The following is a 144,179-nucleotide window of genomic DNA, read 5'->3' on the forward strand; positions in this document are numbered from 1 at the left end:
ACACAATGGTGCTGGTAGTAGGGGAGCAGCGGATGCTCAGCACCTACAGCTGGCCTTTGTTTATTTCGGCAGGATTGTGTCTTAGACTTTAACCTGTTTTCTATTTCAATTTGTGGTCTGTGTTAAATGCTCCATGGTTACCTGTAATAAGTAAGCAAGGTAAACATTGCCTTTTTAAGCTACAGTAATTTCTTTTTTTGATTCAAATATATAAAATCTCTTTCCTAAACGGCATGGAGTTGACATGCATGTGCTAGCAACAATAAAAAGTTTCCAACATGCTTAGGTACTAGTAAGGCAAATTGCTTCTAAGTGCTGCACCATGAAAGGAATCATGTTTCAGTAGAGCCACAAACAAATGTTCCACATAGGTTTTAGCCTGTTTTACCCTGTGTGGTGTATGCAGGACTGAAACTAGTCTGATTCATTATTACTCTTTTGTTAACATTTATACGTTTTTTAATTGAACGTGATATTAAAGACCAACCAAACAGTGAATTTTACAACATCATTTAAAGGTTTGCTACTGCAATGTACTACGTTAGCAGAGGTACCTTTTTTGGGGCATTCCTGGGCTTACATGCTGGCACACAAACTCACTCATTATTTTACAATGCATTGGTATTCAACTGCTACTTGGGCTTAGGCGTCTGCTCCTGAGGCCCTCATATACAACTTTATAGGCATTCACAAATGTTTTTTATGCCTTCCAACACCCAACTGCACTTCGAATATCACATCTAAGTGAACTAGCACTAAGTGCACTAGTAAGTGTGGGGAATGGCACCAAAGCTTCTCCCAAAGACTACCCAAGGAAAATAATGTTCTTTGAAATGGGAATAGTTAAAAAACTATTTTCGAAATTACAGTAATTTTCTCACTATCTTTGTAGTTAGGGAAATTGAAAATAAACACGTATTTCTTCCCTTCCTGTATAAAAAGACTTTCCATGCAAAGCTTTTGTTCACAAATGCCCATGGAATTTAGAAGCACTGTCTGATATTTATTACACCACTTAAACCAGAAATATTCTAGTGAAAATCGAAAAGTATGGAGAACTGTCCGAAAGGGTACACAACACTATCATGTTTCATGAAGGTATACAGGATAAGACACCTTCACTTAAAACAAAGATTGGTATAAGATATGTGTGCTTTCCAGAAATAATATATAACCCTTCAACTGCAAAACCTCATCAATGTGGACAGTACAAAACCATAGGCCAGTGTTAGAAATTGGGTATCTGATTGGGTAGGATATGCACCTAAAATAGGCAGAACCCACCACTCTAGTCAGGGTAAGAGATTTACACACCCAAGATAACCCCCGCTCACGCCCTTGGTAGCTTGGCAGAGCAGTCAGGCTTATCCCAGAGGCAATGTGTCAAGTGTTCGTGCAAAACACACAAACACACACCAGAGACACAATAAATACTCTGATCCCATATACTGTATATAAACACATAGACCACAATCACATAAATCAATAATCACTTTGCCAACCAGGCAATTGTCATAACATTACAGTTAGTGCAATAAAGTACATACATATAGGTTGCACATGTCATGAACACAAAACCCATTTCTGTGAATATTATGTGGCCCCCTGAAATAGTACTCGTTACCTTGGTATGTCTAAAACAACATAACTCATTATCAGGTCATGAAGTGCAGCAGATTACGGAAACGGGAACACATGAAATATTCTGCATAACAGGCGTGTTCGAAACAGTTAAATTAATCAACAGGGTATGATATGCGATATAAGTCACCAAATATCACTAGCTTCATAGGTCACACAAAAGCACAATGAGAGCGTAGGAGACAGTCTACCTGCCCTTCTACTACATGTTATGTGGTAATTCAAGGATTCTCTACATGTACTGGAGCCTCCGCTCTCCCCTTAGCGATATTACGGTAAAGTGTTGCAGTGAAGAAAACAGAGCACCGGGGGCCTCCGTTGAGTCTTCACCTCGTCCAGGACACAAGATCTAGTGCCTCCAAAACACATAGGCGCCCCCCTGACACTTCCCAATTGGAAAAGGGGGAGAAAGGGGAAACACCAATTGCAGGGCCCTTCCCCTGCATTTAAGGGTACAATGCAACTACATTGAACTTGCAGCGCGACAACCAGTGTCACTTCATGGAGGCCCCCTAGTTGTGACTTCTGCACTCAGGCGAGCTCAGGAAGGGCAGCGCTCTGCATTAATCCTGCTCCGGGGAGTGGGACGGTCATGTTGGCCCAGTACTGATCCCTAGTTGCCGCAGCACTCCACTGGAGCTGCAGCAATGCTTCCCTGATGATGGGGCCCCACTGAGGGGTTTTCAACGGGCGGCTCCAGGATCCTTCAATGTGGAGTTAGTACCCTTGGATGGCGCTACTCCTCACCAGGCTGCTTATTGCAGTCTCCCTGACTGGGGGGGGGCGCGCTGGGGGACAGCACCAGTGCCTGTAATCAAAAGAAAGCAAATCAGTGCTGACTACAGTGCACAAGTGCCTCAACCAGTGCTTGCCATGCACTGAGCCCTGAGAGTCAAGCACACGTAGCAGCGCTTCACCACGCGCTGCTTCAAGCTCTCCCTCAGCTTTAGGGAAATCAATAAAGTACTCCACCTGTGCTACAAGGGAAATACACACCAAGAAAGGTGCTTACCACCTGCTTCTTAGGGCTAAATCAAATTCTCAAATGGAGCTCTTTCCTTTACATAGAAAGAGTAGAGAACAGTCAAGTCCTTCTCCTGCCTCAGACAGGAGCAGTAACTGCAGGCCAACCCACCCCTCACACAGCAGGGACAGCACTTCTCAAACAGATCTTCAGCTCTCCTTCTAGGCAGGTTTAGTATGGGATCCAGCAAGGACCTGGTGAAGTCTTTTACCTTCTTGAGACTTTATTTGTTTCGCAGTGCAAATCTGTTTTGTCCTCCCTGGTCAGCTTGACCACAGGGGGTGGAGACAGCATTGTGTAACGGAAACACAGCCCATTCAGGTGCTCACAAAATGCCTCCCACCACTCTAAATGCAGACCAGATCTATTCAGCCTTGTGTTGAGTCACCCAGGCAAGGCAGGACACACCTCAACCCTCCTTGTGACTGTCTCGGGTGAATGCTCTTTCCCAGCTCCTGTCACTCCAAAACCAGATGGTGAAAACACAAACAGGCAGAGGCATACTGAATGGTAAAGCAATAAATACCCACTTTCTAAAAGAAGCATTTTTAAACACAGAATTAAAAAAGCACCTTTACTAAAAGGAAGGGGTGTTATTGGATTCTGAGCTCAGAGAGCCTAAACTCCATTCCTCTATCTTGTCCCAATGGAAAGTTACACTTGTAAGATGTTACAAGACAGCTCTCATGTTAACCTACAGGAGAGACATCATTTCAATAGTGAAAAACTAAATACACAGAATTTCAGTATCAGGACATGTAACATACACCAATACATGTCCTACCTTTCACATGCACTGCACCCTGCCCAGGGGGGTACCATGAACCTACCTCAGGAACTAACAGTTAGAAACTGTGCATGCAGACACTGCAGTGGCAGGTCTGTGAAACATTTACAGGGCTACTCATGTGGGTGGCACAACCACTGATGTAAGCCTTCTAGTAGCATTTGACTTACTTACCGTGGCTGACTCAGGGCACTTTACTAGAGACTTAACAGAAAATCAAATATTACTAGTTTGGGATGATTATGAGCTGGATAAACAAGGCACTCACTAAGTCCAGTAAATATTTCTTAGCTGAATTGTTTCCGCTATAGGTGCCCAGGAAGGAAGTAATCATCCAACACCTCACCATTCAGACCAAAAGATCTGTACCAATTTTTGAAACAAGACCTGGCACACTAATATGTGAATTGAATAATATCAATAATATCAGTTACAAAAACAGTATATTCAGACAAAAGCACAATTTATTGGTTGTTCTTGTTGAGACTCCAGCCAACACGTGTTTCGTCGCCCGGGACATGACACCCGCGACTTCCTCAGGGCTGGAAAATATATATACAAAACAAAATATAAGCCCAAACACTCAGGCACCAATGAAACAGTAATTAAGAGGTGAATTAAAGTAAACTCAATTGTGCTCATCCAATAACCTCAAAATTTCTTAGAGCAGGTGTAGATGCGACACATCTAGTAAAGTGAAATCAGTAGATCTGATCAAAAGGATTTAAAGAAAACACAGTATTTTTGTGTTAATTCAATAAAGTTGTGCATATTAAGTCAAGCAATGGTGATGTACACCCTGGAGCAAAAAGAATAAATTGTGCTTTTGTCTGTATATACTGTTTTTGTAACTGATATTATTGATATTATTCAATTCACATATTAGTGTGCCAGGTCTTGTTTAAAAAAAAAAAAGAAAATCAAATATGGCAATCATGGAAAACAAATCATAATCACAATTTACACAGAGAGCATATGCACTTTAGCACTTATCAGCAGTAGTAAAGTGCCCAAAGTCCCAGAGCCAACAAAAACAGGTTCAGAAAAATAGGGGGCAAAAGTCAAAAGGTTTGGGGATAAACCTGTCAAAAGGGCCAAGTCTAACAGCCAGTAACATTGCTCCAATTCTGGCTATGAATTGGGCAGTTTTGAAATATTTCTGAACAGGTATCAAGATGTATCTATGATTCATTTGTATGCATAATCCATTTAGGAATGATGGCCTTTTTGCTTGCTAAACTCATCAAACCTTTAGGAGCTACGAAAAAAAATGTAATTTCTATACAGATATTTAGTTATGGAAACTGTAGTGTTGTTGCTAATTTAACCCGGTTTGAAATGTTATGAGTTATGTACAACAGACACATTATCCCACTGAATGGCCACATAATTTATTGCCACTAAATTGATGGTTCAGAGTCCATGCTTAATTCTCAAATCCTGCAATGTGGGTGATTACCCACTGACTGACTGACTGTTAATTACATTAACACAGTACACATTCCCACAAAAAGACTTACTATCTTCTTTAGATGGCTTACATTGATATAAGGAGGATGCTGCTTTACACTAAGCTTATCATGATTTTGACAGGTACGACAATGACTCTACTTATTACCAATAACTTAAAATGTATTTAACAAAGTTAAAGATGATTGAATGACAGAAGCACTCATGGCTGAAACACATGTGCCTCCACAACGCGGTCCAAACTACAAATGCGTCTTAATCACGCATTCCTTTACCACGCATGCCTTTACCATGCAATATCAATGTAGAGGCATGATTGGTAAAGGGATATGCGTGGTAAAGATCACTACCCCGCTCTAAGCCCCAAAATTCTATCCCCCTACCTCGCTTCCCCCTGCCCTGAGCCCTTAAACTGACCCCACACTGCCTCTAAAACTACCCCTTCCCCTCGTTCCACCCTGAGGCCTAAAATCCTGCCCCTACCAAAAACGACCCTAACCCCAGATCACCGCCCTGAGCCCTAAAACGTAACCCACTGCCCTTAAAGCTACCACTTCCCCTTAACCCACCATGAGGCCTAAATCCCTGCCCTCTTTAAAAAAACGACATCAACCCCACCCTGTCCTGACCCCTAAAAATGACCTCACCCCTAAAACCTCCCCCCTTAAACCAGGTCCCAGCCCTTAAAACTACCCCTCCCCCGCCTTGAGCCCTAAAACCCTGCACCCTTTTAAAAAGACTGCCCAGCCTCCAGCCCTGAACCATAAACCGACCCACACCCCTAAAAACGACCCACCAGCCCTTAAATCTACCCGACCCTCCCTAAAACCTGGCCCCACTTCCAAAAGCTACCCCCCTGCCCTGAGCACTGTAACTGACCCCACCCATAAAATCTACCTCCTCCAAACCCAGCCCCAGCCCCACTTACCAGTCCATGTCGGAGTGTCACAAACACTGTATTAGATTCCTTTACATACTTCAATATGTATTCACAAATATGAGGGCGGAGATCTTCACCTCTCCTGTCTGTTCTGTTCTGTGATCAGTGTAAATATTTGCCCCTCTAGCACTGATCCCCACACATGTAAGTGTAGCGCTAAGTAGTAAATGTAGTAGGAACATGGGTAAATGGTAGAACAATTGGGAATATTTACTGCTAATGGGTGGGTTAAATGCAAATTGAAGAAAGGATTTAAGAAGGGAGACACTAATACAAAACACACACCCATTTAACAGTATGGCAATTGAATTTCACAAAATACACATTCAAATCTTTTACAACAGTATTATTGAAAAAACTGGTTTGAATGTACTGCAGCTCACCCTTAAGGCATCGCACATGGCCAACCAATGGTACTGAATGACACTCTCATAGAATGGCGGCAGGAAATAACAGTAATACATAGTGAAACATGTAAAATAGACTACAATAGATACCATGATAAATAACACTGTATTTACATTAATTTTATTTTGATTATTGTTCTTCAATCAAGCATTTCTAAATGATGTTTAAGTGTTTATAATAATACTTCAATACAATGTGTTGTTAATCAATTTTTGTATATAAATCACAAAAAACGAATACATATCTTGCAAATAAGATTTTGACATTCAAAACAATACTGTAAGAGGTGGGATAGTGACACATTCAAAACAATTAATACTGTAAGAGGAGCGGGAGGGAAAATGAACATTTTAACTATTTTTATTTCATTACAAAATGTAAATAAATAAAAAAAAATTATCAACATGTTCAGGTGTGGTGCAGGTCTACTGTCCTTTGTTTTTGTGGTAATCTTAGGTGAATAGGAGTCAGGGAAATATGCTTTAATTATTTGTTATTAAAAATAAAAACTTTCATTAATTAAATTTAAAGAAAAATCTCTGTTACTTTCTTTAGGGAGATCTCCACGTGGTGGAGATCTCAGCACACAGGTGGAAAGATACTAATAGTATTTTTTCACTTGGAAATTTATTTACAGGAATATCCACCCCTTCCTTTGAGGGCGTGGAGAGATTAAGACTATGTCTGGTTTTAAATCTACATATGGAGATGCGAATTCCGCCTATTAGGAGATTTATACCCAGGTGACGGACTAGAGATACATGCGATGAGATGTATACATGCAAGCTAACCTTTGTGACTAGGGTCTATAAATTATAACACAAACTCACAAATAGGTGCCTGAGTTCATTTTGTAACCAGAACGGGGAGGCCAAAGGGGTAATTTTATATGAGGGTGGTGGTCATACACTTGGATACAAATTCAGTTTTGTATTTATATGTACCAACCCTTTCAGCTTGACAACGGCTTTGCTTGTTGCGGCCTACATTCTTAACAAGCATTGACATAGCCAATAGGTTTCGCCTTTGGGACCTTCCAAGTGTTTAGCCATGCAACACTTGATGTTGTTGCACCAAGGATATTGTGCTGGATAACTAAACACTTACAAGGTCCCAAAGACGAGACCTATTGGCTATGCCAATGCTTGTTTTAAATCCCAATAAGTTCTTTTCAGCACACCCGCTGAGGCCGCTTTCCTGCGTACACATGTTCCGTTCTAACTGAGCAGGTGCCGTAACAAGCGTGGTTGATGGTCTCTCAAAGACGTGGTTCATCAAGGCTGTCTACAGAGGTAACACAGGCCATCAATCAATCATTTGTAAAGCACACTACATACCCGGGAGGGTCTCAAGGCGCTGGGGGGGCCGCTACTAATCAAACAGTCAGGTCTTGAGCATCCTCCTGAAGGTCAGCAGGTCTTGGGTCTGTCGTAGGCTCAGTGGGAGGGTGTTCCATGTCTTGGCAGCGAGGTGGGAGAAGGATCTCCCGCCGGTGGTTATTCTTCAGATGCGCGGGACGGTGGCTAGTGAGAGGTCAGTGGAGCGTAACTGGCGGTTGGGGATGTAGAAGGAGAGCCGTCTGTTGAGGTAGGCTGGGTTGGTCTTGTGGAGTGCCTTGTGTGCGTGGATGAGGAGCTTGAAGGATATCCTCTTGCTGACGGGGAGCCAGTGCAGGTTCCTCAGGTAGGGGGTGATATGGCCGTGGCGTGGTACCTCGAGGATCAGTCGTGCCGAGGCGTTTTGGATGCGTTGTAGCCGTTTGATGAGCTTGGTTGGGGCTCCCGCGTAGAGAGCGTTTCCGTAGTCGAGTCTGCTGCTGACGAGGGCCTGGGTGAATGTCTTTCTTGTGTCTGTCGGGATCCATCTGTAGATCTTGCGGAGCATGCGGAGGGTGTTGAAGCAGGAGGAGGAGACGGCGTTGACCTGCTTGGTCATTGAGAGCATTGAGTCGAGGATGATTCCCAGGTTGCGTGCATGGTCGGTGGGTGTCGGGGCTGCTCCCAGTGCCATCGGCCACCAGGAGTCGTCCCAGGCTGAAGGGTTGGTGCCGAGGATGAGGACCTCCATCTCGTCCGAGTTCAGCTTCAGGTGGCTGGTCTTCATCCAGTCAGCGACGGCCTTCATTCCTTCGTGGAGGTTGGCTTTGGCAGGCATGGGGTCCTTGGTGAGGGAGAGGATCAGTTGAGTGTCGTCGGCGTAGCAGATTATGTTGAGGTCGTGCTGTCAGGTGACGTGTGCGAGCGGGGCCATGTAAATGTTAAACAGTGTCGGGCTGATGGAGGATCCTTGGGGTACGCCGCAGATGATCTCGGAGGCTTTGGACCGGAATGGGGGGAGTCGGACGCTCTGGGTTCTGCCAGAGAGGAAGGAGGTGGTCCATTCCAGAGCCTTGTCTCGGATCCCTGCGGCGTGCAGGCTTTCGCGTAGGCCATCTGTGAGTCACTGCCCCTCGGATTGCTGTGAGTCACCATTCACCTAGGCCGCGCGCGCAGCTCCCTCTTTAATTCACGGCAACTTGGTTTGATGTGCCTTGATTGCCGTCTACAATCATACAGGCTCCTTTTTCAGCCTCAAAATGGGTGATTCTGTGTCACTCTTTCTGGGATGTGCAGAGGTGGAAAATGATCCATGTCACAGAGAGCTCATGTCACCAAGTGCGCACGTTTTACAAGTACAAGAGAAAAGATACGGCTGGAGCGCTCCTCGCATACAGCTTGTCACACTAATTGTATGCCGCCAAGAGGACATGTCTCAAAATGTATATCACACTGAGGAATTGTTACACATTGTACATGCCATAGTAAGTGCAAGTCACACGTAGTGCATAGTACAGGGTGCATAATGCAATGAGTGCTTATTACAAAGCATATACCAGGTTGAGTGGCTCATGCTGTACTTATCATACTTGGTGCACAGCACAGTGAGTGCACGTCAGACATGATGGGGCAGCGAGTGCTTGTTACACAATGTGCGTGCTTCCGCAAGTTTATGTCAGACTAGTGCCTGTCCCCGCAAGTGCTAAATAGACTCCACATCACAGTGATGGCTTGTCACTTATAGCGCCTGTTAAGGGTGACTCGATTTTAAAAACCAACGAGTGGTGCGTGCGCCACAGCAAGACATCTGTTTTTAATTATCACGCAAGCGCCTGGGCACGATAATTCAAAACAGATGGTGCCTGTGTGGGTAACCGCAAGCAATAGGCCGTGGGCGGAGCAAAGGCGAGACATGCACCCGCCTTTGCCCAATTGCGTGCTGTCTTTCTTAGAAAGACGCACGCAAAGGCCAATAGCCTCTGACCAAAAACAAACCACACGCAAAAGTGTGTGGTCAGATTTTGAAGCCCCCTTACAAAAAATCTCGCAGCGCATGCGTGCTGGCTCAGGCAAGACCTAAAAAAGGTCTGCCTAGAAAAGCCTGGTGTTTGTTTGGTTGTATCCTGTTACATTCTAGAGGGTACACAACTCTGCTCAATTGGCACTGGCCTCTTTCTGCCACTAGGGTAGCATGAAATCTTTGTTTTCAGTAGAAACATCTATTCCTCTCTCCTAATCACCGGGAGGAAGGAACAAGCAGCACTAGGTGATCCATGAGGGACGCATATTTTAGTAGTAAGTGGGTAGTGGGGGAGACAGGTCAGCCCCTTGTTTAACTTTGTATTAAGGAGTCTAAGACTATAATGGTGATAATTATTGTGATTTCCTCTCTATATAGTCTGTGACTACATGGGTTCCTGCGCCCTTCCTACATGGGATCCAGATGACCCACATTCAGGGCAAGAGGGAGGTGAGTCGCTCTCACATTATTATAGTTTGGAACGGTGATATCTGAGTGCAGTGTCACATTCATAAGTTGAGCATGCCAAAGCGCATGCTTTTGTTTGTTCCTTTCAGCCAAACTATTTTTAAATTGTGGTGTATATTATTTTCTAGATACCTAGCGGCCTCCGAATTGTGAGGGATGACAAAGATCAGCCCTGATTTATAGTGCAACTGAAAGGGGGATATGCCATGAAATGATCCAGTATTCTGTCTTGATGAATGCCACAGATTCTTTTGAGGCAAGAGGCAGAAACATGTGGACAGTTTGAGAGGTGATACGGTATTGTTTTCCGTAGACTCCACACTGTTTTTTAACACCAAGTGATATTGCACTTAAATTAAAAGGTAGCTTGATGTATCACATTGGTTTTTAGCATACTCATATCACGAGTTCACGAGTTAGGTAGAAGTGCCTCCTTTACTCTAAAGTGTAGGGCAGCTCTCCATCAAACTGGGTTTTTGAAGAGCAAGGGGAGTCCTATGATGAAGCATGACACCTTGTGGTGTGTAAGGACATCCAGTCACATTTTTGTGAGTGTCCAGAGATAGGCTTGGAGTGGGCAATCACTTAAAAAAAGAACTGGTAAACAATTTCTTTGGTGGCTTTTCTTTTGTTTAACATTTGTGATTGGAGACCAGGTCACCCTGGAGACCCCATTGCCTCTGTTCCCTACCATGGAGAAATTCCATGGTGTTTGTCGGCTTGATGACTACCGTTGTAGACACATTGCGATGGTCGTTAATATCACCTTTACTAGCAGTGGCTTCTTAATTAGGGCGTTGGGGCTCCGCCCCCCATATTTTTGCCTCCTTTATTTTTAAATGAATAAACTCAACCTATTACTATTATTTATTTGCGGCATAGAACTCTGACTCTCGCTTGGCGCGTGAGAGTCAGGCAGAGTCACATCACTGACAGGCACATGCACATTTTTCCGGGTTTGTTTACTTTCAGCCCTAGCTTCAGTAGCATGCCGGAGTGTAGGGCCACGCCTCCCCGTGATGTGTTCCACCCTCGCTGAATGTATGCAGCCTGGGCGCTTCGGCTTCAGCCTGCACTTCCCGAGATTGTGTGTCAATCACCAAAGGTGCCACTTCCCAGCTCGTCACAGGGAGGGGATGGGTCAGGAAAACTCACTGAACCCACCCCACCCTGTGGCGAGTTGGGGAAGGGAAGGCTGGATTGGAGGCACAAATGTTTCTCAGTGTTCATGTGACAGGCGTCACAAGTGACGCCAGATCACACGTTGTGAACAAGAGGAACATGCTTGACTTTACTTAAGCTTGCACACTGCATCCGAACATCGGAATCATTAATAATGGTGGTTTATCCTGACGGACGGGCTTGGAATGACACAAGTCAGGCAGAGGCTCCAAGGAGACTGCCATGTGTTCGGAGCAGTCAGCCACATACTTTACAGTGCACAGTCTGCTGTCCGTGACCTGCTGCTGGCCTGTGCTTGACGCTGACTGAATTTAATTGCATATATCACCATTCTGTGGTCAATCATTATAGCAGACAGAGGCAATTTGTATCAGAATAATTTTAACTTTAAAAGCAATCTGTCTCTGTCTGATATGTGAACTTGTACCGAGAACATTTATTTCAACACATTTTACAGTGAAAAACTAACTAAAATGACAATTTGCCCTTCTACACATTGCTAAGCCAAACTGAGCCTATTTGTATTATACCTGTTTGCCCTGAGTGCGTTTTTCTACCATTCTGCAGCAGCTGCAAAACACTGTATTCAGCTACACTCCTACCCTGGAGTCCGTTTCTGAGAGCTCATCCTGGAGAATGAACATCCTGGTAAGAGAGAGGCAGGAGGATGGAGGTAATGAGCAAGAGGATTGGAAATGGAGATTAATGCACTTGCCTTGACAGAAAAACAAGTAGAAAGCAAAAGATGAGGAAGGTGGGAGAGGCTTGGGAATAATAGCTATCTGGAAAAATGACTGAAATTAAGTTTGAGATGTCTGAGGGACAGAGAGGTGAAGTTGTACCGATTCACGGGTATAAGTAATCTAGTTGTTTTTCCTTTGCATTCTGGTACGTGGAGTCTTTCATTAGAATTACGAATGTGAGAATGCACAGAAAACAGGTTTGGATGGGCTATTCACTCCTAATTTAGGACATTTTGAAATTGCCAATGAAAGACAGCCAAACAGAACAACACACTGGGAAGAAGTAGAAGAAAGGAACTTAATAATAGACGAGATAGAGCTGACATGAGATAACTTGAAGCCCTTTAGGAAAGAGGACAGGAGAAAACGTGGAAACCATGATGTACTGGATGGCAAAGGGAACAGACTGGGTATGGAAACCTAAGGAAGGAAATTAAAAGATAGGGAGAGGCCAAAGGATGTGGAGGGGAATGGAATGGAATTAACTATTTGAAGAGACTAATAGAGGGAGGGAAAGAATAAAATAGATGGGCACACAAGGTACAAAAGAGGGGATAGTATTTCAGAATGTCAACCACATAAATATTGTGCTTTAGGATATCAACTGCCAAAATGCAGTGAAAGTAAGTTTATATGTGTAAGCATGCATTTACTATTGTTAGTTCCACATCTATGTACCTTGAAACACCACTGCCTCCACCCTTGAAGTCCCATTGTGACATTTGTACTTGTGCTGCTCCACTCTCAGAGTCTAACTCAGGTTTTGGTTGTACGCCACACCACTTTCAAAATTCACCAACCGCCACTGACCTTTGCTCTATAAATGTATCAGACACTTTTTTAACTGACCCCTACATGGAGAAATAACTTCAGGAACCACAACTCCCAGCATCCCTGAGCAACAATATTTATTTTTAAGAATGGCAGGCCCACTTTTGATTGTTAAATGGCTTCATTAAAATTCATTATACTTTAATATTAACAGCACGATTTGACCGTGTTCGTTTAGCCACTTCGGGGGCTGAATCATTGTTGTTGCACATGAATCAGGAAGTGTTTTTCTTTCCAAAAAACTACACTACCCAGAACCCCTGGAGACTTTAGGGATTTCTTGCCATAACTGTTAGCTAATGTTAGAAGCCCCCTTAAGCACTTGCATCCAAATGGAGAAACTGAGTGCAATAGCTGGTGTTCTGTCTTCGAAGAGCCCTGCATAGTTGCCCACCTTGAATTGGTGCCACTCGGGGGTCTTGCAGTAAGAAGTATCCTCAGCGATTACCCCCATGCAATGGCTGCATTTAATTGAAATAAACTCGGGTGCCTCCTGGTCGGAAGCAGCCACTGCGGTCTTTTAAAGAGGTCGGACTGACAAGCACAAGTGTATTGTTGAAGGCACCCACCTTGTGTTGTTTTAGGGGCCTTTATATCAAACAAGGACTTGCTTCCTCTAAACACATTATCAATTCTTGTAGTAGGCTAAAAAAAACCTGCATCCTTCTTTGGTGAGCTTTAAGTAATTTAACATTTTTCCTCATGGGTGTTGTTACACCGCGTGTGACCACTCTATTCTCATCATCTTATTTCTTTTCTTTTTATAGATCATAGCTTTTGTGACAAATGAAAATATGGGTATATGGGCATTTTTTAGTGCAGTTCTTTAAAAACAAGCATTAAGTAACTGTTTTCACGCTTGCTCATATTTTAAAGGCTTTTTATGTATTCTCTTCATTCGTGAGTCCAAAACTAATAAAGGAGGCTTGCCCTGATGATGATCTCATTAAAAATATGTATTTTGGTATCCCTTTCAGTTTGAGGTCAAAACGCTTCAGCATTTTTGAAAAGGCAAGAATGTGAATGACCTATTTCTACCTTTGTTAATATCTTAAGGAATCTTTGTGGTGGAAGGTGGACAATAGATATAAGGATATTTTTCCTTCCAGTAGGAATAGGATTGAGAACATTTACCATTCCCCTTTCTCTCTGATCTGGGACATTGACAATCATTTTTAGCACACACAGTAAATAACTTGTCCTGCTATTTTCTGTGTGATTGATCTTATCTGGACCTTTTGTGTTACTTTGTAAAAGAAGGAATACCTGACCTACTCCACTTATTTGTATGGTTTGATTTACATTAATGTATTATCAATATGCATGTTTTTCTAATATTTATAGCGCACCTGATTGTTTTTTGGTTTGAGCTTATTGATTATGCGTTCCTATGTGTTGTTGGGGGCAGAGGATGTGGCCTAACTGTTAGAGGGGACAACCTCGAAGCTGGGGAACCAGGTTCGATTCTCGGCAGGGACGCTCAACATCCTGTGATTTTGGACAAATCACATTATCTCCCCATGCCTAACAAAAAATGAATGTGTCCATCTGTAATGCAACTGGTGCTCATGTAAAGCACTCTGATACCTTTGGGTTGAGTTTGCACTATATATATATATATATATATATATATATATATATATATATATATATTATCTACTGGCGGTCGCCAGTAGATAGTTATAGTTAGGACCCTGTTTCCATAGGAAATCCGCAACATTCTATTTGGAATAACTTTGGCGCCGGTCGACGAATCCTCGCGAAATTTTCAAAACTAATGGGGCGCTACGCTCCGCTCCTACCCTGAAAGTCTCGTGGGGATTCGTCAAGCGGGGGCTGAGAAAAAAGGGGGGTCCCAAAACGCGTTTTCCCCATGCATTTTTCCATAGGACCTTCAGACACAGCTACAGCCAGAACGGCTGAACAGAGTTACTAGAAATTTGGCAGAGAGGTAGTCTACAGGTCAAGGAAGTGCCTTTTGTAGGTCTGGTGTAAATCTGTTCAGTAGTTCCTGAGAAAATAGCATTTAAATCAATATATATATCTGTGGCAGCTTACCGTGCGCTTACCGTGCGCTTACGGTAAGCTTACCGTACGCGTACGGTGCCGTGCGCGAGCGTGATTCTGATTGGCTGTTAGATCTTAGTAAACATTCGAATCGGTCGAAACCAGGAAATGGCGGCCGCCATTTTCTCTCTCGCACTCTGAGGGGGGAGGAAAAACAAAGTTGGATATCAGGAAAAGGGGCAGGCTAGACAGCTCCTAACCACCTAGCCTTGGTTAGGGTGTCCCAAAATAACCCCCAAGGGCATACATTTATTTTTTTTTTTTTTTTTAAAAACGCCGATTGCGCTTACCGTACGCGTACGGTAAAAAATAATTAATAAAAAAAAAATATCCTCAATTTCCCCCCCCCGTGTGTAAAAGGTGCCCGCAGGGCACCTTTTGCGCATGGCATGAAGATGAATCGAACATTTAATAGATAACCTTTCACAACGAAGCGCATAATATGTCCTCCGTGTGCGGACGGTGCGCGAAGCGCATCGTGCGTACATGGCCCATCCAGCGTAACGTGGGCACGCGGTGCGCGTAGCGCACCGCATGCCCACCGTGCGTGCACGGCACTAACTGCGTAAAGTGGGCGCGCGGTGCGCGAAGCGCACCGTGTGCGCACGGAACGAACTGCGTGAAGTGGACGCGCACGCCACGAACGGCGTAAAGTAACTTAGCATTTAAAAAACCGTACAAATTCACTGAAAAAACCATAGGTTTCACACACGTTATAGTTAGGAATTAGCATTTAAAAAACCTTGCAAATTCACTGAAAAAACCATAGGTTTCACACACGTTATAGTTAGCGGACATTTCACTCATAAAAAACCAATGGAATTCCCCCGTTATAGTTAGTGCAGGCAACTATAACTCACGCGACCGCAATCCTCTGCTGATGCTAATACTGTATTTAGACACTTATTTGCCCATGTCTTCTTCCATTAAATTTTAGCTATACATATATTGCAAATATTTTTTTTTCATAAAGACACATATGTCATCAGCAGAGGATTGCGGTCGCGTGAGTTATAGTTGCCTGCACTAACTATAACGGGGGAATTTCATTGGTTTTTTATGAGTGAAATGTCCGCTAACTATAACGTGTGTGAAACCTATGGTTTTTTTCAGTGAATTTGCAAGGTTTTTTAAATGCTAATTCCTAACTATAATGTGTGTGAAACCTATGGTTTTTTCAGTGAATATATATATATATATATATATATATATATATATATATATATATATATATATATATAGATAATTCACTGAAAAAACCATAGGTTTCACACACGTTATAGTTAGGAATTAGCATTTAAAAAACCTTGCAAATTCACTTAAAAAACCATAGGTTTCACACATGTTATAGTTAGCTGTGCATTTCACTCGTGAAAAACCAATGAAATTCCCCCGTTATAGTTAGGTCAGATAACTATAACTCGCACGACCGCCACTCTATCACAAGGATGATGTCATCGGTGATGTCATGAGTAATGCCACTGACCATGTCATGAGTGATGTAATATGTGACGTCAAGAGCACTGGATTTCGGGCGCGCGAGTTATAGTTATCTGACCTAACTATAACGGGGGAATTTCATTGGTTTTTCACGAGTGAAATGCCCAGCTAACTATAACATGTATGAAACCTATGGTTTTTTAAGTGAATTTGCAAGGTTTTTTAAATGCTAATTCCTAACTATAACGTGTGTGAAACCTATGGTTTTTTCAGTGAATTTGTACGGTTTTTTAAATGCTAATTTATGTATTTATTTATTTATTTTTTTAAAGTTTTTTCACCGTGCGCGTACCGTGCGCGCACGGTGCGCTTCGCGCCCCGTGCGCGCGCTGTGGACGCGCGGTGCACTTCGCGCACCGCGCGCCCACGTTACGTAGTTCGCGGAATTTTGTCCGTTTCTACCGTGCGCGTACGCTACGCGCACTCCGCGATTTTTCGTAAAAAAATTAAAATACATTTTTGCCCTTGGGGGTCCTTCGGGGACCCCCTGACCAAGGCTAGGGGGTCAGGAACTGTCCAGCCTGCCCCCTTTTCACGTTATCCACCTTTGTTTTTCACCCCCTCAGACTGCGAGAGACAAAATGGCGGCCGACACTTCCTGGTTTCGACCGATTCGAATGTTTACTAAGATCTAACAACCAATCAGAATCGCGCTGGCTCACAGCAGCGTGCGCGTACAGTAAGCTTACGGTACGCGCTCGGAGCGCGCCTATAGATATATATATTGATTTAAATGCTATTTTCTCAGGAAATACTGAACAGATTTACACCAGACCTGCAAAAGGCACATCCCTGACCTGAGGACTACCTCTCTGCCAAATTTCAAGTAATTCTGTTAAGCCGTTCGGGCTGCAGCTTGGACTAAAGGTCCTATGGAAAAATGCATGGGGAAAACGCACTTTGGGACCCCCCCTTTTTCTCAGCCCCCGCTTGACGAATCACCCCGAGACTTTCAGGGAAGGAGCGGAGCGGAGCGCCACATCTATTTTTAAATTTTCGCAAGGATTCGTCAATCGGCGCCAAAGTTATTCAAAATAGAATGTTGCGGATTTCCTATGGAAACACGGACCTAACTATAACTATCTACTGGCGACCGCCAGTAGATAATATATATATATATATATATATATATATATTACCTACTGGCGGTCGCCAGTAGGTAGTTATAGTTAGGACCCCTTTTCCATAGGAAATCCGCAACATTCTATTTTGAATAACTTTGGCGCCGGTCGACGAATCCTCGCGAATTTCTCAAAATAGGTGGGGCGCTACGCTCCGCTCCTACCCTGAAAGTCTCGGGGGGATTCGTCAAGCGGGGGCTGAGATAAAAGGGGGGTCCCAAAACGCGTTTTTCCCATGCATTTTTCCATAGGACCTTTAGACAGGGCTACAGCCCGAACGGCTGAACAGAATTACTAGAAATTTGGCAGAGAGGTAGTCCTCAGGTCAAGGAAGTGCCTTTTGTAGGTTTGGTGTAAATCTGTTCAGTAGATTCTGAGAAAATAGCCTTTAAATCAATATATATATCTGAGCCAGCTTACGGTACGCTTACCGTAAGCTTACCGTACGCGTACGGTGGCGTGCGCGAGCGCGATTCTGATTGGCTCTTAGATCTTAGTAAACATTCCAAACAGCCGAAACCAGGAAGCGGCGGCCGCCATTTTCTCTCTCGCACTGAGAGCTAGGTTGTTAAATAAAACCAATAAACATGTAAAGGGGCTGTTTAGACAGCTCCCACACACATAGCCATGTTGAGGGAGTCCCCAAAGACCCCCCAAGGCCAAAAATGCAATTTTTATTTTTTCGCTAATTTCGCCGATTACGCTTACCGTACGCGTACGGTAAAAAATGTAAAAAAAAAACACTATCCACACTCACCCCACCCCCTGTGCTTTTGGTGGCCGCAGGCCACCAAATCTGCAGGGCTTATTAGAGGTGTGAAAAACCACAATATTTTAAACAAAAATAATAAAAGAAAAAATTAACAACACTCTCTCCACCCCACTTATAAAAATTACGAAAAATTAAAATATTACCTTTCAAAACGAAGTGCATCATATGTCCTCCATGTGCGCACGGTGCGCGAAGCGCATAGTGCGTACATGGCCCATCTAGCGTAACGTAGGCACGCGGTGCGCGTAGCGCACCGCGTGCCCACCGTGCGTGCACGGCACTAACTGCGTAAAGTGGGCGCGCGGTGCGCGAAGCGCACCGCGTGCTTACTGTGCACGCACGGTGCGCGAAGAGCACCGTGCGCGCACGGAACGAACTGCGTTAAGTGGGCGCGCACGCCACGAATGGCGTAAAGTAACTTAGCATTTAAAAAACCGTACAAATTCACTGAAAAAACCATAGGTTTCACACACGTTATAGTTAGGAATTAGCATTTAAAAAACCTTGCAAATTCACTGAAAAAACCATAGGTTTCACACATGTTATAGTTAGCGGAAATTTTACTGATAAAAAACCAGTGAAATTCCCCCGTTATAGTTAGTGTAGGCAACTATAACTCACGCGACCGCAATCTTCTGCTGATGACATATGTGTCTTTATGAAAAAAAAATATTTGAAATATATGTATAGCTAAAAATGTATGGAAGAAGACATGGGCAAATAAGTGTCTAAATACAGTATTAGCATCAGCAGAGGATTGCGGTCGCGTGAGTTATAGTTGCCTACACTAACTATAACGGGGGAATTTCACTGGTTTTTTATCAGTAAAATTTCCGCTAACTATAACATGTGTGAAACCTATGGTTTTTTCAGTGAATATATATATATATATATATATATATATATATATATATATATAAATATATATATGACGTTTCACAAAGTGCCCAATGCGGAATGCACTCCCAGTTCGCAATCTCCAATTGAGGGAAGACACAACTGCACTCGGCGCCAGCAGAGCCTGACGCGTTTCAGGTAAACCACCCTTCTTCATAGGCTTTTCTGCATATTGACGAACTGCAAGCAAAACGACAACCAATTATTTTAGTCCCTTATTTATTGCAGTTAGCACAATCAAACTCAGGTGATTGAGGCACCAGCAGCGGAACCGCAGGCGGAACTGCAGGCAGCCCACTGGGGTTATATTTGAAGGACTACCAATCCCAGCATACATTGCTTTGGAATTACTCACTGGAGTGTGAACTTTGGCACCTGAGTTTGATTGTGCTAACAGCAATAAATAAGGGACTTAAATAATTGGTTGTCGTTTTGCTTGCAGTTCGTCAATATGCAGAAAAGCCTATGAAGAAGGGTGGTTTACCTGAAACGCGTCAGGCTCTGCTGGCGCCGAGTGCAGTTGTGTCTTCCCTCAATTGGAGATTGCGAACTGGGAGTGCGTTCCGCATTGGGCACTTTGTGAAACGTTATATTTACGACCGACCCGGCCGGGGATCGCACCGCTGCACACTGAAGTGGTTCCGCTGCTAGTGCCTCAATCAGCGTGGCGGACCTGTTTTAAAAAAAAACTTGAACGGGGAAGTGATGTACATTTGCATTTGTGACTTTGAATTTATTTTATTGATGGAACTGCAGGCAGCCCACTGGGGTTATATTTGAAGGACTACCAATCCCAGCATACATTGCTTTGAAATTACTCACTGGAGTGTGAACTTTGGCACCTGAGTTTGATTGTGCTAACTGCAATAAATAAGGGACTAAAATAATTGGTTGTCGTTTTGCTTGCCGTTCGTCAATATGCAGAAAAGCCTATGAAGAAGGGTGGTTTACCTGAAACGCGTCAGGCTCTGCTGGCGCTGAGTGCAGTTGTGTCTTCCCTCAATTGGAGATTGCGAACCGGGAGTGCGTTCCGCATTGGGCACTTTGTGAAACGTTATATTTACGGCCGACCCGGCCGGGGATCGCACCGCTGCACACTGAAGCGGTTTCGCTGCTGGTGCCTCAATCAGCGTGGCGGACCTGTTTTGCAAAAAACTTGAACGGGGAAGTGATGTACATTTGCATTTGTGTCTTTGAATTTATTTTATTGATGGAACTGCAGGCAGCCCACTGGGGTTATATTTGAAGGACTACCAATCCCAGCATACATTGCTTTGAAATTACTCACTGGAGTGTGAACTTTGGCACCTGAGTTTGATTGTGCTAACTGCAATAAATAAGGGACTAAAATAATTGGTTGTCGTTTTGCTTGCAGTTCGTCAATATGCTGAAAAGCCTATGAAGAAGGGTGGTTTACCTGAAACGCGTCAGGCTCTGCTGGCGCCGAGTGCAGTTGTGTCTTCCCTCAATTGGAGATTGCGAACTGGGAGTGCGTTCCGCATTGGGCACTTTGTGAAACGTTATATTTACGGCCGACCTGGCCGGGGATTGCACCGCTGCACACTGAAACGGTTCCGCTGCTGGTGCCTCAATCAGCGTGGCGGACCTGTTTTGCAAAAAACTTGAACAGGGAAGTGATGTACATTTGCATTTGTGACTTTGAATTTATTTTATTGATGGAACTGCAGGCAGCCCACTGGGGTTATATTTGAAGGACTACCAATCCCAGCATACATTGCTTTGAAATTACTCACTGGAGTGTGAACTTTGGCACCTGAGTTTGATTGTGCTAACTGCAATAAATAAGGGACTAAAATAATTGGTTGTCGTTTTGCTTGCAGTTCGTCAATATGCAGAAAAGCCTATGAAGAAGGGGGGTTTACCTGAAACGCGTCAGGCTCTGCTGGCGCCGAGTGCAGTTGTGTCTTCCCTCAATTGGAGATTGCGAACTGGGAGTGCGTTCCGCATTGGGCACCTTGTGAAACGTTATAAATATATATATATATACATTTGAGGTGAGCAACTTTAGAGTGTCGCCGGTGTTGAGGGTGCTCTGTACACGAGCTGCCATCCACCTAAACTTGGGAACTACCCAGAGTTCTCTCCTTCTTTTTTGCATAATTTATGCGTCACTCTATGCCTGCAAGGGTATTGTTTTGACTTATTCTGGGTGCTCCCTTGTGTCTGGACAAAGCTAAACCTCTCTGAAGAGCTGTAATGGCAGCGAAACACGTGTCAGGGGTCACTTTTATTCAATTCAGGTTGGCTTGGATGGTATTTTGCCAATCCAAAGCTACAATACTGTGCCTGGAGTGATAAATGGCTTTTGTCATTTTACAGCTCGACGTGGATAGCACTGTGCTAATCCTATGCTTAAAAATGTTGCTGTACAAATGGCAAAAGACTTTGTCCATTTCCATCTCGGCGCGGATAGCATTGTGCTAATCCTATGCTTAAAAATTTTGATAGAAAAGCTGACATTTGAGGTGAGCAACTTTAGAGTGTCGCAGTGTCGCTGGTGTTGAGGGTGCTCTGCACTCGAGCTGCCGTCCACATAAACTTGGGAACTACCCAGAGTTCTCTCCTTCTTTTTTGCATAATTTATGCGTCAGTCTATGCCTGCAAGGGTATTGTTTTGTTTTATATATATATATACACATATATATACATATATTAAAAAAATGTGTTTACTTATTCATAATCAGTGCTAAATTAAACGAAAAAAAACAAGTTAAAATAATTATTAGAAAGTTCTTTAGTACACGTTTTAAGACCTTAGTTTTGCTTTAGTAAAATAATCTTGATTTATGGCCACAGGGGGTTTCTTTTTCAGTCTTTTATATATATGAATCCCTTCCCGATGTTGGCTTTTATTTTCTATCCATGGCATTCTCTGTAAAATGGCGCGTGCGCATAATGCTGACGTGAGCTCTCCGTGGTGCTGAAAGCACCTGCCTCACTCTTTCCGCTAGCTCCGGTTTACCAGCAAATACCTCACCCGCCCCCAGCGTCACGGTGTGCTAATTTCAACGCGGAGGTTCAGTGCTGAAGAACATTTCAGTTCAACTTCCACAGCTGGCCTGGAATTTCTCGAGGCGATCGTCCCTGAAACCACAGCTCTCTCTCAACAGCGCACTCCTGCCTGTCAGTCGGTGCAGATTCAGAATTTGCCGTTCTTTTGAAGAAGGTTAGAGTAGGCCGCCTTCTGCAGCACGGTGTGATGTGTTTTATGTATTACTTATATATCAATTATTTGAATTTATATAGCATGGCCTATGTACGACGGCAGCAAGAGCCCTTTGCATGCCTAAACTAACAATTCCACGTCATAAGTGTTATTTGTGAACGGTCTATGGTGAGGTGCAGAAAGCAGCCTCTGAAGAAACCACCCAATCTGTTGACAACCTTGATTTTATTTCAGTTTCGAAAAGGTCTTGGACAAAGCTCCTAGAGCAATCATAGCGCAAAAACAAAGACAGAGTTGGGGGAAAAGTAAAGTCTACAGTTGTTGTGGGAGGCAGGGAGCAGGTGGGGTACAACTGGACTTCTGGGCCAAAGCTTCCATCAAGATATTTGTTTTTCGTTCTTTATTTAGCAAAGGTTTGAAGTGATTAAATATGAAGTGGAAAAACGTTTAGAAATGTACTATGGGATAGTTTAAAATGCAATATGTTGGCGTAGCTGCCCAGGTTGAAATGGGCACTTAACCTGCAAACATGGAACAAATGGCTGACATAGCAAATTACACGTGTTCGTCTAATCCAGGGGGCTTGATCTCACAATATGTGGTTCCTTGATGCTCTGCCCCCCTTTTTCAACCAAGTTGATGTTCTGCTTTGTGCTACTTTTAAGTAAATCTGGCCCTTGCCATAGCCACCTATTTGAGGTGGAGCCCCATTTTGCTTACCCTAGAGCGATACTTAATTTGTAAAAGAATAACTGCAAGGCGTTCTCGTCAGGAGGACACGGCGGCTTGCACCACACATTGCCCCTGCCAGCTGCCAATGGCAGTACAAACACAGCTACTAACCGTCACACTCTCAGAAGTGTGACAATTCATACTATTCCAGGCCCCCAAAGCCATAAGAATGGCTTGGGAGGCAGGTATTAGTCAATGTAGATGTACATTGAACTAAAAAACAGCTGTTGTTGTTCTCATAGTTAAATTAGCTAGACAGCGCCACCATGTGGCAGACTGTCATAAGCCCCGGTGCTGAAAATTAGGTGCCGGTGACGAGCACCAGAAAATACCGGCTCAAATTAAGCACTGCCTTAGAGGCAATGTAGTACCCCAAAATTGAAGGAGCACAATGTTGTCGACTAGAATTCTAGTGTGTCTTCCACAGTGCTATAAGGGAGCAAGAGCTTACCAGGCTGAGTCACGGCAAAGCAAAAAACACTACAAAAGAAGAGAAAATAACATTTACAGCTACTGTTATTTTTGGTTGTCACATGCCAGACCTGCGTCACAGGTTCTCTCACTTCATGAGCGGGATGTGCACTTGAAGCTTTTAGATAATTGCCCTTAAACATTCTGAACATGTACAAATTGCTGACAAAGGAATGTTTGGAAGAATGGAATGTGTTGGCAGTCTCATCTTTTAGCACGTGTTCGTATTAGGATGTAAGAGCAAAGATCTTGAGAGTAAATAATGAATTATAGTATTACATTCCATAATATTACATTACGTCAGGGACAGTCCCTTCGTAATTGGAGAACTTTTCAACTTTAATTAATTAGCTATGGCAATGTGGTAAAATACTGTTTGAAAGCAGTGCAGGGAGACTGAACTGTAAAAATCCAAGTTAATCTCTATCTACACCTCTTTAAAGAGCAACCAATGATGGCTCCCCTTAAATGTTTCCATTACATGTTTTATTCCTTATGGCTCAGAATAATGTTGCAATATAAACAATTAAATACAGATTGTTGGAAATGGCCCTTTCTGCAAGGTCACCCCAAACATTTTGCCTTCCTCCTCCTCTTTTCTGACTTTGTTTCAGTTGGCCTTAGGAAATTGGGCACTTTACCACTGCTAATGTGCATGTGCTCTATTCCTAAAACATGGTAACATTGACTCAACCACAATTGGCATATTTAATTTACCTATAAGACCCTAGTAACGTGCAGTACATATGCCCAGGGCCTGTAAATGCAATGCTACGAGTGGGCCTGCAGCACTGATTGTGCCACCCACTTGAGTGGCCCTTTAAACATGTCTCAGGCCTGCCACTGCAGAGCTTGTGTGTGCAGTTTTAAACTGCCACGTTGACCTGTCAAGGTAACCCACTTTCCAGGCACAAACCTTTCTTTTAATTACTCATAGGTCACCTCTATGGTAGGCCCTGGGCCGCACATGGTTATGGTGCAGTGCATTTAAAAAATAGAATACTTACTTCAAAGTTTTACATGGCTTAGTAGTGAAATACTCTAGAATTCATCTTTCACTCCTGCAAGGTCCATCTGTCCCAGAGGATAACATTGGGATTGCCTAACTACATTTTATAATTATAATCTTCAATTGAGAAGAGATGGAACCCCCAAATTTGGTCTCTCTGGAATTACAATTTAAAAACGCAATTTATGGTAAAGTTGGATTTTGAATTGCCATTTTGAAAATGCCACTTTTAGAATGTTAACACAAGAAGATGATGGACGGAGTGCTGAAACTTTTCAAACACTCATCCCCAGTCACAGATCTGGGTTGAATCCATCATCATTCATTAGCTCACTTTGCCACCCCAGTTCAGACACAGCTATATGCAAATCAGTCTTGACCCTGTGCCTCATGGGAACAGTCCAGCACGAACTGCCAAGCCATGTCTTCCCTGGACTGAAAACAAGCATCCTGGCGCCGGTTTCGGGCTAACAGCCCTATTGAGGTTGAATCCAGTGGCAAAGTGAGCAAGGGAACCATGTCAAGGCATTCCCTGCTAAGGGCAAACAAAGCAAACACAAGGCCACTGGAGTCAAGCTATACTGGCTGAAGAGGGGGGAAACCCAGAAACCAGTCTTAGGATGCTTGTTTCTAGTCCAGGAAGGACCAGGCCTGGCAGTTCGGGCTGGACTGTTCGCATTGGGTAGAGGGTCAAGACTGATTTGCATATGTCTGGGTTCAAACTGGAATGGCATGGTGAGCAAACAACACAATGGATATAGGCCCAGATCTCTGTACTGGGGTGAATGTATGACATTGTCCTGCATTCGGTCTATCAATTTTTGTTTTTGCATTTGTCACCCTGAGTGGGACGGGTATGCCCAGACGTGGGTCCCGTGCTCTCCATGCCACTGGAGTCAAGCTATCCTGGCTGAAGAAGGGTACAACTGGTCCTAGGATGCTTGTTTCCAGTCCAGGGAGGACCAGGCCTGCCAGTTCGGGCTAGACTGTTTCCATTGAGTACAGGGTCAAAACTCATTTGCATATGTCTGGGTTCAAACTGAAATGGCATGGTGAGCAAAAAAACTATGGATTTAGGGCCAGATGTCTGTTTTGGGGTGAATGTATGTCATTGTTCTGCATTCTGTCCATCAATTGTCCTTTTTAAGTCTCGCCTGAGCCAGCGCTTTATCGCTGCTCTTGCGAGAGCTTTTGGAAACAGGGGGATTTGGAAGTGCAAACTAGTGCTTGCAGGCCTCCAAATACAGTGCATGTGCGCCGGGCGCGCGCACCATTTGGCAGCCTGCGTGATCATTTCGCGGCCGCTTTGATGTCCTCAGTGAGCCGCGCGGCCACTGAGAACATCAAAGCGGCCGCGAAATGATCACCATTTGCCAGCCTGAATGTCTCCACCTCCCCCCCTTCCCCCTCTGTGTCTCTTCAGGAGCTGGAAAGGTCGGGCTTAAAGACTGCCTTTTTTAAAGCACCGTTCCTGAATGGAGGTACATAATATATTCTGCATATTATAGCGCTGCATAGTACAGCACAGAATAGCACCTCAGCACTGTATTATTTTCTTTGGTACGGCGTAAGAATTACTCAGATGTGGAGCTGCAAATGGATTGCCCCTTCAAAAACCTCAGCGAGAATTGTAGCCCTTAAACCATTCTGCGCAAAGTCTGAAAACAAATCAGGAACTTCCCCTTATTTCTTCCATGCTTCTTTCCCTATAGTTGCTGCTGCCACTAGTTGGACCTGCCTCTGAGCCCTCATTAATCCCTCCACTTTACTGTTGTTGACCTTCGCTGCTCACTGCTGCATCTAGGCACTTTCTTTAAGCCTCTCTCCAACTCCACTGTTGCCCCCCACTCTACTGTTGCCCCCATGTCCTTTTTGGTGGGTCTGTTAGCTGCAGTTTCCTGCAAGCCCCTCATTTACCAAAGAGACAAATGCTGTGGAGCACTTTAAATATTTTTTTCATGTACTGCTCCAAGATGATCATCCTCCGTCTTGATAATGTAAATTAAAACAAACAACTGTTGCCTCCTTGACATATGCATGTGCGGTGCCTCTCGGCTGTTGTTGCTTCTTGATGCAGAAGTTGCTCAGGCTTAATGGCGTCTGCGTGTCTTTGCAGCATTGCTTGGTTTGCTTTATTGGATGAGCCGTGCGGCATTCTCAGAAAACAATTTTTTTATTTTTTTGTAACTTTTTTTGCCGAAGCTAAACAGCAATAGCGGCAATATGTCTGCATTGACAGACAGAATGTGCCAGTACATTTTTTTCGTGGGGGGAGGGAGGGTAGCAGGATTATTTTTTTACGACGCGTGCTTACCCGGAGAGGGTGAAAAAGGGACTGGAATTAGTAACAAGCATTTGCAATGCATTAGGTCTCGCATTTACGCGAGTTTGAGCTATTGACATTGCAAATAACAATGCCTATTGGCATTGTCATTTACAATGCCAATAGCTTTAACTCGTGTAACTGCGAGACCTATTGCATTGCAAATGCTTATTGCATTTGTCACCCCGAGTGGGACTGGTATGCCCAGACGTGGGTCCCGTGCTCTCCATGCCACTGGAGTCAAGCTATCCTTGCTGAAGAGGGGTGAAACCCTGAAACCGGTCCTAGGATGTTTATTTCCAGTCCAGGGAGGACCTGGCCTGGCAGTTCGGGCTGGACTGTCCCTGTTGGGTACAGGTTCAAGACTGAATTGCATATGTCTGGGTTCAAACTGGAATGGCATGGTGAGCAAAGAAATGATGGATTTTGGCCCAGATCTCCGTACTGGGGTGAATGTATGACATTGTTCTGCATTCTGTCCATCAATTGTTCTTTTTGCATTTGTCACCCCACAGTGGGACTGGTATTCCCAGATGTGGGTCCCATGCTCTCCATGCCACTGGAGTCAAGCTATCCTGGCTGAAGAGGGGTAAAACTGGTCCTAGGATGCTTGTTTCCAGTCCAGGGAGGACCTGGCCTGGCAATTTAGCTGGACTGTTCCCGTTGGGTAAAGGGTCAAGACTGATTTGCATATGTCTGGGCTCAGACATGAATGGCATGGTGAGCAAAAAAACAATGTATTTAGGCCCAGATCTCTGTACTGAGGGGAATGTATGAAATTGTTCTGCCTTCTATCCATCAATTGTTGTTTTTGCATTTGTCATCCTGAGTGGGACGGGTATTCCCAGACATGAGTCCCGTACTCTCCATGCCACTGTAGTCAAGCAATCCTGGCTGAAATGGGGTGAAACCCCAAAACCGGTCCTAGGATGTTTGTGTCCAGTCCAGGGAGGACCTGGTCTGGCAATTCGGGCTGGACTGTTCCCATTGGGTACAGGGTCAAGACTGATTTGCGTATGTCTGGTTTCAAACTGGAATGGCATGGTGAGCAAAAAAAACAATGGATTTGGGCCCAGATCTCTCTACTGGGGTGGAAGTATGACATCGTTCTGCATGCTTTCCATCAATTGTTGTTTTTGCATTTGTCACCCCTAGTGGGACGGGTATGCCCAGACGTGGGTCTCTTGCTCTCCATGCCACTGGAGTCAAGCTATCCTGGCTGAAGAGGAGTGAAACCCCGAAACCGGTCCTAGGATGCTTTTTTCCAGTCCAGGGAGGACCTGGCCTGGCAGTTTGACCGGACTGTTCCCATTGGGTACAGGGGCAAGACTGATTTACATATGTCAGGGTTCAAACTGGAATGTCATGGTGAGCAAAAAAATGATGGATTTTGTCCCAGATCTCGTACTGGGGTGAATGTGTGACCTTGTTCTGCATTCTGTCCATCAATTATTTTTGCATTTGTCAGCCCGATTGGGACGGGTATGCCCAGATGTAGGTCCCGTGCTCTCCATGCCACTGGAGTCAAGCTATCCTGGCTGATAAGGGGTAAAACCCCGAAATTGGTCCTAGGATGCTTGTTTCCAGTCCAGGAAGGACCTGGTCTGGCAGTTCGGGCTGGACTGTTCCTATTGGGTACAGGGTCAAGAATGAATTGCATATGTCTGGGTTCAAACTGGAATGGCATGGTGAGCAAAAAAAACTATGGATTTGGGCCCAGATCTCTGTACTGGGGTGAATGTATGACATTATTCTACATTCTGTCCATCAATTGTTGTTTTTCCCTTTGTCACCCCGAGTGGGACGAGTATGCCCAGACATGGGTCCCCTGCTCTCCTTGCCACTGGAGTCAAGCTATCCTGTCTGAAGTGGGGTGAATCCCCAAAACCGGTCCTAGGATGCTTGTTTCCAGTCCCGGGAGGACCTATCCTGGCAGTTCCGGCTGGACTGTTCCCATTGGGTACAGGGTCAAGACTGATTTGCATATGTCTGGGTTCAAACTTGAATGGCATAGTGAGCAAAAAAACAATGGATTTAGGCCCAGATCTCTGTACTGAGGTGAATGTTTGACATTGTTCTGTCTTCTGTCCATCAATTGTTGTTTTTGAATTTGTTACCCTGAGTGGGACGGGTATGCCCAGACATGAGTCCCGTACTCTCCATGACACTGTAGTCAAGCAATCCTGGCTGAAATGGGGTGAAACCCCAAAACCGGTCCTAGGATGTTTGTTTCCAGTCCAGGGAGGACCTGGTCTGGCAATTCGGTGTAGACCGTTCCCATTGGGTACAGGGTCAAGACTGATTTGCGTATGTCTGAGTTCAAACTGGAATGGCATGGTGAGCAAAAAAAAATGGATTTGGGCCCAGATCTCTCTACTTGGGTGAATGTATGACATTGTTCTGCATTCTGTCCATCAATTGTTGTTTTTGCATTTGTCACCCCGAGTGGAACGGGTATGCCCAGACGTGGGTCCCGTGATCTCCATGCCACTGGAGTCAAGCTATCCTGACTGAAGAGGGGTAAAACCCCGAAACCGGTCTTAGGGTGCTTGTTTCCAGTCCAGGGAGGACCTGGCCTGGCAGTTTGGTCTGAACTGTTCCCATTGGGTACAGGGTCAAGACCGATTTGTAAATGTCTGGGTTCAAACTGGAACGGCATGGTTAGCAAAAAAACGATGTATTTAGGCCCAGACCTCTGTACTGGGGTGAATGTATGACATTGTTCTGCATTCGGTCCATCAATTGTTGTTTTTGCATTTGTCACCCCGAGTGGGACTGGTATGCCCAGACGTGAGTCCGGTGCTCTCCATGCCACTGTAGTCAAGCTATCCTGGCTGAAATGGGGTGAAACCCAGAAACCGGTCATAGAATGCTAGTTTCCAGTCCAGGGAGGACCTGGTCTGACAGTTCGGGCTGGACTGTTCTCATTGTGTACAGGGTCAAGACTGATTTGCATATGTCGGGGTTCAAATTGGAATGGCATGGTGAGAAAACAAACGATGGATTTAGGCTCAGATCTCTCTACTGGAGTGAATGTATGACATTGTTCTGCATTCTGTCCATCAATTGTTGTTTTTGCATTTTTCAACCCGAGTTGGACGGGTATGCCCAGATGTGGGTCCCGTGCCCTCCATGCCACTGGAGTCAAGCTTACCTGGCTGAAGAGGGGTGAAACCAGTCCTAGGATGGCTGTTTCCAGTTCAGGGAGGACCTGGCCTGACAGTTCGGGTTGGACTGTTCCCATTGTGTACAGGGTCAAGACTGATTTGCATACGTCTGTGTTCAAACTGCAATGGAATGGTGAGAAAAAAGATTATGGATTTAGGCCCAGATCTCTGTACTAGGGTGAATGTATGACATTGGTCTGCATTCTGTCCATCAATTGTTGTTTTTGCACTTTTAGAAAGTTGGCATTTTCTAACAGTAACCATTTTGTGCCTTCTGCCTTTCTCTGAATACACGACTGGGGTGGGTGACAGCTTGGCTTTGGGCATTTCCTCTACACACACACAATGCCACCTAAGGTGTGGATTGCTGGGCCATATTGGCCCATTAACTGACTTGATGGGGCAGCAGAGCTGAGCACTGCCTCACACCTAAATGGGCTGTGCCCTGTCCCAACACAAATAGTTGCATACCCCCATAGTGAGTCTGGAGCCAGGGCAGGAAATAAAGGGACTTGCTCACTTCAAAGGCATCTCCTTGTAGTTTGCCCCACTACAAAGACCCAACTGGGTATAAGTATTTGACCTCTGACACCACCAACTCAGTACACTTCTGGACCTGTTGATACTCTGCAAGGAAGAAGGACTGCCACTCTGCTGGACTACTACTCTAAAGGAGCTGCTGCCTGCTGTGCTGACCGGCTGCCTGCTGCCCTCCTGCCGGGGGAAGAAGAACTGGACCTTGAACCCATTTAGAACACAGGACCCCAGAGTGACCCAAAAGGTTAGTCTTCTGGCCTCTTGATCAAAGCCTCAGGGACACAACAGGCTCCCCAAAGCTCCTGGACCCATTGTCAATGAACTCCTGACCCCACAAGGTGCCTCTCAGGTCCTACATGCTTGGAAGTGTTTTTTGGCTCCTGAAATCAAGCGTTCGGGCTCTTTGCAAACTCGAACGGGACTGTTAGCTCCAGAACCAACCACTCACACAAAGGATCGGTGCAAGTGAGTGCAGGTTTGTCTCTTTGCACAGCAGGCATCGCCCCTCACAACCACAAGACTGAAGCCCATCCGTCCACGATGCTCGGTGGCTCTTCGCATCCTACGGACCACTGCCAGCGACGCTCTCCTTGTTCATGGTGAACTTCTTCCCGCTAAAGAGACTCTTGGCATAATTCTTGAGATTGTAAATCTTCAGCAGGATAAATCTGAGACTGTATTCAACCCGTGCTCCATTGCGGTCAGCTTGAACCTTTGGATTTTACCCAGTCTAGTGCGTCCAGATAACCCTGGTCAGCGCTTTATGCTTTTAAGCACTACATTTTAGTTTATTCTTTAAAAATGCATTACTCTGGTTCTTCTTATTGGAATTTTGTCATTTTTGTCTTGTTTTGTGCAATAGACTAAGCTCTATTTGTTAACCAGGTGTGGTATCTTATGTGTTTTTTCCACTGTTTTACTGTTGTAAGTGTTGTACAAATACTTTATACACACGACAACGGGGCCACCTTGAGACCCCATCAAGCTGCACAGCCTCATATGAATCAAATAAATTGATTTTCTATATACACTTTTTTTCTCTCCATATTTTGCTCTGTTCCTTTTCTTTCTTTTAGCTTTACTCTGTCATCAACTTATTCCACTCATTCTTAGGGTTATTCATAGCTCATCAACAACACAGGAGAATTACCTGTTTCCACAAATCACGATTTTATTAAAAACCCAATGCATTTTGGGATGAACCCTTCATCAGGGGTATGTGCAATACAAACACATATTCAACGTCAATCTATTTAATAATAGTTCTGTTTCACTAAACATATCCTTTAATCAATCAAAAATAGTGAAATGACACTAAAACCATTACATTGCCACTATTACTTATTTAAATGTAGTTTCAAGCCGTCATTCCAATATCCAAAACTAATGTTATGCCTCCATATTTGCCACAGATTGCCTGTCTCATATTAACCAAGGACCATGGTTTGAGAGTGTTTATGACTCCTTAATCACCCATTCAACTTTGTTACATCGCTCCCATGACAGTATTTTACTTGCGCGCTTACCATGACCTGCGTGGGTCTAAAACATGAATAAAGGAACATAACTCCAATGCGACTAGTTTCTGTGGTGCTGTTTCATGTAGCTCAAATTTTACGCGGTGTGCTGCCGCACCTCTCCGCATCTCAAACACAGCTTCATAATCTATTCTCAATTCACGCTGGTATTTCTCACCCATTACTTCCCCTCAGGTGACCTAGTGTGTGTTTCTGTTAAGCGCGAACTAAATCCTGACATGGATTCCCTATATTTCACACTGCCTGTTTAACCTAATGGATATACTACGTTTCCCAGAATGCTTTGTGAATCACGTTACACAATCTTTATCTTCCCTCTAACATGGCTATACATTAACCTGTGTTAACCAAATACAACCTTTAAAAATGTTGAGATTAAACATTACGCTAGTAATCTTTAAAAAACTCCTGCTATTTCACCAAAGGATTGCTCGACAACAGACAATACTATTGCACATTTGTTTAACCATGAAGACAATTGCACATTTTGTTTGACGCTGAAGACAATTATCCAATATGTGGGAACAGGACTCCTGTGTGAATCATTTCTCCCTAATACAATTTTAATCCAAGTGTTATTCATAAATCATCCCCATTTTTCCTCCTGGGTGAAAACTCACTTTGTTGGACGGAATTCATATCAATGTACATCAGAGGTTGCGAGATGCACTCCTGTTTTGTTCCATACTTAATCTTCCCACTTTAACAATGTTCATTTGTTCCAAAACTCCTTTTGGCGTGCAAGCTTGCTCCGCGCCCACCCACTTGCGCTGCATATATGCGAAAAAGGGGCCACCTTTATACCCCATCAATCTGCACAGCCTCATATAAATCAAATGAATTGATTTTCTATATACACTTTTTTTCTCTCCATATTTTACTCTGTTCCTTTCCTTTATTTTTGCTTTACTCTGTCATCAATTTATTCCACTCATTCTTAGGGTTATTCATAGTTCATCAACAACACAGGAGAATTACGTGTTTCCACAAATCACGATTTTATTAAAAAACCAATGAATTTCGGGATGAACCCTTCATCAGGGGCATCTGCAATACAAACACATAAATATACAACATCAATCTATTTAATAATAGTTCTGTTTCACTAAACATGTCCTTTAATCAATCAAAAATAGTGAAATGACACTAAAACCATTACATTGCACGACAACAGACAATACTATTGCACATTTGTTTAACCATGAAGACGATTATCAAATATATAGAACAGGACTCCTGTGTGAATCATTTCTCCTTAATACCATTTTATTCCATCTATCTATGGCAAATATGGAGGCATAACATTCATTTTGGATAATGGAATGACGGCTTGAAACTACTTTTAAACGAGTAATAGTGTCAATGTAATTGTTTTAGTGTCATTTCACTATTTTTGATTGATAAAAGGATATGTTTAGTGAAACAGAACTATTATTAAATAGATAGATGTTGTATATTTATGTGTTTGTATTGTAGATACCCCTGATAAAGGGTTCATCCCGAAATGGATTGGGTTTTTAATAAAATCGTGATTGTGGAAACACGTAATTCTCCTGTGTTGTTGATGAACTATGAATAACCCTAAGAATGAGTGGAATAAATTGATGACAGAGTAAAGCTAAAAGAAAGAAAAGGAACACAGTAAAATATGGAGAGCAAAAAGTGTATATAGAAAATCACTTTATTTGATTCATATGAGGCTGTGCAGCTTGATGGGGTCTCAAGGTGGCCCCTTTTTCGTGTATATGTTTTCATTGCAGCTCAAGTGGGCGGGCGCGGAGCAAGCTTGCACACCAAAAGGAGTTTTGGAACAAACAAACATTGTTAAAGTGCAAAGATTAAGTATGGAACAAAACAGGAGTTCATCTCGCAACCTCTGATGTACATTGTACAAATACTTTACATATTGCCTGTTAAGGTAAGCCTGGCTGCTTTTTGCCAAGCTACCAGAGAGTGAGCACAGGTTAATTTAGGGTGTATAACTGACTTCATCTGACCAGGACTGTGGTTCCTGCTTGGACAGGACGCATACCTCTGCCAACCAGAAACCCAATTTCTAACAATGATCTTGTTGCTTGCTGATTTTGGATAGTCAGTTTCGAGTAAGACTCTATAAATTTGCCAAGCACCAGATTCTATCTGACATTTATCAAGCCACACCTCAACTTACACAAGCTACACTTCTTGTAGAAAGTTAATAATACTTCATTGAGAATGCCTCTTTTAGAACCCAGCCCTAGACTTTTCATCCCATGTGAAGCACTGCATCCTGTAGTAGAGCTTTCAGAGGTATCTAAACAATCAGTGAATTACGGGGCTCATTATAAATAACATTTATTTTTTTGCAGGAATACCGGGTACAGAATTAAGTAGTTACTGCATAAAATACAGCCCCTTACGAGTCATAAATGGGAATAAACTTTTGATCCTGTGTTGCTGAGCCCTTTTTCTGTTGATATTCTTGATTTCCAGCCACTACCATTGCCTTGACTCATGTCATTTGTTGTCTGATTGGAGCAGGTTGTAAGTTGCAGTGGGGTGAATGCAGAGGTTGGGGATTGGGGGCGGTTTCCAGAGCTTTAGGAGGCTGCCATAGGTGAGGAGAGCATTAGAAGCTTCCCTCACGTTTTGCAGGAAGAGGGTAAGCAGAGGCTGGACTCTGCAGATACCTGCAGCCCCAGCATCCCCACATCCAGGTCTAGAATCTTAGATCAGCTGTTTCCTGGCCCGAAATTCCTGGCTCAGATAAATCAGAACCTAGCATTCCCATGCCCAGAAACACAAGGTTATGGAGGATGGCTGAGAGTAGTATCTTTCTCGGGATAATGCTCCAGACCACTCGTAACGAAGACTTAAATCGAAGGCTTAGTTTCTTTTTTGTCGTTCATTGAAGTTGCCTTTAAATCACGACATTTCAGCCAATGTAAGTGCATTGCTTAATTTGTAACATAATATTTATGTGTTTATTTATTTATTTGCAAAGTTCTATATAGCGCTGGCTAGACCCGGAGGTATCAGAGCACTTTACATGAGGATCAGCGAGCTACAGTAATAACAGTTGAATCAGCGAGTGACAGGTTACAAAGTTACATCAGTTTGCATCTAAGAATCACAGAGGGAGAAGGAGGGGGAGGGAAGGGGACACAAACGGGGAGACGAGAAAAACAAAGTCAGATGACCGGCTGGGTAGGTGAGGGCCAAGGGGCCAGACTCCTCTATAGCTTCTATAGGACAGCTCCACTGGGCATCGGCCAAGGTTGCTCGGGCTCCGCGGTAGGTAAAAACAGTTTTGGGATCATAGTTCCATCAAAAGCATCCGAAATTCCTGACTGCTGGGTCGGAGTGTGAGATGGGCGGTGGGAGCTGAGCCCCGCAAAGTGTGAAAACTTGGTCATACCGGTATAAATACCTTACAGGAAGATGTCGGAAGAATATGCACGTCCGTGGCTGTTGTTTCTCCCTGAGATTTTCCCGGTGAGCATAAGGCTGTAGCAGGACTTTACAACCTTTACATTACAGTCTTTTGCACTGTGGCGAAGTACCGGAGCTTAAAGTTTTGCTCAGAAGCCAGTGACTAACGCTGTTAAACGTCAGTGTGACAAATACCAAGGCTGCGTAATTTTAATTGCCTCTCATGTTTTCTTAATTTACCAACTTAACTCTCTGATCCTTCATCTCACTCATGTACCCTCTTTTCCATTCCTGCTTTCCCCCTTTGTCAACATTTATATTTTCTTGCGTTTCTCTTCCTCCTTCTTTCTTCTTGGGTGTTTTTCTCTCTTACTGTGGTTCAAAGTCTGATGAGGAAAAATAAGTGCTGGTCCCCAAAAATAAGTACTGGTGGGACCTACCTGCAACCACCTGTTCAAATTAAGCATGTGTTAGTGTCTTCAAATGCTTACAACTGAGCACTTTTTCACTAAGTTCCCTGTAAACTCTAAGGGGCTTGTTTATGAGCCCTTGTGTCACTTTTGCGCCACCGGTGTGTCACTTTTTGTGACGCACCAGCAGGGTAAAACATGCGCCATGTTGCGTCATATTTACAAAGTGACGCATCTAGGTAGATGCGTCACTTTGTAAACCCCTGCGCCACATTATACCAGCGCCAGGTATAATGTATGCAGGGTGGACATTTTGACGTAAGTAAGCCTCGTAGAAGTGACGCAGTGAAATCTTTGAGATTTCACTGTGTCACTTCTAGGACGCAAATTCGTCAATATCTCACGCCTGCCTCACAGCAGGCGTAAGACTGACGTTGGCACATTTGAATTGAGACTTGCCCATGTGAAATGACCCATTGAGTTGCATCACTTTCGTGACACACTCCAGCAATGCATCATTCTTGCGCCTACACATAGGTCAGAAATACTGACGTATCTTTAACTCTTTGCAACATGATGCGTCATACTGTAAAGGAGGGCGCAATGAAAAGTGACGCATTTTCATAAATGATGCCCTAAATTTTCTACAATAAAAACTGAAAACTATTGCTGACACAATGTGTTTACAAATGCATATCAGCTGCCATTACATTTGATCCAAACACTACATTCGGCCTGCGCCTGCCTTGAGAAGTGCAAGTACTTTTTTCCAGGCTGGTCCTTACGTTCTCTTGCTACGCCCTTCAAGGTAAGAAACTTAAAGGCTGAAAAGTTATGGAAAATGTGAAAGTAAGCAAATAAGCAGGTGAGGAAATAAACACTGTGTCTGTTAGTGAGGAGGAGAAGACATATTACATGTGCAGATGTTGCAAATTTGTCCCGCAGGAGGCTGTGCACGAAAAAAAATTAATCAAACTGCAGCCCGAACTTCAGAGATAACGTCCCAAAAGAATCCCAGACTCGGCTACATTAATAATAAAAACTAATTTTCTTGGACAGCAATCTTCAAACAACTCCACAAGCAAATCCAACAACCCGGAGGGTGCTGAACTCCGGCCAATGTTTCAGAGCTGATGGATTTTATGTCTAAGCAGGAGAGAAGACATATGACTCTGGCGCCAGACTAAACAACCCTCTCATTCTTTCACAGTACGTACTTCTACTCAAAAGTAATTTCAAAGTTTTTTTGTATTGTGACCGGCCATTCGTTGCAGTGACTTCTTAGCCATTCAATGACGGCCAAACCGTGCATGTCTCACAGGTGTGTAGCTATGATTAGTGAAGCAAGTGCATGAACACCAGGGCAAACGAAATGAGGGCCCACCTTTTCTCAATTATGGCTATTTTTGTGCCTCTCCATGGGGGCGCCTGGACTTTTTTCTGTGCTTCCACTAGGGCCCACGCCAACCTTGCTACCCCACTGCATCTGACTCAGTGCAGAACAAAGCCTGATACACATTCTGCCCTACGGCATCATGAGTTTAAGTGCTTGTGGCCCCAAGCTGTCTGTTTCCCACATTATGCAATGCTTAGTATGCATGTCACTACCTCATGCCCAACATTGGCTTTCCTTTTAGTTGTAAGGTCTCTTCTCTGGTTCCTTGCGCGAGTTGGTGGTTACTGGACAGTATCGCTAACGGGTACTGTTCTGCTCCACCGGAGTGCCGGGGACTCAGGTACTATTGCACTCCAGTTGTAAAACCAATTTACTTCCTGTGTGCAATTAAATAAATAAATACATTGAGTCTCCATGTTCTCTCTAGACGCAGCCGTCAAGTCTTGCTACACCTTCCCACTTAGTCTAATGGGTCAAAGGGGCAGTGGACGATCATCAAAAGGCATCATGCAACGATGTGCCCACGCATCTAATATTCTGCCCCCACCCAGGGACTCTAGTCCCAAAGCCTGGAAAGGGGAGAGCCAAAACCCTACTCTAAGGGTGTGGTTGCAGTGTAGTTTCATCCTCTCACCAGAGGTGAGGCTTCTCCACTACACTCCACATCGGGCTCTGCACTCAAGTTTCAAATCGCTCCTCATAATCCCCAGAATAAAAAAGGCAAGAACCGGAGGCAAGTCTTTCTCTTACCAAGCCCCACTCATATGGAATCAACTCCCTCTTGCCTTAAGGCAATGTCCGGACCATCGTAAATTCAGGAAAATTCTGAAAACTGCTCTGTTCTCAGTCTAGCCCACTGCCGTTGCTCCTGCTGCATATCCTGAGCGCTGAGATACCCTCCAGAGGGTGATTCAAGCGCTATAAAAGACCATAAATCAAATCACCAGCTCAACATTCTGCTTTGCTGTTGAGCCACAAAAACACGGAGCACCCTCAGTGAAGAATAGAAGCTGCTATAGATGGTAGCAGTGGTAAGTTGAGAGCTTAAATGGCTTTTCAGCTATCACAATGCAATAGAGCTGAAACAGTAATTGTGGAAAATGGTGCAACGACATCTAACAACATGCTTACTTTAGGTATTAGTGTAGCGTGAGACGCAAGGCTGCCGCTATGAATCGGGAGTATACAAAGGATTTGGAGCACACAAACAAAAAAATACAAAAGTAGTAACATAAATATGGACGCATGAGTCCAGGTAAGTATATGTTTCTCTTGGTATAAAGCTTGTAACCGGCAGGGGCGTGGTCTGAGGCGTTAAGATGGCAGACCCACTCTAAGAGTACTCTGGGACCCCCATCCATCATCCGCCTCGCATCCACCATCTACAGCCATCACTTACCTCCACTGGCTGCCTGCGGTGCCTCCTGAGGTCACGGGCTCGGCTCCGGTCCCATTCCCGGGCGGATCGGTGCTCCAGCGGCCGGGGGAGGCTCTTCTCCACCCGGCGGCCTCGGCGACACAAGATGGCAGACCCGTGGCGGCTCTAATCTTGGGCCTGCGGATAACCCTGGGCGGCCTGGCCCTCTGACTGCAGCGAGACAAGGGCGGTGCACGGGGCTCCTTCACTCGCCCCAAACGTTGACAGAGGTCCGGAGGTGAGCCTCGGCGCGGAAGCCCCGCAGCCGGTGACGCTGCCGGGGGGGGGGGGCTCTGTGGGACAGAGCTCGGCCGAGCCGTGTACTTGGTCTGCCGTCCCCCGGGTGGTGACGGATCGCCTTGGACCTCGGCCACTGTGGTCGGGCGGCGGCGCAGGGGCCGTGGCTGTTCTCAGGCTCCCCCAAGTGTGTCTCCCCCCCCTTTGGCACTGTGCCTTCTGTGTACCGGTGGTGGACGCCCCCTGGCAGGGGTGCCGCATCTGGGCCCTTGTGCAGCAGCCTGGGGAGTGGTGGGCCCCGCGACCCCTCGGTGGGGCCTCTGCAGCTATTCTGGGTGCGGGAGCCGGCCTGGAAGTCCTGGGACCGGCCATCTTGTCGGGTGGCAGGGCGGGAGGCGGCCTGGTGCCCGGCCCCCCCAACCCTCACCGCTCTCCTGCCTGGGCCTGTTCCTCAAGACCACACTCACTGTCGGCCGTGGGCCTGGACGTCTGGGCCCGGGCCCTCCCCACTGGCTCATGCTGACGTAGGAGCGGTGGCAACCGCCTCGGGGACCATTGAAACTGCTGGTTGGAGTGGCGGCGCTGTACCGGTGAGGGGGGCCTGTGGTGGGGGACCGGCCATCTTGTCGGGTGGCATGGTGGGAGGGAGGACCAGCTGTCCCTGCCCCCGATGTTCATTGTTCTCCTGACTTTCACCCACAGTTCTGGGCCTGCTACTCTGGACCATCCCCCATTGTCGGCCACGGAACTGCCGGTGGCAGGCTGGTTTGGATGCGAACCGTCCCTCCACCTAGCCTCCAAGGATACAACAGCTTCCCTGTTGCTGACAAGGCGACTGTGCCCGGAGATGAGCGGGAACCCCCTGTCGCCCTGCCGCCGGTCCACTGCTGGGTGGGGTGGGGAGTGGGGATCGGCCATCAAGTTGGGTGTCGGCGCGGGGGGCTATAGTCGGTGCCTCCTCCCCCCTCCTCGTCCTTCGCTGCCTACTCTTCCTGATTCCTACGCCTTCTCCCTCGTTGGGGGGTCCCTCCCTGGGGGCAGATGGGGCCCCCCTATTCTGGCTGGCTGGTGGCGGCGGCAGACCCACCACAGAACTGGGCCCCTCTTTTACCCCTATCCACTTCAGGCCACCAAACTGGGTGGTAGGCCATCTCTGTTTGACGGGGGGTCCGAGTGGTGGACCTGTCGCTGTAGATACTGACTGCCTGGCCCTGAGGCCTTCCACTGGGGTGTTCCGCGTGGACCCGACACTGGCCCTGAGACATTCAATCCATCTTCCTCTTGATGACGGGCCCGAGGGGGTGGACATGGCCGCCCGGACCTGAGTATTGACGGCCTGGGTGACCGGGGACCCCCTCTCCTCTGCAGGACCGCTGTGCTCTCCCCCTGCCCGAGCCGAGGCCGAATCTTCCCTTGGTGGCGATGGGAAGGAATCGCACACTGCAGAACCCTGCTCCTCCAGCCCAAACCACAATGGACCGATTCACCACGACAGATCGGGATCCTGGAGGTGGGGCTTCCAAGGCCCCTGCCCCCACCGGTGATGATCTCTCCACCATCTTTCAGGCGATCGGCGCCTCGCAGGCCTCCGTCGAGACCAAGATTGGCGAGGTGAGGGTGGATGTGGCTCTTATCCGCCAAGACCTGCGCAATGCCATGGCACAAATCACGGAGGCTAAATCCGACATCTCCATGGCAGAGGACGACATTGGCCAGCTTAAAACGCAGGTGGCTCGTCTCCAGACCCAGACCTCGGAACTCCACCAGCAGGCGGAAGATGCAGAAAACAGGTCGCGAAGGAACAATCTGCACCTCATAGGCTTTCCCAAAGGAACTGAAAAGGGTCACGCGGACACGTTCGTGGAGGACTGGGTGCGTTCATGGATGCCCAAGGAGTCCCTTTCACCATGGTTCGCCGTTGAGCGGGCACATCGCTCCCTGGCACCCGGCCTCCTCCCGGGGCTCCTGCCTGACCCATCATTCTGAGGGTTATCAATTTCCGGGATTGAGACGCCATCCTCAGGGCGGCTAGGGCCCAGGGCCCTCTGATGTTCCAAAACAACAAAATCATGGTCTTCCCGGACTACACCAGGGAGGTTCAGGCACAGCGTCGAACCTATGACGAGGTCAAGCAGAAGCTCCGCAAACTGGGTCTTAGATATGGTCTTCTCTTCCCGGCCCGGCTCAGGGTGGTCTTTCAGAACAAGACACTCTTCTTCGATACCCCACAGGCGGCATGGACATGGCTCATGGAAGACCAGCCCCCCTGAATCAGCCGACCCGCTCCCCGACCCGGTGGGCTCCCCCGCAGCCCCACCTAACCCTACCTAAACCCCAGAGATGGCAGATTATGGCACGTAAGAAGAGCAACCGCTGGGGGGAGGCAGCCCGCTCTCCGAGGACGCCGTCTCTGCGCCTTCCCTCACATGCTTCGGCTCAGAGGTCCGCCACTCCCAGCCCTACTAACTCTCTGATTAATCTGAGTTTCATTCCGGACCCCTCCAAGGCCTTGCACCACTCCCTCTCTGGCTCAAACCTCTCGCGGAGCCCTGCACTTCTTAAATCCGGAGATGATGGGGGAGCTTGAACTGCGACACAGGCATGACCTTTCTACCTAGTTCCCAATATGGCACCTGCACTTAAGAATGTTTGACATCCTCTATCATAGGTGCAATCCATCTTCACTGTACCCACGGCTTGGTGAACTGTTTCCTATTCCAGCTCCCGAATTTTAAATGTACTTCTTGATGCATGTTAGCTTAATTGTAATTGTAGCTGTTGACGTATCTCCTATCCGGCTCTATGGATGGGGGTCCTTCTCTGCCACATTCACATTTGGCTAACTGTTTTAGTTTAGCAATAAGACTCACTAGTGAGTTGTTGTTTTGGATGTTTTCCTTTTCAGGGTGACAAACGCTTCGTTTCCAGAAGTGTAGGGTGGGGGGAGTTGGGGGGCGAGGGAGGGTGGGTAGACCGTTGTCTCCCTATTGTTTGCTGTTTTTAGCCGCCTACGGGCCGCTGTTTTTTGTTTTTCTTGGTAGAAACTCAGGCATGTATGCCACGAATTACAACAGGAGAGTCACCAAATTGCACAATCTTTACCCAAAGACACTAGTCAGGAAACGTTACTTTCCTGGGACCCGGGCCGATCTAAGCCTGAATTACCTCCTCCGCGCACCTCCCACTCCAATGACGCCCACTCTGCATAGACCCCTCCACATCCTCTCGTGGAACGTCAATGGCCTCTTAGACCGTATAAAGCGCACTGCTGTTCTCCGTAGCGCCCAGCGACATAAGCCAGATGTCTTGTTCCTACAAGAAACACACCTTATGGGCACCCAATGCAATTTCCTCGCCCGGTATGGGTTCGACAGGGTATGGCACTCAGGTTTTGCACGGGGTTCTCGGGGGGTTGCTATACTGCTCCGGAGGGACCTTCCCTTTACCCTGGCGCAGGCCGAGACGGACACGCTTGGCCGGTACGTGGCCCTAACGGGTAGGATCGAGGGACATCCAGTTAACCTCATGTGCACTTACATTCCCCCCGCCACCATGGCCTCTGCCCTTCGCCGTTTCACACTTGTGGTCTCCTCCTTTACTCACGGTCTGATGATCATTGGGGGGGACTTCAACGCCATTCTGCAACCCTCGTACGACACTACAGGCGCTCCTTCAGCAGCCCGCCTTGCCTCTGCTAAGCGCCTGTCTGACTGGTCCTCTGCTATGGGTCTTTGTGACGCTTGGAGGGTCTGGAACCCCCGCAAAAAACAATATACGCATACATTGGCAGCTCACCATTCCCACTCTCACATTGTTCTGTTTCTATTGCCTTCCCCAGACTGTCAACTGATGTCCGGGGCCTCTATCTTGCCCAGGGGTATCTCGGATCATTCCCCTATCTCCCTCTGTCTTGGGAACCCCCCTAATGGTACCCGTACGGCATGGCGGATGAACGCCTAGTTCTTACAGGATGCGGAACTTGTTGAATCCCTCGGGCAGGAACTGAGGCATTATTTTTCGACAAACACGGGCTTGGTCTCCTCGCCGGGGACATTATGGGAGGTAGGCAAGGTCACCATGCGTGGGGTGGCTAGAGGTTTGGTTCACGTGAAACCAGCAGAGCAGACCGCTCGACTCATACAGCTGGAGGCCCATTCAGCACAGATGGAGGGGGCCCTGGCGGGTACGAGCAGCGATGGTTCCGAGCGTCAGCTTAAACTGACCCGAGAATAGATCTGCCAGATCTCAATGGAGGCCGCTAAAATGCTTTGGTGTTACTCTGTGGCACGCGTGTATGGCTGGGGCAACAAAAACTGTAAATTACTTCACAACTTAGTGTCTTACCCGAAAGCAAACCGCATTATCCCAGAGATCTGTGATGAGACCGGGGCTCACCACGTCACCTCCCATGCTATCGCCCAAACTTTTGCGAGCTGTTACGCGGCCCTTTATTCGGCTTGATCTCCACGGATCACCCTGGCTGACTTGCTAGCTGAAACCGAGACTCATTTGCCCTGCCTCTCCCAAACGGTCTTGGAGACACTGTTGTGCTCCGGCAACACACCCGGGCCCGATGGCTGCCCCCAAGAATACTACGCGACTTATCGTGACACACTGGTCCCGCATTTAATGGAGCTGTTCAAACAGGTAGTAGACACGGGGTCCTACCCACCCGAGACCGACGTGGCCACGATTGTGGTCCTTCCAAAGACGCAGCCGCCCTCCCTTGCCTGTGCGGATTACTGCCCCATCTCCCTCATAAACACCGAGGTAAACATTTTCGCCACTACTGTGGCCCAGCGACTCCGCCTGCTCTTACAGGATTTGGTTCACCCGGATCAGTGTGGCTTTGTGCCTGCCCGGGGCACCCGGCACTGCATCCGTCGTCTCCACCTTGCCCTGGTGCATCGTCACCACCTCACCCTGTATCTCGCTCTGCTTCTCGTTGATTTCGAAAAAGCATTGGATGCGGTGGACTGGAACTACCTTGGGGACGTGTTGGAGAGGATGGGTTTCGGCTTCCCGTTCCGGCACCTCATCCAGGTCCTATACTCCAACCCCACGGCAAGGGTCCTCATTAACGGCGTGTTTTCGGAGAAGTTTCCCGTTCGGAGAGGTACTCGTCAGGGCTGTCTGCTCTCGCCGCTTTTATTTGCCTTAGCAATGGAACCTCTGGCCTCCCTTGTCCGTCAAGATCCCCTCATACGAGGCTGGGCTTGGGACCCATATCAGATCGATAAGATCACCTTGTATGCCGATGACGTCCTCCTCTTCCTGGCGGACCCGGAGGGCTCAGGTCCGAGGTGCTTGAACGCCCTCCTGGCCTTCGAGCGGGTCTCTCGCCTCCAGCTAAGTCTACATTGGTTCCCTTGCACCCATCCCGGGCATGCTTCGACTGGCAGGCTAACATCCCCCTGCGCAGGCAATCGTTTAAGTACTTGGGGGTGTGGGTCGCCCTCCTTCCAGACCTCGAATGGGCCCTGAACATCACGCCCCTGGTCACTAAGGCCAAGGAAAGGGCAATCCCTCCCCCTTAATTCCCTCGGCAGGAGCGCTCTTTTTAAAATGATGGTCCTACCCCGTTTTTATACATTTTACAAAATATCACAATTCATCTCCCGGGGAGTTGGTTCCGGGAAGTAGACAGTGCCCTTACTCGGTTCCTGTGGGGTGGCGGGAGGTCAAGATTGTCTTTGAGGCATTGCCGCATACCGCCCCATGATGGGGGCATGGGGGTAACCAATCCCCACCTATACTACCTGGCCACAAAACTCATTGTGATCCATGACTGGTTCGTAGGCGGCTGGTCCGACCCCGCGTACCGGGTGGAACTCCGGTCAATGGATTTCACACAGCTCCAAGCCTTCCTTTATGGGACCCCCATGCCACGGGTCCTCCCCTCCATCACTCGAATGGTACTTATGGCCTGGTGCTCAACCTTGCGCCACACAAACTGGGATCGGAAACTCACCAGACGGACGCCTCTGTGGAGTGGTGTTTGGCCGAAGGAGGTCTTGTTCCTCGAGAACTTGCGCCGATGGGACCTCATTGGGATTTCGTTGTTGGGGGACGTATGGGTAGGGGACCACATTCGATCCTTTGCGAATTTACTGCAGCGTCATTCCCTCCACTCCTCCCAATTTTATAAGTACTTACAGCTACGGCATGCCCTCCGAACACATATTCCATCTCCCACATCCCTCCCCGAATTCAGCCCTTTGGAAGCCCAAGTGATGATGGGGAACTTGGGCAGAGGGGGCGTGTCGCGGATTTACCGCTCCCTGGTGAACAATGGCCCCGCTTCCCTGGCCCTGATGGACGCCCGCTGGGAGGGGTGGCTGGGTCCCCTGGAGGACGCGGATTGGAGGGATGCCCTTATGGCTCCCAAGACCCTGACGACCTCCTCCAAGCTGCGCCTAGTCCAACTTTACTACCTCCACATGGCATACCTCACCCCTGCACGCCTCTACAGCACCCGTATGCGGCCGTCCCCATCCTGCGCGCACTGTAACCACGCTCCTGCAGACTTCTACCACATGACATGGCAATGCCCCGCTCTTGCACCATTCTGGGCGGGGGTGGAGCTGGAGCTCACGCAGGCCCTGGGTTGGGAGGTTCCCCACGACCGGTTACGCCTGATCCTGGGAGTGTTCGACGGCCTTGATGGTTCCCGGGCCGATAAGCGCTTCCTCGGAACGGCTGTGGCGGTGGCGAAACGCGACATAGCGGTGCTATGGTCTCAGCCCAAGCCACCTACTATGCGGAAATGGAGACGGGGGTGAATTGGTGCGGAAATCAGGAGGCACCCCTCTTCGAGGCCCAGGGCCGTCCCAAGCTTTTTGGTAAAATATGGGGCAAGTGGTTCAACTAGGTGCCCTGAGAGACACGGCCAGGTCCTGTGAAAGAATGGTTACCCGCAGGTGCTCTACTCATTTCCAAAGTGTTGTACGAGTCTTAGTCGTCCTTCTCTCAAATGTAATTCACCTCTTTACCATGTCTGACTGTGCTGCCATTATTTTTACTGTGATTTGTTCTAAAAATACCAATAAACTTGATTATCAAAAAAAAGAATCTTGTAACTGGCAAGTCGAAACTATAATTCCTTTTAGATGACATTCAGTTGTTACAGTGGCTATCCAGCAGCAAACACTTGTTTCATCCTAGGTGTTTTCTCAAGGCCTACCATTTGATTCGTAATTACTGGGGAGGGGGGGTGCGGGGAGGGAATAAATGAATACAATCAAAAACGTGTTGGGCAGCATCAGGGAGGAAACTGTAAAGAATCTCAGTCTTACCGTAAATTGGTTAAACCGGAGCTGTAGTCAATTACACCGTGATGTCACGGACCAAGGCAATACAATAAGGGTGCGTAGTGGTGCTAAGCAGTTTGCTCCGTATTTGAGTGACCAGGCTTCATTATAAAAGATGATGGTAAACCTACAGTTATAAGGTGGAAGAGTTGCTTTCGAAGTTGAGTCTTCAGATGTAACCTAGCATGCTTTTACCACACATTTTACAATGCGCTGACCATTATAATGCTGTGTATTAAATTGTGGTACTTTGCCATACATTTTCCATAGTATGCTTGTTATATGGGAAGGGGAGGTTCCCCCAACCCCCCTTTTTTATTTTATTTTTAAATATCCCCCTTATTATGTTTTTAGTGATAGACTCCCCAAACCCCTCCCTTTTTCCAATCTCTTACCTCCCTTTGCAACCACTCGACCCTGAACTCTAAACACCTCTCACCTCCCTTTACCATATTCCACCCTTGAACCCTAAAAGCCGCCCGTCTCCCTTTACCTCTACATGTCCAAGCCCTAAAAACCCATACCTTCCTTTACATCTACCAGTGCCGTAACCACTCCTTACCTCCCTCTGCAATTACCTGCCCTTGAGCGCTAAAAACCTGTTACCTCTCTTTACCACTACCCACCCTTGAACCCTAAAAGCTCCTTAACTCCCTTTACCACTAACCCCCCTGAACACTAAATACAGCTTGCTATCCATTATCACAACCCATTGGTAGACCATGAAAATCTCTTAGCGCTCTTTACCATTACCCGCCCCTGAAACCTAAACACCCCTTTCCTTAACTCTTAAACCTCTGCTCATTTTTTTTATTACATAAAAGCGGTGGAGGCCACCACAAACAAAGGGTGGTATGGCGGGTGGAGGCAGTGTGAGAGGTGGAGTGCAGGGGGAACTGTGGGAGGGGGTTAATAATAATTTTTTTAAAAGGAACTTACCCAAAGCTGACGGCTGCCTCCTGCTTCGTGTCATGTCTCCATGTTCTTCCTGGTCCCAGCAGACAGTGGAACAGACTCCCTGTGCAATCCACGTGCTACTCTCATGGTGTGAGAGCAGCATGGGGATTGGCCTGAGCGGGCTGCTTTGATGCTACACTCAGGACAGGGAGTCTGTGCTGTTTCGCCAGCCCCGCTGTTCAATACAGCTGGGTTGGAGAAACGCAAGTGTGCATATGTGGTTGGCCAGCCTGAGACAGCCGGCCAAATACACATGCGCACTTAGAAGTGCCCCTGGCACTCCTCCTCCCCTTTCCCATGCCCCGCCCCTCCCCAAGCACAATGGCTCAGCCAGCAGGTAAAAAATAAAGCGATGATTGAACATCATTTTATTTTTCACTTCCTGGCTCTGAGCCAGTGGGGCAATGCTCCTCCGCCATTGCGGAAGAGCTGCCCCGGCGTAAACTTTTAGCTATTTAAAAAAAAAAAAAACACCGCATTGTTACAACCTGCATGGTAAAGATCGAGTAGTAAACATTACATACATCAAGGAAATACCTTTAAATTGAGACTTTATAATGAAAACACATAGGTTGTGTCCAAGACCCGAACAGGATTGAAGTAGATGACACCTGGGAGGAGAAAGTTCTCCCCCCCAAAATAATGTTAAAATGAACAAGTACTGATAGAACTTGAGATAACTAAATTACTGCCCAGGCTTGATAAAGCTCATTGGATAACTGCCCAGGTAAAATATGTGCCAACTAATGCAGCTTTTTACTAGACACAAAAACAAGAGCAGCCAGGGAATTTAAAGCTGCTCCGCCTGAAATAGCCACTCCAATCGATTTGAAAAATGGGGGGAGTGCTGCCCACCTCAATGGTCAGCTGCGTATTGACCATCCGATAAGAAATAGTTGTACACAAATTATTTTTGCGAGGCAATACAGATATCTTATTTAGAATGCAATCAATAATACATATTCCACATTAAGTTAATACCCATAGTTTTTCATTGTTGAAGTCAATCTTGAGCTTTATTTTATGTTTATTCAGAGGAGCACAGCCAACCCGTTTCACCTAAAAGCTTTATTATGTCAAGAACATTGAACACAAATGAAAGGTGCCGTACCTAGATAACCCTTCTAGGACGGCATGGTGTCCTTGGCTTATACTCTCTTTGAAATGAATGTATGACGTTACTACACGTGCTTTTACCACGCGGTAGGTAACAACGCGGTTATTACAACGACCGTGTTGTTACCACGCGTGGCATTACATCGCAAGTCATTTCAACGACTTGTACTAGGTGGTGCACTGGACTTAGGAATAGTATACATTACTATTCCGACTCCAGTTAGCGCAACAGCAGGGAAGGTGTTGGATATAAAATCCAACACATTCCCTGGTGTTGCACGCCACCTAGCGCAAGTCGTTGAAACGTCTTGCGATGTAAAGGTACGCGTGGTAACAACGTAACGACCGTGTTGTTATGAACCTGTGTGGTATTGCCAGCGTTGTAAATGCTGTCTCCCTTTTGAAATGCTAGGAGGGGTCATATGTACAAGAATTATTGAGTACCAGGATTGAATATATCCTTTGTTTGAACCTACGGTTGCCTTGAAGTTGAGGTACCATGCCCGAGAAAAATTGATGAGGATAACTACCACCACTGATCTTGAAGAATCATACTTATTACACTGTTCCTTTGATATATACCATATCCTTTTTGCCCTGATGAAGCCTTGTTAGGTGAAACCCTTTGGCTGTGTTCCTCTGAACAAACGTAAAATAAAGCTCAAGATTGACTTCAACAATGAAGAACATGCAGCTTTTTACTATGAATGGTAAAGCACCATTGCTGTTTCACCATGACAGAAGTATAAGGGTGGGATTTCTCACAAAGATTCAGACAGGGCTAGAGTCCACACCAATTCACTTTGTTACACGCTTGGACAGGGTGTTGAAGTCACTACCAGAGGGTACTACCAGCTCTTCAAACAAGCATTGGCATAGCCAATCGGTCTCGCAATGTGAGAGCCAAATTACAGAGATGGTGAAAGGGGCATTGTGGCGTGCAATGCACTAATGTGAAAGAAGGCTGCTGCATATGTCCAAATGCAAAATGCACACTCCGATGCACGCAGTCATATAATGCTACTGAGATGCACACGTATGAAGAGCACACACACAGATTCAGGACCAGCAGAAATACACAAGTGCACTTCAGGCACTCCCAGCATACACTAACCCAGTCAAAAACTGACACACACAAGCACATGGATGGGATCTGACCAAGCAGAGCCCAGTGCATTGCCAGTGGCACCCTCTGATACACATGTGTAGTAAACCCGCACCAGATACACAAAGCTCAGATTTTATGCAATTTATAATGCATTTATAAAGCATAGCCTCCTTCAATAGCATCGAGTCGATTTTGAATCCGTTAGAAATAACTAAAAGAATAAAAGTATTATATAAAAATAAAGGTGTAAAGATATACATCACAGTTTGCTGTTCTGAAGCACCCACACTCACACTGCCTTAAACACACAGACAGAAATCTTACGAATGATTTAGCTTTTTTTAAGTCACTTGTAAACGCCAAGCGGTCTCAGGGCGCTAGTCCGGACTATGCCTTCGTTAATAAGTTTCCACGTCCCAGCTTCCTAACTATTTATAGCATTACAATAACACTAATAAAGTGCCTGCCAAGTGGGGTCACCCGGGGACTCGTTCTCCTTGTAGCTTGTGCTGTGTCATGTCGGCCGCATCCCTTACCAGGCTATAACTGCTGTCCATGGGAACTGCTTCCATGCCTTGGGCGCTCTCCAGGCCCAGAACAGAGGCACTGTACTAAAGGACTTTTGAAACATGTGTGGGGGGGAGAGAAAACACAAATAAACAAGGGACTTCTGAAACTTTTAGAAGTCCTTTGTTTATTTATGTTTTCTCTCCCCCACGGCACACATTTCAGTCTGAAACGTGCATGGCACTGGAGCAAAAACATAAATAAACAAGTGCTTTTTGAAACGTGCTGGCAGGGAAGACACAAAGAGCTACTGTGTTCACGGCATAGGACAAATTGAGTGGGAAAAAGAGTGCGGCTAATACAGGTAATACAATTGGAATGTAAGGTGACATGTAACCTGGGTGGTCACCACAAAGTGAAAAACACACCCAAAGGCAGAAGAAAGAACAAGGTCTTGCCAATAGGAAAGAAGGAATTGAGAAAAACAGAAGAAGGAATAAATGGAAATCAGTGGGCGTGGCCTAAGCAACCTGATCAGATACAGTAGGCATCACAGAGCAGCGCATGCGTGCTGCTAGGCTCGACCTAAAAAGGAAGGTGTAGCTCTGCAAATTGATAAATCTGTCAGGTTATAATGGCAGTTTAAAACTGCACACACAGGCTGCAATGGTAGGCCTGAGTCATTTCTAAAAGGCTACTTAAGTGAATGGTATAATCAGTGCTGCAGGCCCACTAGTAGCATTTAATGTACAGGCCGAGATACATGTCGTACCACTTTACTAGGGACTTATAAGTAAATTAAATGTGCTGATTGGGTGTAAGTGAATTTTACCATGTTCAAAGGGGAGAGCACAAGCACTTTAGCACTGGTTAGCAGTGGTAAAGTGTGCAGAGTCCTAAAAGTCAACAAAAATGGGTTCAGAAAACCTTGTTTATTTCCTCCCATGCCAACCTCCTGGCTCCAAATCCTGGTTGGGTGCAGATGTCGGAGGTAAATGAAACCCTGCCTGATGAAGCCACACCTTCCCCTCCAGACACAGCAGTCCATTGGAGGAAGCAAAGATTCACACTGCTACTTCATGCTACAACCTCTCTAACAAACAGGAAAAAATACTTCCAAAGGAAACAAGCATTGGCAAAGCCAATGGGTCTGTTAATGGCCATCAACCTTTTAGCTTTGACAATGCAGATTTTATTTTGTAATGGTTTTTTGTAAAACTTTATTTTTGGGGAAAGTTGCTGCATTGCCGGCCCTTATAAATCAAAAGGGGAAAAAAAACACCAGCTACAAGCAAAAGTATGTTTTTGTCTCAAAATACATGCATTGCCAAAGTAGTACCTGGCATCTAAAGGAGCTACTTTTTGTGAAATGTGTTCCTTGTGAAAGGGAAGAATGCCCACATTTGCTGTGAAGTTGAACAGCGGCTGAAGAGGGCTGACCCATTGCCCCATGGTCTATGATGCAGAGTGAAGAAGAAGAATATGAATGGCACAATGTTAGACCAAAAGAAAAGTGTAAGTATATTAGATTTAGAATTTTGGTAAAACCAAAACAACATATGGGGAATGAGATGAGATTAGAAAGGAAATATGTACTTCTGTACACTATGGGCATGATTCCAATCGAGCTAGGAAAGCCCTCCTCACGACTTGGATCAGGGGGGCTTTCCAAGCGAAACGTGCTCCGGGTGTCCGAACGAGTGAGTACGATGCTGCTGTATGCTTACGGACTCGGTTCGCTCAGACTCCCATTGAACTCTATGGGAGCCCGTGTACAGACGCGTACACAGGCTCCCATAGAAGAAAAGGGGTGGGTGGGGAAAAGCTTACACCCTCTGGTGGGCACCCCATGGTGCCCGCCGCACTGCGCATGCCTGATAGGGGTGACCCATGGGCACACTCTTGTGACAGATTCGGAGGCCCCCGGATAAAAAGGGGCCTGCTGCGGCCCCCGAAGAGGACTTCTGACAGCCGTTTCATCTTGCTGAGACCGAAGCGAAGCAGCTGTCCAAATCGTGCATCGTACCCGCTCGGTTAGAATATGGCTTCATAGCACGGCACGATTTGGCTCCGAACGAGTCGTACGGACAGGTTTGGGACCCGGAAACGATTCGGTTGGCGCGTACGCGATCTTCACATCGTACTTGGTTGTTCGGACCTGTTTACAATTCGGTCGTAAACAAGGGCTACGAATATGATCTGGTAAAGCTAAATCCGATTCGGAGGCCTTCCGAACGAATTCGGAATCGGGCCCTATGTGTTTAATTTTACTTATACTGACCATTAATATAGTATGTAGTACAAATAAATGTTCTGGCACTTAATAATTGGAATTAAGTAAGCTAATAGAGTTAAAATATTTAAGGAATAAAATGTATACAGAGCAGCTTATTTGCAGATCTTATCGTGGGACACTTCACCAACAGATCATAATTGAATTCGGACTTGTGATCTGCAGCTTATATAAGATTTCTATAACAAACCATTAAACTTCTCAGACAGGCTGTACAGGCAATCCCAAAAAATTACCGCAACAAAGTTACAAGCTGACCTTCCACAATCATGCACATCACACCAAAAATCCCACATCATCCCACCAAATAAGCCACTCTGGAAAACAACACACTTTAAAAAAAACCAGGCGTAACAAACATAGGAGCAGCTACACAACCATCCGGATAGTGTCTTAGTCCTAGTAAGAGGAACAGAAGCTCTATGGAAATTAAAACACAATACAAAGCTTGCATGCCAATATGAAACTAGATTACATTCTAAAAAATCTCTATTACAAATATGAAAAATGGGGCACCCAAAATGGTAGCCCCTGACAAATAGGAGAGAAATCTGCTACTTAAACTATCAAATGTCTAGCTTTTCTTTCCCTTACTGATGCATATATTATTAAAACCTTATAATTCAATGACTGGTTTAATCTTGTTTGTAAATAAATCTTACCTGAGAATTTGATTTTCATATCCAACAATACTGAGTGTTACGCTGAGTTCTTCATTGAAAGGGGGGGACTCAATGGGGTTATAAATATATTCTTCGGTCTCCCCAACATACCTCGGAGGTCCCTCACCGATTGCTAGTGAACAGGCTGGACCACAGTTTAGTGGTGTTACTACTATACATCTCTTCTATCCTACTTCTGCTCCTTTCGTTTTTGCCCCATTGACAAACCAATAGCTTTTTCCACCGGATAGGGTTGCCCTAGTATGAAACAATCTCTCAGCAGAAACAGAGCAAACAGGCTACTTAATTTGAAAGTCCTATTATGTACAAAAGGTAACAAAAGGCTCAGTAGAGAAGGGTTCAGTTGAGCCCAAGTAGGGTCTGATCTTCCAAGTACAGAGAGCGCTAGATCTATTGGGAGACAGAAACACATTCCCATAGTTCATGAGTAAGGCAACTAGGACTGAGGAGTCCTGCTAATCCTTTTGGAGAGCATGCTCCATACAAAATAAGACAGTACATCCCTGGCCGATACTAGGTACAGGATTGGACGGAAAAAACTTGTTGTTCATCAATCATTGTTCATTTGGGTGACAAGAATAATACCCAACAAAAAGTTCCATAATCTAGTGAAATAAAACACATACCCATCGGATTCCTTGTATTCTGGGCTGCTTCCCTGTATCACGCTCCAGGTGGAACTGATAGGTGTAACTAACGCCTGAAAAAGTGCATCTTGCTGCACCATTTGAGAGGCCTCCAGGCTAGTCTACATTCCCCCTGCTACAAATCAAATTGTAAGCCCTTGCAGAAGCGAGAGCAGGACTGGGTCACGGGTCCCATAGTGCCTGCTTCTTAACTTGTCTGCACACAGAAAAGATAGGCCCGCTAGAAGGTACAATCACGTGATTCTGCATGAGCCAATTGCATGATCATATACTGAGGTGACCCAGTACTCCACAGCTCGAAGAACTCAACTTCTTGCAATGAACCTCCCAAACATTTTGATTTCTTCTGATAGATTGCACCACATTCCACACAAGCATACTTCTCGCGTTACTAGCAGATGCTGCATGTTGAGGTCGTCCTCCTAAAAATCGGTGTTAATTATCAGAAATGCAATAAATTCTGCGAGAATCATTTTGTTAAAGGTCTTTTGTGCAGACCGGGTACTGTGTGGGAAGACTTACCGCAGTTCGCTAGACTCAGCCCCAAAAATCAAATGACTTAAGGCTTTTTTCATGCAGTTCTCTCTTTTTACGCAGTTGACAGGCTTGTGTGCTGTGAGGAGGTAGCCTATTTGAAATCCGTGACACCACACACTAAGATGCACTTTTTCCACACCCGGTGTATGTTCATTCAACGAGTGCCTAGAGGCGAAAAATTGCTGTGCTCTCTACGTCCTCATACTCAGACACAGGTGCACCTGCTCTGACGAAACGGACGGGGTACATGCACTCAAGACTGCTGCAAGGGCAGAGGTCTGAAAGTCTCAAACTTCAGACTTTAGTGTGCAGCGGGTTCATGTAATCCTCAGCTGCTCTCTGGTTAAACATGACCCACGCATGCACGATAGACACCGGGTAGCACGCACTGAAAGAAAACAAGCCACACTCTCAAATACGTCCAGACTCACCTTGAGGCACTAGAAAGCGCCTACGATTACCAATGTGTGTTGTTCTCGGGCCCATGTCGCAGGTCGTCCAAGTGCTCCGGAGGTGCGCAAAGGGAAAAACAAAATGCTGCACACCATTTTTATGCCTTGACGGAGGAGGGCGGGGTAACAATGGCGCACGCAGATATATTTAACTAACACGGTGCCCGCTTCGTGCCTCGTCCATGCAGCGGGGGAATGAGCGCATATTTAAGTGAAGTGCAGCCTGGGGACTTTATACTAGTACTGGTACCCTGTAACAACCAAGTAAAGGGGCCAGTAGCCATGAGAGGCTACAAATGAAGACATGGCCGTACTAACAAGGGACTAACACGCCTATTAACAGATCAGAAGCCAGCATTTACAAAGGACAATGACACAAGCCAATGAAAAATATGAGCGGGGGAGTGGGTGGGGCTTCTCTCCCGTACTGAACTACCAAAGATCATCCCCAGAGCAGCACTTGCGCGCTGGCTCAGACTCGACCTAAAAATTGGTTACTGGCTCTAAATGGAACATTTAAAGAACTCCAGTTTCAATACCTGCTTGTTATTCAGGAACTTATAACCAAGGGTGGGGGAATAAAGAAGAAGCTGAGACTCATTTGGCTTCCATCAGATAAGTAGATGATGAAGGGAGAATGAGTCACTTGTCCTGTCATTAACCAGGGTCTGAGGGATCTATCTGTCTTTAAAAGCCCTCATTCACGTTTTAGCCAGTAGTGCAGTATATCTTGATGGTCCGCAAAAGTTATAACGTGACAAGCATAATCAACGGGTCTTTTTTGTTATGCTTTTCTCCACCTGGAGGGAGACCAACTGGTATTCAGAGTAGTGATCAGTAATTGTGAGAGTGAAAGTGAAGTGAATTTAAAAATACCTCCATCATTACCACAAAATGCCTTTTAATGTGTTGATGATGGAGTATGGTTAAAAACTAGGTTGGTGCCACAATAGGAGGGTCACTGTTCTATTGCACATGTTAAAAATTGTGGTCGGTCGACAAGTTTCAGCCCTCTTGTGCCCGGTCAGGTCGTTGGGCTTTCTTCAGGACCATGTGAAAGCACACATAGTTGTAGTGTGCATGAGTAAGTGATTCACTTGCCCTTCTTCTTGCATGTGCTGATTAGCATTGTTAAAGGTGAATTGTACCTGTAACTGACCATGAAAACAAATAATATGCAAGTGTCAATCTTATCCTTGCATTACGAGATGCTAATGCAATCTATAGATCACAGTATTATGTGATTGCCATGCTCCATTTGGAAATACAGAGTTAGTAAGTATACACATCTAGATAACAAAGTAAAATTCGTAACTCATAGTGGTGCATGGTCGCGCATATATTAATTCTTGATGATAAATGGGTGTGACCGCTATGGAGGCTGTATAGTGGTCTAGCCATGTGGAGTTATGCAAGCTTCGCTTCTGTCGGTTTTACTGCTTACGTGCTCATAATCTATGCTGGGTGAATAATATGCATTTATAAGGACCGCTCAGCAGTGTTACGTATGTACAGGCAGGTGCGCTTACAATGTTCATGACAATGTTGTATTGGCGGAAAACGTATCGCTCTAGATTTTTAATTTAAGGTGCGGCAAATGCGTGGTCGCTCATTGCTAAATTCAAGTTGTGATTTTTAATGTGAGGTGGAGCATGAGCTTATGTAGGTACGCGTGCTTACTGGTATTAGTATTCTATACTGAGTTCTTCACCTTATCTTTTATAGGCAAGAAGCTCCGTCGGGGACGGGTGGAATGTGACTGTCTCCACTGAAAAGTAGAGATATAATGTCAGTGAAATGGCATTTCTAATTCTTGCGCACGATGTGCTGTGTGTGTTTTCACTGTATGGTCGAGGGCCTACCTCAAGATGTCTGGCATGCAACTTGTGCTGACTCCAACTGCCGTGCCCCGGTGACGCGGGCCGGTAGAGAAATCTTTTCATAGTATTCAGTAAGGAGTTGGAATGGTGGAAAGACTCCTGTATCTGTTGTCACCGGTATCACTTATGTATATTCATGATATAATATGGTATTCTTCAAGCGACATCACCCTATAATTGTCATATAGACCACTCATTTCTAAGAAACCGTTTATGTTGTTTAGCAGTGGGAAGATGCGTTCTCAGTTCCATTCTTGAAGTGGGCTCTTTGTTGTGAGTTAGAGTTTTTTTCCATCTTGGTGCTAATATTGTGTGACAATCATTAACATGTTGATGGACTTTGATCTTAATAATGTAGGACATGTGGTGTCGATAGTCTTTGCCTTATGTCCGGGGGGAAGTGGGGGCTTTGGGTTATCAAGTGTATTGTCCAATTAAGAAAAATTGTATTGTTCAATAATCTCAATTCACGAAAAATGTCTGTTCACGGAAAGTATCCAACATTTAGTGGGGCGTAATTCAGGTCCTGATGGCTGAATGACATGAGTGTGGTATTGCGTGCCAAGGTATATTGTCATTCAGCCCCACGTTAAAGGTTTTAAGATGGTAAAGCCATCTCTGCTCTTTTTCGAATAGGATGCGTTCTGCATTCTCTTTTCTTGATGTTAGGGTGTCTTATACCACCCAATGTATTTCTTCAGTAGCGTGACTTTGATTTAAAAAATGGGTGCTCATTTTTTTTGTCATTTTTTTGCATTTGATGTTGGTCCTGTGTTCTACAATTATCTGCTTTATCTTATGACAGGTCATCGCTATGTATTTCAGGCTGCAGGGGCATGTAATCATGTAGATCATGTGGGTCGTGTTGCAGTTCATGTGGTTTCTTGATGTCCCCTTCAGATCTGGTTTGAGTTGTAGTGTTTTGGTTAGTTTGGTCAGTTTGCACACTGAACAGGATACGCAGGGGTAGTGGCCCGTGATGGGTGCTAGGTTCCACGTGTTCGTAAGTGTTTCTGTTCTCACGGCATTGGTCTGGGGTCTTGTATGAACAAATAAATAATGGAGATTTTTAGTTCGTCTGTTGGTGAATCTGGGTTTTGGTCATTTTAGGGACCCTGATGTGAGAATTCGACAGTTCTTATTTACAATTTTTTTACTGTGTTGGATTCCATATTTTACGTCGTCACGCAGGTCAGATGTCTTCTTTTTGACTTTTTGTTGTGGTTTCTAGGAGATTATGTCTATTTTGGTTTCCTGCTCTCTTTTGACATCTCTTGATTATTCCCTCTGGATAGTCTTGCGCAGTCAGTTTAGCTCTCAGGTCTTTTGCTTGTTTCTTATAGTCCTCGATTTTGCTACAACTGCATCTTATTCGCAAAAACTGGCCATACGGTAAGTTTTCTCTCAAGGGGTGCGGGTGAAAGCTGTTAAAGGAGAGCAGGCTGTTCTTAGCTGTTGGCTTGTAGAAGGTTTTTGTGTTGATATTGTTGTTTTCAATGTATATAGTGATATCCAGGAAATCCAGTTGATGTTCATCGGCTGTATATGTAAACTGGAGGAATTCATCTCTGGTATTGATTGAAATTCTGGTAGGCTGTCTGGGGTGTCGCTCCATATCATAATGACCTCATCAATATATCGTTTCAACAAGAGTATTTTGGTCCTGTAGGGATTGGTATCATTGAGAATGTGCTTGGTTTCGAAATTACTGACATATAGTCCTGCTATACTGGGAGCAAACGTACTGCCCATCGATGTTCCATGGGTCTTCAGGAAGAGTGTACTGTTATATTTGAAGAAGTTCTCGGTGAGAGCTAGGCAGCAGCCTTCTAGTATGAAGGGCCTCAGGGTGTTGTGCCTCCATTCTTGGGTGAACAGGCTGTCCTTGATGGTTTTTAGTGTCCTCTGTTGTGGTAGACTTGTGTAGAGGCTTTCCACATCTAAGCCTACTAGGCATATAGTTCCTTTTTCAAAAGTGAGGTCTTTAATTTCGATGAGTAGGTCTCTTGTGTCCTTAAGATATGTTGGAGTGTTTTGGACCAGAGGTCTTAAATAATGGTCCTCAAAATGAGATAGGGGCTACAGTATAGAGCCTATACCCGAGACTATTGGTCGTCCCGGGGGTGGTGTTCTGTTCTTGTGTATTTTCGGTAATGAATAGAAGTAGGGAGTTCTCGGTGTTTTGGTTTTCAGGAAGTCTGACTCATTTTTGTCAATCCATTGGTTGGTCTCTCATTCATCTGTTATCAGTTCTATGGTTCTTTGTAGTCTAGTTGCTGTGTCCGTATTCAATATTTTGTCAAATTTTAGGTCCGATAAGAGATCGGTACATTGTTTGTCATAGTTATCCTTAGTGAGTAGCACGATACCCCCGCCTTTATCAGCTGACTTGATGATGAGGCCTTCTTGTTTTTGTAATTCATCAATTGCAAGGCATTCACATTTTGATATGTTCATAAAGGGTTTCCTTGTCGATTCTTTCAGTTTCTCCTCCTCATTGAACACGGCCTGTTCAAAGGCTTGTATTTCGACTGGTACTAAATGTGTTGGTAGGCAGAAGGTGGATTTTTTATGTCAGTTAGTGTCGTCCTTAGCGACATCAGTCTCTTTATCCTTGAAGAAAGCTTTAAGTTTTATCTTACGACAGAATTCTGCCATTTCGCATTGTAGTTTGAATTGGTCAACTTCCCCACTAAATGTTGGATACTTTCAGTAAACTGAGATTTTTCGTGAATTTAGATTATTGGACGATTCATTTTTTCTTAAGTGGACAATACACTTGATAACTGTTAGAAATGGGGGTCTCTAGTTAGCAAGGGCTTGCACCTTTGTCCAAATAGGGACCCTTCCTCCTAGTCTGGATAAGGGAGTTACACTCCTAAAATAACCTCTGCTCACCCACTTTGTAGTTTGACACGAGCAGTCAGGCTTATCTTAGAGGCAGTGTGTAAAGCATGTGCACATAACCAACAGTAATACAGTGTAAGCACTACAAAAGTACACCACACCAGTTTAGAAAAATATCCAATATTTTTTAAATACAAGACCAAAAAAACGATAAAAATCCACAATACAGTACTAAAAAATCCACAGTTATCAAAATACACTTTAAAAACATTACCTTGATGTCGATAGCTCCATCCGGGGCGATCACGGCATTGTGAGCAAGCAAATCCAAACAGTTCTGGCTGACCGCGGCGTTGGGGGACAGCTACGGTGTCCGGAAGACCCACAAACAGTACCTTTCAGAAATGCAGGGAGCTGGCAACCTCTCATCGGTTTGTGGAAATCGAAATCATACGTGTTGCAGATCGATCTCCTCTCGAGCGCTGGCGTCGGGTGCTGCGGTGCGAAGTGCAGCGGTGCGGCGTGCTGTGTCCTCAGGTCACGGTGCGAGCAGCGGCTCGGTGGCGTCGTCGGTGAGACCAGGGTCACGGTGTGAGATGAAGGCGGTGCTCGTCACGGTGCTAGCAGGTGACGGTGCAAGCAGCGTCATCGTCGTTGCTGAAGAGCTGTCGTCGGCTAACGAACTAGAGTCGATGACACCGGCATCGGTAGGCCTAGGCTGCGGTGCGGGATGAGGACGGTGCATCGTGTAACTTTACGAGCGGTGCCCTCGAACTATGGTGCAAGCAGCAGCGTTGATTTCAGCGTGGGGCAGCGGTGTCAGGGATATCAAGGCATCGTTGTGAAGCACGGCAGTGCGGAGAGCAGTGCCCACAGGTTGCGGTGCGAGCAACAGCTCGGTGGCAGCGTCAGCAGGCATCGTCAGTGAGACCAGGGTCGCGGTGCGGCGTTGCGGCGGCACCCTCTACAGTGCCATGGAGTCGTTGTGAAGCGAGCCGGTGCGGAGTGCGGTGTCCACAGGTTGAGGTGCGAGCAATGGCTCGGTGGCAGCTGCAGCAGTCGTTGGCGGTGAGACTAGGGTCACCGTGCGGCGTTGCGGCAGTGCCCTCTGCAGTGCCGTCAGGACACGGAGCCGGCAGCGGCGTCGTAGACATCGTCGAGTTGCTTTTTCTCTGTTACAGCACAAACAACACAGTCCCCAGTGCTACGGGCAGAAGAGCTTGAAGTCTTTGTTGTTCCTGAGACTTCTTGAACAGGGGACAAGCTCTACCTCAAGCCCTTGGAGAAACACACAAAGCAGATTGCAGAAAGTTCAGTCCAGTCCTTTCACTGCCCAAGACAGAAGCAGCCACTGCAGGCCAACACAGCAAATCACACAGCAAAGTGGTAGGTCCTCCTCACAGCTTCTCCAGCTCTTCTTCCTGGCAGTCTTCTTGATCCAAAAGAGTTCTGAAGTTCAGGGGTCTGGGCCTCAATATTTATATCCCCAAATCATTTCATCTCTTAGGCAGAGAGTGTCTGTGCCCATCCGGAACCAGTTCTGCTTTCTCTGGTGTGATTTCCTGGCAGGAGGTGGAGACAGCATTGTCAGAGGCAGACCAGGCCCTATGAGGTGCAAGGAAATCTCCTCCCACTTTCCCCCTTTGCAGCCCAGGTCTATTCAGCCCTTTCCCGACTCTACCTAGACTATCTGGAGCCACTCCTGCTCCCCAGCCTTCTGTCATTCAAAACCCAGACAAGCAATCCACATTCCAGCAGAGGCACACAGGATGACTGAGCAAGAAAATACCTACTTTCTAAAAGTGGTATTTTCAAACACAGAATGTAAAATTCACCTTCTCTAAAAGATGCATCTTTAGATTCTGAGTTCAGGCATACTAAAGTTATTTTCTTATCTAGTTCCCGGGGCCAGTTATGTTTATAAAAAGTTATAAACAAACTTCCCATTCTGTCCTATGAACAGGTAGCCTTGCAATAGTGAAAAACGAAATGGGCTGTATTTCACTATCAGGACATGCCACACACACCAGGGCATGTCCTACCTTTCACATACACTGCACCCTGCCCACAGGAGTACCTTGAGCCTACCTTAGGGGTGACTAACATGTAGAAAAGGGAAGGTTTAGGGCCTGGCAAGTGGGGGCACTTGCCAAGTCGACATGACAGTTAGCAACTGCGTGCAGACTCTGCAATGGCAGGTCTGAGTTACCCTTTTAGGGCTACTTACGTGGGTGACACAATCAGTGCTGCAGGCCCACTAGTAGCATTTGATTTACATGCCCTGGCACACGCAGTGCACCTTACTAGGGACTAACAAGTAAATCAAATATCCAATCATAGAAACACCAATCCATAGCACAAATTACCACAGGAACACTTGCACTTTAACACTGATCAGCAGTGAGAAAAGTGGGCAGAAACACTATGCCAGCAAAAACAGAGTCAAAACCGGGAGGGCAGAAAGCAAAAACTCAGGGGAAACACACCAAAAGAGGCCAAGTCTAATAATAATCCATAGGCCGCTCCCCGCCCCCCCAGACAAAAGGCAAAGACTATTGACACCACATGTCCTACATTATTCAGATCAAAGTCCTTCAAAACTTTAATGAAGGTCACACAATATTATCACCAAGATCGGAAAAAAAACCTGACTCACAACAAAGAGCCCAGCTCAAAAAATGAACTAAGAACCCATCTTCCCACTGCTAAACAATATAAATGGTTTCTAAGAAACGAGTGGTCTCTATGACAATTATAGGGTGATGTTGAGCAAAGAATACCACATTATATCATGAATATCCATGAGTGATACTGGACACAACAGATACAGGGATCTTCCCACCATTCAAACTCCTTACTGAAAACTATGAAAAGACTGGCCCGCGTCACTGGAGCATGGCAGTTGGAGTCAGCACAAGTTGCATGCCAGACATCTCGAGGTAGTCCCTCGACCATACGGTAAGAACACGCACAGGGCAGCATGCGCAAGAATTAGAAATGCCATTTCACTGACAATATAGCTCTACTTTTCAGTAGATACAGTCACATTCCACCCATCCCCTATGTAGCTCCTTACCTATAAAAGATAAGGTAACAAACTGAATATAGAATACTAATACCAGTAAGCACGCGTATCTACATGAGCTCATGCCACGCCTCACATTAAGAATCACATTGTGAATTTAGCAATGAGCAACTACGCATTTGCAGTTCCTTAAATTAAAAATCTAGAGTGATGTTTCCCTCCAATACAACATTGTCGCGAACATTATAAACGCACCTGCCTGTGGTGCAGATTAGGGCATACAAATTCTCCCTATTTCCACGGATAGAGTAATTTCACAGATACACGCACATACACACATCATACGCTTGGGCCCATTTCACTAACATACGCTCGATTACTCTATCAGCATAGAACCTGTGGAGAGAAAACTCGTAAACACCCTATATCTACACTGAGGTCGATAAGACCAGTTTGATATTATCCTGAGTCATGATCTAAACAACAATAATCAAAATAGAGTACTCAATAAACAACAAGAAATAACCACCAACACTGTATTTTAAACAACGGTACTTTTATCTAAAATTAGTCAAAGAAAGTCAATCAAAGCAAATCATTATTCTCATAATTACCTATTCTAGCTAAATGTCATAAATGGGTCAGGACAGGTCTCTCAGTAGAAGTCTCCCGAGTCGTCGTCCTCACAGCATCGATCCTCACCAACGCAGGTTTGGGAAGAAGTGGCCTTAGACCCTCTCTAGGCTAACAATATTTATAGGGAAACTTGCAATATTAAAGAAACATAAAATATTCTAAACGTCCGCTGAACCGCTGAGCAGAGCGAGCAGGAAAGGATGTAGCATCGCTACATTTGGAAAATCTCCGCTCAGAAAAATCACAAAAATAAAAAGACGGAAGAAGGAAACTCGGGTTTTGCAAATGTTTCTTTCACATTCTTATTTCCTCGGGACCAGCGTTGTAATCACAAAGTTCATTGTGGCTCCTTTGTCCTCCAAGGACACTTGGACTCTCGCCCAGAGCTGCTGTCCTCACGGAAAACTTTTAAACCAGGCGAAGACTGTGGTCAGATGACTCTCGACCATGTTCAGCAAGGCCTTCTCATCAAAGTTCGACTACTCGAATGCAGGCTTTAAACGGCAGCCATTTTTTACTAGGCCAAAACGTACCATCTTAATTAAAAGAGACAAAAACAACGTTACCACAGCATAGTGATTAAACAGTGTTAACTCCACTAATACCCTTATGTGTATGTAATTATCTAGCCTTTGCAACACAGAAAAGCATTAGTACACGTTATTTCAAAAGCGTTTTGTGCTTAAAACGAACAGCACTCAGCAACATTCATTTAGTTAAACCTGCACATTATTATTAAGCAACATGAATGCTTTCCCACGTGTAGTTTTCTCTTGTTAGTTCGTATTGGTTAATCAGAACATTTACACAAAACAAATAATTAATAGTTACAAATTAATATTTTTAATTTTTCACATATAGACAAACCGGAGCTTAAAAATCCAATAGATTTTCAACAGAAAACTCTGCTCCAGCAATCCCCCCTTTGGTGATATTATCACCAAATAAACAACCCAAAAAATTTTTTTTGTAAATTTAGTCCCATTTTAGGAGAAATTGGAAATGTCTTTTTCTCCTTTCACAACACTACACACCAGACTCTCTTTCATCATCCCTTTTTGTCTCCAAATAAACACTCTCCCTCAATTCTTCTAATTCTATTTCTTGTGGTTCTCTTTTTGGCCTCTTATTTCTCTTTTCAATATTTCCCTTGATTAATTTCTTTTTCCCTCCCCTGTTTTTACAACACAAACACACCAATCTTAATATCAACAAAGCAAGAATTATACAGGTTAAAGGAAACAATATCTTACCTATAATAGTACTACCTATCTCAGCAATAAAACTCTTAACAGCTATCACCTTATTAGCTAATTTAGTCCAGATACTTTCAGCTTCAAGTGGTACTAATTCTTCATGCAAATCAGTAATATTTTTGATATAGACCTTCAGGTCTTTGCTTTCGTCAGGAATGTAAGTGCAACAATGTTGAACTTTCAGCATTCCACAGACTCCACCCTCCTTGGCCAATAGGATATCAAGGGCAAGTCGATTTTGCATAGACATGGCACGTACGGAAATCAATTCCGTATTCACCAAAAGAAACCCTCCAGCGGTACTTGTCGATAAGCGATCCACCACTGTTGACAGTTTCCGAATCCCATAAGCATTTAAAGAAATTCCCACTGCTGGAATTAAAGCACCAAAAATATCACCCACTATTTCTGACCAAGTTTCTCTCTTAAAACGTGTTAGTAAATTAATATGCTCTACATCTTCTATTCTATCTATATGAAAGATCTTTGGAAAGACCAGGCCCACATAACACGTGCCATACCAATGGTCAGGCAACCTGTAATAAGCCTTGTTCCCACAAACATAATACACTCCTGGGAAAATTGGATCCTCTCCTCCCTTGAAACCCCATCCTGTTGCAATGAAGTATGTATCATGACACTCACTAGTCCCAACAAAATATGTATCATATTGAGATTTCCTCCTTGTAATGCACAGCTTACCCTTCTGTGGTGCATCTAGAGCTAAAGTTGGACTAGCCCCGTTTCTCAACTCTTTCCCCATCTCAATGTCCCAAATTGTCTCACTCATTTTATATTTCCCTGCCTTTTCATGCATGCTCATTCTCCTTTCCTCTACCATATTCAGGAAAGCTCTCTCCTCTTCTTTCAGACTGCAAGTTAAATTGTTCTTAAAAATGTAATCTAATGTTAATTCTTCTTTTTCAATAAAAATCTCACCAAAAAAATTAGCATCTTTAGCTGGATTCAGCTTTTTGTTCATTGGCAATTGCCCAAAAATGTTATCTTTGTTAGACATCTCATAATCTATTTTCCCTAGCAAATAAAAAACACTACTCAACACACTACATGAAATTCCATATGTAGCTGATAAATGGTGATAAGTAACACCCTCTGAAACGGATGCAGGTAATTGCATACATACGTAGCAATCCCTAACTTCCATTGTCTTCACATATTCGTACAACAACTTTGAAAAAACATTGCTAGAAAAATCATTAATTGACCTATCTTTATGTACGTAAGTGTTACTAATTCTAGTTGGAACTACTTTATGCGAACTCTTCTCTGCAATAGTCACATTCTCAGTGTGTATTCCTAAAGCGTCTAATGTAACCCTAAAGGTAACTAATAAAGCTAAAACACCCCATAATAGCATTAATAATCCAGTACAGCAGCAGCACATTTTACACCATCTTTTTAAGAAGGCACATCTACTTTGATTATTCTCTATGTTAGCCATTTTACTACTTTGACCGTGTCTTTTGACTTAGCCTCTACTACTCCACTACTTGAGTTTCTAGAACTCTGGATTACTTCAAACAGCTAATTTTCAGTCTTTCTTCTTTTCACTTTCTCCAAGTGATTTCTTCTGTTCACTCAGTTTGGATACTCATCATTCTTCACTTCAACTTCTTCGACATCAAATTGTATTAGATCTCCAACAATATCCTCAGTATCTGACTTTTCTTCAATGTCAGTCAAGATAACTTTCAGGATTTCACCTGTTTCCTCCTCTACCACTTTCCGTACGGTCTCCTCTGGATTTCCTTGACTTTCTGCCTCTTCACCTTCAGACAGTGCCACGTACGTCCATTCCGGCGACCTATACTTCTGGTTAGGTTTTCTTATCCTTTTGATCCCTTCTGGTTCTTGTTCTTTTGACTCTTTTCTCTTTTCACCTTTTACTTGATTCTGACTCGTCACCTCATTCACTTGTTCAGCTTTCGAGGTATTTGCTCTTGTCAATCTGTATCTCAGCCTCTTTACCCTGTTGTTAGGCCAAAGATCTCCTCTTACAACCTTTTTCGGTCTTGTTTCTTTATTATTTCTCTCTCCAATCCAAGTTCTCTTTCTCAGAACTCGACCCTCTGATTTCTCATTCTCACTTTCATCCGATTCTGTTTCAAATGCTTCTTGTTCTTCAGCAGTTTTCTTTCGCTCCACAGTCTTTCCCACCACTGTTTGAGACTTCCCTAACTCTTTCCCTTCTCGGGTCTCCGACACGCAATCTTCTTGCTGTCTACTTGTCCCTTCACCTAGCTTATCAGGAATGTTCCCTACACCTCCTCGGGGGTCTTCCGCAATCTGTCCCTCTCTATCTTCTTCTGACCCTACTTCTTCAGGTGTAATCTCAAATGGTTCTTCAATCTCCTCATCTGATTCAGGAGTAGTCTCTGTGGAACTGCTCTTTTCTCTTCTGTTTTCTCTACTGCTCGTTGGAACTTCTGACACTCTTACAGAATCTGATCTTTTTTCTGAGACTCTCAATGGTTCTCTTGAAGTCTTCTCTGACTCTCTTACTGGTTCTGTTTCTTCATCATCACTGGAATCTGACTCTTCAAAATACTCCTTACCAGTCCCGTCTTTTGGATTAGGAACTCTCAGAGTATGACTTGCATGCACCCAGTTTTTCACACCAGCACACTTTACTGCAGTTGTCGTAGTCAGAATGACTTGTCTTGGCCTTCCCCACCTTGGAACCAAGCAATTTCTTCTTCTGTGTACTTTAATCCTCACCCAGTCCCCTGGACTCAGATCATGAGCTTGCTTCTTTTCAAGTGTAGTAGCGTCTTCTCCAACCTGGTGAAACACAGAATGAACTGCGTCAGCCAGGCCTTTACAGTAATCCAAAATCATGTCATCAGTTATTGTCATTAACTTATTTGCAGGCACATATGCATGTCGCATTGCGCGTCCCATCAAAATCTCATGTGGACTCAAACCAGTAGTTCTATCTGGAGTAGATCTAATAGTCATTAACACTAGAGGCAAGACATCAGGCCATTTCATTCCAGTGGCTAAACATCTTACCAATCCTGTTCTTGATTGTGCCATTTATCTGCTCCACAACGCCAGAAGCCTCTGGCCTGTATGCACAATGTAGCTTCTGCTGTATGCCTAATGCCTCACAAATTAAACTCATGAGTTCATTATAGAAGTGTCCACCTCTATCAGACTCAATCGTTACTGGAAACCCGTACCTAGGAATCAACTCTCTTAACAGCAACTTTGCAACTGTTATTCCATCATTTCTCCTAGTCGGATAGGCCTCCACCCATCTTGAGAACAAGCAGACTACCACTAGAACATACCTCAGTCTGTTCACTTGGGGCATTTCAATAAAATCAATCTGCATTCTCGTAAAAGGACCACCTTCTCTGCCTATTGTTCCCAGACTCACCACTGTCTTTTTCCCAGTGTTAAATTGCTGGCAAATCAAACATCTTTGGCAGATGCTCTCTGCAATCGTCCTGAACTTTGCATTGTACCAAGTCTGCTTAAAAGACCTGATCATCGCATCCCTTCCCAAATGTCCCTGGCCATGATACATAGATTAACAGGGAACGAGAAGGGAAATATTGAAAAGAGAAATAAGAGGTCAAAAAGAGAACCACAAGAAATAGAATTAGAAGAATTGAGGGAGAGTGTTTATTTGGAGACAAAAAGGGATGATGAAAGAGAGTCTGGTGTGTAGTGTTGTGAAAGGAGAAAAAGACATTTCCAATTTCTCGTTCCCTGTTAATCGAATGATTATTTTTCGCGCAATATTGTGCAATGTTATTGGCAAATCTGTTTCCAAGTGTTACAAAATCATCTCCTTGTCCATGAGCAGCACATTTCACAACTGCTAATTCTTTAGGCAGCTGTATCGCCTCAAGTAATTTCCCAATCACTTCAGCATTCTTTATTGGAGTCCCACTCGACGTCAAGAAACCTCTCTGTAGCCAAAGCTGGCCAAAATCATGCACAACTCCAAATCCATACTGACTATCAGTCATCACAGTCACTCTCAGATCTTCCCCAATTTTGCAAGCTTTCGTCAATGCCACTAATTCAGCAACTTGTGCAGATTTCACTCCTTTCAATGGTGATGCTTCCATTACTTCTGAAACCTTGCACACTGCATATGCTGCACTCAGCACACCCTCATCATTCCTCAGACATGATCCATCCACAAACAACACATGATCACTCTCAGGCAATGGAAGATCTCTTATGTCTGGTCTCGGTTTCGTACAGTAATCAAGCACATCCAAACAATTATGATCATCTTCTGTCTTCACACCCACATTTTCAATATCTGGCAACAATGTTGCTGGATTCACATTCACACATCTCTCAAGAGTCACATTTGATGCTCCCAAAATGACTTTCTCATATTTAGTCAGCCGACTATGTGACATGTACTGGGTTCTGCTTCTTGTCAAAAGAATTGCCACATTATGAGGTACGAATACCCTTACAGGATATCCCATTATGATTCCCTCACTCTGTTCCAGACTTCTGCATGTTGCAGCCACAGATTTCAGACAACCTGGCAAACCTACAGCTACAGAGTCAAGTGTCGATGAGAAGTACGCAATAGGCCTCCTCAGCTGTCCATGCTTCTGAATTAACACTGAAAGTGCACATCAATTTCTCTCACTGCAGTACAACTCAAACTCCTTTTCATAGTCTGGCATACCCAAAGCAGGGGCTTCACACATTCTGCTCTTCAGCTCCTCAAATGCTGCCATTTGTTCTCCATCTAGTTCCAATGGGTCTTTTACCTCACTCTTTGTCAGCTTAATCAGTGGTCTTGCTATCAGAGAAAAGTTACTAATCCACTGACGACAATAACCCACCATCCCCAGGAACATTCTCACTTCCCTCTGGGTCGTTGGGGCCTTCATTCCCCTGATGATTTTGATCCTGTCATCAGTCACCTTTCTCAGACCTTTTTCAATATTGTGTCCAAGATAATGCACCTCTTTCTTGCAAAATTGCAATTTGGCTGGAGATACCTTTAACCCTCCATCTGCCAGATGATTCAATAAAGCTATGGTATCTACTTCACAAGCTTCACGTGTCTTTGATGCCACAAGTAGGTCATCAATATACTGCACTAGTACTGAGTTCTCAGGCATGATCAAACTTTCCAACGACTTTTTCAACAACTGATTGAATATCGAAGGACTCTCTGTATACCCCTGTGGGATACGACACCATGCTAAAATACGCTGGCCAAACCTAAATGCAAAAACCGGTTGGCTGTCATGATGCAATGGAATTGAAAAGAAAGCATGACACAAATCAATCACTGTGTACCACTCAGCATCATGTGGAATCTGATACAAAATCACTGACGGATTTGGCACAATTGGACAACATGCCACCACAATTTTGTTAATTTTTCTCAAATCTTGTACAATCCTGAACTTCCCATTCGGCTTCTTTAGCCCCATAATCAGTGAGTTACACGGGCTACTCAGTAGTTCTCTCAAAACTCCCTGCTGAATCATTTTCTCAATTATAGGAGTTATTCCTTCAATTATTTCTGGTGTCATTTTGTACTGAGGAATGTTAGGATAAGTAATTCCCTCTTTCACTGAAATTTTCACAGGATCTACATTATTCATCAATCCCACATCCTCTCCAGTAAAATCCCGAACTGTTCTTTTCACTTTTTCTCTCAGCTCTTGAGGCAAATCCTCCGGATCAAACACAGCATATGCACCAACCATTTCACTCTCTCTATTTCCTAGAGTCATTCGGTACAAAACATCCTCATCTGGTGTTTCAAAAGCTATTCCATCCGGTGTACAAAAAATTGTACAGTTCATCTTACATAACAGATCCCTGCCTAACAAGTTCACTGGACTAGTGTCACAGACAATAAATCTGTGCATGTCTGAAAATTTCCCTATTTGTACTCTTACTGGCTCAGTAAGACGTGTTTTGATTTGTGTATTTGCTACACCAACTACTTGGATTGCTTCATCCGAGAGAGGAAGATTTCTAACATCTGCTGACCTGACAGTTGATCTTGTCGCACCTGTGGCTACTAAAAAAGTAACACTTTCTTCATTTATTTTCCCATCTACAAATGGTCCTGCCTGGTCTATTTCTAGAGTTGCACCAAGTATGCACTCTACCTCCTCTCTTCGGCACCGTCAATAATCACCTTCAGACTCACTCCCTTCATTCTTTAACAAATACTGTTGTATCTGGTTAGAACGCCTTGGTTTGTTTACCTGCTCATCATTGTAGAATCCTGAATCCTGATTGTACTTTTGTGACCCTCTATTCTGCGGCAAGGGCGGTTTTGGCTCTTGACTCTGCTGTCTCACAACCTTCTGTTGTTGCTGCTGTTGATTATTCCCTTCGTTCTTCACCTGTTGATTTAAGGGTTTACCCTCATTATTCGCTAATGGTGGATTGGTACATTCAGATCTCCAATGTCCCAGTTGGCCACAGTTGTGACAAGGGAATTTCTTTTTGGCTTCCTCAAGATTCCCCTTTCCTTTCCCTGCATATCTGGGCCTATTCCCTGCATTATTTCCTGCATTATTCGCCTGTTCCACCAACTGTGCTTCTTGTCTTTCCGCAACTTTCACTTGTGCCCACATTGCTTTCTCTTTCAGCTTTCTCTGTTTTGCTTCAATTTCATCACTGAAGTATTTTGCATGTCTCAGAATCTCATCTATTTTCTTACTCTGCCAGTCCACTGTGTGCTCACGAATTCTCTCACTAATCTCAGGTCTCAGGCCATATACAAATCTGTATACAAAATGACTCAAATCTTTGTCACCCAGGTGCTCATCCCCGCTAAATTGTTTAAAAGCCAGTATCAGCCTCTCGTAAAAAGCATGAACTGATTCTTTTGCTTCCTGATGTGTTCGATCTATCTTAACCCAGTCTGTCTCTTTTGGAGGTACTTTACTCTTCAGGTATACAATCACCTGTTCATACTTCCTCATTACCTCTGGATCTGGTGCTCCTGTTCTCTGATCTCTTGGATATTCCTCAGTAGGCCAACTTACAACTATTTTACACTCAGCCCACAAGTCTGCTGGAACAATTATATCAAACAGACTATTCAGGTCAATCCACAGCACTTTTGACAATTTCACAAACCTATCTACCTGCCTATACCACTCGACGGACTTTTCTCTCAGTCGAGGGAAATCATTCGTAAATGATAAAATATCCTGTCTGGTCCATGGAACATGTACATATCCTCCTCCAGGTATTTCTCTCATAGGATAAGCATCCACTGTTTTCTCTTTTTCTCTCACAGGAAATGCTGAATAAGTCCTGTCCACTGATTCTTCCCTTTTCTTATACCACCTATCCTTCCACTTCTCTACATCACCCCATCTTCGCAACAATGCGACCATTTCCTTAATCTGTCCTGTTCTACCAGCACCATTCAGATTTTCAATGTCTTTATCTGTGAAATCCATCCTGTAAGACTTCTGCAGAGCTTTCACCTTATCAATGTCAACTCCCTGCTCATTCGCTACTGCTCTTAACCTGTCATGTGTATTTCTTGCTCTCCAGGTGATGTTTTTGCACATGAATAACAGTTCACCATCATGATGATTTTTTAGAATTTCTGTAGGAATTGTCCCTGCAACAAGCTCCTCTAATTCTACACGTAACCTGGCCACATCAATTGTCTGTGAATCTTTATCCTTCTTTTGAAGGACTTTCATCCAATCATTCAAATCTTCAGCTGTTATTTCAGTAGTCTTTCTCACTGGAACCACTTTCTTCTGCGGTTCTAAAATCGGCATCCCTGAACAACTAGCTTCACTAGCATCCAATCTCGAATTAGACTGTACCTCTAATCCTTCACTACATGTGTCATGTCTGGATTGTCTCAGATCACTACTTTCTGTCCTTGTTCCTGAATCTCCTGAAGGACCAGCCAAACATGTTATCCTATTCCCAACATATGGAACCACCAAACCATTTTCACTCGTCCTCTGTTTATCAAAAATAGGCATAACTGGACCTATGGTTACAGGCACCGTAACAGCTTCCAGATTCTTTGTCAGCTCTCTAATCTTTTCAGTCAGCTCTGATGTAGTTCTGGCTAATTCTCTCGTATTCTCGTCACCACATCGATTCTCTCTTTCTCTGAAAGGATTACCACTCCTCAACTCAGGTGTCACAACTTCTGTCTCAATGATACGCAATGTATCTCTTATTGGAGAAACAACTGGTGTGCTCTCTTCTGGTTCTGGTCTATATGGAGGTGGTCTCTTATAAATCATGTCATTCAAAACCTCATCCTCATACTCATTAACTCCATATCTTTTCACTTCTGCCTCAGGAACTCTTTCCGTACCCTTCCTTTCTTCTTCAACAGTCCTCATAGGATATAATCCCTCTGACATACTAGCATCTCGCCATCTTTTCATTCGATCATGATGAGTTTCACGATCATATTTCCTCCCAAACATGTACCTGTAGTTGCCTCCAGACCTCTGCTTTTCTCGCTCATGTACTTCATCTTCCCATTCCACCAATGCCTCAAACTGTGTCGGCCTTGGTCTTGGGTCAAGACACAACATCTTTTCCCGTAAATTTTTCAACACGGCCAGATTAAATGAACCATGTTCTGGAAAAGACAAAACACCATCCTCTCTAGTGTACCTAACCCAATTGTCCAACCATATACAGGTATGATACCCATATTTCGCAACCATGAAGGATGCAGGCGTTTTCGCTGGAGGTAACAATTCACCTTCTCTCGTTTTAACATCTCTATCCTTGTCAAACCATCGCTTTATTTTTCCGAACAAAGATTTCTTCTTTTTCTCTTCTTGGTAATACATTTTAACGTTTACCAAAACTTTCTAATCCCTTCCGTATTACAACTGTACAGCACGATTTTTATCCAATAACAGCGCGACTCACACCAACGCACCAATCCTGGAGCGCCTACGTCACCCTGTATTCCTTCCAATCCTTGCGCAGCTCACACCAACGCACCATTCCTAGCGCGAACCCTGTTCTGATCCACTACCCAATCAGAGCACGGTCTCTATGACGTCAGCAGCCGCTGCAGTTTCTGCTCTGTCTCCTGTCACTCGTCTACCCCTCCTTTACAAAATCTCCTCAGTAGACTTCGTGTCAAATTTCTACAAAATCTATTAGTTACAACATATAAAAATCTCCATTGTCTGCTTCGCTAACCACAGAATAGTAAAGAAAATCAATTTCACAAGAATCCCGTTGACACAGTAGCACATCCCTCTACTCTGCCCTTCTAACATGCATTCATTAACTGTTTCCTCTAAGACTACTCCAAAGAGTCTTACAATCAACTAAATGCTCATACATTCACGCACATTCATTCAAGAAAAATATAGTACACACACACAGAATCCTGCTTTTCCCGAGAACAGCATATGATCTGCCCTACTACAGAATTATAACACACGTTAACCAAGCAGCGCTTACCTCTGCCCAGTCCTTCAGACAAGCTCAGAGAATACCTATTACTTCTCCCGCGACAAGCTTTAACGGCGAACCTTACGGATCCCTGGGACTTAAGACCAGAGTTTCACAGATAACCTTCGCTATCATACGCACTCCTTTTATACCAGAAAATATATCTCTAATAGTAACATATGACAATGTCACTGATTCCGAACCCAGACAATGTGACGCGCAACTTCAATTGTCACACGTTTTTCCTGCATACATACAGGACCAACAATCCCGTCTTTCCTGAGAGCAGTATATACTTCCCTCTGCCCTACTACGGAACTGCTACCAGCTCCCAAGTTCCAGAAGCACTACATATAACTCAACATGACGACTCCAACATATAGTATTAGTACATATACCAACATCAATCAATAATCAATAAATCAAAAGCCAATGTACAAGCAATCTAATCAGATCAAGATAACAATCAAAACCATCAAATTCTGCTACCAGGAAATTGGTGCAGATTAGGGCATACAAATTCTCCCTACTTCCACGGATAGAGTAATTTCACAGATACACGCACATACACACATCATACGCTTGGGCCCATTTCACTAACATACGCTCGATTACTCTATCAGCATAGAACCTGTGGAGAGAAAACTCCTAAACACCCTATATCTACACTGAGGTCGATAAGACCAGTTTGATATTATCCTGAGTCATGATCTAAACAACAATAATCAAAATAGAGTACTCAATAAACAACAAGAAATAACCACCAACACTGTATTTTAAACAACGGTACTTTTATCTAAAATTAGTCAAAGAAAGTCAATCAAAGCAAATCATTATTCTCATAATTACCTATTCTAGCTAAATGTCATAAATGGGTCAGGACAGGTCTCTCAGTAGAAGTCTCCCGAGTCGCCGTCCTCACAGCATCGATCCTCACCAACGCAGGTTTGGGAAGAAGTGGCCTTAGACCCTCTCTAGGCTAACAATATTTATAGGGAAACTTGCAATATTAAAGAAACATAAAATATTCTAAACGTCCGCTGAACCACTTGGCAGAGCGAGCAGGAAAGGATGTAGCATCGCTACATTTGGAAAATCTCCGCTCAGAAAAATCACAAAAATAAAAAGACGGAAGAAGGAAACTCGGGTTTTGCAAATGTTTCTTTCACATTCTTATTTCCTCAGGACCAGCGTTGTAATCACAAAGTTCATTGTGGCTCCTTTGTCCTCCAAGGACACTTGGACTCTCGCCCAGAGCTGCAGTCCTCACGGAAAACTTTTAAACCAGGCGAAGACTGTGGTCAGATGACTCTCGACCATGTTCAGCAAGGCCTTCTCATCAAAGTTCGACTACTCGAATGCAGGCTTTAAACGGCAGCCATTTTTTACTAGGCCAAAACGTACCATCTTAATTAAAAGAGACAAAAACAACGTTACCACAGCATAGTGATTAAACAGTGTTAACCCCACTAATACCCTTATGTGTATTTCAAAAGCGTTTTGTGCTTAAAACGAACAGCACTCAGCAACATTCATTTAGTTAAACCTGCACATTATTATTAAGCAACATGAATGCTTTCCCACGTGTAGTTTTCTCTTGTTAGTTCGTATTGGTTAATCAGAACATTTACGCAAAACAAATAATTAATAGTTACAAATTAATATTTTTAATTTTTCACATATAGACAAACCGGAGCTTAAAAACCCAATACATTTTCAACAGAAAACTCTGCTCCAGCACCTGTACATACGTAACACCGCTGATCAGTCATTATAAATGCATATTAATCACCCAGCATAGATTACGAGCACTTAAGCCGTAAAACCGACAGAAGCGAAGCTTGCATAACACCATAATTCTAGACCACTATACAGCCTCTATAGCGGTCCCGCCCATTAATCATCAAGAATTATTAAATGCGCGACCACGCACCGCTATGAGTTACGAATTTTCCTTTGTTATCCAGATGTGTATACTTAATATCTCTGTGTTTCCACATGGAGCATGACAATCACATAATACTGTGATCTATAGATTGCATGAGCATCTTGTAGTGCAAGGATAAGATTGATACTTGCATATTGTTTGTTTTCATGGTCTTTTCCTCCAGTTACAGGTACAATTCACCTTTAACTGTGCTAATCAGCACATGCAAGAAGAAGGGTAAGTGAGTCACTTACTCAGGCACACTACAACTAAGTGTGATTTCACATGGTCCTGAAGAAAGCCCAACGACCCGACCGGGCACGAGAGGGCTGAAAAATGTCAACCAACCAAATTCTTTTAACAGGTGCAATAGAACAGTGACCCTTGTATTTTGGCACCAACCTAATTTTTAACCATACCCCATCATCAACATATTAAAAGGCATTTTGTGGTAATGATGGAGGTATTTTTAAATTCACTTCACTTTCACTCTCACAATTACTGATCACTACTGTGAGTACCAGTTGGTCCCCCTCCAGGTGGAGGAAAGCATAACAAAAAAGACCTGATGATGATGCTTGTCTCGTTATAGTAGTAATAGGCTTTATTCGATAGTAAACATATCTTAAAAGCATCACATTGTAAAAAATCGCATTTACACATATATACAGAGACAGGTTTAAAAAGCTGTTTACATAAAATTAGATTAAATTGACGATATTTAAACACAATTTGACCATAAACTTTAAAATACATATTAAACGTTTTGTTCAAGCCTTTTTGTTCTAATGGACCAAGTCCATGATAAAAACTTTGATAGACCACAAACAAACAAAGGTTGTGTGTCCGACATTAAAATGCGGAGTGCCACGTTATGATGCCTAGTACCCAACAAACGACAAATTGGTTTTAGCCAGCTTTTCCGCGGAGACACATATGCCGGGCAGGCAAACAGGATATGGGCCACAGTTTCTGCTTTGTCTTTACAGATTGGACAATATAATGATGTTTGGAATTGGGGGTTTCCAGTGGGCAGTAAATGCACACACTGGAAGGACCCCCACCCTAAATCTGAAATACAAGGATCTGTCAACGGGTTTCCAGACAAGGTCTAAATAGGGTTCCCGAAATACCACATCCTTTAGCTTTAAAAATTCTTCCGTTAGCCTACCAGGAAATGAATCAGAGCTGGCTCTCGCTGCAACCCACCTCCAATACAAGGTCTTTAATGTTGCCTTCGGGGGAGAAGACCTGCTTAACCACGCTTCGTTAAGGCCCAGTTCGCCAAGTAAGAATTTTACGTCTTTTAGCCATTTTATTTTATGCCACCCTGCCATCGACATAACTTCTGATAACCCCTTCGCATAATGTGCCAATTCCGGGACTCGCCATAGACGAGCCCACAGGAGCAATGGTCGAAGTTTTGCTAAATCTTTAATAGTATGACAACCTAGATCGAGCGGTAGGGGTACCATTGGGGTGCTCGGGGAAGTAGCATGAGGTCCCTTAAAAATTTATTTTCGGACCCAACCAGCTGGTCTATATTAGAAGAGCCCCACAGCTCGACCCCATAAAGGGCAGAGCTTACTCCCTTTGCTTTATAGATATCGATGGCGGGGGCAATCGGTCTAATTAAGGAGGAGCGCTGTTCCTTAAGGAGCGCTCCGTGACCCTCTTATGGCTAAGCAACATTTTAGAAAGATGCGGGGACCACTGCATGGTATCTGATAAGCGTATACCTAAATAATCAAATACAGTGACCCTTTCTAGTGATACATGGTTGAGTACTGGGGATCGTCCAAGTTTTTTCGGGGGATTTAATACCAGAAATTTCGTTTTATCAGTGTTAATTACAAGCCCTCGTTTGATACAGAAAGCCTGGAAGTTATCTAGGAGGCTTTGGAGGCCCACCGGGGTCTTGGAAATTAAAAGCGTGTCATCAGCGAATAAGAGGGTAGGAATTCGCTCGCCCGCCAGGGAAGGCGCATCAGATGGAGTTGACAGCAAATGCTCAACCACTCCATTCACATATAGTGAGAAAAGAGTGGGAGCAAGATCACATCCCTGGCGGACCCCTCTTTCCTCTGGAATTCTAGTAGTTTTTTGGCCCTCGGTGCCCCACCTCACTTGTGCAAAGTTTCCTTCGTGTAGCCTCTCTAAGATTGATAAAATATTTGGTGGGATCCCCATGTCGAGCAGTACTCCCCAAAGACGTCCCCGGGGTACAAGGTCAAAGGCAGTCCTTAAGTCTATAAACGCAAGATAAAGGCTGCCTTTGCCTATGACAACCACTTTCCAATAGATTAGCAATAATCTGAAAGCCTGCTCTATTGTCCCAGTTCCAACCCTCACAATTACTGATCACTACTGTGAGTACCAGTTGGTCTCCCTCCAGGTGGAGGAAAGCATAACAAAAAAGACCTGATGATGATGCTTGTCTCGTTATAACTTTTGCGGACAATCAAGATATACCGCACTACTGACTAAAATGTGAATGAGGGCTTTTAAAGACAGATAGACCCCTAAGACCCTGGTTAATGACAGGACAAGTGACTAATTCTCCCTTGATTATCTGTTATTCAGGAACACCAGCATTTGGCAGGTTGCGCACCCTGAAGATGGACTCCAGATTATTGATGGGACAAAATATCAAGGAGAAAATATTGAAAAAAATACTGACAAATGCTGACAAACAAGTAAACCTACATTTTCTATACCTAGCTGCACATATATGTGCCCACACAGTACATATATCTTCAAGGTACATAGGTGTGGTGTTAGAGATAGTAAATCTGTACCTCCATATACCTCCCTATATGCACTTATGTTTCAATATTCTGTCATCGATAGTCTTCTATCAGGATATTCCGGGGGTCGATAGTCACTGGTTCAATCATTTGGCCCCGTTAGGATCGGGCTCCGCAGAAACACTCTGGACTCATGCACTAAAGTCTTTTTTCACAACTCAAGCACTGACTGCATAACACAACATAAAATAACTGTGAAGGCATGGAAGGTAAAATGACAACACTGACAAAAAAATCCAAGTCAGAACTGGAAACCAATGCAACAGCAGCAGCAGCGGTTCAGGAGATAGAAACAAGCTCTGATAGAAGTCTCTATGGAGCCAGAGAGGGAACGAGGATGCAGTACGGGCTTCACCAGGGGGCGGCTTGGTAAACAGAGCACGTACAAGGAGCTTCAGGCTTGCTGTTTATTCGCAGTTCTAGACAGCAGCACCTCCACCCCGCCTCCCCAATCCAACAAGTGTCCTCTCTTTCTCATGCTTGGCCTGCGCGGGCCTCTCACAAGTGCACGTAATTGTTGCCTCATAATAAAGCGCCTTTGGAAAACTATTCAATTTACCCATCTCTTTTAAAGGTGTATCGGCATTTATTAAAATGTATCACTGTTTTTTTTTTTTAAATATGTGTTCTCAGAATCAGATTTAGTGTGGGCTGTGTATTGCAATACCAAATCGTGCTGAAAACTTCACTGTGCGACGGAGGGTGATTCGAGAGCCGAACTATACTTCCCTGAAAACAAGCCCCAGCAACAGCCACGAGACCTGATTCCTCTGCCTTTGGCGGTCATCCCTTTGTGCTTGTCCGACTGTCTACTTTGCAAACATATTCCCATTCAGTATCGTTTGCATTGAGATAAGGCGGCGCGTTCCATTATCTGCCTCGCGCACTTATCTCGCACCTGCACATGCACAGCGCGAGGCGCGAGGAATACATTGACACTCTCCAGAGAAGATGCATCTTTGCATGTCTATCTTTGACTACATCAGAGGGAAAAAACAGAGCTTAAGATGAAAAAGACAAGGGAGATCTCTCGCGCGCCGCGGCTGACTCTGCAGATCTACCAATCTCCACACCTGATGCTTCGGATGGAAGGATGGGTTTGGCAGGCCGAAGGCGCTTCTGGAATACAGTACAAGCGCTGACATTTATGCAAAGCAAGCTGTGACATTTACAGCAACGCTTGCCTCTAAGCAATGCGAGCAAACAACACACACTACAAACAACGCCAGACTCCTCGGCGATAAACTCCTTGAAACCGGGGCCTGAAGGTTATCGACCCAAGAGGTGTACTAAGGCCGTGCCAAAGGTAAAAGGTGCACCATGCAAAAACGCGTCACACAAAATTACTTGACAATAACAAGAAAATAAATCTATAAAAAATAATGTTCTGCAGGGCAATGGATTTTGGTTCAAGCCTGTAACTCAAATTGACTCACAAACGTGGAAAGCAAGAGAAGGATTCGGATTCAAAATTGATTGGTCGCGTTTTTATGTTAATATCCCTAATGTTTGTATTCTTTGCATGTGAATCAAATAATCCACTCGTGAGAGAAACCGTGCGTCAGGGCTTCTGCTGTTTTAATGTTGAGTCTCTTTTTGTGATGCTTAAGGCCACTAATTCACTGGCTAGGATGTGCTTCACATTAGCATATCTGCTCGACCATGATAAGTTTAATCCAAATATTCAAATTGCAGTGAAGCACGTGTTGGCCGGCCATCAATTGTTCCATTCATGTGTAAACCATACACACTCTGGAAATTTGAACTTGAAATAACAAATGTAACGACTTTAAAGTGCCTCCAAATTCTTCTCAATGCACATGTAATGAGAATAACATGTCATCACGTCAGTGTTCAGTGCAACGCACTCTTTCCTCACAACTATCTTCAATATGACAAAAATGTGGAATTACAGATTGATAGGTTCCAATAAAGAAGGAGCTTTCCACAAAGAGGTTCCAGGTGACATCACAAAGAGCAAAACTCGAAATATTTACTACTGGGCTCATAGCTTAAAACGTACATCGGCGATGTGAAGTTTCCCTGCCCACAAATCTGAACAAATGGACTGTGTTCCATCTCGCATGATGTGATATCAATAACGGACAGGGCATCCTGTTAACAAAACGTTCAGGGAGGTGATTATATGGTCTTTAAAGCAGCCATGAAGATGAGTGGTGGGCCTGAGTCTTGGTGGGGGAGACTCATTTTTAGCGACCGTACATTGAGTGGAGGTGTGGGATGGGCAAAGGAGACCTTGTTATGGGAGTGAAGTGGAAAGGTTATATAGTCTGGGAGGCTGGGACAATGCAAGAGATGAGGAGTTATTCCAAGGTGGGTGTGTCATACGCGACTAAGGCCGAGCAATGGAATTTCATCCAAAATCCCTTGCAGTAACCGGCACAGATTCCCGATGTCACAAAAGGGCCAATGAAACTATCCTTCTAACTTCTTTAAACGGAACAAACAACAAATACTTCTTAGCTTTTAAAGCTCCTATTCTTATTTAAAAATGTGAGAAGTTGTGATTAGATCAAATTTGAAAATTTGCATACCTCATTATCTATTATGCCAACCCTGAGATGGAAAACACCTAACTGCACATACATACCTGTCCTGTCATCTTCTCTGTTAGAAACGGGGTCTCTAGTTGGCAGGGGTATGCAACCTAGTCCAAGTAGGGACCACCGCTTCCGACAGGGTAGCTTGGCGCAAAGCAGGTAGACTAAACGCAGGAGGCAGTATGTAAATTATTTGTGCAACGCACACCAACAGTAACACAGTAAGACACTCACAAAAGGGACACCACACCTGTTTTATAAAAATAAAGTTATCTTTATCTGAAACTTCAGCACGATTCAAAATGGCAAAAGTCCATAATTACAGTTAGAGGTTTTTCCTTGGACAGAAATGTCTTTGAGCAGGTTATTTGGAAGGTTCTCTCCCGGAAATAACATGCAGTTCCTGTACTTTGTCCAGCAAAAGTAAGGAGGTCAGAGTGACCGTCCCAGGGTTAGAGCCAGTCACTTGTAGGGACCGTATCTCCCTTTCATTAAAAGAGAAATGGTTTTGATTAATAGCACCCATCATGAGCTACCGATGCGCGGTGCCCTTCTTGAAATGGCCGAATCCCTCGGCTACTCTGATGCTGACTTCGCAGTCCGTGATGATAAAAGAAAATGTACCCTCAATGCGTGCCGGCCCGTAAACAAAGCCCCGATGTCCCAAAGCACAGTGAGTAGATTCCAGTGGCCCGGCCCGGTCCCAAGGGGGAGGCTTTCCACAGTCCCGCTGGCAGGCGTGCGACCAGTGTAACGTCACCCAGGAAAGTGTACTCCGTCCCCGGCCGGCCCGCTGTTGCAGGGAGGCTGTTCCCACAGTCCCGCTGAAGGCAACGCCACCCTCGGCCTCCCAGCACGCACAACCGCAAGCGTTACCTGAGCGAGATTACGTTGGCAGCGATACAAGGCTCCTCTGACTTCGGGAACGCGGGGTTCTCGCTGGCGCTGCACAGTTGCGAGCGGGGCAGCTTTTCCTGATTTTCAACGTGGCCTCACTCCGGGACGAGCCCCTTGTTGCCGGGCAACACTCCCGCGTCACACCAATCCCAGCACGACCCTGCTCTTATGTCAGCGGGGCAGTGCACGGGTTTCCCGAGTCTCCCGGGCCGGCGGCTGTGATTCCTGCAGCGATTTTGGTGCACCTGGACTTGGGCCCACAGTGGGGATTCTGGGGGTGATTTAAATAGCGATCCGACTCGGGCCTGCAGCGGTGACTTCAGGGCTAGTTGCAGAAGCGTTTCTGGGAGCGCTTTCACCACGGGCCAACGGCGGTGATTTCAGGGGCAGTTTTGGTCACGGTGGAAGCCCCACGTTGAGCGCTTCCCCAGGCACGCCGCATGGTGAACAAGTGGGTATCAAAAAGTCCCTTTAAAACAGGCAGTCCTGAATATCACTGTGCCTGCGGTGCAGAGTGCAAATATAGCACTAAAAGGCAAGTCCTGGGAGCGTTGTGGTTCCAAAAGGCAGTTTCCTTATGAATCTCCAGCAATCAGGGGGGCAGCCAGAGAATGGTCGAGACACTCTGGTGGTGTTTCTTTAGCCTCCCTAGCAGGGCAGAATCAGCAGGCAGTAGGGCAGCTCAGCAGGCAGGGGCAGCAGATCCTGGGAGCAGTCAGCCTCCTCACAAGTGGTAATCCTCCTGGCTCAGCAGTCCTCACTCCAGCAGAGATTCTTCCCGGTCCAGTTGTGTAACAAAGATGTGTGGCCAGGACCCTCCCTTTTATACTCTTTAGTCTAGTTACTAGAAGGGGGCAGAAGTCTCTGGAAGGGTCTGGGGGCAGTGGTTTCTGGAAGAGTCCAGGGAGTTCTAGGATGTTCCCTGCCTTCCCTGACCTGGCTGTCACAGTGACAAAAGGCAGGGCCGTTAAGGCTACAGTGGGCAGCCAGTCACAGCCCATTCAAGGGGAGACGGTGTGAATCATCACTCCCACCTCAGAGCCCAGGCAGGCTATCAGTATCAAGATGGGAGGGGGAGTCTGCAGTGCCCAGACTAAGTGTAAGCAGAGAAAGGTCTACTTTCTAAAAGGGATAATTCTAGGGTAGTAGTGCCCAAACCCCATGTATCATTGGAAAGGGTTCCCCGCCCCGATTCTAATGAGACCAAACATGACAGACTTATTAGGTCCCAGTCAGAAATGATCCCAGAAGGGGGGTTCCCCAATGTTAGCCTATGGAGGGTTCAGCCTCACTGCAGTAGCAGGGGCTTGTGGCAGATATGCCAGTGTCACAATGTTTTAGGGGAGAGCACCTGCACCTCAGCACTGTTTAGCAGTGGTGAGGCGCCCAGAGGCCTAAGTCCAACAGAAAGGTACTATAAAAATGGGAGGCATAAGGGAGAAAAAGGCAGGGGGAGACCACCCTAAGGCTGACAGGTCCAACATTCTCTCATCTACCGGTGACCTATTCTCTCTCCTTCTCCTATTTAATAACGGAGATTTGGGACCCTGCCCCCCTCTCGTACAACCTGAAACAAATAGAACTTACCTGGAACCCTGCCCTAATCAGACCCAAAATCCTTAAAAGTAAACAATTCCTGGCATCCTGCCACCCTCCTCCACAATCCATTAGACCTTCCATCCCATATGAAATGCTGTGTTTTCTGCTCTCAATAAGAGAGGCATGCAGACCCTGTGGAATCCATTTCAGCAGCAAGTCTACAGAGACCTGCGGAGAGCAAGGAAGGCAATGTTAGGTGATTTCAGCGTACCACCAGCATTTTCCACCTCCCTTGGTCCTGAGAGAGGCGAGAGGAAATGAAAAGTCAACCACCTCTCCATCACCTCCCTGTGATCCCTGGCGATGCGGGGAAGCACTCAGTCAGCAGTTAACCAAGCGCCAGAACCATAAAAACTTTTTTCATTGCTCTAATTGAAGAGTAGTGAAAAAAGAAACTATTTTTCATTACTGTTCTAATGTCAGAGCAAAAGTGTGCATAAAATCCATTAGCTGACAGTACTACTTGCAACCATGACCTGATACTGCTAGACAATCTAATGAAAAGAGAATTGAAGGAAATAGCAGAAGATGTTCTTCAGATTTTGATTTAAGTGTTGATTATTCTGTAAAAAGGAATACTTACTTTGTGGGTGGATACAGTATTATTAAGAAGATATTTGTTGCTTGCACACTAATGTTGTTTGCTTGTCACAGTTATTAGTATCTCACTAATCTTTCACCTAACTTTTAACATCCGCGAGTTAACTGTTGTACAGCCATGAACAGATGGAACATCATGGCAGCGTGAACACATTTTCAACACAAAGAGTACTGCATGCCTTAACGCTCTGTTTCTGACAGTGTCATCTTTATGATTTTGGGGTCCTCGGGCAAGCCATACTTTGATGGCCCCTTGTAGGAAAGTACCCTTTTTCGACATGCTCACCTCTGCATTGTACCTGGTTTTTGATGCAATTTTGACAGAAAGTGAACTGGGTTCCTCCTATCCAGGTCCCCTATGCCGGATCTCTTTCCCTAAATCTGTACAATTGTTTCACCAATTAACGATAACTTTACCTCCCCTGTAAGCCCCTAGTAAATGGTACATCAGGTACCTAGGGCAAGCGTACTAAAGAGGGTCCCCAAGGGCTACAGCATGCATTGTTCCACCCTAAGGGGCCCCTCACCTAACTCATGCTGACTGCCGTTGTAGGCTGCGTGTATTGGTGCAGACAAAAGTGAAAACATGACATGGCACGCATTCCTGTGTACCATGCCTGCAGACATTGCATGCAGTATAGAGTCACCCCAACAGCAGGCCTTACAGCCCTATGGTCGGGTGCTATACTACATGTGTGGACATAGCATGATCAGATATGCCTCTCTGCTGGCCATTTCAATTACTGTCAGTGCAAGTGACCAGGGAAGCCATTTTAAATACATGTGCTGGAACTGGTGAAAAACGAGTTCCCCAGCCACAAGATGGATTTATTCAAACCAAACATTTTTGGTATCAACCAACACTGATTTCAGTGGTGGGTTTATTAATACCTGCACCCAGAGAGAACCTTAGAGGTACCCCCTGAAAACCTGCCATCTGCTAGTGTGCTGACTGACTAGTTCTGATCAGCCTGCCATGAGAGATAGGTTTCTGAACCCCAGGGATGAGAGACCATTCTCTGGGAGCTTCAAAGAGCCCAATACCTTTGGTATGCAAATCTGGCTTCCCCCAGAGGTGATGCCATCCCCTGACCAAAGCCAATTTGGCACCTGGACAGGTGGGAAAATTAGTAGTCAGAGAGGCTAATTCCATTCCTCAGGTGGGCTACTTGATGTGGACACGAAATGTAAAAGTCTGCCATCTTTATTATGGCAGAATTAGGAACTTTGGGACAGGGTTATGCCCACTTCCCAAAGGAAAGCGGGTGCAGTGACCCCAGGGGTAAGTAGCCCATTGGCTACTACAGTGCACTCCTCTAATATCCCTGAATCGTGTATTTAGGGGAGCCCCTGATACCAGGAGATCAGATCATGCTGACCTGAAGGAAGAAGATGAACACTGAAGAGTCACAAACGCAAGAGCACAAGACCAGCAACTGACTTGGGGCCAACCCTGTCAGCCTACCTGCTGTCCTCGACAATTGCACCAAAGACGACTAATCAGGCCACTGCCTGTGCCTCCAAATGCCTGGGAGGACTGCTAGCCTCCACCAAAGACCCAGGAACTCCAGTGGGGTAGCAGAGCTGCTCACCTGCATCCTGCAGGTACCTGAGGGTTTGCCCTTGGGTTTGCCAACTGTGGACTTCTCAATTTCGCCTGCAGCCTCTTTGCGCAGGTCCCCTCTACCACAAGTGTTCTCTAGTGACAAAAGCCCAAAGCCTCAGGACACCTCTGCAACCGGCCGCCCCAGCCCGAAGAGAAGAGGACCAAAGGTGTCCCAAAGTCCCTGAGCATTATGAGACCTGAACCCCTTTGTTGGTTCAGTTGGACTGGTCCCCCAGTCCTAGTTTGCAGCATCTTTTTGACCACACGGATCTCCATTGACTTCAACGGGGTACCCAATGCTGTATTGCACCTCTGCACCCAGCTGTCCCAGTGCTGACCAAGGTGACATGTTGGTACTGCCTTCAACTCTGCCCCATGCTCACCTTAAGTCTGGAAGATTGGTCCAGTAAGTCACTGTAAAGTACCTATATGTAGTATATGTCTTTCCTCCACAGAATAACATTACCGCTCCAGAAATTGCACTGTGTCGACTTTTTAAAACTGTAAATATTTCTAACTTGAAACATGCTTCCCTGCTTGTGATGATCTTGGTGTGTAAATTTATATATACATGTTATTTTTATAAATTGGTGTGGATCTCCTTATTGAGTCGGGTGCAGCATTTATTGACTTTGTGCATGCAGCAGATGTTTAACACTCCTCTTTGATAAGCCTAAGGCTGCTCGGCCACATTACCCCCTGAGAGATCACGTAGCAATTGCTAGGGCAAGCCCCTGTCCACTTATTAGGGATACCGGAACTCTTTGCACAGTATACCGCTTTTTGGTATGCTATATAAACAGCCAGCTTCCTACACCCCTGTTTGGAAAAAATAACTTTTAATTCTATTATCAATTTCCTGCTAATTCAAGCCACCATGATGAAAACAGTACTAAATTATATTTGTAACTTTGTTGAAATAGGTCTTGTCTGTGAACCCCATAACCCTTAAGGTGAGAGTGGGTAGAGACATGGTCGGAAATAAAGTTAAACAGAGAAGCTTAGATTAGAATATAGAATATTGTATAGTATGTCTTTTAAGATGAATAATCATAAATAAAGACTTTTTGAATGATGATGAATATAGAATAGTCAAATTGAGAGAAAGTAAATTTTCCCTGGAAGGCCCTTGAACAGGGCTGCTCGACCCGCCCTGGGAGTCGGTGGGGGATGCTAGTAAGAAGCACCGCTCTCGCTTTTGCTACAGGGGGACGATATTGCAGCACTTCTGCAATAGCAGCCCCCAGTGTCAAAACCGGCCACCAAGGCCACAAAACCGGCCCACAACACTCCGGCCCACAGGGGAAACACCCGGTGCCTGCTACGGCCAGTCTGGACCTGCCATTGAAGGTGAGGTCCTGGGCAATTGCCCATCCCTTAAAAAGTAACTGGGATCTGTTCCTTACAGATCTACAGTATCCTTGGTATAGAACAAAAATGATACTCGTATTATGGTTCAAGGTTTTTTGCGTTTGTACTTTATTGCATTTCTTATTTTCTAAGTAAAGCAGGCCTGCTTTCAACTTCAGTTTTGATCTTTTCAAAACTTATCTTTTGAAGTATTTTTTGTCTTTATCATAAGTCAAAAGTTCTGTTAAAGCTGTTTGGTTGACCCTCAAATTCACTTGTCTTGGATACTTATGATATTATTCGATTTTTGACAAGTGGTGCTTTCAATCAGTGGAAAATTAAAGACAGATGGCTCAGATCATTTGACTTTGTGACGAAATAATTTGTATCTTATGGTGCATTCCAAGGGGCCTATTACGATGTCAGTCAGAGTTTCCTCCAACTGACACCGTGGCGGAAATGGGACCGATCAACCTACGGTCGGTGGTTCTGACCGCCTAATTATGATGCAACCACACATGGTGGGGTCTCATTCTCCCATTTCTCTATGAGAGCTTGTGTTACAGCCGTAAACCGGCTGTAACACAGGCTCTCTTAGAGAAATGGGAGAATGTGTTAATCCCTGAAACCCATGTGCCTGCCACAAAGTGCAGGAATTAACAGGGGAGCACCTATTGGCCCACAACCGAAGGCCACAAGGGAAGGTGGTCCTGCTAGGGGCTCCCATGCACGCTTTCCGACAGGGTTTCCATGTCAGAAAGACCGGCATGGAAACCCTGCCGGAAACCACACATTGTAATCCGGACAGCGTAATCTGCCGTCCGTATGAATTACGGGCCAGTTCCAACTGCCCGACAGGCTCCTTGAGCCCATCGAAGCCAGCTGGAATGACCTGCCAGTTTCAATTCCGGTCAGAATTGAAACCGACGATGTCTGTCGTAAAGCCTCCGACCTAAGGTGAGAGGCTTTATGACCGACATCATAATCGACCCCCAAGTTTTTTGTAGGCATGGGCAGAGAAAAGCACTGAAATTACTAGATGCATTTGGGTTGGTAAAAACTGAGAAAAGTGTTTGTTGGAATTTTCTTTTGATGTTGTTTCATGGTCCGCAGCACGCATTCGCCTTTAATAAAATGTTTCAAACTATTGTTGGTCTTCGCATTTCCGTATTTGAAGAGTAACCATTTCAAATAGTAATAAGGGAGCACATAATTCTGTTTTTTAACCTACTTTGTTAAGTCGATTATTCCAAAAATATAAAGTGACTACTCCTCTGACTTCCAACCGATGCTTCTGTTTTTTTTGCATCACTGTGTTAGAAATCATTTTACATTTTTCAGTAATGATGGCTTTAAAATATGTACCGTGTGTGTAACATCTGAAAGAACGTGTACCATGCAGATCACATAATTGTATTTTAGGTAGATAGCTCAGTGGGTTACTGCTTTTGTCACAGAGATTCTTTTGTTACTTGTATTTCATAAATTACAATCCTAATATGGCACAGTGAGCTGTAAGCAGTCACCAAAGAGCTGCATGCAAACAATAAGGTGTCAAGGTTAGAAGATTATATTTACCCCTGTCTTTCATTATCCTAATGTTGCTACAAAAGGTTGTTGGATAGAAATGAATTTTTATTAGTAAAGTCAACCCCAACTACTGTGTTACATTTTACATTCAAAGTTTGCGCTTCTCTAGACCAGGCATTCTTAAACTATACTGCCTGCCAGTGTGGATGACTTATGACTCCTACACCTTTATAGTCCTTATGGTCTTACATCTCCTATATTCTGCTCTAAACACATATGATTCACTGTCTCTCTATAATGTGTGCATGTGATGTAAAGTGCTCTGACACCTTACACTGGTGTAAGCAGTGCTATAAAAGTATTATTATTAATAATAATATAAAACAACTGAAATCCATGTGAGAGAGGGGCTATGTAGAAATGAAGGGCACTGTTGGAGAGTAATAGTGAGGGAGCTGTGGAGAAAAAGGTCTGGAGGGGCGCCGACAAAGATTATTGCACCAGGTGCCACCCGACCTAAAGCCGGCCCAGACTAGTTACCCCAGAAGGGTTTGATGGCCTGTGTTTACATGTGGTATATTGAGATTGGTTGGAGAAGGGGGCTTGGAAAAGGATAAGTATAGTATGGTGGGTTGGGGTGTTACGAGGTAGTGATAAGGGGGAGTACTGAAGTAAGTAACAGGTTTGTTGTATACTCTGCATAGTAGATGGAAGCAATGCTATGTTTTATCATATTTTCCTGAATATGTTGGGAAGGTTGGCTGTATAATCTATAGTGGAGGTTAACTTTATAAAACCAGGTGATTTGTTAGGTCTAGGTATTTTGAAGAAGAAGAGTATAGATCTGGAGCCATGGAAGCTCATTATTAAGTTTAAGGTGCAGTTTTGGATAAGATGTGCAGCTGCCTACATTTCAAATGTATGTATATCGAAATATATGATATTTAAAGTGCTATATTATTATATTAAAATGGTATAAGCATAAATGTTTCCTTCACAGGTGTATCTGTTATCATTATCTAGTATGAAATTACAAAAGCTAAGCTTAATTTACTCCAAATTTCTATTTTTCACAAAATTAGGTTTTAATAAAATGAAGGTGCAGTGTTTTAGTAAAATTCACAGCTCACCCTAACTTATAATATCTACACTACTAACCCCAAAACACAGATCTAATGTAAAAGTTAGGAAAAAACTTCAGTACCTACACGCAAAAAAAGAAATACCCACATTTCAATCCCCGAATTAAAATACCCCAAAAACAATTAAACACCATGACCCCAATTTTAATTATCCAAAATGAAAATACTACAGAGCCTATGACCCCTACCACTGAATCTAAAAAACGTAAAGTACAGGTTTAATTAGGAAATAAAACCCCTTAATCCCGCCCATCCTTCGACTGTAAAAACTTTCTACCCAACCGCATCTCTGAAACCTAAAAACCTCATACTACCGCTATACCCCACCCATCTCTGAAACCTAAAAAAACACCATAGCGAGACTAGCGACCTTCCAGTAACTACCGAGTTTTGTGGGTATTCTGTGATTTGTCTTTATGTACTAGAACTCCATGTGGTTTAACCCCTTCGGTGCCCGCCCCTTTCCCCGCCCTGTGCCGGCCGTTACATTAGCGGGCGGGGTTTGTGACGAGCTGGACTCGTCATGGGCACAGCGCCACCGCGGCCCATGACGAGTCCAGCTCGTCACGGGCACCGAAGAGGTTAAGTTTTGTTCTTTGATGCTCACATATGAGACTTGTGCTGTTTGGGACTGGCAGTGCCCCTTGCATCAGTTCTAGTGTCCCTACCACACAGCACACCATAATAATGTCCACTTTGCAGGTACTATGTTCCTGTGGGGAGTCACGTGCTTAGCCTGTCCATTAGTCAGTTCACTAGCTTGGTCGTACTGTGTCATGTGAGGCAAAGGGTCTCGCAGGAGCACAGTAGCCATCACCTGTGCAATATCAAATACAGCTCTGCCTCTCCCATCTTCACCCATGGCTCATAGTAGTCTTTACCATAGTCTCCTTGTAAAGTATCACAGCTGAGGCGAGCGGATGAATTATCCAAGTTTATTCGAGTTCATAGAGTAGAGACACAGCGCATCCTGACAAGTGAAGCATCTCCTTCAACTGCCCCCTCTGGAACATAGAACTCAAGTCATACCACGCAGGCATGTGTTCCATGCTCCAACAGGGAACTGCACAAGATGACAAAACAAGCAAATAGCATAGACGGAATGTAACACATTTCCCTTCCTACATAAATAAAAAGAAAATTAACATAGCAACTTTAGAGGTAATTTCCTTTCCCTGACATTGCTCTTAACCCTGGATGCTATAGATAGTGAAGGATAAGAAACCTCATTTAAAACATCACAAGACCTCTGAGAAACGATAGATTTATCACTATGTACATTATTACATTTAGCAACTCTTCTTACATTCCAGACTCTACCATTCTGGGTAATGACACTATTCTTGCAAACCTTCACCACCTTGATAGGATGATAAAATTTGGAATAGCCTTTAACCAAGAAACCAGGTTTCCTGATCCTGACCCACTCCCCTACCACAAAATCAGGAACTCTGACCTTCACTCCAGAGTCAAACCTCTTTTTCATAGCCAGTTGTTTAACCTCAACCCGTTTGGCAACCTCCTTAACATCAGTAATGTCATTGGTTTTACTGATTTTCTTTATCCACCATGGACAAATATCAGATGAAGGTTCTCTCCATTTCAACAATCTGAAGGGACTCACACCCGTAACTGAATGTGGTGTAATACGATACATCCACAAGCTCTTCCTAACAATCTCTAACCAAGGCTCACTAGATCTATGAGCCAAATGAACAGCTTCCTTAAGAACACGATTAAATCGTTCTACCTGACCATTTTCCCTTGGCTCATATAAAGAAGTAGTTAAATGTTTGACATTACACATTTTAAAAAAACATTCCATTTCATGTGATGTAAGTTGTACTCCATTATCAGTCACAATCTCTTCAGGATAACCTTCATGTGCAAAAATTTCCTTAAAGAAAGTGATGATCACTTGGGATGAGGCATTAGCCACAAACGTGACTTCTGGCCACTTAGAGTGATAGTCAATCATGACCAATGCAAAACGAGCATTTGAAGGTAAGTCTCTAAAGGGCCCAGAAATGTCAAACGCTACTTTTTGCCAAGGAAAATCCAGCCACGAGATAGGATTGAGAGGAGCAGACAAAGTATGAAGCATTCTATCACTGTTGATGCATTCCTGACACTCCCTGACAGACTTATCCACCATTTTATCAAGACCTGGCCACCAAAAATTTGCCCTGATAAGACGCTTCATAGAGGACATACCTAAATGAGTCTGATGGGTAAGTAACAGGATTTTCTTCTGCATAGAACCAGGAGGAATAACCTTGCCCCCTTTGAAAAGCAAGCCATCACTTTCCTCTATATCAGGAGATATGCGACAAAAAGGAGCAAGATCAGGAGAAGCAAATTTCTCTTTAGGCCAACCATTTTTGACACAATCAAGGATTTTTTGGCATAATGAATCATTACTCATTTCCACCATCCAATCATCCTCAGATAGTTTCAAAAATTCATCAGAGACAAAATCTTTGATAGTAGCAACAATATCCATGTCTTGTTCAACAGAAGGGACATTCACATCATTGCATGGTAATCTTGACAGAAAATCAGCAGTGACATTGTTCTTACCAGGTACATATGTCACTTCAAAATCATACTCTTGGAGACGAGAAGTAAGGCGAGCTATGCGGGCTGTAGAATTCCAACCACCCCCAGGGGATAAAATCCCAACAAGAGGTTTGTGATCAGTTCTAAGTGTAAACCTACTTCCCCAAACATAATTACGAAAATGCTCAACCGCCCAAATACATGCTAATAAATCCCTTTCAATTACAGCATATCTTCTTTCTGTTTCTGAGAGTGTCCGCGATGCAAACGCAACACACCACTCATCCTTGCCAGCACATTGGCTAAGGACACCACCCAAACCGTACAGGCTAGCATCAACAGTAATAATGCACCTCTTATTGAGACAAAACGACTTCAAAGTAGGAGCATTGATAATTTCCTCCTTGATTTGCCTAAATGCTGCTTCCTGTTTACCTGTCCAGACAAATTCAGAGGATTGTCTCATTAGCTCTCTGAGAGGTTCCATTTTTGTGGCAAAATTTTGTATAAATTTACTGTAATATTCACACAGCCCAGTGAAAGAAAAGAGTTTTTCCCTATTATCCGGAGCCGGTGCATTGACAATGGCGTCCACCAACGTCTTCTTAGGAACCACACCCTCCCCTGAAAGTGTGTGTCCTAAGTATTCCACAGAATCACAAAAGAATTTGCATTTGCTAGCTTTCAGTGTTAGCCCAAAATCCCTTAACTTTGTACACACCTCCTTAAGATGATGAGAATGTTCGTCCTTATTTTTAGAAAACACAAGAATATCATCCTGGAAACATTTGACAAATGAGCCCAGATCTTTAAAAATATGATACATAGCTCTTTGGAACACAGATGCGGCCGAAGCAAGGCCAAAAGGCATTCTCTTAAATTGAAAAAGACCATGAGGTGTTATAAAAGCTGTGTAATGTTTTGAGTCATCAGTAAGTTCAATTTGATGGTAGGCCGATCGAAGATCAAGAGTGGAAAACACAGAAGCACCATCCAACATACACAGCATCTCATTGATATTTGGGAGGGGATGGCAATCAACGACCAAATTGGAATTAAGTGCCCTCAAATCCACACATAGCCTAATACTCTTATCAGCCTTAAGAGCTAAAACAATGGGAGAAACCCATTCTGACGACTCAATCTCTTCAATCACACCATCCTTAATCATGGTGTCCAACATGTCCCTTAATTCTGTGCTGATGCTAATAGGGACCCCTCTTAACTTTTGTTTTACAGGTACCGAACCAACCTTGACTTTTATTCTGTGGCTGAACCCTTTAAGCTTTCCCAAGTTATCAGAGAACACATGAGGGAATAGGTGTGAGAAATCTATACCGGACAAAGACAACGCAAGTACAGAAACTGGTTCTTTGGACCTAGGGTTCAACATAATGCCTAGTTTAGCTTGGTCACGCCAGCCTAATACGTTGACTCCTTTAATTGCTACATACAATTTAATGGTAGCAGAATTACCTTTAAACTCAATACTTACCTCTCTGAAACCAATAAAATCAATTTTTGAGCCATCAAAATTAAAAGCAACAATATCCGGCTTACATAGTGAAGTGAAATTAACCATTTCTCCCAAACGTTGTGAACAATACTCCTTGGTAATGATCGTCCAAGGAGATCCAGAGTCTGCCAGGAGTTCCAATTCTCTCCCCATCACATTAACCACACATTTGGGCGAGCCAATCTTGTCAGTCTCTGAAATATCAAAATAGTCTTGGATAGAGACTACAACACCAGACTCTGTACCTCCAAAAGAGTGATCATTAGCAGAGTCATCACATGCAACATAAGAAATATTTCCTTTTCCTCCATTAGAAGAAGTTGAAAGATTTTTCCTAGTATCAGGTTTGAATTTGACAACATTTCTACACATTTTAGAAAAATGACCAGAACGTCCACATTTGTTACACTCTTTGCCTACAGCCGGACATTGTGGAAATGAAGCTATGTGTTCAGGACACCCACATCTATAACAATAAAATTGTTTTGAGTTGACGTCTCCTTTTACAGTAGTGTATCCCTTTGACGTGCTGGGATTGACCACATTTACTTCTCCTGAACTAGTGGGTTTTGTGTCCTTGTCAAGAGCTTTGATCCACTTATCCGATTGTTCCAATGCTTTCGCCGTACTAATCGCTACCTCCAAGTTAGGGTCTCCCAAAATTCATAGCTGTTCTTGAACTTTTTTACTCTTAACATGTACTATGATTTGATCTCTGATCATTTCATCAGTCATAAGGCCAAAATTACAGTGTAGCGATAAATCACGTAAGGCTGTCAGGAATTCGTCGCAACTCTCATTTTCATCTTGGGCTCTCGTATAGAACTTAAATCTATTGAGTGCAACACTAGTAGTAGGCTTAAACCTTCCCTCTATGCGTAAAATAGCCTCGTCATAAACATTGTAATCCCCACCGGACCTAATAGGAGAAAGTGTTCTGTACACTAATTGTCCTTCAGAACCAAGAGAGTGTAAAAAAATATTTTTCTTCCTTTCCGCTGACATGCGTTCCCCATCGATGGCCTTTAAAAAAGTGAAGAACTCTTCTTTCCACCTTGACCAGGAAATAGGCAGTTCTCCTTTGTTTTGTAGGAACTTGGAAGGTGGATCAAACTGCATTTTTTGTAGTAAAGTGGGTGCTGGTATCAACCACTAAATATTTGACCAAAAAAAAAACAGCACTAAGGCTTATTGAGTGATTCTGTGAATGTAGTAATTTACCAGATGAAGTGTTTGTAACTAGGGGTGGGCGGAATTTGCGTAATCGCGTTACGCAAATCTCCGCGAAACGGTAAAAAATCTCCGCGAACACGCAGAAATTCCGCGAACACGCGGAATTGCTTGTTCGCGATACTTTTTGCCTGTTCGCGATCGCTGTTTGCGTGCTCGGGGTGAAATATCTCGCGAACACGCATATTGAGAACGCGAACAAGCAAAAAATTTCGCGAAGTCGCGGAACGCAGATTTTTGGGCAATTTCGCGTTCTCCGCGGAACGCGAAATTACCCAAATTCCGCAAATTCCGCGAGCGGAACGAAATTTACCGCCCAGGCCTATTTGTAACTCAACCCCACCACTTGAAATATCAGCAGTTAAAGGTATGTATTTTTCCATACACGAGTGAATTAAAGGTATGTATTTTTCCATACACGAGTGAAAATCCAAGTATCAGTTACATACACATGCTGTGTTGATATCTTAAAAATGAATGAATCAAAAAAACAATTCTGCGCACAGTATGTATAAATACCAGAATCAGCGTTGCGCATAAACGAGTTTTCGGACGTCCTCCGCTCTTCAAACGACCAGAAATGTCAGCCTCTGCAAGTATTGAAGACTTGTGCAGTAAATACTTACACAAGATGGCCGCCAGCGTGATGTCGTCACGCGTAGCCAATGACGTCGCTTACTTGTGCTTCGCGTTTGGACGCGCGCATGCGTACAAGATCGTGAAGCCGTTCGTAAGCTTGATCTTTATCGTGAAAAAGTTGAAATTCAGCAGCCTTGCCACAACACGTCGTGGAAGTTCCGGAGCTGCAGGAAGCTGAAATCTACAATCCTGGGAGCATGGACGTTGCCGGTAGACCGAGAGAGACGTAGAGGTGAATTCGAAGAAATCCCACCGCACCTGTGTCTCCGTAAGTAGTAGCAGCTGGTGGATTTCTTGTAGATCGTCGCCAATTTGTAAAGTATCACAGCTGAGGCGAGCGGATGATTTATCCAAGTTTATTCGAGTTCATAGAGTAGAGACACAGCGCATCCTGACAAGTGAAGCATCTCCTTCAACTGCCCCCTCTGGAACATAGAACACAAGTCATACCACGCAGGCATGTGTTCCATGCTCCAACAGGGAACTGCACAAGATGACAAAACAAGCAAATAGCATAGACGAAATGTAACACTCCTTCTCTGACATTTACTCCTGTCTTTGTGGCTTTGGTGGTGGTTTCAAAGATGCTCCGCTCCTGCTGCTCTGCCCACCCCACCCAGCTGCTCACCTCACCTGCTTTCAGCTGCCATTCGCATCCAGTATCTGGCATCACTTGCCTCTGCCTTCTTTGAGGAGAAGTAGATCTTCATTTGGTTGCTCTTGCCAAGTCTACCACAGGAAAAACAATTATTTGGCTTTGAGGTGAGCCATTCTCTTCTTGGTTCTAAGGTGACTACCCTATCTGGTTTTCCATGAGGAAACCTCAGGCAGTGGTGCAGAGAGGCAGTCATCTCTTCCTTAAGCCATCAGGAACTCATCTCAGGATTTGTTTGAGAGGTACCTTGCCACTTCCCCACCACAGACCGCTCTGACTCAATGGTGTATTCGCCTAGGTCAGGGCAGCCATATGGTAACTCCCAGGCTTGCATTCACAATGACTGCACTCCTAACAAAGTCCCTTCTTGGATTTTAAAGGCTTCTTCACCACAAAATATGCATCAAATTAACAATCAAACAATCAAACTTCATCAGTGAGAAATGACAGACAACGAGAATTCATACATTTCTGAGACACCAGAAGCTTGGACAGAAAAGTTGTACATTTTTCAATTTTGCTTTTCAAATTGTACCCTTTTCTTTAAAAATGCAATGGCTTTCATTTTTTGCTGTCCGATTATTTGATTATTGCTTTTCTCGGGATCTGCAGAAATTGACTACAGATGCGTTCATTAAATACCTGTATTTTGTTTATAAGATTCCATTATCCTTGGGCTCATGCGGCTCCTAAAAGATGAAATAGATATAACTCAGAAATTATCATACTCAAAGTTGAGATTTTCTGTATTCTAGTCCTTGTTTTGCTTTCAACAGTAGATTTCCCAGCATCATTCCCCATTGAACTGCTTTAAAAGCATCCCAGAATAGAGTGGAGAGTGAAACTCTTCAGTGAAGTTGTAAAACGCTGTAACTTCTTTCAGAGAAATTGGAGCATCTCAAATCTGTATCTGCATGGTAAAGGTTTAATTTCCCCCTGATTAATCTACTCTCCTTTTTAAACGAAGAAGATTGAAGTATCTGTTCCTTAAGTCATATACCAATATGCGACCTTACGGACACTTCAGAGTGGCAAACTATGGTGCCTGACCGCTGTTAGCTGGGTGTATGTGGTTGATAGCCAGGAAGGAGTACCATGATTGCTTTTCACCTCTTTTACTCCTGGATTTAAAAATTTACCTGCACCCTTCTGCGACCACATTCACAAGCATTTCTTACTCACAAAGACCTGTTTTGCTAATTATTCAAATCATACTACGCAAAACTGTAAACACAGCACAAGTTGGATTCGACCCTCTTTAAAATCATTAAAAGTTGCATTCATGCTGCACTCTCCTGCTTGTCCCTGTCTCCTCCCTTTTACCATCTCAACTTCTGCTTTGAGTTTCTTGTTATCTTATATGTTATGTTAAGTTATATGTTCTATCCCTGTACCTGCCGTGCTTCAGTCTTGCTGCCGAGAGATAATCCTTTGTGGTACAAGCAGTGCTTGATTTGAAAAAGAGAGTGCCGGTGCTTGGAGCTCTGCTCAGAGACCGTCAAGTAAACGTCAGAGCGCCGAATATAGATGCTGGTGTTCTTAAATCCACCTCAGACCTCTTTAATCCAGCTCCAGACACTCCCTGTCCCTGTATCTCATTCTTTGCGGTTCCTGATTTCTCCTTTTGGACGGTTTTGCTGTCTTTCTCTTCCTGTTCTGTGTGTTTTCCCCCCTCTTTTTATCAGTAAACGACTGATGAGGAAAAATAAGGGTCGGTCCCCAAAACTAAGGGCTGATGGCCCCCACCGGCAGCCACTGACTCAAAGTAAGCACTGGGTACAAGTAAGGGCATCAAAGCCCTGCATCAAAAAGTTGTCATTGCACATAAATCTTTTCAACTCTCCAACCTTGATGAAACTCTGAGGCTTCCCTCACCACTTTTATCTATGAAATGGATGCCAGCAATATTCAGAGCTATTATGCTTTTCTTACTAAGGATAACCATCATCTGTTTTACAAGAACACTCTCTGTGATTCCATTTTTTTTAGGTGATAGATTCATAAACTGAAACATAACAAACCAGATTAGGATTAAATATCTCGCTGGGCAACAAACTATCACTTCCCTAGTCTAAATCTCTGCCATTATAAAATAAACATGTCAAAGAAAAATAATCAAAGTTGGTAAAGGTATTAAGAATCCAGTCCTCATGGTGAATAACATGTGCAATACGAGTTCATAATCCATTATGGCTAACTTTAGAAGCAGTTCTGCCGTATTGAAGATCAAACCTAAAAATATAATTACATTCTTAAGCATGCTTATCTGTTTCCAGTCCAGTTCAGTCTTTTATTAACTCCAACAGCAAACAGAAAAAGTTTCCAACCTTTTCTTAAACTCTGGCAATAAAGGTCCTAGATGCAGTAGAAGAATTTATACTATGTGATTTCAAAATGGCTACCATCATGCGCAATTCTCGTGAGAATCCTTTGGTGTCATGGGACATGTAGTTACTCAGTCATAGTTTGTCCAATGAACATGAAGCCTCACTGTTGGCAGTGCCTACACTCTGAGCATACTACTAGCCTGTCCTGCTTCTGAAAGAGCACAAGTTCCAGAACCTTAGATTATTAAGCTCCTGCGCTTGTCTAGCGCAAAGGGGTAAGCATAGGACACAGATACAGGCAAATGTAATATATTTAAAAATTCACAAATCCCCCTACTTTGCTCAAAACAAATTTAGGTCTACAACACAGGTACATTACAATATTATTGTAGGACAATTTTAAAAGGTCTGTAATGTGGTAGAACAACCTTGCAATTGGGACAGCACATTGGATACATAATGTAAAAATCATGAGCACCTTGCCATCAAGCTAAAAGGAGCACTGTTGGGTGAAAGAAGAAATGCCACATAATTAACACCACACTGATGCCCAGTGGTAAACATATCCAGCAAGGTTGTATATCTTGAGGTAGACAAATAAGATCTAGGTTGCTTACAGGTCAAAGACAAATGCATCACCTAGATAGGCATGATTGACGCAAAGATGAACGCAGCACCTGACTGAGCAGGCTTGGCCTTCTGTGGCATTGATGCCACACACCCTGTCTGTTCACATCCCCCAAGCAGCTCACCTTCCGGAGGGATAAGGCCGCACATCTTCTCAAGAGCATTGAGGCAGTGCTACTGCACAATATCACACCTCACTGGTTTCCTGCCCTCATCCTTCTTTAGACTCATTTTGCACTTTTGCTCTTAACATGCTTCCATTCTGGGGTCTTTGCAGCCCTGCTGATCGAGGAGAGGCCGCAGTGCCCTTTATTGTCGACTAGTCTCCCATAACTGCGATCATGTCAGTTAACTGCTCATCGTCACAAACTGAAAACCACACTTTTGGCATTAGTTACTTCTTTATTTAAGACCTAAATTCCTCGAAAACAGATATTTTCAGCATCAAAATAAATGTATTTGATCTGTCAACTGATATAAAATCTGATTGTTATATCCAAATTCGTGGATTCTAAATAATATTCACAGCATTATTTAGTAACTTTTGTGAATGGAAAGAGGAAACCCTCCAACATCACATCAACATTTTATCTCTGCATCCCCTAACAATCCAGTCTCATTTTATTTATTTTGTATAAGTTTGTCATACTTCTTTGCAATATTGTGTGATATACTAGCTTCCACAAAAACTCTTAGCATGTCTCACATCCCAGAATAGTGAGCGAGCGGGTGCCAAATTACAGACGATCTTGTTGTCATCTGCAGCATGGAAGCCCCTAGGATTTAAGGCTGCTATCCTCTTTGGGTGGCCACAGTTTCAATATGGGAAGGAGTCCCCTTTAATAATAGAAAATGTAACCTCCTTTGTTGAAAGAAAGAATGTATATGATGTAAGAGCTCTTGTGGGCCTTCAAAAATTCATCTAGTTTTGGGGCCATCATTCAGGGTCCTCTTAAGAATCACTTTGGTTCCTCTGCTGACCCAGAATTTGCACCAATTATGGTCCATACTATTCCCCCTAATGACCCAGCGTGTCAGTATTAACAATAGCGTGCGACGTTTACACAACTTTCCACCTTCACAAGCAGCATTCATTGGCCTTCTCTGAAACAACCATTGCAGTATCGTAGCTTGTCCATGGTCGCACATTACTAGAATTGTTTGAATTTTTTTCGCTATAGACGGTTTCCTGACAAAGGCAGAAGTGCCGAAACGTGCGTAGTTGTCATCTACTGCTAGCCTTCATCAAGCCTGTCAAGTTTTTAAGAAAGACACAAGTATTGACTGTATTATTGAGATTGTTTTTTTTCTTCCTTTCATGTACATATTATATGTGTTTATTTACTCATTTTGTACATATGAATATTTATACAATTGATCAAGACTAAAAAGTACAACAAAAAGAGATTTAATAACTAAATAAAATATTTTCATAATAAGAAATAAGATAATGTCTCAGTCAGTTGTTACTAGTGGCACATCTTGTGATTACACCTGTTTTCGTGATGCCTTGAATGTTTTAACCCCAGATGTAATTGAAAGCTTGCTACTGTTTCTTTACCTAATCACATCCCAGAATATGCATGTCTTTTTTATGTCACAGTGATCCCCCTCTGCAAACTGCTGAGCCCAGAGGCACAGATAGACTAGTCTACAGGAAAAGAAGTATAATAATACCTGTCAGGCTGTCTCCTCTGGAAGTCCTACAGGACTGAGGGAGAGTAGGTTACAGGAGAAATCTGACATGTAAATGGCACTCTCAAACTTTACCAATCTGTAGGAAGCATCACCTCTGTGGGTAATTCCTTCACTGTGATGGTAGCCCAGTCAGCACCCACGGGTTCATTTTATAACAGCCAACAGTATAGGGGGAAAAAACCGATGTGTAGCCTTTGTCACAAGTGTGCAATGAAAGCAATGTTCAAGTGTGAAATAAAACTATCATCTCCAAGCATCAAAGTCGTATCCATGCATCAGCCTGGTCTGAAGTCGACAAAGTAACATGTCCCTGGAATCCGCAATGTTGATGGCGCGAGACTAAGTCTGCTATTTTAGCACTTCTGAGAAATAGCCCTGGGGCAGAAATCTGCCAAGCAGCTCTCTGGCGGTCTGCACACATCTTCTGCAAAGGATGGACGCTTGTAGTGATGTAGATGCTCAGGCGTCAATGCTAGAAAATATTGTCCCAGCAGGTCTGTCTCCGGGATTCATTTCTCCCGGAATGGCCTTGAAGGATACTACAGCGCATTTGATTTGAAATGTATGGAAGATCAGGGACAAGCAAAGGAAATATAGCTGAAGCCGTGACTGTCATTTGTCAGGATCTTCAAAGCCTGCAGACTTTCTTGGCCTTTACATTGGGAATTCTAGCCTCGTATCAGTCCTGATAATTCAGAAGAAATCAAATTACACTTAATTCCAGCTCAACAGTGGTGAGCCCTCTGACCACCCGATATCTGCTTAGGATCTCTAGGTGATGCAGGCTCCATCGCTGGGGTCAAGGGAGATTCAACCCCCAAATGATTTTTATCAATACATAAACTAAAGGAGGCGTTGTTAAAATCTAAGAATTGTCTACATTGTGAAGCCTAACTAAATGAACCAGCATCACTCAATAATGACGCGAGTTTACCCAAAAGGCCAGCATATTTTATTTTCGATGTCACAAATAAAAGGCAATGCTCCTCAGTGGCAGTGAAAAGGTTGGGGTCTGACCATGATTTTCACTGTTGTAGAGTTTCCCCTCATTAACAAATATCAAAGGAAATCTAATGAGGTTTAACACGTTGTCATATTATCAATCAGGGACTAGGGCCAGAAGCATGTTCAAGGACTCTGAACAACAGACTTCACTTCTTGCTTTCCAGTATGGAACTAGAAGTGGGGATGGGAAAATGGCCACTATAAACTTGGTTAGGATAGAAATGCCATGGTGGCAGGGACGAGAAGGGGTGTGCAAAGCTGTTATTTTTATTTTACTGTCTCGGGGGCAGATTTACAAGCCCCTTGCGTGACTTTTGCGCTGCAGTTGCGTCACTTTTTTGACGCAACAGCGGCGCAAACAATGCGGCCTATTTACAACGTGACGCATCTAGGGAGATGCGTCACGTTGTAAAGCTCTGCATCACATTATACCTGCGTCAGGTATAATGTATGCAGGGTGGGCGTTCCCACGCAGGAAGGCCTCGTAAAAGTGACTCAGTGAAATCTACAAGATTTTACTGCGCCACTTTTAGGACGCCACTGCGTCAAAACCTTACGCCTGCTTCAAGCAGGCATAAGTAGTGACGCAGTTTAGTGGGAATAGGCCTCAACACGCCTTGCTGGAGTTGCGACACGACTCCAGCAAATACGTGACTTTTCCGCCAACAGATGCGTCAGAATTTCTGGCGCATCTGTCAATCCTTGCGCCATAGTGCGCCCTATTGTAAATATGGCGCATCTATGGTGGCACAAGGGTTTCTAAGGTTTGCGCAGGAAAAGTGACGCATCTGTACAGATGCGTTACTTTCTTGTAAATCTGCCCCTAGGTTTGCATAGTTCCTGTTTCTCGGCCATCATATCGTTTGTAGTACTGAAGAAGTGCAGCCACTGAAAGCACAATGAAGCAAGCATTTAAGAAGACACTTATCTTGAGTTTCCGGTAGATTATTTATTGTGCTTATTCCAAAAACATTCTTGCTTATCCATATATATTTTAGCTGATTGAATTGCAAAGATGCTGTATCTTCATCAGGTCTTGGTGTGAGTCCATTTGAATGCTAGAACACACACTAAATTGAGCATCACTCTATTCTATAAAAGTCATGTGAACTGCTAGCCAACTGCTGAGACGGTGCCAGGTCTGCCCCAGCAAAACCATATCTTTCATTTCCTATGAAAGAGTCTCAATAATATTGCAGTGAGAAAGCTCATGGACTTGAGGTGGCTGAGTGAAACAGGTGTCGCTGAAATTTCTGCAAATATATAAGCATCTTATTTTGGATATAGTACTATACTTTCATACACTGGAAACTGCAGATAAAGCCAATCTTAATTGATAGGCGTGATATCAACTCCAGCACTGTTTCATTTTATGTAGCCTTGGAAGGAGGTTTAATCTGAGAAGAGAAAATAACTTTAATCCATACAGATGCTCGTCATGTTGAACACATCTGAGGCAGTTTTAACTTTGTGAACATTCACAAGCCCTTTCATTGTTAGCAGTGTTTCCTGCTTTGCTTCCCCTATGCTGAAACATAGTTTTCCACGAACTTGGATTCAAAATGCTATCAAATTATCCTAAATAACGAAATAACTTATCTCAAAGCTCTTTTTATGATCTCATATTCTCAAAACACACAGCCAAAAACTTGAAGATCAGAATTTATAATGTGAGTGCATACTTTGAGTGACTTTTCTGTGTAGTTGAGACAATCGCGACGGAGTGGTACACCAGAATCATACTTTTGAAGCAAATGTTGAAAATTGGAAGTATAGTATATTAAAAGCATTAGGAAACCCCTGATTTTGATGCTTAATCTCAATTGCGTGTAACGTTTTAACCTACTGTTCATTTTGTGACCTTCAGCACATTTATCTTATATTTGTAAGATACATAAGGGTGAGGAGAAAATAAATTTCCACAATCCAAGAGGCAAGCTCCCAGAAGTACATGAACAAGTAAGTGGTAGTGAGTGATTTGCATTAAACATAACTAATGACCATTGTCATTGAGGGTGGTGCCCTGTTTGTATTCTTCAAGCAGTGTGCGGAATTCATGTAACTTGGACTGTATAGGGCTAAATCATCCATTACGGATGACATTTGTTAATAATTCTATGGTTTTATAAAAAACATCATCCTTCTTTTGCAATGGTTGATGTCAATGTCTGCCGGCCAAAGGACAGAACTGAAATAATGACTATGTCTTAGTCAAGTCACTGATAGAGCAAGCGCTCTGGGCAGATTTACTAGATTCTCATAGAGCGCAGTGCAGCAACCGCAAATACTGTGCTGAGTGAGGAGCGAGCAGGAGAGGACCATATTTACAGAAATATTACACTCTGCTACCCTCTTCCTAGCGCCGGTGCAGAAATATGCTGCAGTGTGACACGGACACACCTTTCCACCCTAGTGCAAGGGTGTCTCCGTAAGTCTGGCATAGGTTTTGAACTGGAAGGGAGCCCTTCCAGTACAAAATACCATGCTTAGACTAACTTGAAACCTTTGCCCACTTTGTATGTGTGCTGTATAGTGCTACACACACATAAGGTCAGAGAAGAAAGGAGAAATCAAAGCTTTTCTTTTTATAGTGCCTATTTAAAATGAGTGCTATTTTCTCACACTAAACCCTGTCTCCTTTTGTAAGAAATAGGGCTTATCATCAGAAACCTTGGGTGGTTGCATGGGAATGCGCTAAACAAGTTTAGCACTGGGACAGTAAATTAGTAAAAAAGATATAGGGGACATACTTACAAGAAGTGATGCATCGCTGCATTGCAGTAGCAATGCGTCAAAAAAACGAACTCTGTGATACGCCAGATTCCTACACCATGGATGCATTGTCGTTACAATATGGTGCCCCATGGCATAGGAAGGTAGCTGCAGTTGTTAAAACTGATGCATTTTGTGCATCTCCTGGTAATGAAATCTGATGCTACTACTACAAAAGTAAAAACAAGAACAGTTGATGGACAGAATGCAGAACAATTTCATACATTCACCCCAGTACAGAGATCTGGGCTTAAATCCATCGTTATTTTGCTCACCATGCCGTTCAAGTTTGAACCTAGCCATATGCAAATCAGTCTCGACCCTGTACCTCATGGGAACAGTCCAGCCCGAACTGCCAAGCCAGGTCCTCCCTGGACTGGAAACAAGCATCCTAGGACCGGTTTCGGGGTTTCACCCCTCTTCAGCCTGGATAGCTTGATTCCAGTGGCATGGAGAGCACGGGACCCACGTCTGGGCATACCTGTCCACTCTGGGTGACAAATTCAAAAACATCAGTTGATGGACAGAATGCAAAACAATGTCATACATTCGCCCCAGTACAGAGATCTGCGCCTAAATCCATCGTTTTTTTGCTCACCATGCCATTCCTGTTTGAACTCAGCCATATGCAAATCAGTCTTGACTCTGTGCCTCATGGGAACAGTCCAGCCCCAACTGCCAAGCCTGGTCCTCCCTGGACTGGAAACATGCATCCTAGGACCGGTTTTGGGGTTTCACCCCTGTTCAGCCAGGATACCTTGATTCCAGTGGCATGAAGAGCACGGGACCCACGTCTGGGCATACCCGTCCCACTCGGGGTGAAAAATGCAAAAACAACAGTTGATGGACAGAATGCAGAACAATTGCATACATTCACCCCAGTACAGAGATCTGGGCCTAAATCCATCGTTTTTTTGCTCACCATGCCATTCCAGTTTGAACCCAGCCATATGCAAATCAGTCTCGACCCAGTGCCTCATGGGAACAATCCAGCCCGAACTGCCAAGCCAGGTCCTCCCTGGACTGGAAACAAGCATCCTAGTCGGTTTTGGGGTTTCACCCCTCTTCAGCCAGGATAGCTTGATTCCAGTTGCATGGGCACAGGACCCACGTCTGGGCATACCTGTCCCACTCCAGGTGACAAATGCAAAAACAACAGTTGATGGACAGAATGCAGAAAAATTTCATATATTCACCCCAGTACAGAGGTCTGGGCCTAAATCCATCGTTTTTTGTTTGCTCACCATGCCATTACAGTATGAACTCAGCCATATGCAAATCAGTCTTTACCCTGTGCCTCATGGGAACAATCCGGCTCGAACTGCCAAGCCAGGTCCTCCCTGGACTGGAAACAAGCATCCTAGGACCGGTTTCGGGGTTTCACCCCTCTTCAGCCAGGATAGCTTGATTCCAGTGCATGGAGAGCACGGGACCCACTTCTGGGCATACCTGGTGCACTTAGGCCGAGAAATCAAAAGACACACAATTGATGGACGGAATGCAGAACAAATCAAAACATTCACCCCCAGTCAAGAGATCTGGGTTAAATCCATCTTTCTTTTGCTCGTCATGCCACCCCAGTTTACAAGATTAGTCACTAGAACTACATGTCCCAGAATACAAACTCAAAAAACATGGACTGGAACAACACTTCATGCATGCACACTTCAACCCTGCCCCAACGTACTGTGACAGTGCATGTCAACTTGCACCATGAACTCTGTCCCACCTAGACCCATGCACACTAATCTAGCCTGCAAATTGATAGCATGGAATTGGCTTGTCAGAGGAGAAACCTCCCACCTGAGAGGAGGTGGCATGTGGAAAGTATCTACACATAGGGACTTTCCAAGAGCCACGTCCATAGTAGCCTACATTAAAATACATTGCACTTACCTGTCCTGGCATGTAGTGTCAGAGCACACAGGTTTCAGCTGCCATGGTAGGGACCACTTGAACTCCTCTAATCTACCAAATCTGACTCGGTGTGGGGCTGAATGCAAGTGATGCACACCAGATGACCATGTGTGTTATAACAAATAAGGGCGTGTGGCCCTGGTGGGCTCCTGCCAGTGCAATGCGTTGTAGGTGCTTGCAGTACAGTTAGAACTGTCACTCTGACTGAATTGGGAGATATTGCATAGCAAGGAGGTGAGAAGGGACATGTGTAGTGCAAGGTACCCTCACCAATACACATACACTGCTGTGTCTGACTGAGTTACACTTGTGTCACAGCTGGTTAGGAATGACAGACACTAGGCCATTGTGTTACTACATCCTACATGTCATGTCGATCTGGGTGAAGATGTAGCATGTGCCAGGGGAGAATCCGAACCAAACTTTTCTTAATTTGCGACATGTATAAGTCGTAGGATGTTGTTACATTCTGTATTATTATAGGTGATGTTGCTTTAAGTATGTTTAGAGGTTGTCGCATGCATCTGCGTGCGACATGTTATTGTTTAATGAGGTTCGAGATTCCAGGGAGTGGAGAAAACGGGAGACTGGGAATCGGAGGTGTACAAGGATCTTTTCTCTGTGCTGCAATAAATCCAACGTTATTTTAATTATTGGTTTTCCACGTGTATTTAACTTTGCAACAGATGTCAAACAGGAAACTGTCAAGGAATAGGATGAAATTCTTAGCCACCACAAAAGACATGAGTCAGGGAAAGTCAGAGACTGGGATGAATGTGCCCAGTTGTGTGGGAAAACTGGGTAGGTGCATGTCACCATTCCCAGCACTAATAACCTTGTGTGATGCTGTCTGGACTGTAGCCCTCAATAACAACCTGCCATGTCACTACATTTTCTACGGTCACACTTAATGTAGGTGTCATAGGCACATGAGAGTCAATGTATGATCTGGGTTCCATCACTGTGTGGCATCTGTTGGCTGCCAGGACCATATTGTGGACAGTCAGAGGAGGCATGTGCACATAAAGTGTTGGCGGGAAACTCTGCTGCCGGTGGAGTGCACTGAGTTTTTGTCACTTCACACTCCGCTTGAAGGGCGGAGTTTAGCAAAAACTCTGGCTACGCCACTTAGCAGAGTTTACTGGCACGATTTATGACCCACAACTATGCAAATAGCATGCTAACTAACTTTAAGTTTGGAGGAATGGCTGACTTTTTTTTTTTTTTAAATCAATATTAGTAACAAGAACAGAAGAGGAGTTAGCCTAACAGCTTGGGCGGTCAACCTCAAATCTGGGGAACTGGGTTCGAATTTCGGCAAGGACGCGCAACATCCTGTGATTCTGGGCAAATCACCTAATCTCCCAGTACCTAACAAAAATGAATGTGTCCTCATGTAAAGCAACTGGTGCTCATGTAAAGCACTCTGATACCATCGGGTCAAGTTTGTGCTATTTAAAACTCTGTTAAATAAAAAGAACATCCGCTTATATTAGGGGTGTGCACCTTTTTTAGCAAGAAGGCTCCTGTAGGCATCGTCCCTGGAGCGCCCCTCCCCCTTGCTCTCCTGGTTTGTGTCTGTCAGCGGCAAGAGCACTGGCAGCAGACAGCGCAGGAATGTCAGAGAGAGGAATGTGCATGCAGATGACCTCCATGCTAATCTCATGAATCATGCTAAATCTGCTGGTGAGTCCCTGGTTGGTTGCTTGGGAACAAGGCAAGGTTATTGGCTCTCCCCCATTCCAAAATTGCAGATGGCTTTCTCAGTACAGGATTGCAGGAGCCTGGGGGGAGGGACGCAGGAAGTCATGGTGGACTGAGCCCTAGTAAATTTTTGGTTTCTTGCCCCAAAAGGATCTATATACTTCAAGTAGTACCTTTTCTATGCAGTTTTTTGTTTTTTTGGAGTGGGAGTACTTATGGAGGGGTTTGCAGAGCTTGAGCATGCCTAGGAAGGGGAATGGACAGCTTCCTTTACCTGATGGCTAGGAGGAAGCCAGGGACTACGACATTTACTGCACCACCAAGCAGACCAGCTGGATTGACCCAACGGGTAGGTAGAAAGTGGCAGAAATACATTTGAAGTGTTCAGAGTGGATGACGGAGGGGGCGAGGTGGTACTTATGTGGGCGGGAATGTGGGATTCTGGAACGTGAACTGCACTTGACACTTGATGCACCAGCACACCGCTCATGGTATCCTAACACACACTGCTCATGACACACAGGGTCCCAGCATGCTTACAAACTCATACACTGCAGTTCAAATCAAAGTACTGCTGGCAGAAGGTGGCCGAAAATATGAAGAAAAAAAATACTGCACTCTGCTGCTGACTGCAGAAATATACCATTTGCTGCCATAGCAGGAAACATTTAGAAGCACTTGAGTGTTCTAAGCTTGTATGCATCTGCAGGGGGTAACTCTCACTGCGACACTGCATGAGCAGAGGAGCTCCACATGAACACTAACAGCTGAGCACCCTGGCCTCTGTCCAATATCCACCTGCAGGATCCTTCCTTATCGCAATACTTAACTTAACAAGCTCTCTACAAAGACCATGCAAATTCTGCTTTAGCCAAGGTTTATTCTCATTTCGCATTTAGGAAACCATTGAAAGAGAGCTGCATGGAGTCCACTGGGAAATGTAATATATGCAGGGGTGGGCGAGTGGAAAAACTCCACCCACTTGTGGAACTATGCAGAATTACACTGAGTTTTTATGCAACTCCAAAGAATTCCGCGAAGTGCAACTCTGCGAGCTCCGCCCACGCTTAGTACACATATAAATAGATGGCTCTGATTAAAATGATGTGTGACATTCTGCAGATAACCACCTTTGGTCATGATGAAATGGTTTGAACATCAGTGATCGTAATCTACCTAGCATGACAGGGCCCATGCCCTCAGTGTAGGCACACAGTGGTAGTGAGAACAATGCTGAGATCCAGCCATCTGAAAGGGAACTACAGTGCAATTTGTCATCAACATGCGTAACAGGTGTCCTACGTATCATTGAGGAACTGAAAGTGATTAATATGAAACCTTGATTGTCAACTAGATTACTCATGTCAACATCTAATAGAGATCCCCAATAGCATTTCTCTATCTCATTGCAGAGGATGAACCCATACCTCCTGGCCAGCAGGCTGCCCGGATTTCAGTAAGAATGTGGATGGCAACGTGCAAACCTTTGACCAGGACACCCTCCAGTAAATCCTGTACTCCATCGAGACACCATCTCCAGGAATGGGGAGGGTCGACAGGGTTGTGCAGTCTCCAGATGATCCTCATACCAACCAACAGCCACTACCTGCCAGCCCACCATGACCACTGGATTCTGAGGACCCAGAAGTACTTTTCCAACATTCTGCAGTAAGGTCCAGCAGGAGATGGTAGATCATGTATGTGCAGGGATGGAGACCATGACTGCTACCCTAGAGGGAGTCCATAGGTGCCTCAGCCCCAATACGGACAACTCTGCGGCCATAAGAGGCACCTATTCTCCTATCCATGGCCTCCAGCTAGCAGTCCCTGGCTGACATTGCTGGTGTCATTAGGCAGAGGCATAAGCAAATCTCCTGCCAAAGTGGCACCTGCGAGGTTGCCAACCAGCTAGGGGCAATCAGAACCATCTTGGAGTCCATGGAGCAGAAGTAGGACTCCTACATTGCTGCCATGGCTGCCTGCACACTGTGACACCGCTACTGTGTTGCAAAACCAGAAAATCCTCCTCACTGCTGTGCTGCCTTATGTGTTGGCACAGAAAAATACTGCTGTGGACATGAGATCCACATCTTCAGCCCCTGATGTGTGTTTGCCTCACTCGACTCCCACACCTACATCACCCTCCGCATAGAAGCCACTGCATACATCAGAAGAAGAAGATGTGGACTGCACCTCTTTCACATGCAAAAGTGCTCGGTAGCATTTATCTGTGCCACACACCCAATTTCTCCTTTACCCTGTGCCCATGAACATGCCAGTATAATTTCAAATGGCACTGTCCTCAATTTGTTTTCCCACCTGTTGACCTCATCCATTTGTGTATTGTCAATGTGGCCTATCTTCCGCAATGGCAATGTGGTTCTCCTTCTCACTGAAGCACTCCTCTCATCCACATGTCCCGTGACATGTTTCCCCCATGGACTCTGTCTGGACATCTACTGGCTCAAAACATCTTTTGAGGTTGTCCTATCAACTGTGCCTGTGAACTTCCTACACTTTTGCACACATAAATAAATGTACTTAGTTCAACCTGTGTATTGTATGTTTATTGGAATCTGGACTAAGTGGACTATTGTGCATTGTGTGAGGCAAATAAGCCAACTTCCATCCAAAGGGACATGTGTTGAATGGAGCCAGGGACAAAGCTACAGAGCCAGAGTGAAATATATTTGGTGAACACACACAGTCATAGCACTATCTATTTTGGCACACCATGTTTATTGTGGTTGACAATGTTTAGTACAGGTTGTTACCATGCACACTATTTTGGATGTACCAGATGTTGTTCAGCGCTGTTTATTACACATAGGTACATACATTTTTTGTGTGGCAATTACTAGCAGATGTGATGTTAGTGCTTTCATGTTTACAGTGACTATGAAGTAAAATTGCTGATACACTGGTGGTGCTCAAATATTTATTTTCATATATGTACACCATTTTATTTTGTAATAATTTTGTGATAATATGAAAGTCACTCATGCATCTGTGAAAAACTATATAGTCTCTCTGCTGTATTGCTGCTACTGATGGGACATTTTGACGGAGCTCCTCATCTTCCTCATCCTCATCTTCTGACACTTCCTGCTCCTCATTGGCATCAGCCCATGGTACATTTGTTCGCACACAAATATTGTGCAATATGCAGCTCACAAGTATTATTTTGCATACCATTGACGGTGAGTAGAGCAATCGAACCCCAGACACATCCAGACTCCTGAAGCGTGATTTGAGTACGCCAAATGTCCGCTCTACTATGGATCAGGCCCTCCTTAGGGCATGATTGAAGCTCAACTGGGCTTCCGTGTGGGGATGTTTATAGGGAGTCATCACCCATGGCAGCGGACGATATCCTGGTCAGCTGCAAACATAGGAGGAGTAAAATTAGACAATGGCAATAATAGGTGATGTTGACACAACCTTTTACATTCTGTTTCCTGAATGACTCATACACTTTGCCACCAGTATGAGACGTCCTCTGACATTTTTTGGCATACACACAATTTTATGTTTGATATGACACACTGTACTGCACATACAAGTGTACTGTCTTTGGTGATGCACTTACTATTTGTCATACTTGTTAGTGCCAACACCATGATCTTTGTGATTTTTCACCAGTAAGGTGAGCCAGTCAGCCATTGAGCAGAAAATTCTCTCACACTCATGTTTTGTGTCTCTTTTGGACTGCTACTGCCATTTCTGAACTGATACATGTCTGAATTTTCAAACTGTAGCAGAAGCAAGTGATTTTCTGTAACACATTCACACATATTTGGTGGTGACAGTAGTAGTCACTGTTGTTCATTCGCTACTACCTTGTGAGAATAGTGAGTGGAAGTCCATGTGGAGCATAATGGTGTACAGATAGCAGTGCACTTAGTCCACTATGTTGATACTACACAAAGTATTAGAGATATGTGAGAAGTTGGCACAGTACAGTGCAACTTGTAAGCTAACCAAACTCCACTGCCACACTGATTGAGGACAGTGTAGGACATCTTTTCCACATGATTTCAGTACCCAGGGTTTGCTGCCTGCCCTTCCAGAAAATGTTCAGGATTACTTCAAGACAGGCACATTATGAAAAAGATTACAGTGTGGCTGCCTTCCTGTGAGATGTACTTTGTGCATGAGGGTCTACCTTGCTGCACAGTCTAAATCTTTGGAGGACTGCTAGAGTAGGTTTGTGTGACATGAACAGGTGGACATATAGGACGAGAGGTGTTTATATGATGACCAAGGTAATTTTCCATAGTACACATGAGCTTGAGAAGTAAACATAGGACAACATTTCTTTGTTTAACAGGTCATAAAAATGACTCAACTACAGCAATGCGTCAACAAACAGAGGCGATGTGCCAGTTTTGACTGACGCAAGTAGCCTACTAATGGACACCAGTTCTGAATTTGAGACAGTGGTTTTCGGTGCTCGGGACTGGCTCTTAATTGTCAACACCGGGGCTTGTGACAGTTTGCCACAAGTTGATGCTGTTTGGATAATTTAGAAATGAGCACAAGATTAGAAAAATTATTAATTCAATATATCCTAAAATGTACTATTACCTGCCTCCCAAGCCATTCTTATAGCTTTGGGGGGCTTAAATTAACTGAATTGTCACACTTGTAGGAGTGTGATGGTTAGTAGTTGTGTTGTTACTATTATTGACAGCATGGCAGGGCAATGTGTTGTGCAAGCTGCAGTGACCTCTTGATGAGAGCCCTGACACAAATTATTTTACAAATTAAGCACTGATGGGCACCAATGTAATGGAGTGTCAAAAGGTGGAAAACTCACCTTGCACTCTCTTATATTGGTCCTGGATGTCACACGTGCAAATGGGCATAGTGTACTAAGCAATAAATGGTGTGTAATGCGTGATTTTCTGTGTTACCTAACTTATGTGTGCACTTACCTGTTTAGAGGATGTTACTTGATTGTAGATTACACTGTTTTAAGTCACTTCAACTCGTCAAATAGCTCTGAAACAGCCAATGCGTCATTCCTACACTCTGGGTTTTAGAGGTGTAGGAATTTTGACATATCTAAAGCACAGTGGCCCACCTCCCAAAGATATCTCACTTTGGGAAAAAGTCATAAATACCAATGCGTCAGTTTTATGGGGGGTTTTAGGTGGGAGTGTCTACCTTGTATATATTAAAACTAACGTGACGCAGCTGATTCACACAAAGGAAAAAATTGATGCAGGCCAAAGAAAAGTGATGCATTTGTCTAGGTGCATCAACTTGTAAATATGGAGCAATGACAGTGCGCCACTGCGTAAAAAAAAAATGACGCAGCGGCAAGGTATGCTCCTTGTAAATATGCCCCTGTTGTTTATCTTATCGCCAGTGGTTGAACTGAAAAGCTTACGTCTGGCTGGTTGTTTGAAAGCTGGTTTTGCTGTTGTCTTTCACTTACACACCTTTCCAAAATCACTTCATATCTCACACTGCAGCTTTAGATGCTTTACATTGCTTGGTTATTGATGTTTTAGTGAACAGAGTGGTTTCCAGCTTCTGCCTGTTTAACTACTGCGTACAGGCAGCCCATATAGATTTTTAGGTTTTATATCTGTGCCCAGTTTGGCTTCACATAGTTGTTTTTGCATAGGGTAGAAATGACTGACTTTTGCACAGAGTTCACAAGACCTTTTTCATCGCAGAGTTTAAGTACACTTCTTGCTACAAAAAGCTTAATACAAACATGTTTGTACATTTTGATATATCAATATTTACTGGACTACACAGAAATACTCTACGTTGCCTAATGCCTAACTACCTTCACAGACTGACACAGATATATCAATTTTATATTTATCAAAATAACAACATATCTTTCTTTATGAAGTCTAATGCGATTACACAAATATTCTTTGCCACATGATGCACAAACTTTAGGATTGTGACATAAACCACAAATTTAACTGCAGGCATTCCTGCACACGTGGTTTCTGGAAAAGTTGGGTAATCAAATGCCTCCATTTTATGAGGACACATTAATGGCTAGTTCAAAGTTTATATTTAACAAATCAGCAATTAAATGAATGCACAGGGAATTAATAGATGTGTACTGGTGAAGTGGAGCCCTCTGGTGACCCTATGCATAATGGCCCATATTTTTCAAGGTTTTCCTCTACCCATGCAGCATGCAAGGGGTCGCAAGGGCTACACAAAACCTACGTGAGATTTATCAAGCCACACAAGGTGCCCTTGTGTGGCCCTGCATGGCATGATAAATTTAGAGTAACGCAGGGTTGGTGTTGTATGGTTGGAGCATGAGTGTTCCCATGCAGCTAGACACCCATGGATTGTTGTGCATTCCCAGATTTACCATTAGTGGTTGGCCCATGGAATGTGTCAAAATGCTATGCCACCCCTGGTGAGACATAACACAGATAAATATCTTTAATTGTTCTTGTTTTCCTCTTACTATGTGTGCTGCATTCTGCAGCACACATAAACAAGCATTGGCATAGCCAATAGGTCTCGCCTTTGGGACCTTCTAAGTGTTTAGCCATGCAGCAGGGCTGTTGGCGTTGTCTATATGTTTTAGCCATGTTGTAAAGCAGTGTGGTTGAAAGTTAAGGGAATTCCGAACAGCAAAGAAATAACAGCACATCCAGAGAGACAGCAGTATCAATCAATCAATCAATCAATCAGGCGTTTGTTAAGCGCGACTACTCACCCGTAAGGGTCTCAAGGCGCAGGGGGGGTGGGTGGTGTGGTTAGCAGGCTCCAGTCCATCAAGGGGGGGGTCTGTCGAAGAGCCAGGTTTTGAGGTTTCTTGCGATGATGGGGAGCGATGTTGTCTGTCTGAGGTGGAGCGGTAGGGCATTCCAGGCTCCGGCTGCGAGGAAGAAGAAGGAGCAGCCTCCCTATCTGGTCTTTCTGGTGCTGGGCACCACAGCGTAGGAGAGCTGGGCAGATCGTAGGGTCCTCTGGTGTGAGTGGAAATTGAGTCGGCTGTTCAGGTATAAAAATAACTTTTTAAATTTAAAAGTAGAGAAGGCAGGCAATAAAAGCAAAGAACTTTTTTGAATTGTCAAAGATTTCGCGGCCCCGTGTGCAATAAAGAACCCTTTTATCCCAACAGAGGAATGGACAGCGAGTATTGCACAATATGTTTACACAAAAATTTCTTTAATACAAGCTTCTTTCGGAGTTGCATCTTCACGTTCAGTAGGCAACTCAGATAAGACCCCATTTTTGCCCAAGGTCAGGAGGTGTCTATTGCAATTCCCTATGATTGCATTAGACCACTCTCTAAAAATCTTACGTTCACTGAAATCAGGTTCTCCCGCTGATCCCTGTCCTGCGAAGGTCCTCGCGTCTGTTGCTGAGGTGATAAACCCGGCTGTTAAGGTCCTGAATCTATCATTAACTGAAGGTGCCTGATAGCTGGAAGCATGGGAAAATTCTCCCACTCTTCGAAAAACCATCTGCTGACAACCTCGATAGCCAGCAATTATAGACCTATTTCGTTGCTCCCAGTTTTCTCCAAGGCTTTGGAGAAATTTGTAAATCCGGTCGTGGGGGAGTTTGTTGAAACCAGTGGTGTCTTTCATCCGAGCCAATCTGGGTTCCGTGCTAATTTTAGCACGGAAACAGCTCTCCTTGAGATATCAGAATTGATCAAGTCCACACTGGATAAAGGTGGGAAGGCAGTCTTGATACTGCTCGACCTGTCCGCGGCCTTCGATACCGTCCCGCACGACCTTCTTTTGGATCGCCTGCAGGGATGCGGTATCAGAGGCACGGTCCTTCAGTGGTTCAGGTCCTATTTGGAAAATCGCCAGCAAACAGTCTGGTCCCCTCCTTTTGCGGCATCTATTTTATCTATGAATGTTGGTGTCCCTCAGGGATCTATTTTGAGTCCTACTTTGTTTAATGTGTTTATGGCCCCTTTGGCATCACTGATCGAACCTTTCGGCGCTAAGATTGTCTCTTACGCCGACGATACACAACTATTGTTTACCTGTGGTAAGGGCAAAGCTCTTAATGGGAAAATGATAAATCTCTGTTTATCCACAGTATTTGGGTGATTTAATCAGAACCAACTTCTCTGTAACTCGGAGAAATCTGAAATCATCTTCTTCGGCTGCAACCCTGGGGATAGATGGCGTGAATGGTGGCCATCTAACATGTCTCCTCCTATTACCCTGGCCACCACGATAAAAAATTTAGGGGTCAAACTGGACAAAGATATGTCCATGAAATCCCAAGTCCAGACGGTGGCTGGTACTTGTTTTGGCCTCCTGAGGATGATGCGCAATTTTCTTCCATTACTTTCAGTATCTCATAGGAAGATAGTTGTGCAAGCTTTGATATTGTCGCGTCTTGATTATGTCAACGTCCTCTATCTTGGCCTGCCGGACTCTCTGATTAGCCGCCTTCAGGTGGTACAGAATGCTGTGGCTACAGCCATACTTATGGTTGACTTCAGGACCAATATGACCCCACACCTCAGATCCCTACACTGGCTCCCAGTACGCAAGAGGGTGATTTTTAAGGCCTTGGTGTTGGCCTTTAAGGCATTCCACAACATTGGGGCTCCGTATTCAAGAAATAGATGTCAGCTTTATGTTCCATCTCGAAACCTACGGTCCTCAAATTCATGTTTGTCACAGACCCCAAGGTTTCTTCGCTCTCGATTGGGTGGTCGCTCTTTCCAGGTGGTGGCCTCCGGGCTCTGGAATAACCTACCTCTTGATCTGCGTCGGGAGGGGGACCTTCTGAGTTTTCGCCACAAGCTCAAAAATTGGCTGTTTGTTTGATTGGCGGCCTCGAGGCTCCACAGATGTGTTCTTGTCACTGTTCTTTCTTTTCCTTAGCGCCGGGACACTCCGAGGAGTAGCCGTGCACTCTACAAATACCCAGTAACATTAACATTAACATTATGCTGGTCCGGTGTTGTGGAGGGCCTTGTGGGCGTGGGTGAGCATCTTGAAGGTGGCTCTAGCTTCGATGGAGAGCCAGTGGAGTGTGCGCAGGTGCTGGGAGATATAGCAGTGTCTTGGCAGGTCGAGCACCAGTCTTGCGGTGGCGTTGTGGTTGTTCTGTAGCTTGCGGGTGAGGTTTTTGTTTATTCCGGCGTAGAGTGCGTTGCCGTAGTAGAGTCTGCTGGTGACCAGGGCGTGAGTGACGGTCTTTCTGTGTTCGAGGGGGATCCATTTGAAAGTCTTACGTAGGAGGCGGAGGGTGTGGAAGCAGGAGGACGAGACAGAGTTGATCTGGCTGTCCATTTTGAGCTCGGAGTCCAGGATGATTCCCAGGTTGCGTTCGTGGTCCGTGGGGTTGGGCGGGCTTCCAAGGGTGGGGGGGCCACCAGGTGTCGTTTCATGCGTTGGGGTTTGGGCCCATGATGAGTACTTCTGTTTTGTTGATATTTAGATGTAGGCAGCTGTTTTTCATCCAGTATCAGAAAAAGGCATATAAAGTGGCAGTTTTGTGGTCTAATGTCACCCGAGCATCCTCGTTTTAATGTCAAAAACCTCCTGGAATTTCAACGGACATTGCCTTAGTGCTTGATCAAATAAAATGATGTACCATTAAATCCGAGGAAACCGATATGTGTTGGAAAGTTTACTCCGTGTTCAGCATTGCATGGTTGGGGGTTCGTTATACACGCTTTCACTGTTTTTAAGTTTTACTAGTACTTCTCTTCAGCACAGACACTTCTGTTAGCAAAGGGAGACCTATGGGTGAGAAACGGGACACGAGAGCAGCACCGTCCCCGGGGCTGGGGAAGTAAAAGAAAGAAGACAATCTCTGCACCCCACGCACTTGCTGCATCTTCATTGGTGCACACTACAGCGCTACTTTCTAGCTCGGCCTGGTGTGTGAGGACAGTTAGAGCCTGTTGGTTAAAGTGTGACAAATGGTGCCTCTAAGCAGAGCGCCCCTACCCGAGATCCTGTGAACAAAGAAGTCTGTGTACACAGAGGACTGGCGCCCCTTCACTGCCAGCGGGGTCCCCTCTGCCTGCATATTAAAGCCCTGAGAGGAGCAACTCCCAGACAGGGAGGCGGAGTAGTCACACAGACAAGAAACCCAGACAAGAAACCCAAGTGCCAGGCGGGTGACACTGCAGTCAGCCTTATCTTTGGTTTCCAGCTGCAGGGAGGCGGTGAAGCCCCTTCTTCATCTGTTGGGCTTTTCTGCCCCAGCAAGTAATCTAGGCACCTCCCTGCACTGGGGGCCCCGGTGGCCGGCTACTTTCCAAGTCGATCTCAAGTTACTGGGAGGTTTCATCTCCATGAATCCAGGCCGGGGAAATCCACTTTATTTGTGCACCAAACAAAACCGGGTTCCCAACAAAGTTGTCATTCAGAAGCACCCACCAGAAAGTAGAAAACTAACAGGCACTAAATACTGGTCAGATGTCATGCTATACCAAGGGAGAGATTTTACTTTATCTGTTTTAAGACACACCCTTAATTACATTGGCCACGCCTCTTAGGAAGGATTTCTAGTTTATGCTTCTTAGTGCTCGCTTTCGGATAGCCACCTCCTTTTTATGCCACTTAAAGAGCTGCTGAAACTACGTATCTAACTCCTGGAGTTGCAGATAGGCATGCTCACACTTCCTCAGCCTCTTGCACACAGACTTGTGCATTAGTGGTAGGAAAGCGGGTGAAGAAAGCCCGTGCCAGGATGCACTCTTGAAACTACGCCTGCGTAAACCACATTTGGATGTCCGCTGCTCAGACTACAGCTCAACATACAAATGATATGATGCGACCTCCTTATGGGACACCTACCATGGTAATTTGAGTGCCCATCGCGGTAAGAAGCAGGGGTCACAGTGTATCTGAAGGAGATCCTCAGGCTTGCAGAAAAGTCTGTGGTGAGCTCAGCGGCCAATCCCCAGGCAGTAGCCACAAGCGAAGGACTAAGCTGTGACCCTATCCGGAAGCCAGAGCTCGGATAGGTCCGCGATGGTCTGTATAAGTGGTTGTTTCTAGCTCTCTGTCTTAAACTGAAACCTTGGAACTAATTGCAGTTTGCAGGTAACGTACTTCTCTGCTGAATCAAGGAAGGTCCGCAGCTCGCCTACAGATCTAATCCTCAAAAGCCAGCGTAACCTGGCGGCCATTTTGGAACAGTATTTGTTCAATGATATGTACAGCAAATGGCCAAAGAATACGGATATACAATTAGGCATTTTTTTATGAGACATAGCCCATTTTCTGCCATGCACATCAGGGTCTAGAAATCTTATAGAAAGGATATGAGGACCTCATGAGTGAAGAAGATGCCATAATGCATAGAGACCATAGCAGCACCAATACCACCCCTGCACTAAACTTCTTTGTATCTGCGTCTTTTATACTCTGACGTTTTCTCGGCATCCAGCTGAACGCCACTGCCAGGTCCGAGAAACTCCCCCGAAGCAGGCCAAGTGTGACTAACAAGCGCGGCAGCGAAAGTGAAAGTGACCGCGCTGTGTTAATTATTAGTAACATGATCCCCAACAAAAAGGTAGGAATGCAGCTGCCACGCTGTGCGACCCTGCTCACTCCCGAGACCCAAACGTCATGGGAGGGAACATTTCAACAAAAGGTGGGACAAACACACGCCTTCAGCCATTTGCGTGCTTTCTTTTTTGAAAGACACACGCAATGGCCAATGAAATATGTGGGGGTTAACTAAATAAAATGGACAAGCTTAGGGGAAGTTTGGAGTACTCACAAGAAGCCTCCCATAGACAGCGCATGCGCGCTGCGCTAGGCTCGACCTAAAAATGGAAAATGTCTCTGATGAGCGGCGGCTGGTGACATTTGAGAGTAGCATGGCATAATAGTTGGGGATGAGTTTTTTGTAGTGATTCATTGTTGTTCTCACGACATTGTTTACACATATTTCTCCCTTTGCGCTTGACTTCAGAAATGCTGACAGATGTCCAGAAGAACTGACAGACACAAACCAAGAGGTCTTAGATTCCATTGTACCATGCTTATATTCTATCATTTCCTTTTAAGGCAGGCATAGGCACTGCAGCATTAACACTGTATAATACATCAGGCAATTTTACATGACTGGTAACACGACACTATCTGCTGCCTGGCATCTGTTCTTCCTTGAAGTGGCACGGGCACAAAAGAAAAAAAAGTCCGTGTAAACTTGTTCCTTGAGCTGTTATCCTATCGCACCTGACACCTCTGAAATTTCTGGTTTATAGATTTCCTTTTGATGAAACACTCCGTTCTTCTCTTTTTACCGCCAGCTGCCTCTGTTGGCTCACGACATTCGGAGTCATTCCATTGTTCCAATGATTCTATGGGATACAGGGCTAGCTTAGAAAAATCCCAATGTGTACATTATATTTTCAAGAATATATTTAGATCCGGATGAAAGCTCAAGTCTATGCCCCTGATCTTACCTTGATCTCAGTGGATGGATGATAATGTAAGTTTTTAAACTGCGTATATGGCTTTATTATAAGCAAATGAAATATGCATCTCCCATACTTAAGTGGAACTGAAGACGGAAGCAGTATGTAAGTTTGCGTAACTAGCTACATCTTTCGCACCAACCAGTCGATCTTCAACAGGACCAGGTGCATTTTTTAACCCTTGCGTAGTCGCTCAATTGTTTACCAATGATATTAACATCTCCCTTTTACCCCGCTTCTAAACGGAATATTGTGGTAATACACGCTAATTAAAACAAGATATCGCGTGCTATGTAAATAAACTGATCACCTCATTTGCTGACACTACATTTCTCCTTGGGCTGACCTGAGGTCAGAGCGTGTCCAAGTACATGGATCCGCAATTCTCAGCATAATAGCCACTGTGCAAAATAACCTCAAGCACGTAAGGGACTGGAAATAATTGCGCTGTATGAAGGTTTGCGCCTTCTGGACTCACACGCAGTTTGCACATAATTTATCCTACATCCAGGCGCGCTAAATAATATTTTGCTCGAGAAATATGGGACAGATTTTCTCTGTTGCAATTTGAGAGGATGAACTCCTGAATCAGGCACAATTCCCCCTTGACTTGTCATCAAGTTTTGCATGCAAATGGAAGTTTGCACTCAAAACGTGATGCGAGGCCTCATGATATGAAAGATGCGTAAGGATGAACCAGGGCCGCATGAAAATTCACTTAGTGCTGCAATCCTCACAGCAATCACCTCCAAACCACGAAGCAAAACGCAGAATTCCAAAGCAGCTATAAAGAAAACCAGCTATCGCTGAATAAATGGAATTTTGAAAGCTGACACAATACACCCCATGAGGGAAAACACAAGATTGAATTCCTTCTGGCAGAAATTGTTAAAATAATTTTATTTTAGGTACTTGACGTTGACCTGTTTCTACCGACAAACGTTTATAAAGGGATTAACTTTTTTGTGGCGAATAGGTATCTCAGACACAGAGTACTACTTAGAACAACATATGAGTGCGACCTTACGCGGGCACGTGCATGTGTACGTCCGTGCGTTCCACAATCTGGACACTTAACTAATAGATGACAACTCCATTAAAGGAATAATGGTGTGTAAAAAATGTTGTGTTAATAATGGGTGTGAACAGGTGAGCCCAGAACTCCAACGGAGACTGGAGGCCTGTGCTTTGTTTCCCAGACTCCAGAAAAGAGAGTGAGTTTGAGAGGTCCTAGGTGCGTATGTCGGATTAGGCACAGTCAGAACCCTGTCCAAATACACATGCGCCCTGGACCTCAGCTGGCTGGGTGCCATTGACAATCATCAGGATTTGCCCCGCCCCCCATACCCCCCCATACGATGAACAAACTCATCAGCCAAGCTGAGCCCAGTTCTTTAAAGAGCACAGACTTAGAAAATGTTAAAATTGTATGCTCGTTGCTGGCTGGCTGCACTCAGTTGGGGGTCAATGTCCCCACACTCTCGAGGAAGAACCACCGCTGGCTCTGAGGAGTGTTATTGTGCAGGAAGGCGTGCCTTCCGGCACAAAAACAATCCTGCCTACAACACAGGCCACCTTGCAACATGACGGAAGGGTGCCTGCTTTGGCGCTAGGCAGCCAAAAGTGCACCAGCACCAGGAAAGGACAGGAATCTGTCATATAATGGTAAATACGGCAGATTCCTACCCTGTCCCTCTCACACAGCGTAGGTAGGCGGCCTGCTGCATGGCGCTGCGTGAAAGAATGATACACCTGCCCCATAGTGTGTATTTCCCCTGCTGTTAGTGGTGTCTACATCTGCATGTTTCTTGGTGCGCCTTTGTTGTGGAGCGGTGCCGTCTCTGTCGCCCATGGTAGAGGCAGACAGAAGAGATCAGGAAACTGATCACATGATTTGCTTTGCTGTGTAGATTGGAGGATATATCGCTACTGTTTGAGATTGTAAATCTGATACAGTCAGGTGTTTGTGGCCGATGATCCCGTTGAAGCTGATGAAAGCATTATACTTCTCAGAACAGTTCAATGGTTCCAAGGCGGGGGACAGCACCTAAGTCATAATTGATTGATAGGTATATCATGAGGATACAGCTGCCTGCTACCTGCTGCACCAAAGTGTTAGTCTCAGTTCACAGATGATACTGGCATGTAAATGTGTATTTTATTGTGGCATTATGATACTGGCATGGAAATGTGTACTTAACTGGGGCAAATATGAATTAGGCATGGCAATGCAAACCCACTAGTTGAAACTGTAAACCGTATATCAAAATGTGTGCCTAATTGGCATAGTGAAATTGGCATAGCAATGTGTACCCAACTGGGTTATTGTAATACTAGCTATTGTGATAAAGCATGGAAATTCACACCTAATTGGGCATTTGTGAGTATACTGGCATGGCAACATGCACCGAAATGGAAAAAATATGAACTTGGAAGTTTTGATTAATGTACCTGGATCAATATAGCCTTATAGCCCACCGTAGCGGGCTATAATGGTTATTAAAGGCCCGCTCCAGCGTTAAAGGGCCGAGTCGAAGGCGAGGGCCTGTAACAAGGGAGCGGGACTTTAATAGCCGGTATAGCCCAGCTATGAAGGGCTACAAGGCTATTAGAACGTTCCGCCAGTAGAGGGCAGAATGTTCTAACAAATAAAACAAAGGCTTCAGGGAGCGCGAGGGGACTGAAATCCCCTCAGGCTCCCTGAAGCCTTTGTTCTCAGCCGCAGCTGTGAACAAAGAAACGTTGGTATGTTGGAGCTCCGGGCTTATACCAGCCATTATAAGCCCGGAGCTACTCCATTGTTTTCAATGGAGCTCCCAACATTCCAATGTTCTAATATGCCTTAAAATACAGCCTTGTCATCACCTTCTCTTGAATTGTCCTAGAGGGAGACTCCTAAACCCCAGTGGTAAACCCTTACAAAGAAATCATAAGGCCATGGCTGATCAGTGTTTCTGATGCAGTGGGCTCTGAAATGCAGCTTCTGCTATAGTTTTAAGTCAGAATTGCATGTCAAAGGTACATTAGATTGTCCCATTTGCTACAACAGTGCCTTAAAATATATTTAGGACAAAATGTTCAAACTCTAAATCATATAAAGTTTCTGCCACTGGTTCTGAACCTTTGTACTCTAAAATAAAATGCCACAGTGTTCCAACTAAAATCACTGGGGAAAACCTTCAAGTCCCCCTGCACGGTTGATTGTCAGACAAAATAACATTCTGTCTTCATCCAATCAGTTGTGAAATTCTGGCTGTGCTCCTCGACGGGGATATGAACACTGGAGTTTTTTAACAAAAATAAAAGTGCTTGCTGTTATAAAGTGTATGGCTGCTACAGTAGGAGAAAGACACAGTTCTTTCTCAGACAATCCGCGTCCCTTACTTCCATCAGCAGTGCAACATGGCTGCTGACTCTCCGTGTATACCTTCCCTGCTGCTTAAGGCTGCAACTTGTGATAGTGGCTGACATTGGTCACACCTTTTCTGCTCTGCCAAGTAAACTGAGGCAGTCTCCTCTTGCATTCATTTCTCTCTCACTTCCTCGTCTTCATACAGGCTATGGACTCTTGTTATTACTGCACAGCCACACCGTCTCTGAGGTGTAACTCCTGGTTGCTTTTCCCCAAGCCGGGCTTTCCTCTCCTCCCTTTACCACGCAGCAGGTACCTGCTCCTCCTCCTTTTGCCTACCTGACCCTTAAGGCTGTGGCCTACTCAAGTGACTGTCTCTGGGTCCTCTTCCTTACTGCCCCTTTTTTTTTTTTAACTAAGACCATTACCATCTGTCCGACAAGCACCTCTCCACCCATTGCTTTTCAGCACCTACTGTTAGTAGGGTAACCACCATTATCCATTGTCCATTATCCATTTATCTACACAGACAGTACTTTATTTTAGGCAAATGTCCATTGTGCATAAATGTTTTTATTAGGTGGCGTTAGTCTGTAATTTCAGAGGAGCTTCTTGACAGCCAATCATGTGTGATAGTAGGACTGGCTTATGAATCGCCCAGCCAATTCTAGCAATCTCCTCACAGCTTTCTCTATGCTGATTGGTTGCACACTTGAGTTATTGCAGAGTATTCAAACCTGCCTTTGGCCTCCTGTTTTGTGGTGATAGACCAACAAGGCGAAGACCACTGGACTCAGACACTGCAAACAGATGAGCGAAGCAAGACGTACCCTGCCTGGATGCAAGTACCACCAGCCGTGCACCTTTTTTACTGTTTGGTGGGTGAGACTGATCTCAGAATACAGCCACACAGACACTTCCAATGAATGGAGAGGATGAAGCTCCTTCAGTTTCCACCATCCCCCATGCTCTGGCTGCGTAAAGCAGAGCAGGCTGAACAGCACAAGGAAGGAGTAAACTGGCTTCTTCTAGAAACATGAAATTCCCTCAGAGTAAGTACAAAGCCAGACACAGTAGCATGCTTCTCTCCTATCATATATATATATTCCCTTCTTAATTCCTCTTGTCCTCCTCCCATCCCTCATGTTGGGGCCTATTCACAAACTGCATTTTGCAGTACATGAAGTAGTACTGCAACTCATATACTACAAAATGCAATTCACCAACCTATGTGTGGAGACTTCTCAGCTATGTCTGTAAAATGTACCTTTTATCCTGATTTATTTGTCCAATATTGAACCTCTGTCCTGAATTTTTACAGTCATTGCCCAAAATTAGGCTTCATGCCAGGTGGTCACCCTCTTCTCATTTTCTTCCTTTTTTTATGTGGGAAGCATCTCCTTGCTTTGCAGATAGTCCACTGGGCAGAGTTTGATGCCCAACCTTTTCCCCTCTAAACGAGGGCTCTCGCCGCCATGAGATTTTCAGGAAGCTAAATGGGGCTGAGCCCAGATACCTCGGCACCTTACAAGAAGTCCTGCGAGACTCGTGGCATCCTCTGGGACAGCAAGTATGGAAGGGATTCAATTTGTTGCTTTGGAAAACGTTTCTGTTCGGTGTCTTTAACGCGCAGCGATTCCTCTGCGGCTTCATTTCCCTTCAAGGTGGAATGCACTCACGAGCACCCGCCTGCTGTTCCTCGCCTCTGCTGCATCCAGGGAGTCTCAAAGGAAAAGCGTGAATCAGGGTAGAAATGAATTTGTAGTCACCGCTGAGGGGTAACTGCATCACTTCCTTTATCTCCGTGGGTTCCATTGTTGCGTAAATGAGTCAGATTAATTGGTTTCCATCCATTCTGCAAGGTCAACATCAAGGTACTGCGCTGATGCGGGTGTGTTGGTGTGTAAGAAGGTGCAGGAGGCTGAACACTGTGGTTTGTGTCTGAAAACAAGATGGTCTTCGCTGGAAAGCGGAGTTTAATTGAGGTTAATTCTACAGCTCGCGCAGCAGACTACTAAAAGGTATAGGTCAGTGTCTCGACTGGGGTTCATTTGCAAGTATCACAGTTAAGAGACTCCACACAAGTCCCGCATGGAAACCAATGCATTAATACCTCACATGGAGTGACACATACTCCGCCCTATGGTAATTACAAGGGTGTGTTAGCACCTTAGAATTAAGGGCCTCATTGATGGGGTTTTGGTGTAGGGCAGCGCAGCAAGTCAGCTTGCTGCGCTGCCCTATGTCAAAGGGAAAGGGCAGGAATGTACTGTATTTATTCAAAGTGAAAGTACTGTATTTATTCAAAGTGAAAGGGCTGGAATGTACTGTATTTATTCAAAGTGAAAGTACTGTATTTATTCAAAGTGAAAGGGCTGGAATGTACTGTATTTATTCAAAGTGAAAGTACTGTATTTATTCAAAGTGAAAGGGCAGGAATGTACTGTATTTATTCAAAGTGAAAGTACTGTATTTATTCAAAGTAAAAGGGCATGAATGTACTGTATTAATTCAAAGTGAAAGTGCTGTATTTATTCACAGTGAAAGGGCAGGAATGTACTGTATTTATTCAAAGTGAAAGGGCAGGAATGTACCATATTTATTCAATACGGTGCATTCCTGTCCTTTCCCCCTGTGCTGGCACTATTTCGGCAGTCTAGCACCAACGCCGGCACCCTTGTACCTTGCCTGTGTTGTTGGGCGGATTGATATTGTGCAGGAAGGGGCACTTTCCTGCATAAAAACAATCTTGGGGCTTCTTCCTCTTTCTATGTGTGCTGCAAAATAGATAGAGGAAAAACAAGGCAAAATACAGTTATTTCGCCTCATGCACCTTCTTTGGAAAGCAGAAGATTTTGGCGCATCCCCAGGTTTACATGGCTTTGTAAATCTGGGGAAGTATCAAAATCATCCATGGGTGTTGCGTGGGAGCACCCACAGCAACGCCCATGGAACACCTCCCTAGAGCAGAGGAAGGCAATGCAGAGATTTGCACTGCTTTTCTTTACTCCATATATATGAGGCCAATCAAAGCCATGCAAAGTAGCTTTGCATGACCTCATAAATATGATTTTGTACTTTGTGCCACCGGAGCATCACAAACAAGTGTTGCTCCAGCGACTCATAAATATGTCCTAAGTATTTTAACTTTCAGAATGGAAGTAATGATGGAAAATCATGTGTGTGTTGATTTCTGTCATGATTACCACCTCACTCCAGGTGGTTACAGATGCGTTCCACTGTCAGACTGGCCTAGGGCAGTCTGTCAGTGCCTGATGGGCTGGCCTGATAGACCAGTATGTGGGCTGGTTTCCTAGCAGTTTGTGGGTCATTTTTATGGCGAGGTGGACCAGTTTTTATTGTTGATTTTCCTGATATACCACAAGCATTGCCTGTAACAAACACAGATGAATGCAGTATCCCATGCTTGCTAAATAACTTGCATATATAAAACTGTCCTGATTTGGAAATGTGGGTCACCTTTTTATTTATCTGGTTTGGTAATGGAGGCCATTTTTTTGGGGTGCTCGGACCTATTTTTTGTACCAGTCCAATACTATCTGAACTTTTCATTTGAAAATATTATGTTTATGTGTGTTAGTCTTATTAATTCACTAGAGGTAATGGAAGACTACAATATCCAGAATGCAGTAGGTGATCACACAAAAATTTGTGATAACCTGGAAGGCAGCGGTCACACTAATTTCTGCACATTTTTCCTTATTCTGAAGACCTTTCCAGTCGGACATATTCTACTTTTTTACAAGCACAATGTGTCCAGGGACAAACCAGAAGATACAGATTTCCCAGCAAAAATCGTAGTCTTGATTCAATTGAAAATCTCATATTGAATAATTAATCGAAAAGTACATGTTTTTAGATGGTTTCTCTAACAGTGTTGCAATGAATTTTATGAATTTATTTGATGCTGGACCCATTTGGTCTGCAATAGGTTTACGAAAGTAATTTTCTCAACTGCAAAATATAAAATAGGAATTACAGTCTTCATGTACTGCTGCAACTCAAATTCCTTTATGGTGATCGTTTCCTCTGGGAACACATAAAGAATTCTGAATTTCACTCATTTTTATTAAATCTGTATAATGTCTTTTCCATATTTGTAGGTAACAACTTTTCCATGTTTGAAAGGCTTGTCCTCTGACTTTCACTTTCATGTACTCCACAGGTCTACTGAGACATTTAACACAGTTGTTCCATATCAACAATTTTTCACTGCTGTCAGTGGCAACCAATGCAGCCTTTTATGATTTTAAAGATTTTACTGAGGTACACTTATACTTCTGGTTGTGGTTATCTCCCTGTTCATGGCCTCCCAGACCCCACACTGGCACTGACAGAGCATCCTACACACAACAGCACAGTTCATCCAGTACCTAAAGAAATATGATCACATCACCCCTATCCTGATGGACCTCCATTGGCCCCCCCTAAGCTTTTGGTCTTTGTCTTAAGGGCAGAGGCAGAGCTGATGCAGTTTGGCCATGCCAATCCAAACTCTACGCTAGTGGTGTTGCCCAGGATCATAAGCTTGGTTTTATCTCCATTGAGCTTGAGACAGGAGTGTTCCATCCATTTTTCTACCTTCTCTAAACAAGGTTCAAGGCAAGAAGGGAAATTCTGGGAGTGATTCAACGAGCAAACTAGTTGAGTATCATCAGCATATGTGACAATTTTAAACCCAAATGGCCGAACAATTTCTGCGAGAGTTCTCAGATATACATTAAACAATGTGGGGCTCAACGACGAGCCCTGAGGCACTCCGCAGCTAAGCAGCAGGCTCTTAGAGAAGTTGCCTCCTTCAAAAACCTGGAAAGTTCTACCTTCTAGGAAGGACTGTAACCAGGTGATAGCACTTCCTGAGACTCCGATGTTTCGGAGTCTGTTTATAAGGGTATTGTGATTTACAGTATTGAAGGGGGAGCTCAAGTCAAGGAGTATAATAGCAGCTAGACTCTTCAACCACAGTGAGAAGAGAGGTTTCCGTGCCATGTATTGGCAGAAACCCAGTCTGGGTGGGGTGAAGCAAATTATGGGTTTCTAGAAACTTCAACAGGATCATGTGATATATTTCTCCAGAACCTTGCTAATCTCAGGAAGAAGGGAGATGGGACGATATATACTCAGAGTCTTAGGGTCCAAGTTTGGCTTCTTTAGCAGCGCCCTCACCATGGCATGCTTCCAGGGTAGAGGAACTTGGCCGTGGCGATAGATAGACTTATCAACTCGATTATTACCGGGAATACTACTTCAGCTGCCTTAAGTAAATGATGAGGTGATGCCAGGTCAGAGGGGGAGCCCAATTTTACTTGGGGGAAAACTTGTAGTAATGTGTCCATATTGATGATTGGGAGAGCCCTCAATAAATGCTCAGTGTGAGAAGGGGGGTTGTCCTTGGTAGGGGAGTTGCCAGGGAAGGAGAAATGAGTGAAAGAATGGTACATGTCCTGATTTTATTTTTTAACAGAACCTGCAAGCTCATTGCAGAAAACTGGAGTGGCATCTAATAATGTCTCAGGTAGGAGTGGCTCCAGGATATTTTTTACAATGTGAAAAAGTTTGTGAGGGGAGTTGGATGCAGAATTAATTCTTTCTTCATAAGAAAGTGCTCGTACTTTTTTTACCTGATAAAGTTCTATAGTATCTCTATATTCCTGTTTGCTTACTACCCCCATTTTCTTTCAAGTTTTTGCACTTTTGTTTTAATTTCCGGAGCTTAGGGGAGTACCATGGTGACACTTTTTCTCTATCTCTTTTGGACCTGAGTTTTTTGGGATAACAAGTTCCAAGGAGGACTCAATTCACTGATTGAATTGTTCATTAGCTGCAGCAGGGTTTGAGTCTAGCATAGCTTGGTATCTTTGAGAGCTAGCATCTATGATTCTAAGGGAAGTTTGAACCAAGCGCATTCCAGACTACTAGTGGTTCTGAGAGGGAAAGATTGTATCGGCATATCCCAGATGATTGGGATCAAGTAGTGATCTGACCAGGCCACTGGAATAGGGTTGCTGACTAATACCTTATTGTTGTTGGTAAAAAAGGGGTCTAGTAAGTGTCCTTTCCCATGAGTAGGGGAGTTAACTTTTTGTGTTAGCTGAATAGCTAATAAGTCAAGAGTAAGCTCAAAAGCTTCGGTGTTTGAAGGATTATCAAAGTGCAGATTAAAATCCCCTAAGAGGTAGAAGTTGGAAGAGGAGCAAGCCAAATTGGCAATAATTTCAGGAAGTGATTTGAGAAATTGTCCACAGGCTCCCGGTGGTCGGTATATTGAAATTCTGTAAAAGGTGTGAGTAGGAGGGAAAGTGATTGCGAAGGAGAAGTTTACACATTTAGATATAAGAACAGGCTCAATGAGGCACTTAAAGGAGTCTTTGAGTTTGAGAATAATAGCAGTGCCCCCACCTTTCTTCTTTTTGCGATCTTTTTGCTGAATGTAGTAGCCAAGGATTCGTACAAGGTCAGGCCGGACTCCTTGTGAAGCCAAGTTTCTGTTAAAAATAAGGCATCTGGTTGTTCTTCTTCTAAAAGCATGTGGAGTTCGGAATAGTGTTTCAGTAAAGATCTGCAGTTTATTAAAAACATTTTATAGGAGAAAGGAGTCTTGGAAACAGGTCAAGTCCTTAGGACAGATCGAAGATCAAGGGAGTAATGCGTACAGAGAAGGTCATCTTGAGTTAAACAAATAAAGTGTAAGCATTTTCTGTTGCATGGGCTCTGTAACTGTAGGAGTTGACTGGAGGAGTATCTGATTTTACTTACATGAGATGAGTCAGGGACCTGGCCCCTGGCCCGAGTCAGACGCAAACAGGCGCAGACGGGCTTGCCTTTTGCGCACCCGCTGCGCGCATCTGCTTCGTATCCGCACGGCAGGTCCCATTATATGGGGAAGCCCATGAAACACTGGAGTGCTAACCAAGATGGCGTCTCCCAATGTCTTCACAGGGTAAAGTACAAGTGCCCTTCAAAAGTTTAAAACCCAAATGGTTCCCTTTTTATAAAACAAGAATAGTTCTATTTATATGTAATTAACATAATTCAAATTCAATAGTCACAGTTTAGTAGTGTTCATCCCCCAGCCTCATAGAGGTCTGTGCAACACTAACTACGCATTCGCACAGCAGGTGCCATTAAATAGGGAAGCCCGTGAAACACTGGAGTGCTAACCAAGATGGCGTCTCCCAGTGTCTTCACGGGGTAAAGTGCAAGTGCCAGTCAAAAGTTTAAAAAACAAATGGTTCTCTTTGTATAAAAACAAGAGTAGTTCCCTTATAAGTAATTATCACAATTCAAATTCAACAGTCACAGTTTAGCAGTGTTCATCCCCCAGCCGCATAGATGTCTGTGCGACGCTAACTGAGCATTCACACAGTGGGCCCCATTAAATAGGGAAGCCCGTGAAACATTGCAGTGCAAACCAAGATGGCGTCTCCCAGTGGCTCCACGAGTTAAAGTGCAAGTGCCCGTTAAAAGTTTAAGAACCGAATGGCTCCCTTTGTATGAAAATCTTTCATTACAATACCAAAGACACCAAACGCAAATGTCTGATAAAAACAACCACTAAGAACACAGATAGAAAGCAAGATAACATTCAGAATTCCTCCCGCATCCCTCCAAAGTCCTCTCATTCGATATATTTCTAGTACTCGACCACCATTTCACCAAGGGCCAGCCGTATGAATACCTCGTAAAAAAATACTTGTATCAACGTTCAACCAGTATTTTTGTGACCAGTAAAGATTTTTAAGAACCAATCTATGTGCTATTAGTGAATTTTCAAGGTTTTGTGACTCGATTCTGGTCACAAATCATTGATAAATAAGATACTGATTCGGCATTTGGAAGGGACACCTCCAACAAGACTCTTCCAGTCAGGGCCGGACTGGCCGTAGCGGGCACTGGGAATTTCCCTGGTGGTCTGCGAGGGTGAGGGCTGGATTTGGGCCCCCTGGGGGCAGTTTTTGTTAGCTGGGGCCGGCAATGTAACAATGGCTGTAGCAAACAGCTCGGCCGCACCCCCTCTCCCCTCCTGGGGGCTGGCCGAGCAGTATGTCAGGGCCGATTTCCGCTCCCAGTCTGGCCCTGCTTCCAGTTACCAAATCAGGATCCTTTCAGAATCCCATTTTAGGACTCAAAAGAACTTTTCTGACTCCTAAAAAGGAATTTGTACATGGGAAAACAAACATTTTAATGGTCACAATCATCTGAGCATGGATTAGTTCATCTAACATCAAGTTCTTCATGTCTTTCTCTTCCTCCTTTCTTGTTATATAATTGCCTTCATCTGTCCTTACTCATAATATGATAAATCATACTTTCATATTCCCCAAAAACACTCTTCAAATTATGAACACTGTGTGCATCACCAACCATGCACCTGGGAACATCACTGCATGGAGCAACCCTATCCATACACTGAATTCTACGATCTCTTAAAATTCAAAGTCCTGAAAAACATCTTTCACCAACTCTGCATCAGAAAACACAGACTTTTTTTTGCTACAGTCACAATTAGTTGTTACCTACTATTCTAAAGCTTTAGGGCTCTGTATAGAAATATCACTGTTTTTGACAATCGCAATAGTCCACCCTAGTTTCCTGGATTGCCCCATTCAGGCTTCACACTAGAAGTAGGAACCTTTTATTAATTAAAACAGGATTGCCAATTATTGATTGTTGCTCTTCGTGTAGAAGCAGACAGCATTTTCACTAGCTTTTTCTTTAAAAGCACAACCCCCAAGAAGTTCTCAGTTGCTCATAATCAATCTATTTGACCACCATTCGGCTGGTGGATTGAGATGAAAGTTTGAACTCATCAAGAAGATCCAGTTAAACACAAATTATGAATGTGAGCCCCCTTCATGACATATTATCTCTAAGCAAAACTTAATGGCCACATCTGTATTGCCAGCATCCTCAACCAACAATTCTAGCCACTTATTTGTTTGACCTATCAGTAAAGTAACAATTTGAAATGACCATATCCTACTTGACAAAACCTACAATATCTATGATAACCTTTTTCTATTGCTTACAATTGCATTTGTTGGAAAGAGCAAATGACAAAGAGGCATATGTATCAAGCGAATTTTTAGTCGCAAACGCTGCGATTCGCAAAATACAGCGTTTGCGATTAAAAATTCGCAAAACGGGATGTATTAGGCAAATTCCCAACGCAAATTTAAGGAATCGCTAATGTAGCGATTTCTTAAGTTTGCGTAAGCATTTAAGAAATCGCAAATTGCGACTTCTTAAATGGAATGTAACACTCACCAAAGGATTGCGATTAATCCTTAAGAAATCGCAAATTACCACCAACTACTAGTTGGTGTTAATTTGCGATTTCTTTTAAAAATGCACGTTTTGTAATTTTACAAAGTGCCACGTGACGCACATACATGCCCTTAGGGCATGTATGTGCGCCATATGACCACACATGCTAATTTCAGGGGTGTATCAGGGTGTCATCTTGACACCCTTGCACCTTTGAAATTATTCTCAAATTGCGATTAGCAAATTGTGATTCGCAATTTGAGAATTACTTCCCATACATTCCTATGGGTCTCCTGGCCCATAGGAATGAATGGGCAGGTATTCCTTAATTGCGATTTCGCAATTTGCTAATCGCAATTAAGGAATTTTAAGAAATCGCAAAAAGTTTGCAATTTTTTACATACATCCCGTTTTGCAATTCTCTAATAGCGATTCCTTAAAAATCGCTATTTGAGAATCGCAAATGGTGATGTTGATACATATGCCCCAAAGAGAACAAATTTGTCACCAAAAACATCCCTTAACTACTATGTTCACCATATATTTCAAACAAGCATTGGCAAAGCCAGTAGGTCTGGCCGTTTGGCTTTACCAGTTCTTGTTTAGTTATCTCATGGCTGGTGCAAAACTTTGTTAATGGGTAAGCAGCCAGACGTTCATTAATCTAAAAAATATCCTTTGATAAAGGCAAAAATATTTTGTAGGTTTCCAGAAACCACACATTAACATGGTAGCCCCTGCCACAGAAGGGTTCTACTTTGTGTGTGGATGTGCTTCTTGTGAAACATGCTGTAACTCAAAGTGAAGTTGGCCATTGGTTGAAGTGTGCTGACCCATTGCCACATGAGGAATGCTGTAATATTTAGATGAAAAATGTGACTGACACATCAACAAACTAATGGAGGAATTCTAGATGAAATCTCCTATAAGTAATTATGTTAAACATATCAGTTTAATAAGAATCTAGATCTATTTGCTAACACCAGACCTAAAACAGTCCAATCTGACTGGCATTGGCTGCCAACCTCTTGACTTTGCAAATGCTTTTTTGTAATACTTTTTGTAACCCATTCTTACAAATAGAGAGTCTTGCAAAAACAGAGAGAGAGCCTTGCAAAGACAAGTAGATAGGGATAGATAGATAGATAGATAGATAGATAGATAGATAGATAGATAGATAGATAGATAGATAGATAGATAGATAGATAGATAGATAGATAGATAGATAGATAGATAGATAGATAGATAGATGGATTCATAGATAGATAGATAGAAAGATAGGGGTAATAGGCAGATAGATCGAAATGTATAGCTAGATCAGATTGTATAAAAAGACAAATAGGGTTGCAGCGATAGATAGGGTTTTATAGCTAGCTAAATAGAAAGAGTTGCATAGATAGGTTTATATAGGTAGGTAGATTGATAGGGCTGAATAGACAGATAGGGTTGCATAGATAGTTAAATAGGTTTATATAGATGGAAGGACAGATGGACAGACAGACAGGCAGACAAGGATAAATAACTGAGCCTCAATTAGTAATATAATAGTTACATTTCTGTTGAAGCGCTACATACAAGAACACTGAAACCACAGGACGACAGTCTAACGGATTAACTTGGGCTAAAATTACCTATACGTAACTATATATTATATATATCTTTCTTTTTTATTAAAAATCAAAAAGAGTTTGGTTAACTTCAGACCTTAAAAGGCCAATCTGCCTGTAGTTGGCTGCCAGATTTGTACCTTTGCTAATGCTTTATTTTTTTAATATAAATGTAATTCAAATCAAAGATCACTGTTGCCAAGTGGAGTGCTGTTAAGTGGAGTTTTGTATAGTACAGTGTAGGAGAGTGTTGTATATTGTAGTGCCATAGAATTGTAGTGTCGTAAAGTGGAGTAGAGTGAAGTGGAGAAGAGTTGAGTGCGGTACAGTGGAGTGTCGCACAGAGGAATAGCATACAATGGAATGCTGTAGAGTGGAGTAGTGTAGAGTGGAGTGTTCTAGAGAGGAGTAGGGTACAGTGAAGTGTGGTAGAGTGGAGTGGTCCAGAGTGGAGTGAAGAGTGGAGTGTCGCAGTTTAGAGTGGAGTGGAGTGGTATAGTGTACAGTGGAGTAAAGTGTTGTATAGTGCAGTGGCACATTGTATAGTACAGTGGCATAGAGAGCACTTTTTAGATATAGGCAAGCAGTAGCTTTTATTGTTGTTCCCTAACTATTAACACTTTTTTAAAGTGTAATAGGTGGAGAAATGTATTGATATTTTTCTATACATTTGTATTCACTTTAAGGAGAAGCAGGCTTTTTAAAAACGTTTGTAAGTAGTGCAGTAATTTTTAGGTATTACCCCCACACTCCATATAATTTTTTGCAAAGAATTTAGGGCTATATGAAAAAAACTTTTTTGAGGACCCAATCTGCCCGATGTGCAGAAGATTTTTTTTCAAATGTACCAAACCCAAATTGCAATTTGAGTTTGGGAATCAATATTTGGAATGGGCATATTTACGACATCCCTTCCAAATACTGAATCCCTCCTCAGAGGACGTGGTAACCATATGCAAATGGGATGGGGTTCCCCATTGTGAATGTTGATACAAATATTTTTTAAGAGCAGGCGTGGTCCCATGGAAAAATGAAACATAAACGCTCTCTTTTTTCTTTTTAAACTCATCCCATTTTCTTTTAAAGGATGTATTTAAAAAAAAAAAGATTGCTTTATTGAAAAGCAATCATCGACATGCAATTCCTAAATGTGATTCACAGAAAATTCAATTTCAGGGGCAAAAAAATGAACATTTTGTGTACTTAAGAGCATTGAGTGGGGCATGCCACAGTGGCTCTAAAGATACAAAGGGCATGTTTATCAAGCAGTTGCAATCGCCCTTTTGCCACTCCATGGGGTCCAAGGGTGACGAAATAACTAAGTAAGATTTAGCAAGCCACGCAAGGCGAGCTTGTGTGGCCCCAGTGGCTTGATAAATCTAAAGTTGAGCAATGCAAATCACTCCATTGCGTTACTCTGCCCCAGGGGGGTGCTCCATGGGTGGAGCGTGGGTGTTACCATGCATCTACACATGGATGATGGTGCATTCCGGGATTTACCATTATTGGTAGACCTGGCAAGGTGTCAAAATGCTATGCCTCCCCAGGTGAGATGTAATGAGGAGAAATATCTTCACTTTAGCTTGCCTTGCCTTGCTTTTTCCCCAGGAAAATGCCTTAGAGGATTGTTTTTGTGCACAAAAGTGTTCATTCCTGCACAGACAAAATCTTGTCTTCAAAGCAGGCACCGTGGTGCAAGGGTGCCTGCATCGGCGCTAGTCACCACATTATGTGCCAGGGAAAGGAAAGGACAGGAATGTGCTGTATGATGCTCAATACGGCACATTCTGTCCTTTCGCTTCCACGCAGTGCAGTTTTAACACAAATCTGCCCCAAAGTTTGAACCTTGGCAAATTCAAAGGGGTAGCAAAGGTGTGTTGCCTTTTCCTTGTGAGAAAACCTATGAAAGTTTAGGACTTCTCAAGTATTGAGTAACTACTTAATATCCTTAGTCAGTTAGCATACAGTGAAAACGTTTGGTGAAGAAGCCATTCCGCCTGCAAGTGATAGTAGGAGGCGCGGGAGAAGCAGATAAGTTCTATGGACCACAGCATGCTGCCTTAGTAGATCTTTTCAGATGTGGCTTTTTTTTGGCATTGAGGACAGAATGCAAAGATAGAGGTCTGCTGTCCCTTGCAGGCCTTCATCTCTGCATTTGTTGCTGTTCACAAGGATTCGCAGAATGTATCCTGCCTCATGAATATTAATAGGACGGATTTCTGTAAACACTTGCTTCTAGAGCCGCCAGTGTGATTCCACGGAAAGGGTCAGCTGTGAGGCTAAGAGAAGCAGTGGACACCCGAGGCAGCAGTGGATGAATGTCAGAGATGCCTGCTCAGATTCGCATCATATAGCTGTCTGGCAAATGAAGGCAGATCACGACAAAAACAGCCACAATGGTGCTCAAAACAAGGTTTGCTTGAAGCTGAGGTAGAAAGAGTCATTCTGGTAACCAGCAAGATAGGTGAGCAAGATTTGTAAAATCTATTAACTGTCTTTTGTGTATGGTCAGATTGATGAGGGCGCTCTACCTTGACAACACAAGTGGCATAATGTTGATGCAATAAAGATGCGGTACCTACAACAGGGAAAAGACACTGTGACTGTCTGTGAGGACTTAAGGAGCTCCTGTAAGTGCACTTAGCATGCATTTGGGGACATCATATCTACTTACTTATTGTCTCCCTTATTATTATCTTTTCTCCCTCTTCATCATGTGTTAAAATTGATTTAACACACCTATCAGAGTGTGACCATAGGAGGCGCCCACCCAGAAGAAACCATGGGGTAAATGGCCCCCCGACACTAGGTAAACAAGGAGATAATGTCTTCACTGCCCCCGACACTAGGTAAACAAGGAGATAATGTCTTCACTGGGATTATGATTGCCCTCCTCTCCCCCACGTGTGTTTTCATCACCTGTGCATGCGTGCAATGAGTGAGTGTGTTTCATGCCACATATGCCACGTGTGTTGTTTTTAATGTTGTTTTAAATGTGTATACAAATTTAAATGTGCATTTTACGATATCGCACAACAATGGAAAGTGATACTGTTGTGTGTATGAATACTAGGTTTACCTACTACTACTGCTATGTGTTTGTCTTTCTTCTTTTGACTAGGTATTAGTCCGTGGTGATTGATTGTACCCTTCACTATAATTAATAAAGTCTTGGGATACATATCTTTAGCCCTGATGAATTCCCGAGACCTCTCTTATTCTCTCATAGAAGGGCAGAAACATGTTGGCATAACAACTCAGGGGTACGTAAGGATCATAGCAACCACACACGTCCTCTGAGGTCACCTTGTGGTATTTTTATTTAAGCCTGGGATACCACCTGAATAAAGGATACTTTGTGGTATATCCTAAGGTTTTCTGAGAAATATATATATGATACATTTTTCTATCAATTCCACACATCTTTCCTGGGACAGTGACACTGATTGTGGCATTAACAGAGGATCCCTGGCTACTAGGCAACTCCACTGACACTAGACACTAGTTCCTATATGGTATGGGGAGACCCAGACACTGTCTGCATAAGTGTCAGAGACACAGACACATGTGAACAATGACACAGAATGTGGGACTCTCGTATTGATAATACATCTAGACTAATAAAGGGTCACAGATATTCGGAACAGGGCATGGATCTGCTACACCTTCAACTAGGCCCGAACAGGAACACAGGAACACTAGTAAGTAAAGCACTGGCATGAAACAGTAACATGAAGACCCTGGGTGTAGGGACACAATAATGTAGACAGCCCTAAAGCTATAGATAGTGGTGGTCTTCCACAGCACACATGCACTCAGGGCCTGCTCACCTACACCTAGTGCAGGGTGCATCTTTCTGCACTGTCCGGCTACCTTTTTGTTCCCTAGCTCTGCAGCCATTCCTGTAATGAAGGGATTAGGAGTAAGTGGCAGCTTATGTCAGTAGTGGTGGCTCCTCCGCTAAGGCGGAGGAGCATCGCCCCACTGCTCAAAAGGAAAAATTAAATGATAAAAACATACCTTTATTATCATTTTATTTTTTCCTGTTACACTTAGTGGTGGGGCAGGGCTGGCCAGAGCAGGGGGAGGAATGGTTTGCACTCCCTAAGTCTGCATGACTGTTTGGCCAGCCCTCTGGGGTCGGGCCAACCAGACATGCGCATTTTGCACGTTCCCCATCAGGCTGCATTGCACTACCTGGTGAGGATCATGCACAGCTTCCCTGTCACTGTCTGAGCGCTGAACCATGGCACTCATACCAATCACAGCGTTACATTGCAGCATTGTGATTTGCTCAGGGGAGCCTGGGTGCTACCTGCTGCCGGCCGAGACAGGAAGAAGGAAGAGGATGGAGAAGAGGTGGCGGCCGACGTTTTAGGTAAGTCCTTTTTTTATTACCGACCGTCCCCGTCTGGTAGCAGACACTACTGTTTGTCAGGGATTCCCTGATCTGCCCACCTGCAGGGCCTTGGAGCCCGTTCTTTAAATGAGGGGTCATGGCTTCTTTTAGACTGGAATGCTGAGATGTGCTGAAGCACAGGGGTGAATTGAGACCATTACAATCGCGGGGCTGGTGCATCAAGCAACTGAAAAGCATGGCACTTAGCTTATGCCTTGCGTCTTACAAGTTTGGGCTTGAGCATGGTACAAATGTTGTTGACCTGCTAGTATACCTGGATTAAATTGTTCCCAAATGACACAACTGCTGCAATAAATACTCCTTATCATTTTCTATATTTAATATTCCCCATATACTAAAGAAATATTAAGATCTCACTAACTAAGAAATTTCACCACACTCTTCTCTTTATTGGTGTGGGGAGAATTAGAGTTTCATGTGGTGTATCTAAATGTCTGCTCTTTGGTGGTCCAGATTGCCACTATACTTCGACGTACGACTTCCTGCAGTACTGAAATGTATTGGCTAAGGAGTGCTCAGGGGGCTCTCTGAAAATCAGTTACAAATCTTCCCCACTGGATCGTAGTAGTGCCAAGGCACAACAGAGAATAAATATATTTAAAATATTGATCATGAGCAGGTCAGCCCCTCTATCAACAGAGGATTACAGACCAACACTAATGGCTTGTGCTACAAATATTGAAAGCCAAGAGTACATTTTATCTGACTTGTCTCAACCCAATCCAACACCACTGGTGCTCTATGGCCAGATGTAAGTTCCCACAGAGTCATTAAGGATACATGCTTTTCACAAACTGTTCACAATGATGACTCTAGCCATACTTCTAGAAAATCCACTGATGTGACTAGCGATTTTTTAGCTAGTGGAAGCTGGAGTCACTATTTTCTCAGTGGCCGACAAAGCAAATGGCAAAGAACACAAGGATTAGATATAGGTATTCCATAGGATTCTACCATACTGAGAGTCAGGGACTTTTTTTTGCTTCAGTTTATGAACAAAGAATATAGGCATTCATGGACAGGAGTAGAAAAGAAATTACCAAAAGAAAGTGGGAACTTGAGCCATTCATAGCCCCTCAACTAGTATCTTTTGTAACCTGTAAACAACGTAGTGGCAAGCATCAGTGTCTCTGTCAAATTGTATTTAGAAGATAACAGCCATTGTCGCTGAGTGATACCCTTCCCTTATTAGGGAACATGGTCCTAGCTGCAAATGAAAAACACGGGAAGAGTATCCCTGTTTCTATATCTACCGAGCTGTACATTTGAGAACCTTGTGGCCTTGACTGAACATCAGAAGAAGAAAACTGACAGAGTGCAAGATAAATTCGAAAAAAGATTGTCATAGAATAACCAGTATTAATAAGTGATGCAGACTGTTTAACTGATTAACTCAGTCCAGATTACAGAGGGAGGTGGGAACTCCATTGAGATCATTCATCCAACGTTTTCCACAGATAATCCGCAAATATTCTGGCGAATAAATATGTTGCTGTCAAATGTAACAAGAAGTTCAACAGCTTGTTTCCAAGTCCAAACATGGTTCTACCCACATTCCTGCAGTTTTAAATCCATACTGGGCTGAACCTTCATCTGTACCACCTGCATAAAAAAGCAAGTGGGAGATGGATTCAGAGCAAAGAATGTGGTGTACAATAAAACATTTAACATAGCAACATCCCCGTGTATTTCAACTTCTAGTCCGCTACAAGTGTAAACCCCAAAAAGTATTACGGCTTTCAGGAACCAAAAGGCCGCCAATAAAGATAAGGAGATTTCAAATGTATTTGGCAGATGTAGCACTATCATTATAAATATACCCAAAAGTGATAGACTGGTACATGGGGGGGGGGGGGGGGGGGCAGGGGGCATATTGAAACAAAGTGCTTGATTGGCTCAGCAGCAAGGTACGGTTTTCGGTACTCCAACTCTCAGTGAACTACAGAAATGAAGTCTACACATAGTTTACTGTATTTCAGAATTTTTTGTGAACACAAACCTTACTGGATCCCAGAAAAACTCACACCTGAGACCTGTTCTGGATTGGGACACAGAACAGACCTTCCCCCGCTTCCCTCCCCCATCATGAAAGTTATTCTGATCCAAACCTACTCCCATTTTTTAATTTGCCCTTTCATTTCTTAGCAGAACCGTACTCCAGTGCATTATCCTCAACAATCATTCAGACCCATACTTTCAACCTATGCATTTTCTCTATGTACCACATCCACTCTACACTTGCTATGAACTATCTTTATTTTGGGCTTATTTTTATGGTAGGTTTGTGTATTTTTTTACTGATGCCTGAAAGTCCTTTGACCGAAGGGTGTTTTATAAAAACTTAAACTTGGCACATTGGCATGGGGCAAAATCAAAAGAGGTAATTGGGAAGACTACAGTGAAAATGGGACGGTGATGCTGGGACACAAGAGCACTGACATTGTGAAAGTGGCAAAGAGATGTTTCTTTTGGGTCAGAATTCAATGGACCCAAATGAAAAACAAATTAAAATAGCAATGGTTGGCTGAATGCAAGATGGTGCCCCTGAAAAGTATAAGGATGTTTAATGGTTCTGAAAGAAATATACAATTTAAAAATATAAACAAATTAGGTGTGCACATCCCTGAAAGACGTTCAAGGTCAAGGGAACGAATATTTTTACACCCACAAAGGGACGTAGACAAAAGAACAAGATGACTCTGAAGTGATCCGGTGACAATGACACTGGCAGACTAACAGTGAAACAGAAGGATCTGTAAACAGGTTTTTAAATTTTGTTCTTATCACATTTGCTGTGCATTCAAAGGCAGAGGTCAAATGACAGGCTGTGTCTTCCAGGGAGCTTGGGTCTTACTTTTCTTTCTCTGAATTCAAAGTGAGAGGATGTAAGTGACAGTCATGTTGGCTACTGGGGTTGTGCTTGAGGAAGGCTGTACAATTTTATTTTTTTCCTAGCATACAACAGAATTAAAACTTCTGTAAATGAACTGTGCTGATATTTTAGAATATATCAGAATTAGAAAAACACAAATTAAGCACATTATTTGGTCATTCTTAAGTGTGGTGGTAACAAATATTTTAATACGATCAAAACAAATCAATGCACTAGTTGATGACATTTGTCACACAATGTTGATTGTGCGCTGAATTCTTTTATCAGTAAAGCTGTATTTCAGTGCAAATGTAATGGCCATTTCAATTGAAGATGTGTTGTCTGTAATGGCAGTACACTACCCCACCATACATATTTCACTTTACCCCCACTCCACTCTACTCTGCACCACTCCACACTACGCCACTCCACACTGCGTCACTGCATTCTACTCTGCACCACTCCATTCTACTCCACTTCACTCCATGCCTCTCTACTCTTCACCACTACTCCATACCATTACACTACTGTATGCCAATGCACTCTACCTCATACTACTGTACTATGTACCACTGGACTCTTCGCCACTGCACTTTACACCACTCCACTCTATGCCACACTACTCTGCAACACTACACTTTATGCCGTGGCACTCTACACCAATGCACTCTACTCTGTACCACTCTACTCTAGGCCAGTGCACTATATGCCAAAACACTCTACACCACTCTAATTTACTCTACGCCACCCTACTCTGTGCCACTGTACTATACCAAGCATCACTCCGCTCGGAAACAATTTACTTTACGCCACTGCACTCAGTGCCACTGCATTCAGCACCACTCCATTTAGTGCAACTCCACTCAGCACCACTCCACTATACTCTGCACCACTGCACGCTAGTCTACATCACTTCACTCTATGCCAATGCACTCAACACCACTCTACTCAAAACCAATGCACTCTATACCACTGCACGCCAATGTACTCTACATCACTCTAGGATACACCACTGCACTCTAGGACATCCTACTGTGCAATACTGCACTTTCTGCCACTGAACTTCACACCACCACACTCTAGGCTACTCCACTCTTCTCCACTCTACACTATGCGATTCTACACCAATGCACTCTATGCCACTACATTTTACACCACTACACTCTGCATCACTCCACTCTGCGTCACTGCACTCTAATCTACACCACTCTACTCTGCTCTGCACCATTCCACTCTAAACAACTGCACTCTATACCACTCTACTCTACATCACTCCCCTCTACGACACTGCACTCTGTTCCATTCCCCTTTAAGCCACTACAATCTACACTGCACCACTGCACTCTAGGCCACTGCATTTTACTCTGAAACAATGTACTCTATGTCACTGCACTCTACACCACTCTATTTCACCCACGCCAATCCCCTCTATGCTTCTTCACTGTACTCCATTGCAATTTACCCAGTTCCACTCCACTTAATGCCACTCTATTCTATGTCATTGCACTCTACACCACTGCACTCTACACCACTTTACTCAAAACTAATACACTCTACGTCACTGCACTCTGCAACACCCTACTATATGCCACTGCACTCTATGCCACTCTACTCTACCATTGCACTCTAAGATACTTTACTCTGCACCACTCTATCCCACTGCTCTCTATACCAATGCACTCTATTCTACACCACCCTACCCCACTCTACTATGTACAAGTGCACTCTTTGTCACTTAACTCTACACCATTCAAGTCTAGACCACTCTACTTTACACCACTCCTCTTCTCTCCACTCCATGCCACTCTACCCTGCAATAATGCTCTCTAGG

The sequence above is a fragment of the Triturus cristatus genome, chromosome 11 (genome assembly GCF_964204655.1).
Source record: "Triturus cristatus chromosome 11, aTriCri1.1, whole genome shotgun sequence".
Taxonomy (NCBI): Eukaryota; Metazoa; Chordata; class Amphibia; order Caudata; family Salamandridae; genus Triturus; species Triturus cristatus.